The 135,193-nt window shown below is 42.5% G+C and overlaps 13 protein-coding genes across 15 annotated transcripts; 7 read left to right on the top strand and 6 right to left on the bottom strand.

The window, feature by feature from the left end:
• The first annotated feature begins 39,225 nt into the window (after positions 1–39,225).
• LOC139414032 (protein boule-like) lies at positions 39,226–44,080 on the top strand. The gene is made up of 11 exons (XM_071161908.1): positions 39,226–39,243; positions 40,147–40,299; positions 40,426–40,517; positions 40,663–40,717; positions 41,173–41,248; positions 41,905–42,059; positions 42,360–42,443; positions 42,761–42,808; positions 42,918–43,046; positions 43,301–43,411; positions 43,540–44,080. The coding sequence occupies exons 1-11, from the start codon at positions 39,226–39,228 to the stop codon at positions 43,699–43,701; spliced, it is 1,083 nt and encodes a 360-aa protein (XP_071018009.1). The 3' UTR covers positions 43,702–44,080.
• A 2,141-nt stretch (positions 44,081–46,221) lies between these two features.
• Positions 46,222–52,085, bottom strand: LOC139412747 (MOB-like protein phocein). 2 transcript variants are annotated; one of them, XR_011634722.1, is made up of 10 exons: positions 51,964–52,085; positions 50,807–50,869; positions 50,372–50,472; positions 50,211–50,253; positions 49,787–49,873; positions 49,291–49,370; positions 48,956–49,067; positions 48,142–48,541; positions 46,944–48,097; positions 46,222–46,901 (listed from the first exon to the last, which is right to left on the bottom strand). XR_011634722.1 is itself a non-coding variant. In XM_071159432.1 (8 exons), exons 1-8 carry the CDS (start codon positions 52,021–52,023, stop codon positions 48,407–48,409), a joined length of 681 nt encoding a protein of 226 aa, XP_071015533.1. In that variant the 5' UTR covers positions 52,024–52,047; the 3' UTR covers positions 46,222–48,406. The 2 variants fall into 2 exon arrangements, 1 of the variants encoding a protein (XP_071015533.1); XM_071159432.1 differs by having other exon boundaries at positions 46,222–48,541; positions 51,964–52,047.
• Positions 52,086–54,261: 2,176 nt separating this feature from the next.
• On the top strand, positions 54,262–56,012 carry LOC139412745 (gamma-crystallin M2-like). Of its 2 annotated transcripts, none has more exons than XM_071159430.1 (3): positions 54,262–54,318; positions 54,769–55,011; positions 55,736–56,012. In XM_071159430.1, the coding sequence occupies exons 1-3, from the start codon at positions 54,310–54,312 to the stop codon at positions 56,009–56,011; spliced, it is 528 nt and encodes a 175-aa protein (XP_071015531.1). In that variant the 5' UTR covers positions 54,262–54,309; the 3' UTR covers position 56,012. The 2 variants fall into 2 exon arrangements, with proteins under 2 accessions (XP_071015531.1, XP_071015530.1); XM_071159429.1 differs by having other exon boundaries at positions 54,769–55,026.
• Positions 56,013–59,171: 3,159 nt separating this feature from the next.
• On the top strand, positions 59,172–60,223 carry LOC139412746 (gamma-crystallin M2-like). Its single transcript, XM_071159431.1, has 3 exons — positions 59,172–59,273; positions 59,442–59,684; positions 59,895–60,223. Exons 1-3 carry the CDS (start codon positions 59,259–59,261, stop codon positions 60,171–60,173), a joined length of 537 nt encoding a protein of 178 aa, XP_071015532.1. The 5' UTR covers positions 59,172–59,258; the 3' UTR covers positions 60,174–60,223.
• Positions 60,224–64,947: 4,724 nt separating this feature from the next.
• LOC139414031 (gamma-crystallin S-1-like) lies at positions 64,948–66,083 on the bottom strand. The gene is made up of 3 exons (XM_071161907.1): positions 66,002–66,083; positions 65,532–65,774; positions 64,948–65,225 (listed from the first exon to the last, which is right to left on the bottom strand). The coding sequence occupies exons 1-3, from the start codon at positions 66,008–66,010 to the stop codon at positions 64,956–64,958; spliced, it is 522 nt and encodes a 173-aa protein (XP_071018008.1). The 5' UTR covers positions 66,011–66,083; the 3' UTR covers positions 64,948–64,955.
• A 10,065-nt stretch (positions 66,084–76,148) lies between these two features.
• Positions 76,149–77,086, bottom strand: LOC139412744 (gamma-crystallin M3-like). The gene is made up of 3 exons (XM_071159428.1): positions 76,997–77,086; positions 76,638–76,877; positions 76,149–76,482 (listed from the first exon to the last, which is right to left on the bottom strand). Exons 1-3 carry the CDS (start codon positions 77,009–77,011, stop codon positions 76,201–76,203), a joined length of 537 nt encoding a protein of 178 aa, XP_071015529.1. The 5' UTR covers positions 77,012–77,086; the 3' UTR covers positions 76,149–76,200.
• A 4,794-nt stretch (positions 77,087–81,880) lies between these two features.
• Positions 81,881–83,221, bottom strand: LOC139412743 (gamma-crystallin M3-like). The gene is made up of 3 exons (XM_071159427.1): positions 83,168–83,221; positions 82,581–82,823; positions 81,881–82,222 (listed from the first exon to the last, which is right to left on the bottom strand). Exons 1-3 carry the CDS (start codon positions 83,177–83,179, stop codon positions 81,935–81,937), a joined length of 543 nt encoding a protein of 180 aa, XP_071015528.1. The 5' UTR covers positions 83,180–83,221; the 3' UTR covers positions 81,881–81,934.
• Positions 83,222–87,773: 4,552 nt separating this feature from the next.
• LOC139412740 (gamma-crystallin M3-like) lies at positions 87,774–89,256 on the bottom strand. Its single transcript, XM_071159423.1, has 3 exons — positions 89,195–89,256; positions 88,535–88,801; positions 87,774–88,106 (listed from the first exon to the last, which is right to left on the bottom strand). The coding sequence occupies exons 1-3, from the start codon at positions 89,201–89,203 to the stop codon at positions 87,813–87,815; spliced, it is 570 nt and encodes a 189-aa protein (XP_071015524.1). The 5' UTR covers positions 89,204–89,256; the 3' UTR covers positions 87,774–87,812.
• A 3,087-nt stretch (positions 89,257–92,343) lies between these two features.
• Positions 92,344–93,325, top strand: LOC139412741 (gamma-crystallin M3-like). Its single transcript, XM_071159425.1, has 3 exons — positions 92,344–92,416; positions 92,586–92,834; positions 92,999–93,325. The coding sequence occupies exons 1-3, from the start codon at positions 92,402–92,404 to the stop codon at positions 93,275–93,277; spliced, it is 543 nt and encodes a 180-aa protein (XP_071015526.1). The 5' UTR covers positions 92,344–92,401; the 3' UTR covers positions 93,278–93,325.
• Positions 93,326–96,349: 3,024 nt separating this feature from the next.
• Positions 96,350–97,565, bottom strand: LOC139412739 (gamma-crystallin M3-like). Its single transcript, XM_071159422.1, has 3 exons — positions 97,479–97,565; positions 96,886–97,125; positions 96,350–96,700 (listed from the first exon to the last, which is right to left on the bottom strand). Exons 1-3 carry the CDS (start codon positions 97,554–97,556, stop codon positions 96,407–96,409), a joined length of 612 nt encoding a protein of 203 aa, XP_071015523.1. The 5' UTR covers positions 97,557–97,565; the 3' UTR covers positions 96,350–96,406.
• Positions 97,566–100,769: 3,204 nt separating this feature from the next.
• Positions 100,770–102,572, top strand: LOC139412742 (gamma-crystallin M2-like). Its single transcript, XM_071159426.1, has 3 exons — positions 100,770–100,823; positions 101,147–101,389; positions 102,225–102,572. The coding sequence occupies exons 1-3, from the start codon at positions 100,815–100,817 to the stop codon at positions 102,498–102,500; spliced, it is 528 nt and encodes a 175-aa protein (XP_071015527.1). The 5' UTR covers positions 100,770–100,814; the 3' UTR covers positions 102,501–102,572.
• A 2,844-nt stretch (positions 102,573–105,416) lies between these two features.
• LOC139412738 (gamma-crystallin S-1-like) lies at positions 105,417–107,626 on the top strand. The gene is made up of 3 exons (XM_071159421.1): positions 105,417–105,511; positions 106,141–106,383; positions 106,690–107,626. Exons 1-3 carry the CDS (start codon positions 105,503–105,505, stop codon positions 106,954–106,956), a joined length of 519 nt encoding a protein of 172 aa, XP_071015522.1. The 5' UTR covers positions 105,417–105,502; the 3' UTR covers positions 106,957–107,626.
• A 5,132-nt stretch (positions 107,627–112,758) lies between these two features.
• Positions 112,759–114,038, top strand: LOC139412737 (gamma-crystallin S-1-like). The gene is made up of 3 exons (XM_071159420.1): positions 112,759–112,844; positions 112,954–113,196; positions 113,531–114,038. The coding sequence occupies exons 1-3, from the start codon at positions 112,824–112,826 to the stop codon at positions 113,801–113,803; spliced, it is 537 nt and encodes a 178-aa protein (XP_071015521.1). The 5' UTR covers positions 112,759–112,823; the 3' UTR covers positions 113,804–114,038.
• Positions 114,039–135,193: the final 21,155 nt, after the last annotated feature.

Here is a 135,193-nt window from a genome sequence, read left to right as displayed (position 1 = left end):
CTCACTCTCCTGTTATAATGGACAGAATGTCTTATTCTCCTCACTCTCCTGTTATAATGGACAGGATATCTTATTCTCCTCACTCTCCTGTTATAATGGACAGAATGTCTTATTTACTCCACTCTCCTGTTATAATGGACAGAATGTCTTATTCTCCTCACTCTCCTGTTATAATGGACAGAATGTCTTATTCTCCTCACTCTCCTGTTATAATGGACAGAATGTCTTATTCTCCTCACTCTCCTGTTATAATGGACAGAATGTCTTATTCTCCTCACTCTCCTGTTATAATGGACAGAATGTCTTATTTACTCCACTCTCCTGTTATAATGGACAGAATGTCTTATTCTCCTCACTCTCCTGTTATAATGGACAGACTGTCTTATTTACTTCACTCTCCTCTTATAATGGACAGAATGTCTTATTCTCCTCACTCTCCTGTTATAATGGACAGGATGTCTTATTCTCCTCACTCTCCTGTTATAATGGACAGACTGTCTTATTTACTTCACTCTCCTGTTATAATGGACAGAATGTCTTATTCTCCTCACTCTCCTGTTATAATGGACAGAATGTCATATTCTCCTCACTCTCCTGTTATAATGGACAGAATGTCTTATTCTCCTCACTCTCCTGTTATAATGGACAGAATGTCTTATTCTCCTCACTCTCCTGTTATAATGGACAGAATGTCTTATTCTCCTCACTCTCCTGTTATAATGGACAGAATGTCTTATTCTCCTCACTCTCCTGTTATAATGGACAGAATGTCTTATTCTCCTCACTCTCCTGTTATAATGGACAGAATGTCTTATTCTGTCCTGTTATAATGGACAGACTGTCTTATTCTCCTCACTCTCCTGTTATAATGGACAGGATGTCTTATCCTCCTCACTCTCCTGTTATAATGGACAGGATGTCTTATTCTCCTCACTCTCCTGTTATAATGGACAGAATGTCTTATTCTCCTCACTCTCCTGTTATAATGGACAGAATGTCTTATTCTCCTCACTCTCCTGTTATAATGGACAGAATGTCTTATTCTCCTCACTCTCCTGTTATAATGGACAGAATGTCTTATTCTCCTCACTCTCCTGTTATAATGGACATAATGTCTTATTCTCCTCACTCTCCTGTTATAATGGACAGAATGTCTTATTCTCCTCACTCTCCTGTTATAATGGACAGAATGTCTTATTCTCCTCACTCTCCTGTTATAATGGACAGACTGTCTTATTCTCCTCACTCTCCTGTTATAATGGACAGACTGTCTTATTCTCCTCACTCTCCTGTTATAATGGACAGAATGTCTTATTCTCCTCACTCTCCTGTTATAATGGACAGAATGTCTTATTCTCCTCACTCTCCTGTTATAATGGACAGAATGTCTTATTCTCCTCACTCTCCTGTTATAATGGACAGAATGTCTTATTCTCCTCACTCTCCTGTTATAATGGACAGAATGTCTTATTCTCCTCACTCTCCTGTTATAATGGACATAATGTCTTATTCTCCTCACTCTCCTGTTATAATGGACAGAATGTCTTATTATCCTCACTCTCCTGTTATAATGGACAGAATGTCTTATTCTCCTCACTCTCCTGTTATAATGGACATAATGTCTTATTCTCCTCACTCTCCTGTTATAATGGACAGAATATCTTATTCTCCTCACTCTCCTGTTATAATGGACATAATGTCTTATTCTCCTCACTCTCCTGTTATAATGGACAGAATGTCTTATTCTCCTCACTCTCCTGTTATAATGGACAGGATGTCTTATTCTCCTCACTCTCCTGTTATAATGGACAGAATGTCTTATTTACTCCACTCTCCTGTTATAATGGACAGAATGTCTTATTCTCCTCACTCTCCTGTTATAATGGACAGACTGTCTTATTTACTTCACTCTCCTCTTATAATGGACAGAATGTCTTATTCTCCTCACTCTCCTGTTATAATGGACAGGATGTCTTATTCTCCTCACTCTCCTGTTATAATGGACAGACTGTCTTATTTACTTCACTCTCCTGTTATAATGGACAGGATGTCTTATTCTCCTCACTCTCCTGTTATAATGGACAGAATGTCATATTCTCCTCACTCTCCTGTTATAATGGACAGAATGTCTTATTCTCCTCACTCTCCTGTTATAATGGACAGAATGTCTTATTCTCCTCACTCTCCTGTTATAATGGACAGAATGTCTTATTCTCCTCACTCTCCTGTTATAATGGACAGAATGTCTTATTCTCCTCACTCTCCTGTTATAATGGACAGAATGTCTTATTCTCATCACTCTCCTGTTATAATGGACAGAATGTCTTATTCTGTCCTGTTATAATGGACAGACTGTCTTATTCTCCTCACTCTCCTGTTATAATGGACAGGATGTCTTATCCTCCTCACTCTCCTGTTATAATGGACAGGATGTCTTATTCTCCTCACTCTCCTGTTATAATGGACAGAATGTCTTATTCTCCTCACTCTCCTGTTATAATGGACAGAATGTCTTATTCTCCTCACTCTCCTGTTATAATGGACAGAATGTCTTATTCTCCTCACTCTCCTGTTATAATGGACAGAATGTCTTATTCTCCTCACTCTCCTGTTATAATGGACATAATGTCTTATTCTCCTCACTCTCCTGTTATAATGGACAGAATGTCTTATTCTCCTCACTCTCCTGTTATAATGGACAGAATGTCTTATTCTCCTCACTCTCCTGTTATAATGGACAGACTGTCTTATTCTCCTCACTCTCCTGTTATAATGGACAGACTGTCTTATTCTCCTCACTCTCCTGTTATAATGGACAGAATGTCTTATTCTCCTCACTCTCCTGTTATAATGGACAGAATGTCTTATTCTCCTCACTCTCCTGTTATAATGGACAGAATGTCTTATTCTCCTCACTCTCCTGTTATAATGGACAGAATGTCTTATTCTCCTCACTCTCCTGTTATAATGGACAGAATGTCTTATTCTCCTCACTCTCCTGTTATAATGGACATAATGTCTTATTCTCCTCACTCTCCTGTTATAATGGACAGAATGTCTTATTATCCTCACTCTCCTGTTATAATGGACAGAATGTCTTATTCTCCTCACTCTCCTGTTATAATGGACATAATGTCTTATTCTCCTCACTCTCCTGTTATAATGGACAGAATATCTTATTCTCCTCACTCTCCTGTTATAATGGACATAATGTCTTATTCTCCTCACTCTCCTGTTATAATGGACAGAATGTCTTATTCTCCTCACTCTCCTGTTATAATGGACAGGATGTCTTATTCTCCTCACTCTCCTGTTATAATGGACAGAATGTCTTATTTACTCCACTCTCCTGTTATAATGGACAGAATGTCTTATTCTCCTCACTCTCCTGTTATAATGGACAGAATGTCTTATTCTCCTCACTCTCCTGTTATAATGGACAGAATGTCTTATTCTCCTCACTCTCCTGTTATAATGGACAGAATGTCTTATTCTCCTCACTCTCCTGTTATAATGGACAGGATGTCTTATTCTCCTCACTCTCCTGTTATAATGGACAGAATGTCTTATTTACTCCACTCTCCTGTTATAATGGACATAATGTCTTATTCTCCTCACTCTCCTGTTATAATGGACAGACTGTCTTATTTACTTCACTCTCCTCTTATAATGGACAGAATGTCTTATTCTCCTCACTCTCCTGTTATAATGGACAGGATGTCTTATTCTCCTCACTCTCCTGTTATAATGGACAGAATGTCTTATTCTCCTCACTCTCCTGTTATAATGGACAGAATGTCATATTCTCCTCACTCTCCTGTTATAATGGACAGAATGTCTTATTCTCCTCACTCTCCTGTTATAATGGACAGAATGTCTTATTCTCCTCACTCTCCTGTTATAATGGACAGAATGTCTTATTCTCCTCACTCTCCTGTTATAATGGACAGAATGTCTTATTCTCCTCACTCTCCTGTTATAATGGACAGGATGTCTTATTCTCCTCACTCTCCTGTTATAATGGACAGACTGTCTTATTCTCCTCACTCTCCTGTTATAATGGACAGAATGTCTTATTCTCCTCACTCTCCTGTTATAATGGACAGAATGTCTTATTCTCCTCACTCTCCTGTTATAATGGACAGAATATCTTATTCTCCTCACTCTCCTGTTATAATGGACAGAATGTCTTATTCTCCTCACTCTCCTGTTATAATGGACAGAATGTCTTATTCTCCTCACTCTCCTGTTATAATGGACAGACTGTCTTATTTACTTCACTCTCCTCTTATAATGGACAGAATGTCTTATTCTCCTCACTCTCCTGTTATAATGGACAGGATGTCTTATTCTCCTCACTCTCCTGTTATAATGGACAGACTGTCTTATTTACTTCACTCTCCTGTTATAATGGACAGAATGTCTTATTCTCCTCACTCTCCTGTTATAATGGACAGAATGTCATATTCTCCTCACTCTCCTGTTATAATGGACAGAATGTCTTATTCTCCTCACTCTCCTGTTATAATGGACAGAATGTCTTATTCTCCTCACTCTCCTGTTATAATGGACAGAATGTCTTATTCTCCTCACTCTCCTGTTATAATGGACAGAATGTCTTATTCTCCTCACTCTCCTGTTATAATGGACAGAATGTCTTATTCTCCTCACTCTCCTGTTATAATGGACAGAATGTCTTATTCTGTCCTGTTATAATGGACAGACTGTCTTATTCTCCTCACTCCCCTCTTATAATGGACAGGATGTCTTATCCTCCTCACTCTCCTGTTATAATGGACAGGATGTCTTATTCTCCTCACTCTCCTGTTATAATGGACAGAATGTCTTATTCTCCTCACTCTCCTGTTATAATGGACAGAATGTCTTATTCTCCTCACTCTCCTGTTATAATGGACAGAATGTCTTATTCTCCTCACTCTCCTGTTATAATGGACAGAATGTCTTATTCTCCTCACTCTCCTGTTATAATGGACATAATGTCTTATTCTCCTCACTCTCCTGTTATAATGGACAGAATGTCTTATTCTCCTCACTCTCCTGTTATAATGGACAGAATGTCTTATTCTCCTCACTCTCCTGTTATAATGGACAGACTGTCTTATTCTCCTCACTCTCCTGTTATAATGGACAGACTGTCTTATTCTCCTCACTCTCCTGTTATAATGGACAGAATGTCTTATTCTCCTCACTCTCCTGTTATAATGGACAGAATGTCTTATTCTCCTCACTCTCCTGTTATAATGGACAGAATGTCTTATTCTCCTCACTCTCCTGTTATAATGGACAGAATGTCTTATTCTCCTCACTCTCCTGTTATAATGGACATAATGTCTTATTCTCCTCACTCTCCTGTTATAATGGACAGAATGTCTTATTATCCTCACTCTCCTGTTATAATGGACAGAATGTCTTATTCTCCTCACTCTCCTGTTATAATGGACATAATGTCTTATTCTCCTCACTCTCCTGTTATAATGGACAGAATATCTTATTCTCCTCACTCTCCTGTTATAATGGACATAATGTCTTATTCTCCTCACTCTCCTGTTATAATGGACAGAATGTCTTATTCTCCTCACTCTCCTGTTATAATGGACAGGATGTCTTATTCTCCTCACTCTCCTGTTATAATGGACAGAATGTCTTATTTACTCCACTCTCCTGTTATAATGGACAGAATGTCTTATTCTCCTCACTCTCCTGTTATAATGGACAGAATGTCTTATTCTCCTCACTCTCCTGTTATAATGGACAGAATGTCTTATTCTCCTCACTCTCCTGTTATAATGGACAGAATGTCTTATTCTCCTCACTCTCCTGTTATAATGGACAGGATGTCTTATTCTCCTCACTCTCCTGTTATAATGGACAGAATGTCTTATTTACTCCACTCTCCTGTTATAATGGACAGAATGTCTTATTCTCCTCACTCTCCTGTTATAATGGACAGACTGTCTTATTTACTTCACTCTCCTCTTATAATGGACAGAATGTCTTATTCTCCTCACTCTCCTGTTATAATGGACAGGATGTCTTATTCTCCTCACTCTCCTGTTATAATGGACAGAATGTCTTATTCTCCTCACTCTCCTGTTATAATGGACAGAATGTCATATTCTCCTCACTCTCCTGTTATAATGGACAGAATGTCTTATTCTCCTCACTCTCCTGTTATAATGGACAGAATGTCTTATTCTCCTCACTCTCCTGTTATAATGGACAGAATGTCTTATTCTCCTCACTCTCCTGTTATAATGGACAGAATGTCTTATTCTCCTCACTCTCCTGTTATAATGGACAGAATGTCTTATTCTCCTCACTCTCCTGTTATAATGGACATAATGTCTTATTCTCCTCACTCTCCTGTTATAATGGACAGAATGTCTTATTCTCCTCACTCTCCTGTTATAATGGACAGAATATCTTATTCTCCTCACTCTCCTGTTATAATGGACAGAATGTCTTATTCTCCTCACTCTCCTGTTATAATGGACAGAATGTCTTATTCTCCTCACTCTCCTGTTATAATGGACAGACTGTCTTATTCTCCTCACTCTCCTGTTATAATGGACAGAATGTCTTATTCTCCTCACTCTCCTGTTATAATGGACAGAATGTCTTATTCTCCTCACTCTCCTGTTATAATGGACAGAATATCTTATTCTCCTCACTCTCCTGTTATAATGGACAGAATGTCTTATTCTCCTCACTCTCCTGTTATAATGGACAGAATGTCTTATTCTCCTCACTCTCCTGTTATAATGGACAGAATGTCTTATTCTCCTCACTCTCCTGTTATAATGGACAGAATGTCTTGTTCAAATGACCAGCATCTGGAATAACAAGAAAATAATACTATTGAGTTCTCTTTCTCTCACACTCTCTCTCTCACACACACACACACACACACACACACACACACACACACACACACACACACACACACACACACACACACACACACACACACACACACACACACACACACACACACACACACACACACACACACACATACCTCTCTCTCTCTTTATTTGGCTGGATGGAAACAGGGTATTATGGGTGATGAGGAACGTGTCCTTAGCCCGTGGTCAAGGCTCTGCATTCCCATTAAATATAGCTTCCGTATAGTAAAAACACTAAATATATGTCTACTGTTAGGGAAATAAATGGGTGTTGTTGCCCTGTGGCTTATCCATTATGGCTCAATACTTTATAAAGGGAGAGAACAAACAGGGTGGAGGGACACAAAGGAGGGAGGTGCTCTGTGTCTGGGGTCCTAACACACAGGGACACAAAGGAGGGAGGTGCTCTGTGTCTAGGGTCCTAACACACAGGGTGGAGGGACACAAAGGAGGGAGGTGCTCTGTATCTAGGGTCCTTACACACAGGGACACAAAGGAGGCAGGTGCTCTGTGTCTAGGGTCCTAACACACAGGGACACAAAGGAGGGAGGTGCTCTGTGTCTAGGGTCCTAACACACAGGGAGACAAAGGAGGGAGGTGCTCTGTGTCTAGGGTCCTAACACACAGGGAGACAAAGGAGGGAGGTGCTCTGTGTCTAGGGTCCTAACACACAGGGACACAAAGGAGGTAGGTGCTCTGTAACTAGGGTCCTAACACACAGGGGGACAAAGGAGGGAGCTGCTCTGTGTCTAGGTTCCTTACACACAGGGACACAAAGGAGGGAGGTGCTCTGTGTTTGGGGTCCTAACACACAGGGAGACAAAGGAGGGAGGTGCTCTGTGTCTAGGGTCCTAACACACAGGGACACAAAGGAGGGAGGTGATGTGTGTCTAGGGTCCTAACACACAGGGAGACAAAGGAGGGAGGTGTTGTGTGTCTGGGGTCCTAACACACAGGGACACAAAGGAGGGAGGTGCTCTGTGTCTAGGGTCCTAACACAAAGGGAGACAAAGGAGGGAGGTGTTGTGTGTCTGGGGTCCTAACACACAGGGACACAAAGGAGGGAGGTGATGTGTGTCTGGGGTCCTAAGACACAGGGACACAAAGGAGGGAGGTGCTCTGTGTCTAGGGTCCTAACACAAAGGGAGACAAAGGAGGGAGGTGTTGTGTGTCTGGGGTCCTAACACACAGGGACACAAAGGAGGGAGGTGATGTGTGTCTGGGGTCCTAAGACACAGGGACACAAAGGAGGGAGGTGCTGTGTGTCTTGGGTCCTAACCCACAGGAAGACAAAGGAGGAGGGAGGTGTCTGGGTTCCTAACCCACAGGGAGACGAAGGAGGGAGGTGCTGTGAGTCTGGGGTCCTAACCCACAGGGAGACAAGGAGGGAGGTGCTGTGTGTCTATGGTCCTAACCCACAGGGGAAACAAAGGAGGGAGGTCCTGTGTGTCTGGGGCCTAACCCACAGGGTAGACAAAGGAGGAGGGAGATGTCTGGGGTCCTAACCCCCAGGGAGACAATGGAGGGAGGTGTCTTGGGTCCTACAAATAAAAGTACAAACAATGGGACCAGTTCTTCCTAAACATCTTTACCACATCCAAGACCCTAAACATCTTTACCACATCCAAGACTCTAAACATCTTTACCACATCCAAGACTCTAAACATCTTTACCACAGCCAAGACTCAAAACATCTTTACCACATCCAAGACTCTAAACATCTTTACCACAGCCAAGACTCTAAACATATTTACCACATCCAAGACTCTAAACATCTTTACCACATCCAAGACTCTAATCATCTTCACCACATCCAAGACTCTAAACATCTTTACCACACCCAAGACTCTAAACATCTTTACCACATCCAAGACTCTAAACATCTTTACTACATCCAAGACTCTAATCATCTTCACCACATCCAAGACTCTAAACATCTTTACCACACCCAAGACTCTAAACATCTTTACCACATCCAAGACTCTAAACATCTTTACCAAATCCAAGACTCTAAACATGTTTACCACATCCAAGACTCTAAACATCTTTACCACATCCAAGACTCTAAACATCTTTACCAAATCCAAGACTCTAAACATGTTTACCACATCCAAGACTCTAAACATCTTTACCACAGCCAAGACTCTAAACATCTTTACCAAATCCAAGACTCTAAACATGTTTACCACATCCAAGACTCTAATCATCTTCACCACATCCAAGACTCTAAACATCTTTACCACACCCAAGACTCTAAACATCTTTACCACATCCAAGACTCTAAACATCTTTACCACACCCAAGACTCTAAACATCTTTACCACATCCAAGACTCTAAACATCTTTACCACATCCAAGACTCTAAACATCTTTACCAAATCCAAGACTCTAAACATGTTTACCACATCCAAGACTCTAAACAGCTTTACCACATCCAATACTCTAAACATCTTTACCACACCCAAGACTCTAAACATCTTTACCACATCCAAGACTCTAAACATCTTTACCAAATCCAAGACTCTAAACATGTTTACCACATCCAAGACTCTAAACATCTTTACCACATCCAAGACTCTAAACATCTTTAACAAATCCAAGACTCTAAACATGTTTACCACATCCAAGACTCTCAACATCTTTACCACATCCAAGACTCTAAACATCTTTACCACATCCAAGACTATAAACATCTTTACCACATCCAAGACTCTAAACATCTTTACCACATCCAAGACTCTAAACAGCTTTACCACATCCAAGACTCAAGGCTCAGATTAATCAACACTGTGTAGACACACACACACACACAGTCACACACTCAGACACAGACACAGACACAGACACATACTCAGACACAGACACAGACACAGACACAGACACACACTCAGACACAGACACAGACATTACCACATCCAAGACTCTAAACATCTTTACCACACCCAAGACTCTAAACATCTTTACCACATCCAAGACTCTAAACATCTTTACCACATCCAAGACTCTAAACATCTTTACCAAATCCAAGACTCTAAACATGTTTACCACATCCAAGACTCTAAACAGCTTTACCACATCCAATACTCTAAACATCTTTACCACACCCAAGACTCTAAACATCTTTACCACATCCAAGACTCTAAACATCTTTACCAAATCCAAGACTCTAAACATGTTTACCACATCCAAGACTCTAAACATCTTTACCACATCCAAGACTCTAAACATCTTTAACAAATCCAAGACTCTAAACATGTTTACCACATCCAAGACTCTCAACATCTTTACCACATCCAAGACTCTAAACATCTTTACCACATCCAAGACTCTAAACATCTTTACCACATTCAAGACCCTAAACATCTTTACCACATCCAAGACTCTAAACATCTTTACCACATCCAAGACTCTAAACAGCTTTACCACATCCAAGACTCAAGGCTCAGATTAATCAACACTGTGTAGACACACACACACAGTCACACACTCAGACACAGACACAGACACAGACACATACTCAGACACAGACACAGACACAGACACAGACACACACTCAGACACAGACACAGACATTACCACATCCAAGACTCTAAACATCTTTACCACACCCAAGACTCTAAACATCTTTACCACATCCAAGACTCTAAACATCTTTACCACATCCAAGACTCTAAACATCTTTACCAAATCCAAGACTCTAAACATGTTTACCACATCCAAGACTCTAAACAGCTTTACCACATCCAATACTCTAAACATCTTTACCACACCCAAGACTCTAAACATCTTTACCACATCCAAGACTCTAAACATCTTTACCAAATCCAAGACTCTAAACATGTTTACCACATCCAAGACTCTAAACATCTTTACCACATCCAAGACTCTAAACATCTTTAACAAATCCAAGACTCTAAACATGTTTACCACATCCAAGACTCTCAACATCTTTACCACATCCAAGACTCTAAACATCTTTACCACATCCAAGACTCTAAACATCTTTACCACATTCAAGACCCTAAACATCTTTACCACATCCAAGACTCTAAACATCTTTACCACATCCAAGACTCTAAACAGCTTTACCACATCCAAGACTCAAGGCTCAGATTAATCAACACTGTGTAGACACACACACACACACAGTCACACACTCAGACACAGACACAGACACAGACACATACTCAGACACAGACACAGACACAGACACAGACACAGACACACACTCAGACACAGACACAGACACAGACACATGTGAACTGTCACCTCTTTCTGGCCTCCACCAGGGAACAGTTTATTACAGAGAGACAGTAAAACCTAGTAGAAACAATGCTGAAGAGAATAAAACTTTACCGGGAAATCATTTCCCATAGTACCTTAACGGTTCCTCCTTAGACAATAACTACAGGTCATGTCAAGGCCAGTCCTGTGCTGACATATCACTTCAACATGGAGATGAATGATGGTCATTTACTGTACATTTACATTGCACTTAAAAGCCTATGATTAAACAAGACAGACAGACAGACAGACAGACAGACAGACAGACAGACAGACAGGTCGTTAAACTGGTCTTTAGAGAAACCAGTAAATGAACTGATAGAAAGTGGGCATGTGATTCTGCAGAGGTGAAGGGTGAAGACGTATGTTTAGTGAGTTGACGTTGAGCTGACGGTGTCAGAAGACACTTTATATTGTCACTGCTTCATCTGAGTAGATTAGAACAGGAATGTATGAGGGGCCACAGTAGTAAAACACATCAAATAGGCCCTCCCAGTGGCATCAACATGTTGCTGGGGGTTTAACCATCTATACTTAAAGCTACAATCTGCAGCTTGTGTTTCAGCCAACAGCTGCTTCCCTGCCACTACTGAGATGAGGAACCGGGCTGGGACAATTCATAGAAGTAGCTAGATAAGGGGTGTCAAATTCATTTTGCCCCGCGGGCCGCATTCAGTCTTCACCGAAGTCCGTAGGGCCTCACTTTAAATAGATTCAATTATAAACGGATTATATTTCCTCACCGTCAAAATGTATTAAAAAACGGTCCTTTATACATTATACATCCCTCCCTGACTTTCCTTCTTTCGTTTGGATGACTGTTAAAAAGAGGGAGGTACTGACAGGCCATGAGTTTGTCAGTGTTCAGGAAGGAGACCTACTTCCATAATGACAAGCATCTAGTGGAGTCACAAACCACACTGTCCTGTACAGATCAATGGTGTTTAGTAGAAAGAAGACATGACTCCGTCAACTGTTCATCATGTGATCACATAAAGAGGAGCTGCAAACATCAAGGCACCACAGATGCCACTTTCCCAGGATCACGTCAGCAACGAGTCCTTGGATGAAGAGGACGGCTATTTCACTTCCATGTGATTTTTATGTGATGTAAACTAGTACAAAGGATAGTAATAGACTCTGAGCAGTAAACCTTATGTGGTTTTATTATGGTTTATTGGTAATCAAAAGTGAACAAATCTTTTTTGTCACCCTGCTTGTAAATAGTGAGGTCTTTTCATGTTAGTAAAAGAGAGTTGTTGTTGGTGGGGACAGAAATGGTTGTGTTCTCTCTTAATGAGCCAACCGACCACTATGCTACTGGACGCTGCTTCAACAGGAAACTCTGCTTCCACCCCCCTCCCAAACTTCTGACCTAGCCTCTTAGCTGACATGCCCCCTATTTGACACATAGTGCCAGATGGGCGGGGCTTACACTTTTGGGACTACTCCATTGGCCCCAGTGTGCTAAATTATTTGAAAGAAAAACAAGTAGGCCTACTATTTTGAACCAGGGACTGCTATGCACTTAACACTGTCGGCAGTCTCTACACACTCCTTTAGAGGTTGGTATGTTGGTACACTGGCCGGCAGACTGACAGTCTGAGCAGGGGGCAGTACTGGCCGGCAGACTGACAGTCTGAGCAGGGGGCAGTACTAGCAGGCAGACTGATGGTCTGAGCAGGGGGCAGTACTGGCAGGGAGACTGATGGTCTGAGCAGGGGGCAGTGCTGGCAAGGAGACTGATGGTCTGAGCAGGGGGCAGTAGACAGACTGACAGTCTGAGCAGAGGGCAGTACTGGCAGGGAGACTGACGGTCTGAGCAGGGGGCAGTGCTGGCAAGGAGACTGATTGTCTGAGCAGGGGGCAGTAGACAGACTGACAGTCTGAGCAGAGGGCAGTACTGGCAGGGAGACTGACGGTCTGAGCAGGGGGCAGTGCTGGCAGGGAGACTGATGGTCTGAGCAGGGGGCAGTAGGCAGACTGACAGTCCGAGCAGAGGACAGTACTGGCAGACCTGTTGACAGAATCATTAAAGCACTCCTCAGGCCTGCTTCCTGAGACATATTGGTGTATGAAAAACACTTCTCCCTTCTCTCCACACTCTCTCCTCCCTCTCTCCACACTCTTTCCTCCCTCTCTCCTTCCTCTCCACACTCTCTCCTTCCTCTACTCCATTGGCCCCAGTGTGCTAAATTATTTGAAAGAAAAACAAGTAGGCCTACTATTTTGAACCAGGGACTGCTATGCACTTAACACTGTCGGCAGTCTCTACACACTCCTTTAGAGGTTGGTATGTTGGTACACTGGCCGGCAGACTGACAGTCTGAGCAGGGGGCAGTACTGGCCGGCAGACTGACAGTCTGAGCAGGGGGCAGTACTAGCAGGCAGACTGATGGTCTGAGCAGGGGGCAGTACTGGCAGGGAGACTGATGGTCTGAGCAGGGGGCAGTGCTGGCAAGGAGACTGATGGTCTGAGCAGGGGGCAGTAGACAGACTGACAGTCTGAGCAGAGGGCAGTACTGGCAGGGAGACTGACGGTCTGAGCAGGGGGCAGTGCTGGCAAGGAGACTGATTGTCTGAGCAGGGGGCAGTAGACAGACTGACAGTCTGAGCAGAGGGCAGTACTGGCAGGGAGACTGACGGTCTGAGCAGGGGGCAGTGCTGGCAGGGAGACTGATGGTCTGAGCAGGGGGCAGTAGGCAGACTGACAGTCCGAGCAGAGGACAGTACTGGCAGACCTGTTGACAGAATCATTAAAGCACTCCTCAGGCCTGCTTCCTGAGACATATTGGTGTATGAAAAACACTTCTCCCTTCTCTCCACACTCTCTCCTCCCTCTCTCCACACTCTTTCCTCCCTCTCTCCTTCCTCTCCACACTCTCTCCTTCCTCTCCTCCCTCTCTCCTTCCTCTCCACACTCTCACCTCCCTCTCGCCTTCCTCTCCTCCCTCTCTCCCTCTCTCTTTCCTCTCCACACTCTCTCCTCCCTCTGCTCCCTCTCTCCTTCCTCTCCACACTCTTTCCTCCCTCTACTCCCTCTCTCCTTCATTTCCACACTCTCTCCTCCCTCTCTCCTCCCTCTCTCCTTCCTCTCCACACTCTCTCCTTCCTCTCCTCCCTCTCTCCTTCCTCTCCACACTCTCTCCTCCCTCTCCTCCCTCTCTCCTTCCTCTCCACACTCTTTCCTCCCTCTCCTCCCTCTCCCCTTCCTCTCCACACTCTCTCCCCCTCTCCTCCCTCTCTCCTTCCTCTCCACACTCTCCTCCCTCTCTTCCCTCTCTCCTTCCTCTCCACACTCTCTCCTCCCTCTCCTCCCTCTCTCCTTCCTCTCCACACTCTCTCCTCCCTCTCTCCTTCCTCTCCACACTATCTCCTCCCTTTCCTCCCTCTCCTTCCTCTCCACACTCTCTCCTCCCTCTCCTCCCTCTCTCCTTCCTCTCCACACTCTCTCCTCCCTCTCCTCCCTCTCTCCTTCCTCTCCACACTATCTCCTCCCTCTCTCCTTCCTCTCCACACTCTCACCTCCCTCTCGCCTTCCTCTCCTCCCTCTCTCCATCTCCCCTTCCTCTCCACACTCTCTCCCCCTCTCCTCCCTCTCTCCTTCCTCTCCACACTCTCCTCCCTCTCTTCCCTCTCTCCTTCCTCTCCACACTCTCTCCTCCCTCTCCTCCCTCTCTCCTTCCTCTCCACACTCTCTCCTCCCTCTCTCCTTCCTCTCCACACTATCTCCTCCCTTTCCTCCCTCTCCTTCCTCTCCACACTCTCTCCTCCCTCTCCTCACTCTCTCCTTCCTCTCCACACTCTCTCCTCCCTCTCCTCCCTCTCTCCTTCCTCTCCACACTATCTCCTCCCTCTCTCCTTCCTCTCCACACTCTCACCTCCCTCTCGCCTTCCTCTCCTCCCTCTCTCCCTCTCTCTTTCCTCTCCACACTCTCTCCTCCCTCTGCTCCCTCTCTCCTTCCTCTCCACACTCTCTCCTCCCTCTCTCCTCCCTCTCTCCTTCCTCTCCACACTCTCTCCTTCCTCTCCTCCCTCTCTCCTTCCTCTCCACACTCTCTCCTCCCTCTCCTCCCTCTCTCCTTCCTCTCCACACTCTCTCCTCCCTCTCCTCCCTCTCCCCTTCCTCTCCACACTCTCTCCCCCTCTCCTCCCTCTCTCCTTCCTCTCCACACTCTCCTCCCTCTCTTCCCTCTCTCCTTCCTCTCCACACTCTCTCCTCCCTCTCCTCCCTCTCTCCTTCCTCTCCACACTCTCTCCTCCCTCTCCACACTCTCTCCTCCCTCTCTCCTTCCTCTCCACACTATCTCCTCCCTTTCCTCCCTCTCCTTCCTCTCCACACTCTCTCCTCCCTCTCCACACTCTCTCCTTCCTCTCCACACTCTCTCCTCCCTCTCCTCCCTCTCTCCTTCCTCTCCACACTATCTCCTCCCTCTCTCCTTCCTCTCCACACTCTCACCTCCCTCTCGCCTTCCTCTCCTCCCTCTCTCCCTCTCTCTTTCCTCTCCTCCCTCTCCCCTTCCTCTCCACACTCTCTCCCCCTCTCCTCCCTCTCTCCTTCCTCTCCACACTCTCCTCCCTCTCTTCCCTCTCTCCTTCCTCTCCACACTCTCTCCTCCCTCTCCTCCCTCTCTCCTTCCTCTCCACACTCTCTCCACCCTCTCTCCTTCCTCTCCACACTATCTCCTCCCTTTCCTCCCTCTCCTTCCTCTCCACACTCTCTCCTCCCTCTCCTCCCTCTCTCCTTCCTCTCCACACTCTCTCCTCCCTCTCCTCCCTCTCTCCTTCCTCTCCACACTATCTCCTCCCTCTCTCCTTCCTCTCCACACTCTCACCTCCCTCTCGCCTTCCTCTCCTCCCTCTCTCCATCTCCCCTTCCTCTCCACACTCTCTCCCCCTCTCCTCCCTCTCTCCTTCCTCTCCACACTCTCCTCCCTCTCTTCCCTCTCTCCTTCCTCTCCACACTCTCTCCTCCCTCTCCTCCCTCTCTCCTTCCTCTCCACACTCTCTCCTCCCTCTCTCCTTCCTCTCCACACTATCTCCTCCCTTTCCTCCCTCTCCTTCCTCTCCACACTCTCTCCTCCCTCTCCTCACTCTCTCCTTCCTCTCCACACTCTCTCCTCCCTCTCCTCCCTCTCTCCTTCCTCTCCACACTATCTCCTCCCTCTCTCCTTCCTCTCCACACTCTCACCTCCCTCTCGCCTTCCTCTCCTCCCTCTCTCCCTCTCTCTTTCCTCTCCACACTCTCTCCTCCCTCTGCTCCCTCTCTCCTTCCTCTCCACACTCTCTCCTCCCTCTCTCCTCCCTCTCTCCTTCCTCTCCACACTCTCTCCTTCCTCTCCTCCCTCTCTCCTTCCTCTCCACACTCTCTCCTCCCTCTCCTCCCTCTCTCCTTCCTCTCCACACTCTCTCCTCCCTCTCCTCCCTCTCCCCTTCCTCTCCACACTCTCTCCCCCTCTCCTCCCTCTCTCCTTCCTCTCCACACTCTCCTCCCTCTCTTCCCTCTCTCCTTCCTCTCCACACTCTCTCCTCCCTCTCCTCCCTCTCTCCTTCCTCTCCACACTCTCTCCTCCCTCTCCACACTCTCTCCTCCCTCTCTCCTTCCTCTCCACACTATCTCCTCCCTTTCCTCCCTCTCCTTCCTCTCCACACTCTCTCCTCCCTCTCCACACTCTCTCCTTCCTCTCCACACTCTCTCCTCCCACTCCTCCCTCTCTCCTTCCTCTCCACACTATCTCCTCCCTCTCTCCTTCCTCTCCACACTCTCACCTCCCTCTCGCCTTCCTCTCCTCCCTCTCTCCCTCTCTCTTTCCTCTCCTCCCTCTCTCCTTCCTCTCCACACTCTCACCTCCCTCTCGCCTTCCTCTCCTCCCTCTCTCCCTCTCTCTTTCCTCTCCACACTCTCTCCTCCCTCTGCTCCCTCTCTCCTTCCTCTCCACACTCTTTCCTCCCTCTACTCCCTCTCTCCTTCATTTCCACACTCTCTCCTCCCTCTCTCCTCCCTCTCTCCTTCCTCTCCACACTCTCTCCTTCCTCTCCTCCCTCTCTCCTTCCTCTCCACACTCTCTCCTCCCTCTCCTCCCTCTCTCCTTCCTCTCCACACTCTTTCCTCCCTCTCCTCCCTCTCCCCTTCCTCTCCACACTCTCTCCCCCTCTCCTCCCTCTCTCCTTCCTCTCCACACTCTCCTCCCTCTCTTCCCTCTCTCCTTCCTCTCCACACTCTCTCCTCCCTCTCCTCCCTCTCTCCTTCCTCTCCACACTCTCTCCTCCCTCTCTCCTTCCTCTCCACACTATCTCCTCCCTTTCCTCCCTCTCCTTCCTCTCCACACTCTCTCCTCCCTCTCCTCCCTCTCTCCTTCCTCTCCACACTCTCTCCTCCCTCTCCTCCCTCTCTCCTTCCTCTCCACACTATCTCCTCCCTCTCTCCTTCCTCTCCACACTCTCACCTCCCTCTCGCCTTCCTCTCCTCCCTCTCTCCATCTCCCCTTCCTCTCCACACTCTCTCCCCCTCTCCTCCCTCTCTCCTTCCTCTCCACACTCTCCTCCCTCTCTTCCCTCTCTCCTTCCTCTCCACACTCTCTCCTCCCTCTCCTCCCTCTCTCCTTCCTCTCCACACTCTCTCCTCCCTCTCTCCTTCCTCTCCACACTATCTCCTCCCTTTCCTCCCTCTCCTTCCTCTCCACACTCTCTCCTCCCTCTCCTCACTCTCTCCTTCCTCTCCACACTCTCTCCTCCCTCTCCTCCCTCTCTCCTTCCTCTCCACACTATCTCCTCCCTCTCTCCTTCCTCTCCACACTCTCACCTCCCTCTCGCCTTCCTCTCCTCCCTCTCTCCCTCTCTCTTTCCTCTCCACACTCTCTCCTCCCTCTGCTCCCTCTCTCCTTCCTCTCCACACTCTCTCCTCCCTCTCTCCTCCCTCTCTCCTTCCTCTCCACACTCTCTCCTTCCTCTCCTCCCTCTCTCCTTCCTCTCCACACTCTCTCCTCCCTCTCCTCCCTCTCTCCTTCCTCTCCACACTCTCTCCTCCCTCTCCTCCCTCTCCCCTTCCTCTCCACACTCTCTCCCCCTCTCCTCCCTCTCTCCTTCCTCTCCACACTCTCCTCCCTCTCTTCCCTCTCTCCTTCCTCTCCACACACTCTCCTCCCTCTCCTCCCTCTCTCCTTCCTCTCCACACTCTCTCCTCCCTCTCCACACTCTCTCCTCCCTCTCTCCTTCCTCTCCACACTATCTCCTCCCTTTCCTCCCTCTCCTTCCTCTCCACACTCTCTCCTCCCTCTCCACACTCTCTCCTTCCTCTCCACACTCTCTCCTCCCTCTCCTCCCTCTCTCCTTCCTCTCCACACTATCTCCTCCCTCTCTCCTTCCTCTCCACACTCTCACCTCCCTCTCGCCTTCCTCTCCTCCCTCTCTCCCTCTCTCTTTCCTCTCCACACTCTCTCCTCCCTCTGCTCCCTCTCTCCTTCCTCTCCACACTCTTTCCTCCCTCTACTCCCTCTCTCCTTCATTTCTACACTCTCTCCTCCCTCTCTCCTCCCTCTCTCCTTCCTCTCCACACTCTCTCCTTCCTCTCCTCCCTCTCTCCTTCCTCTCCACACTCTCCTCCCTCTCCTCCCTCTCTCCTTCCTCTCCACACTCTCCCCTCCCTCTCCTCCCTCTCCCCTTCCTCTCCACACTCTCTCCCCCTCTCCTCCCTCTCTCCTTCCTCTCCACACTCTCCTCCCTCTCTTCCCTCTCTCCTTCCTCTCCACACTCTCTCCTCCCTCTCCTCCCTCTCTCCTTCCTCTCCACACTCTCTCCTCCCTCTCCACACTCTCTCCTCCCTCTCTCCTTCCTCTCCACACTATCTCCTCCCTTTCCTCCCTCTCCTTCCTCTCCACACTCTCTCCTCCCTCTCCTCCCTCTCTCCTTCCACTCCACACTCTCTCCTCCCTCTCCTCCCTCTCTCCTTCCTCTCCACACTATCTCCTCCCTTTCTCCTTCCTCTCCACACTCTCTCCTCCCTCTCCTCCCTCTCTCCTTCCTCTCCACACTCTCTCCTCCCTCTCCTCCCTCTCTCCTTCCTCTCCACACTCTCTCCTCCCTCTCTCCTTCCTCTCCACACTCTCTCCTCCCTCTCCTCCCTCTCTCCTTCCTCTCCACACTCTCTCCTCCCTCTCCACACTCTCCACACTCTCTCCTCCCTCTCCTCCCTCTCTCCTTCCTCTCCACACTCTCTCCTCCCTCTCCACACTTTCTCCTCCCTCTCTCCTTCCTCTCCACACTCTCTCCTCCCTTTCCTCCCTCTCCTTCCTCTCCACACTCTCTCCTCCCTCTCCTCCCTCTCTCCTTCCTCTCCACACTCTCTCCTCCCTCTCTCCTTCCTCTCCACACTCTCTTATCCCTCTCTTCCCTCTCTCCTTCCTCTCCACACTCTCTTATCCCTCTCTTCCCTCTCTCCTCTCTCTCTCCTCCCTCTCTGTATCCATATCCATATACCAAACCTCACACGTTCAGTTAGTATGGTGTAGATTGTAGAAGGATGACACATTCAGTTAGTATGGTGTAGATTGTAGAAGGATGACACATTCAGTTAGTATGGTGTAGATTGTAGAAGGATGACACATTCAGTTAGTATGGTGTAGATTGTAGAAGGATGACACATTCAGTTAGTATGGTGTAGATTGTAGAAGGATGACACATTCAGTTACTATGGTGTAGATTGTAGAAGGATGACACATTCAGTTAGTATGATGTAGATTGTAGAAGGATGACACATTCAGTTAGTATGGTGTAGATTGTAGAAGGATGACACATTCAGTTAGTATGGTGTAGATTGTAGAAGGATGACACATTCAGTTAGTATGGTGTAGATTGTAGAAGGATGACACATTCAGTTAGTATGGTGTAGATTGTAGAAGGATGACACATTCAGTTAGTATGGTGTAGATTGTAGAAGGATGACACATTCAGTTAGTATGGTGTAGATTGTAGAAGGATGACACATTCAGTTAGTATGGTGTAGATTGTAGAAGGATGACACATTCAGTTAGTATGGTGTAGATTGTAGAAGGATGACACATTCAGTTAGTATGGTGTAGATTGTAGAAGGATGACACATTCAGTTACTATGGTGTAGATTGTAGAAGGATGACACATTCAGTTAGTATGGTGTAGATTGTAGAAGGATGACACATTCAGTTAGTATGGTGTAGATTGTAGAAGGATGACACATTCAGTTAGTATGGTGTAGATTGTAGAAGGATGACACATTCAGTTAGTATGGTGTAGATTGTAGAAGGATGACACATTCAGTTACTATGGTGTAGATTGTAGAAGGATGACACATTCAGTTAGTATGGTGTAGATTGTAGAAGGATGACACATTCAGTTAGTATGGTGTAGATTGTAGAAGGATGACACATTCAGTTAGTATGGTGTAGATTGTAGAAGGATGACACATTCAGTTAGTATGGTGTAGATTGTAGAAGGATGACACATTCAGTTAGTATGGTGTAGATTGTAGAAGGATGACACATTCAGTTAGTATGTTGTAGATTGTAGAAGGATGACACATTCAGTTAGTATGGTGTAGATTGTAGAAGGATGACACATTCAGTTAGTATGGTGTAGATTGTAGAAGGATGACACATTCAGTTACTATGGTGTAGATTGTAGAAGGATGACACATTCAGTTAGTATGGTGTAGATTGTAGAAGGATGACACATTCAGTTACTATGGTGTAGATTGTAGAAGGATGACACATTCAGTTAGTATGGTGTAGATTGTAGAAGGATGACACATTCAGTTACTATGGTGTAGATTGTAGAAGGATGACACATTCAGTTAGTATGGTGTAGATTGTAGAAGGATGACACATTCAGTTAGTATGGTGTAGATTGTAGAAGGATGACACATTCAGTTAGTATGGTGTAGATTGTAGAAGGATGACACATTCAGTTAGTATGGTGTAGATTGTAGAAGGATGACACATTCAGTTAGTATGGTGTAGATTGTAGAAGGATGACACATTCAGTTACTATGGTGTAGATTGTAGAAGGATGACACATTCAGTTAGTATGGTGTAGATTGTAGAAGGATGACACATTCAGTTAGTATGGTGTAGATTGTAGAAGGATGACACATTCAGTTAGTATGGTGTAGATTGTAGAAGGATGACACATTCAGTTAGTATGGTGTAGATTGTAGAAGGATGACACATTCAGTTAGTATGGTGTAGATTGTAGAAGGATGACACATTCAGTTAGTATGGTGTAGATTGTAGAAGGATGACACATTCAGTTAGTATGGTGTAGATTGTAGAAGGATGACACATTCAGTTAGTATGGTGTAGATTGTAGAAGGATGACACATTCAGTTAGTATGGTGTAGATTGTAGAAGGATGACACATTCAGTTAGTATGGTGTAGATTGTAGAAGGATGACACATTCAGTTAGTATGGTGTAGATTGTAGAAGGATGACACATTCAGTTAGTATGGTGTAGATTGTAGAAGGATGACACATTCAGTTACTATGGTGTAGGTTGTAGAAGGATGACACATTCAGTTAGTATGGTGTAGATTGTAGAAGGATGACACATTCAGTTAGTATGATGTAGATTGTAGAAGGATGACACATTCAGTTAGTATGGTGTAGATTGTAGAAGGATGACACATTCAGTTAGTATGGTGTAGATTGTAGAAGGATGACACATTCAGTTAGTATGGTGTAGATTGTAGAAGGATGACACATTCAGTTAGTATGGTGTAGATTGTAGAAGGATGACACATTCAGTTAGTATGGTGTAGATTGTAGAAGGATGACACATTCAGTTAGTATGGTGTAGATTGTAGAAGGATGACACATTCAGTTAGTATGGTGTAGATTGTAGAAGGATGACACATTCAGTTAGTATGGTGTAGATTGTAGAAGGATGACACATTCAGTTACTATGGTGTAGATTGTAGAAGGATGACACATTCAGTTAGTATGGTGTAGATTGTAGAAGGATGACACATTCAGTTAGTATGGTGTAGATTGTAGAAGGATGACACATTCAGTTAGTATGGTGTAGATTGTAGAAGGATGACACATTCAGTTAGTATGGTGTAGATTGTAGAAGGATGACACATTCAGTTACTATGGTGTAGATTGTAGAAGGATGACACATTCAGTTAGTATGGTGTAGATTGTAGAAGGATGACACATTCAGTTAGTATGGTGTAGATTGTAGAAGGATGACACATTCAGTTAGTATGGTGTAGATTGTAGAAGGATGACACATTCAGTTAGTATGGTGTAGATTGTAGAAGGATGACACATTCAGTTACTATGGTGTAGATTGTAGAAGGATGACACATTCAGTTAGTATGGTGTAGATTGTAGAAGGATGACACATTCAGTTAGTATGGTGTAGATTGTAGAAGGATGACACATTCAGTTAGTATGGTGTAGATTGTAGAAGGATGACACATTCAGTTAGTATGGTGTAGATTGTAGAAGGATGACACATTCAGTTAGTATGGTGTAGATTGTAGAAGGATGACACATTCAGTTAGTATGGTGTAGATTGTAGAAGGATGACACATTCAGTTAGTATGGTGTAGATTGTAGAAGGATGACACATTCAGTTAGTATGGTGTAGATTGTAGAAGGATGACACATTCAGTTAGTATGGTGTAGATTGTAGAAGGATGACACATTCAGTTAGTATGGTGTAGATTGTAGAAGGATGACACATTCAGTTAGTATGGTGTAGATTGTAGAAGGATGACACATTCAGTTAGTATGGTGTAGATTGTAGAAGGATGACACATTCAGTTAGTATGGTGTAGATTGTAGAAGGATGACACATTCAGTTAGTATGGTGTAGATTGTAGAAGGATGACACATTCAGTTACTATGGTGTAGATTGTAGAAGGATGACACATTCAGTTAGTATGGTGTAGATTGTAGAAGGATGACACATTCAGTTACTATGGTGTAGATTGTAGAAGGATGACACATTCAGTTAGTATGGTGTAGATTGTAGAAGGATGACACATTCAGTTAGTATGGTGTAGATTGTAGAAGGATGACACATTCAGTTAGTATGGTGTAGATTGTAGAAGGATGACACATTCAGTTAGTATGGTGTAGATTGTAGAAGGATGACACATTCAGTTAGTATGGTGTAGATTGTAGAAGGATGACACATTCAGTTAGTATGGTGTAGATTGTAGAAGGATGACACATTCAGTTACTATGGTGTAGATTGTAGAAGGATGACACATTCAGTTAGTATGGTGTAGATTGTAGAAGGATGACACATTCAGTTAGTATGGTGTAGATTGTAGAAGGATGACACATTCAGTTAGTATGGTGTAGATTGTAGAAGGATGACACATTCAGTTAGTATGGTGTAGATTGTAGAAGGATGACACATTCAGTTAGTATGGTGTAGAATGTAGAAGGATGACACATTCAGTTAGTATGGTGTAGATTGTAGAAGGATGACACATTCAGTTAGTATGGTGTAGATTGTAGAAGGGTACAGAAGTGTTCACTCACAGTGAGTATGTAGTTCTGGTTGAGGAGGATCCAGTGCATGAAGCCTGTAGGGGGCCGCTGGCTCTGTCCTTATCCAGACTCTACTGCTCCCTGTTGGGAGACTATAGAATGGCTACTCGTTAGTGACAGTGAATACTTTAGTGACAGTTAGTGACAGTGAATACTTGAGTGACAGTTAGTGACAGTTGAATACTTTAGTGACAGTTAGTGACAGTTGAATACTTTAGTGACAGTTAGTGACAGTGAATACTTTAGTGACAGCTAGTGACAGTTGAATACTTTAGTGACAGTTAGTGACAGTGAATACTTTAGTGACAGTTAGTGACAGTTGAATACTTTAGTGACAGTTAGTGACAGTGAATACTTTAGTGACAGTGACAGTGAATACTTTAGTGACAGTTAGTGACAGTTGAATACTTTAGTGACAGTTAGTGACAGTTGAATACTTTAGTGACAGTTAGTGACAGTTGAATACTTTAGTGACAGTTAGTGACAGTGAATACTTTAGTGACAGTTAGTGACAGTTGAATACTTTAGTGACAGTTAGTGACAGTTGAATACTTTAGTGACAGTTAGTGACAGTTGAATACTTTAGTGACAGTTAGTGACAGTTGAATACTCCTGACCAGGGTTTAAATACTAATTGAACATTAAAGTGAAACTGACAATAATGGAAGACCTTGGCCTGTATTCACAAAGAGTCTCAGGGTAGGACGGCTGATCTAGGATCAGATGTCCTTTTAGGATCATCATTACAGAATAAGATGATATAAACAAAGGGGACCTGATCCTAGATCAGCACTGCTACTCTGAGACTCTGATATGTGAATAAGGTCCATTGAATGTATCTGCAGAGTACACAGAGGTCACTAGATTAACTAGGCGTACTATTCACATTGATTTTGTTAAACACACAGTTCTCTGTAAGGATATGTTTGACACGGGAATATGTTTAAAGGGAGAAACCTTCAACTGAAATGTCTCTTCCATATTTAACCCAACCCCTCTGAATCAGAGAGGTGCAGGGGGCTGCCTTAATCAACATCCACAGTGCCCAGGGAACAGTGGGTTAACTGCCTTGTTCAGGGGAAGAACAACTGATTTTTACCTTGTCAGCTCAGGGATTTGATCCAGCAACCTTTCAGTTACTGGCCCAATGCTCTAACCACTAGGCTACCTGTCATTTAGCCATTATGCTGTTGAATATCTCTACTCTGTGAATATCTCTACTATGTGAATATCTCTATGTGAATATCTCTACTCTGTGAATATCTCTACTATGTGAATATCTCTATGTGAATATCTCTACTCTGTGAATATCTCTACTATGTGAATATCTCTACTGTGAATATCTCTACTCTGTGAATATCTCTACTATGTGAATATCTCTACTCTGTGAATATCTCTACTCTGTGAATATCTCTACTCTGTGAATATCTCTACTCTGTGAATATCTCTACTCTGTGAATATCTCTACTATGTGAATATCTCTACTCTGTGAATATCTCTACTCTGTGAATATCTCTACTCTGTGAATATCTCTACTCTGTGAATATCTCTACTCTGTGAATATCTCTACTCTCTTTGTGGTTTGGAGTATAAACATTAAGTATACAAACTATTTCCTTATGAATCTGGCATCCATTGGTTTAAGATAAGACATTTCTTCATAGGTCTTAAGAGAGTTTTGTTGTATAGACTCACAGGGAGAACTACTCCCCCTGTAACAGCCATGACATTTATAACAGGAATGTCTGATGCTGCATTACAACACATTAGAAACAGGGTGGTTTGAGCCCTGAATGCTGATTGGCTGACAGCCGTGGTAAATAACACGTATACCACAGGTATGACAAAACATGTATTTTTGCTGCTCTAATTACGTTCGTAACCAGTTTATAACAGCAATGAGGCACCTCCGGGGTTTGTGGTATATGGTAAATATACCATGGCTAAGGGCTGTGTCCAGGCACGTGTTGCGTCTTGCCTAAGAACAGCCCTTAGCTGTGGTTTATTGGCCATATACCCCCCCCCCCACCCCCCCCACCCCCCTCATGCCTTATTGCTTAATTATAGGACACACACACACAAACACACACACAAACACAGTCATGCTCACACACAGTCACGCACACACAAACACAATCACGCAAACACAGTCACGCACACACACACAAACACAGTCACGCCCACACACAAACATATGTTCACGCACACACATACTGTCGCGCTAACACACAGCGAAAACTCATCCAGGTAGCCTAGCAGTTAAGAACGTTGGGACAGTAACGGAAAGGTCGCTGGTTCAAATTCCCGAGCCGACTAGGTGAAAAATCTGTAGATGTGCCCTTGAGCAAGGCACTTTTACCTAATTGCTGGTGTAAGTACCTCTGGATCAGAGAGTCGGCTAAATGACTAACACGTAACTGTAGGTCATCAAAGGGAGTAGGAGACCTGGTATGATAAAAGAATGGAACGATTGTGGGAAGTAGATGGAATGAGTGGTAGAGAGGATAAGAAGGACACGTGTTCTTTATTTCCTCTGTAAACAGAGTGGAAGGCAGACACAATCAATGAGGAACTCCTCCTTGTAAATATGGTCCTCTGATAACCTAAACATTGTGGAAGCTTGAGGTTCTCCACACATATCAGAGGTGGTTAGTCTCAACGGGAGAAGAGGGCTGGGCAGATCTACCAATAAAGACCTGTGATTATAACATAAACACACCGGGACAGGACTAGGGAGGTCTGAAGGACTATCGTTACCTGAGCTTCCACAGACACAACAGCCTGTGTGTGTGTGTGTGTGTGTGTGTGTGCGCGTCTGTGTGTGTGTGTGTGCGCGTCTGTGTGTGTGTGTGTGCGCGTCTGTGTGTGTGTGTGTGTGTGTGTGTGTGTGTGTATGTGTGTGTGTATGTGTGTGTGTGTGTGTGTGTGTGTGTGTGTGTGTGTGTGTGTGTGTGTGTGTGTGTGTGTGTGTGTGTGTGTGTGTGTGTGTGTGTGTGTGTGTGTGTGTGTGTGTGTGTGTGTGTGTGTGTGTGTAAGGAGGGTATGCATTTTTGCAGAATGTGTTTGCCTCTGACCGTATTCTTTGAGTAAGCAGGAAAACAGGTCGCGGTAAAGGATGCCTGTAAAATACACTTAACCTTCTTTAACTTTCTAGACCAACCATCAACACTACACATTCAGCCAACAAACAATACAGGCCTATTTTTGTTTCAACTATCTTTGGCTCTAACATTCAAAAACAACCCACTGTGCCATGGAGAAAAATAACCACATGAGGGCCAGAACCACACGCAAGGCCAGTAGTGGTCAATGTGCTCAACCACGCCTCTGCAAATGTTTGTCTAAACCATTCATTTCTGGTATTGTACTTTGTGAAGGAGCATATTTATTTTCCAAAGGAATGCCCCTGTCTAAAAATAGCTCAAAGTGAAAGGAAGGGGAATCAGAGATTTGTAAAGTAATGACATAGTTGAGCCAAACCACTGTTTTATGGTAACTGCATGAAACATAGAATGTATGACTTTTTTTGACCTTGTCAAAAGGCTAACCTACGTGGCAATGCAGAGAGGACAGTGTTCGTTGTGATTTAGCAAGAACAGCATTTGTCAATCTGAGGACATCCTCTGAGGACCATTCAATCCATGCAGTGTACCATCCCCACTCTGTCAATCAAAACCTTGTTTTCTTCCACTCCATAAAAACACTTCATCAGGTGAAGAGTCAACATTTGGACAAACAGCACTCTCAAGATTGGCCAATCACAAGTAGCGCATAGGGAACCTGTCTGACGTCTTCAGCTTTAAAGAGTTCCACAATGATACATCTGCCTCACTCCTATCCTTTTCCGTAAAAGTGTATGTCTGTATGTATCAACTATCTTCCTTTCAGTGCCTGTGTTTAAGGCTTATCTTCATCTTCGTCTTTTGTCTGGCCTATCAGGAGGCTCGGTGGCACTGGGTTTGATAGGGAGGAAATGGATCTAAAGCCTCACGGGGTGAAAATCAGTCTGAGCAATCTAGCATAGCAGGACCGTGTTCAGAAACACAGACTGTGTGTGTGTGTGTGTGTGTGTGTGTGTGTGTGTGTGTGTGTGTGTGTGTGTGTGTGTGTGTGTGTGTGTGTGTGTGTGTGTGTGTGTGTGTGTGTGCGAGACAGAGAGAGAGAGACAGAGAGAGAGAGAGAGAGAGAGATGTGGTTGCCGATAATGTATTTTTTTTTATACCAAGCATATAGGTCTATAAGCCTTACACATATGCAAAGTAACTAGCGCAAACTACATGTGTGACCATTCATCCAAAACGTGCACCTCTTCAGTACACTGCAATGGGGACAAAACAGAGCCCAAACAAACAAACCCCTACACAAGTCTGGCATCTGGGTAGCAACAACAACCAGGTTTCCACGTAATCCAGGCGCCCAGCTCAGTGACAGAAATGAATTGCTGTTTGTATTTGCGCCTTGGTTGGATTGATTTGCTGGGTACCCCGTCTCACAGACCAGACACCCACCATGACCTGCCACTGGAGACCGGCCAGAGACACTGGGATTGGCCTGACTGACTGACTCCTTGGGGACACCCCACACCCCCAGTAATTTGGGGCAGGGCGCCTGGTCTTGTCTTTGGGAGCATGGTCCATTCTCCTTGCTTGGCCCCCTCTTACTTACAGGAGCATTAGTCAAGACCTGGTCTTTGTTGTAAACAACCAGCTGAATGAGTAAGCTACACTTACAGAACACTGGATCTACCTAGTACTGTACCTAGTACAGCTGATCTACCTAGTACTGTAGGATATACCCTGATCTACCTAGTACTGTAGGATATACCCCGATCTACCTAGTACTGTAGGATATACCCTGATCTACCTAGTACTGTAGGATATACCCTGATCTACCTAGTACTGTAGGATATACCCTGATCTACCTAGTACTGTAGGATATACCCCGATCTACCTAGTACTGTAGGATATACCCTGATCTACCTAGTACTGTAGGATATACCCTGATCTACCTAGTACTGTAGGATATACCCTGATCTACCTAGTACTGTAGGATATACCCCGATCTACCTAGTACTGTAGGATATACCCTGATCTACCTAGTACTGTAGGATATACCCTGATCTACCTAGTACTGTAGGATATACCCTGATCTACCTAGTACTGTAGGATATACCCTGATCTACCTAGTACTGTAGGATATACCCCGATCTACCTAGTACTGTAGGATATACCCTGATCTACCTAGTACTGTAGGATATACCCTGATCTACCTAGTACTGTAGGATATACCCTGATCTACCTAGTACTGTAGGATATACCCCGATCTATCTAGTACTGTAGGATATACCCCGATCTACCTAGTACTGTAGGATATACCCCGATCTACCTAGTACTGTAGGATATACCCCGATCTACCTAGTACTGTAGGATATACCCCGATCTACCTAGTACTGTAGGATATACCCTGATCTACCTAGTACTGTAGGATATACCCCGATCTACCTAGTACTGTAGGATATACCCCGATCTACCTAGTACTGTAGGATATACCCCGATCTACCTAGTACTGTAGGATATACCCCGATCTACCTAGTACTGTAGGATATACCCCGATCTACCTAGTACTGTAGGATATACCCCGATCTACCTAGTACTGTAGGATATACCCCGATCTACCTAGTACTGTAGGATATACCCCGATCTACCTAGTACTGTAGGATATACCCCGATCTACCTAGTACTGTAGGATATACCCCGATCTACCTAGTACTGTAGGATATACCCCGATCTACCTAGTACTGTAGGATATACCCCGATCTACCTAGTACTGTAGGATATACCCCGATCTACCTAGTACTGTAGGATATACCCTGATCTACCTAGTACTGTAGGATATACCCCAATCTACCTAGTACTGTAGGATATACCCTGATCTACCTAGTACTGTAGGATATACCCCGATCTACCTAGTACTGTAGGATATACCCCGATCTACCTAGTACTGTAGGATATACCCCGATCTACCTAGTACTGTAGGATATACCCCGATCTACCTAGTACTGTAGGATATACCCCGATCTACCTAGTACTGTAGGATATACCCCGATCTACCTAGTACTGTAGGATATACCCCGATCTACCTAGTACTGTAGGATATACCCCGATCTACCTAGTACTGTAGGATATACCCCGATCTACCTAGTACTGTAGGATATACCCCGATCTACCTAGTACTGTAGGATATACCCCGATCTACCTAGTACTGTAGGATATACCCCGATCTACCTAGTACTGTAGGATATACCCCGATCTACCTAGTACTGTAGGATATACCCCGATCTACCTAGTACTGTAGGATATACCCCGATCTACCTAGTACTGTAGGATATACCCTGATCTACCTAGTACTGTAGGATATACCCCGATCTACCTAGTACTGTAGGATATACCCTGATCTACCTAGTACTGTAGGTTATACCCTGATCTACCTAGTACTGTAGGATATACCCCGATCTACCTAGTACTGTAGGATATACCCCGATCTACCTAGTACTGTAGGATATACCCTGATCTACCTAGTACTGTAGGATATACCCCGATCTACCTAGTACTGTAGGATATACCCTGATCTACCTAGTACTGTAGGATATACCCCGATCTACCTAGTACTGTAGGTTATACCCTGATCTACCTAGTACTGTAGGATATACCCCGATCTACCTAGTACTGTAGGATATACCCCGATCTACCTAGTACTGTAGGATATACCCCGATCTACCTAGTACTGTAGGATATACCCCGATCTACCTAGTACTGTAGGATATACCCTGATCTACCTAGTACTGTAGGATATACCCCGATCTACCTAGTACTGTAGGATATACCCCGATCTACCTAGTACTGTAGGATATACCCTGATCTACCTAGTACTGTAGGATATACCCTGATCTACCTAGTACTGTAGGATATACCCTGATCTACCTAGTACTGTAGGATATACCCCGATCTACCTAGTACTGTAGGATATACCCCGATCTACCTAGTACTGTAGGATATACCCCGATCTACCTAGTACTGTAGGATATACCCCGATCTACCTAGTACTGTAGGATATACCCTGATCTACCTAGTACTGTAGGATATACCCCGATCTACCTAGTACTGTAGGATATACCCCGATCTACCTAGTACTGTAGGATATACCCCGATCTACCTAGTACTGTAGGATATACCCTGATCTACCTAGTACTGTAGGATATACCCTGATCTACCTAGTACTGTAGGATATACCCTGATCTACCTAGTACTGTAGGATATACCCCGATCTACCTAGTACTGTAGGATATACCCTGATCTACCTAGTACTGTAGGATATACCCCGATCTACCTAGTACTGTAGGATATACCCTGATCTACCTAGTACTGTAGGATATACCCCGATCTACCTAGTACTGTAGGATATACCCTGATCTACCTAGTACTGTAGGATATACCCTGATCTACCTAGTACTGTAGGATATACCCTGATCTACCTAGTACTGTAGGATATACCCCGATCTACCTAGTACTGTAGGATATACCCTGATCTACCTAGTACTGTAGGATATACCCCGATCTACCTAGTACTGTAGGATATACCCTGATCTACCTAGTACTGTAGGATATACCCTGATCTACCTAGTACTGTAGGATATACCCTGATCTACCTAGTACTGTAGGATATACCCTGATCTACCTAGTACTGTAGGATATACCCTGATCTACCTAGTACTGTAGGATATACCCTGATCTACCTAGTACTGTAGGATATACCCCGATCTACCTAGTACTGTAGGATATACCCTGATCTACCTAGTACTGTAGGATATACCCCGATCTACCTAGTACTGTAGGATATACCCTGATCTACCTAGTACTGTAGGATATACCCTGATCTACCTAGTACTGTAGGATATACCCTGATCTACCTAGTACTGTAGGATATACCCTGATCTACCTAGTACTGTAGGATATACCCTGATCTACCTAGTACTGTAGGATATACCCTGATCTACCTAGTACTGTAGGATATACCCCGATCTACCTAGTACTGTAGGATATACCCTGATCTACCTAGTACTGTAGGATATACCCCGATCTACCTAGTACTGTAGGATATACCCTGATCTACCTAGTACTGTAGGATATACCCTGATCTACCTAGTACTGTAGGATATACCCTGATCTACCTAGTACTGTAGGATATACCCTGATCTACCTAGTACTGTAGGATATACCCCGATCTACCTAGTACTGTAGGATATACCCTGATCTACCTAGTACTGTAGGATATACCCTGATCTACCTAGTACTGTAGGATATACCCTGATCTACCTAGTACTGTAGGATATACCCCGATCTACCTAGTACTGTAGGATATACCCCGATCTACCTAGTACTGTAGGATATACCCTGATCTACCTAGTACTGTAGGATATACCCTGATCTACCTAGTACTGTAGGATATACCCTGATCTACCTAGTACTGTAGGATATACCCCGATCTACCTAGTACTGTAGGATATACCCCGATCTACCTAGTACTGTAGGATATACCCCGATCTACCTAGTACTGTAGGATATACCCTGATCTACCTAGTACTGTAGGATAAACCCTGATCTACCTAGTACTGTAGGATATACCCCGATCTACCTAGTACTGTAGGATATACCCTGATCTACCTAGTACTGTAGGATATACCCCGATCTACCTAGTACTGTAGGATATACCCCGATCTACCTAGTACTGTAGGATATACCCCGATCTACCTAGTACTGTAGGATATACCCTGATCTACCTAGTACTGTAGGATATACCCTGATCTACCTAGTACTGTAGGATATACCCTGATCTACCTAGTACTGTAGGATATACCCTGATATACTTAGTACTGTAGGATATACCCCGATCTACCTAGTACTGTAGGATATACCCTGATCTACCTAGTACTGTAGGATATACCCCGATCTACCTAGTACTGTAGGATATACCCCGATCTACCTAGTACTGTAGGATATACCCCGATCTACCTAGTACTGTAGGATATACCCCGATCTACCTAGTACTGTAGGATATACCCTGATCTACCTAGTACTGTAGGATATACCCCGATCTACCTAGTACTGTAGGATATACCCCGATCTACCTAGTACTGTAGGATATACCCTGATCTACCTAGTACTGTAGGATATACCCCGATCTACCTAGTACTGTAGGATATACCCCGATCTACCTAGTACTGTAGGATATACCCTGATCTACCTAGTACTGTAGGATATACCCCGATCTACCTAGTACTGTAGGATATACCCTGATCTACCTAGTACTGTAGGATATACCCCGATCTACCTAGTACTGTAGGATATACCCTGATCTACCTAGTACTGTAGGATATACCCTGATCTACCTAGTACTGTAGGATATACCCCGATCTACCTAGTACTGTAGGATATACCCCGATCTACCTAGTACTGTAGGATATACCCCGATCTACCTAGTACTGTAGGATATACCCTGATCTACCTAGTACTGTAGGATATACCCCGATCTACCTAGTACTGTAGGATATACCCCGATCTACCTAGTACTGTAGGATATACCCTGATCTACCTAGTACTGTAGGATATACCCCGATCTACCTAGTACTGTAGGATATACCCCGATCTACCTAGTACTGTAGGATATACCCCGATCTACCTAGTACTGTAGGATATACCCCGATCTACCTAGTACTGTAGGATATACCCTAATCTACCTAGTACTGTAGGTTATACCCTGAACTACCTAGTACTGTAGGTTATACCCTGATATACTAGTAACTGGAAGGTTGCAAGTTCAAACCCCCGAGCTGACAAGGTACAAATCTGTCGTTCTGCCCCTGAACAGGCAGTCAACCCACTGTTCCTAGGCCGTCATTGAAAATAAGAATTTGTTCTTAACTGACTTGCCTAGTTAAATAAAGGTAAAATAAATAAATAAATAAAATACCTAGCTATACCCTTTCCCTTGGGTGTGACAGTAACAGTGGCAGGAGGGTTGTCATGTCATGTTGCATCATATCAGATTTCAGGCAGCTTTGGGGTAGAGACAGCCTGCCAGAGTGAGGGGATAGGCAGATATATAGGATACAGACAGAGAATAACAAACATGCCAAAATACTGGGAGTTCTACTGTAGAAGCTAAAGTTCCGCATATAACTGAATACTAACTGTGTAAAAACATACCCTCAGCCATGCATGTATGGATACAGGTAGTTTTCCACAGTAGATCAAAATAATGGGCCCCTTTATATTCCGTTTCTGTTTAAAGCAAGAGATGTTCTCAGAGAAGCCTTCTGTCTAAAACCGTCTTTGTGGGATGTAAATGGGAGGGGTGCTAGATTGCTGTAATTATCAAGCAAAGCCATGTTCATTTAGCACAGTAAGACTTTGTTGGCAAATTTAAAGCGCCAATTAACTTCCAGTGGCTGTGGACAACAAGTGACTTCAGCCCCAGTTGAGAGGTCCATATTGCAGAGTGGGGAGGGCAGACAATGGGGGGATGGGGGGTTGAAATAATGAAGAAGGAACAAGGAAGCTGGGGCTAATTTTATGAGGCTTTCAGTGAACAGTAGGGAGCTGGTAAGTGCTGTATGACCAAGAGTGTTGATGTATGGAGGGACAAGACAAGTATGTGTGGAGAGAGAGAGAGAGAGAGAGAGAGAGAGAGAGAGAGAGAGAGAGAGAGAGAGAGAGACAGAGAGAGACAGAGAGAGAGAGAGAGAGAGAGAGAGAGAGAGAGAGAGAGAGAGAGAGAGAGGTCTTTTAAAATCTAAATTGTACAGAGGAAGGATGTAAATGGAATGACGTTTGAACCCAACCAGCTCATCCTTAGGCAATGTCTTCTTTGTCCTCAGCTCTAGCTCATAGGCCTAGTTCAGTATAAAACACAAATTTGCCAGTTTAAGGTCACTGTAAAGTACTGACAAGGCATAGGTGACAGACAATTCAATCCAGGAAAAAAGCAGAGACATAAAAACGGAAATTTGTCCAACCAGCATATGCGTAACAATAAAAGCCCACACAGGAGGGGAAGGTTTGGACGTGAACACTTTTCAGTATGCCGCCCCCCTCGGAGTGGTCGATGCATTACAGGTAATGGAGCAGGCGATTTGCTGCCTTGTGCTCTCTTGGCACAACTGATGCTGTATCCCTTTGTTGTGGTAAGAGAGGTTGGGGAAGAAAAAAAAATGCAATTTACAGACTGTCAAGACTAGAGTGATCTGACTTCTATCTGAGAGAAATTATAGCTGCACGAGGCCTATAATCAGAGACAAAGTGGCTCTTTGAGGATCAGCACAGCGTCGAGTGGCGTAGTGTGGGGCAGAGCGTCCAAATTACATGTACTAGCTTTATTAACAAAGTGCTCCGACTGCACCACCTGAATCAGCCCTGTCTTTAACGAGGCTCTTGCTACCTGCGCCGCTAATTGGCCGCCCACCCATTCTCCCCTCCACTGTCTCTCCGGCTGACACTACCTGGCCCAATTTGACTTAAGGAGAGAAACTTTTAGTTTAGTTTGTTGATTCAACCATTTAAAAAAAACAAGCACACATATAACTTGAAAATACACATATAACTAGAAAATCCTCAGCATTACTCCTGAACCTGTATAAGCACACATTAACAACACCTGATCTGGTGCTGTGATTATGTGCACCCCTAACACGAGGAAAGTAATCAGTTAGATATCTGGGCGCAGAACCAGAAATACTCCTGTACATCAAACATAGCTCAATGGGACTCAGGGAGAGGCACTACAACGTCTAGGGTGGTGACTTGCTGTTATAAGTTCAGCAGGTCGGTGTTCTGTTGTTGTCACAGCTTGTTAATAGTCTAAAATACTGAAGAAGGTGCAGGGGAACTTGAAGAGTGGAACCTTTTTCTCACTCTAAAGCCCACACCTGAGTTAAAAGAGGCTACATGTCAAACCTGACTGAGTTAAACAGAGGCTACATGTCAACCCTGACTGAGTTAAACAGAGGCTACATGGCTACATGTCAATTCTGACTGAGTTAAACAGAGGCTACATGGCTACATGTCAATCCTGACTGAGTTAAAAGAAGCTACATGGCTACATGTCAAACCTGACTGAGTTTAAAGAGGCTACATGTCAACCCTGACTGAGTTTAAAGAGGCTACATGTCAAACCTGACTGAGTTTAAAGAGGCTACATGTCTACATGTCAAACCTGACTGAGTTAAAAGAGGCTACAAGTCAAACCTGACTGAGTTTAAAGAGGCTACATGTCTACATGTCAAACCTGACTGAGTTTAAAGAGGCTACATGTCAAACCTGACTGAGTTTAAAGAGGCTACATGGCTACATGTCAAACCTCACTGAGTTTAAAGAGGCTACATGTCAACCCTGACTGAGTTTAAAGAGGCTACATGGCTACATGTCAACCCTGACAGAGTTTAAAGAGGCTACAGATCTACATGTCAACCCTGACTGAGTTTAAAGAGGCTACATATCTACATGTCAACCCTGACTGAGTTTAAAGAGGCTACATGGCTACATGTCAACCCTGACTGAGTTTAAAGAGGCTACATGGCTACATGTCAACCCTGACTGAGTTAAAAGGGGTCTACATGGCTGACTGTAACCTGACTGTACCCCTGCACATCGACCCAGTACTGGTACCCCGTGTATGTAGCCAAGTTATTGGTACTCATTGTGTATTTATTCCTTGCGTTATTATTTTTCTATTATTTTTCTCTATGCATTGTTCGGAACGGCCCGTAAGTTCAATATTGTATTATTAGTCTACACCTGTTGTTTACAAAGCATGTGCCAAATACAACTTGATTTGATGGAGACTCCTTTCCGCATGCAGCCCTGTCAGGCGGAGGAGGCCATGTTTTTGCCCTAGTACTACACGCCTGATTCCACTAATCAACTCATCATTAAACCTTTAAATCAGGTGTGTAAGGCTCGGGAAATACTGCCCCAGATGTACATCTGCATTAGAAGCTGAGTCTGTCAGGTACTTTGTCCCCCTGCCTAGGAGTCAGACAGACACATCCTATAGGCCTAACCCTCCCAGCGATAGGCCTGAACCTATCCTGGTGGTGGATAAAGCTGTTATGAGTCATATTGCCTGATAGAACACAGTTATCAAATGAAAAGTTCTCTAAACATCTCATTACATACTAGACCTACAACATGCTTTACCATTCTCTGGATTAGAAATGTCAAGCAAACCCAGTTCATGACATGTTGTAGTAGACAGGCAGGCTATGTTTTGGCCTAACCAGCACAAATTCAGAGGGAAACATTGCCCTCTTGTGACTTGAATATTGCATAAATATTTATTCAGGCCTATATTATTCTGGAGACATATAGCCAGTATATTGCACACTGGCCATAAGACTGACAAAACCAGGAAGGATATACACTGAGTATTACCAAACATTACGAACACCTTCCTAAAATTGAGTTTGCACTCAGAACAGCCCCAATTTGTCAGGGCATGGACCAGGTGTCAGGGCAAGGTGTCAAAAGCGTTCTGCTGGCCCATGTTGACTCCAATGCTTCCCAGAGTTGTGTCACATTGGCTGGTGGACCATTCTTGATACAGACAGGAAACTGTTGAGCGTCAAAAACCCAGCAGCATTGCAGTTCTTGACACAAACCGGTGCGCCTGGCACCTACTACTATAGTCTGTTCAAGGGCACTTAAATCTTTTGTCTTGCCCATTCATACTCTGAATGGCACACATACACAATCCATGTCTTAATTGTCTCAAGGCTTAAAAATCTTTCTTTAACCTGTCTCCTCCCCTTCATCTAAACTGATTGAAGTGGATTAAACAAGTGACATCAATAAGGGATCATAGCTTTCACCAGGATTCACCTGGTCAGCCTGTGTCATGGAAACGCAGGTGTTCCTAATGTTTTGCATACTCCGTGTCTAGCCAAGACAGAGTGTATATACTAGAACTCTTTCATTGGTCTGGGCTAGAGAAGGATAAAGAAAAAGGAGGGACTGCAATAAGCAAAGCAACCCCGAGTGAGAGATATGGGGCAGGAGAGGGTGGATGGCGGTGCTCATGGCCCACAGTTGGCGGTTATACGATACCGTCCTGGTAAGTGCAGCACAGACATTGCAAGCCTGGCGACAGAGTTCTCACAGTGTCTCTTTCTTTCATGGCACTAAACCCTGTCTCTCCCAGGACCGTGGAGAAATGCACGGTTCACCCTCCAGCCTCCCTGGACCTCAATGCTCCCAGGTAGGTAAGCCGAGCACCAGCAGCGTGAACAGGTGTGACATTCTGATAGGCCAGGGAACACGACAAAACAAGGCATGACAATGGTCGTGTTCCTCTGCTCTGACGTAGCTGACACATGCCAGATTTTATAACGCCCGGATAGGTATTTTATGTATCAACTAACCACATCTTGTGTTTTAGCATTTTGGTGCAAAACTACACAGTTGATGACAGGGAAGGCAACCATTGGTTTATGCATGCAGCGTTTGAGCAGGGGAAAGCAACCAATAATAGCACCTGTACGCTTGTACCTTACTGCACAACACCTGCAACATATTAGGCACTAATAGCAATATTGGATGCTTGCACACAAAATCAATTCAATGCTTTCAATAGGCCTATGTAATGTAACGACCTAGCAAAAGAATGCTGGTTGCCAGTCTGTTTAGCTAACATTCCAGTCCTTGTACTCCAAGTCATGTGAATATGAAGTACAAGGAGTTGAACATGAGCTTTAAAAAAAAATGGCAACCAGGCAAGACAGAACCCGGTTGGTACAGAACCCGGTACCAACCATACAGACTCGGGCCATAGTTTTCTTTGTAGAATATTTGTGCCAAAATGTTAATAATACAATAATTACCATGTTCATTCATGCACACTTATTGTAAATTAATGTAGGAATGAACTGAAATTGTTCAATAAAAACGGTTTTCATAAAAAGGCTTTTCTCCCGCCATCAACGCGGTCATCGGGGACTGGGAAAGTGCCATCTGGACAAGTTGAGGGCGGCAGAGCCTGGAAGAGCGGGAAATAAAACCCCATTAAACTAGCTAGCTAACCTGCGACTGCTCTAAAGTTTCCTACCTTTGGCACATGGAAACAAACTAACAATAGTCTATAGATACATTTTTCTCTGGTTAAATACAACTATAAAAATAGAAATGTAACCCATGTAGCCCACCTATGAATATGAGTGGTTTAGGACGAGCTCAATCTGGTAAGCGCCAGATATTTTCCCTTCGTTCATACTGCAGATAGACTGGTGTTGATGACTCTGATACAGGCTCGGCTGTCCCTGGCTGTGTGCACCTCCCTTGCAAGGTGTTTTAACTTGAGCTGCCATTGTCTTGCTGAATTATTTGTTTCCACTTTACTTGTTCACGACATCTAGTTAAGCACGGTGTCTACGATGGAGAACGAAATAACCGTAAGTTACCTTTCACCAGCGTACTAACTTTACGTGCCGTCTTGCTAGCTAGCTAAGATGAATATGTTGTAAAAATATATATATATATATATATAGATCAATCACCATATATATATATATATATATATATATATATATATGTGTTTAGCGAAGTAGCTAAACAGATAAGTGTTGCGTTTGATTGTGTCGGTATATTAAATTGTGATTCATGTAACAATGTGGGTTGCCAATACTACAATTATATAAATTAATGTCATATAACCAGCAAGTTAAAATGTCACTCTTGAATGCTAACGATATTGTCTAGCTATCACTAATGTTAGCTTCCAGTGCATAAAGTTAGCAAGGTCTTTAGTGTAGATAGCTAGCTGGATAAGTTATGTTAACTAGTGTTATTTATGTTCAGTTATATGTCGCTTGATATAGATAATGTATTCCAAACCAGATTAAGTTATGGTGTAACTCGTTTATTGGTAAATGGTGATTGATCTTGCATGTTTCTCCTGATCGAAAATGTGTTGGCTGACTCTTGTTAGCTTTTAGCTAGCTAAGTTCTCTCTCCTAAACCTTAGCCTAGCATTGTGCAGTTTCTCATGCATTTCAGTGAGCCATATTATAGGCTTTAAAAAGCAAAAGGTCACTCAGGGTTGGCTAGTTATTCCCAGCTCTAGACAAAACAAAAGTGCATCTACAAAGACAACCTCTTTTCAAGGCGCCGTTGTCCCCAAGAATACAGTTGTAGAGACAGTTTGTTTTGAAAGATCAAAGGCTTACAACATACCTTTTGTCTTAAAGATATCAAACAATATTGCTTTGTAAAATAGCTAATTTTTGCTACATTATCAGAATTTCTCAGCATTGTTGAGGATGGCCAATCCAGTGATGCTCTTGTTCTGTTTCAAGCTAATCTCAATCTGCACGCAGACCAGCACTCCCTCTCCTCCACCTGTTCCAGTGTCTCAAGACCCCAGCAACGACACCTCTCCCTCTCACCATGCCCTCCGCTTTGGCACCGTCATCCCTAACCGCATCTTTGTGGGAGGCATTGATTTCAAGGTGACTTTTGTCTCTTTCTTTACTTTCATAGGGCCTCCTGGTTTTGTGTTTGCGACCTAACTTGACCTTTTTGCTGCTGCTGCATGTTACTGGACCATGAAATGAGTGTGTTATTTCTGTGTGTAGACCAATGAGAGCGACCTGAGACGCTTCTTCTCCCAGCATGGAGCAGTGAAGGAGGTGAAGATAGTGATTGACCGTGCTGGGGTGTCAAAAGGGTGAGTTAAACCTCAGTTAAACTGTAGATGTTCTGCCCCGCAGACTGGATGACACCTGCAATGATGTTTATTAACTAAGGTATGACAATGGAAATGTAATCCAGGGACACAGTATCATTGCCTTGTGTTTGTGTCCATCCCACAGATATGGCTTTGTTACATTTGAGACCCAGGAGGATACAGAGAGAATCCTTCATGATGTGAGTAACTAAAAGTACATTCTTTGACAAAAGGGTTCCAAAAGGGTTCTTCGGCAGTCCCCATAGGAGAACCCTTTTTGGTTCCATGTATAATTATTTTTGGTTACATGTAGAACCCTCTATGGAAAGGGTTCCACATGGAATGCAAAACGGTTCCCCTATGAGGATAGCCGAAGAACCCTTTTAGGTGCTAGACGGCACCTTTTTTTCTAAGAGTGTAGAGCCAATATACTGTACAGATTAGAGGTCGACCTCTAGTACAGATATGGGATAGAGACGATACGATACAAACCTTAAATCTCCTTCTAGAGGACAGCAGCTCAAATACACATTAGATCTAGCCCAGTCCATCACCCGTAAAGTTATGGTCATAGGTAGTAAATGTTCAGTGTAAAGTGATCTGTCTCAATCTGTACCGGATACCCCCTGTCCCTCTGCCACCACCACATCCCCAGGCTGACAGACTGTGCTTCCGGGACAAGAGGCTCAACATCGGCCAGGCCGTCCGCAAGCAACAAGTGGGAGGTCACCGTAAGTAACAGAGCACCGCGGAGCAGGGGTAGGCCACCCTGATCCTGAAGTGCTTTAACCGGCCTGGAAGACCAGGTGTGTTGAATTTAGGCAGTTACTGAACTGATCAGTTAGCTCATTTGGTCAGGTGTGGTGAATTTAGGCAGTCACTGAACTGATCAATTAGCTCATTTGGTCAGGTGTGGTGAATTTAGGCAGTCACTGAACTGATCAATTAGCTCATTTGGTCAGGTGTGGTGAATTTAGGCAGTCACTGAACTGATCAATTAGCTCATTTGGTCAGGTGTGGTGAATTTAGGCAGTCACTGAACTGATCAGTTAGCTCATTTGGTCAGGTGTGGTGCCTAGATTGAACTGAATCCTGCAGCACCTCAGGAACAGGGTTGTCTTCCCATGCTGTAGATGAGTGACAGCTGAAGCAGTAGCATTACATAGTGGTGGAAATGACTTTTTCAACACGTTTGTAATGCATCATTGAACATTTGAACTATCATACCATATAATGTCTTATCTTGGGTTGGGTGGTTGGGGACTAATGTGCTCTTGCACTTGTTGGCTTTAAAATTCTGAATCATCACCTGGGATTGAGTGTCGATAACGTTTGCCTTTGTACATAACCTGGTGGTTGACTTGTGCCTCCTTCCTCCTCCACTCAGCAAACAGCTTCTCTGTGTCCAGCCATACTCCTGCCATGATACCCACCCCCTGTGGAACCATGTACCTCACCACCCCTACGGGGTACCCCTACACCTACCACAACGGAGTGGCTTACTTCCACACCCCAGAGATGAGCCCCCCCTACCACTGGCCCGTGAGTCCTATCCTTCACTCAGCCATGTGCTCATGCCACCTCTTCCCTGGTGGTGAATGAAATGTGCATTCTACATGAAGATTTGATTTGAACACAGCAACATGTGAGAATCATAGAGAGACTACTGATCATGTTTCATCCAGGAAACAGACACGACATCCTACAGTGTCTTAGTCATTTTATACAATTCATTGCATTTGATTAAAATCTTAAGTTATTGTACATTTGCTTTTTTTGGCGTAAAGATAAATGTTCTTTCGTACATGGCTGGTGTCCCGCATGTTACATGTGTCCTTGTAGTCCCGCTCAGTGCCTGGCTCTCCAGTCATGCTGACCCACCAGCCTCCACCCATCTACCAGCAGCCAGCCTACCATCACTACCAGGTCAGAGCAGACTGTCCTGGATCGTCTCACCAACACCATTACAGCTCAGCTGACCAGCCTGATCCCAGATCTGTGTGTGTTCTATAGACAATGTTGTCCATGACCATAGGAGTTGGCAAGACAGCACAAACAGATCTGGGACCAGGCTAACGTTAGTCACCAGTACAGCATCATAAGACATCCATTGTAAATACTGGTACCTCAGCCAATGACAGCCAAGTCAGCTGTTCAGATGTAATGGTATTGAGGTGTTATCCCAGGAGAAAGCTGGTGTACTCCTGGGTACTGATCTGTTTCCTATACTCTGTGTCCTTCAGGCCCCTACACAGTGTCACCCTAGTCACCTGCAATGGAACGTTCCTCAGGTAAGGGAAGGAGATTGGCTTCTGTGCTCTTCACCTCTATGTTTGTGAGTGGGTTTTTATCAGAGGCAAGGTGGATCCTAAATGTCAACTAATTGTGTGTGTGTGTCAGTCTCCAGTGCCCTCCAGCCCAGTGTTGTACATGCAGCCCTCTGAGCTCCTGTACCAGCCCATGGAGCAGCCCAGCGACGGGGGCTGTGTCCAGCCTGCCATGCCCCTCATAGAGGCCCCCATCCCAGAGGTTGATAACATCCTGACCTGGGTCCTGTTCATTACGCTCAAAACTGAGAGAAAAAAAACTACCTTGGTCCAATAAGAAAGGCACATTTGTATTGACTGTTTCAAAATGTTTTGCCACAGTACGACCTACTGAACACAACCATTTTGTAGTTCCCTCGGTCAGTGTACTATTTCCCATATGCTACTTCATAGCGTTAGCATTAGGTGACAGTTGATGTATAAAACCGTACTCAGTGCTTACTTGTTCTACCATAGCAGCAGTTCATCGACCACATGGTGCAACCAGCCTACAATCACACGTTATCATACTACCCACAAAGTCCAGGGGGGATGACACCTGTGATGATACAGCAAGAACCAGGAAAGGTACCAGTTATAATGCCAGTATAAACTTATTATGACATCATATGATAATGCATGCTAGAGAATCATCTCTATTGGTCTGTTGTGATGAAGGATTGTCATGTGTTGTGTCTGTTCCGTTCCCTATCTAGGAACAGAAGTTCCACACCATGAGGCGAGGTTACCCCTCCTCGCCGGTCAGCCTGAAGCCCAGGTACGGCCGCAACCCGCACTACGCCCACCTGCGCAAGGAGTACCGCCCAGAAATCACCACTGACCCCTCCCCTCCGACCGCCACCGAACCACTCAAGTAGAGTAAATCCACGTTTCCTTTCAGCCAATGAAACGCCCATCTCCTCAGGCAGAAAGACCCACTTCTCTATCTCTCTACCCGCTTGTCAATCTCTCCATGACCCTGTCTCCTCCAACCCTTCACACGCATCATATTATTCAGTTCAGACAACTATGTGCTCGCTGAATGTTCATCTGTTTAGTATAATTTAACAGAATATTGACAATATGAATCATTTTAGCTACTAAAAAGTACTGTAAGCACTATGATGTAAGTGCTCGTTCTATCACTTCCGGACTGTGAAAAGGTGCATAGATTTCTCTGGTGTTTTTTCCACAACTCAGGGAGGGAAAACTAGCTCCTGGTACTGCATTGTACTGTTGAACTGTTTCATAACTAACCTAATGCACGATTGAGCTTAAAGTTAAGCTAAACCATCTTTTGTAACAAGAATGTTCCTCCTTTGGCATTTGTGTCAAACTTTTGCCATGTAATCGTTCAGAGTATAGAAGCAAAAGGGAGCTATTTCCTGATACTGCTTTATTTTGGCCTATTGGCCAATCACACGTTTTCTTTTTCAAATTAGCTCTCAATGCAAAGCAAAAAAACGAAGATTACTGCCAATATTAGTTCTAAATAAAAGCTCTCAATCTGCCATTGGGCATGTTTTATCTCAATGGTATTAGAATAGTCAAGATTACTGTCTTTATGATGTGACTGCAATACATGTTGGAAAATGTATTTTAAAATAATTAGGCTGCTGTCACAGAAGAGTGCAAATAGATCCCTAGAGAGTTAATCGTTACATAATTCTCCAACGTGATGAAAAAATACATAACCAGGAGATTATTTTATACATTTAGCATTTTTATGTATCTCATGTTTTCAAGAGCTGTTTCATATAGATTTTGCTGTGATTGTGAGTCTCTAAAAAACAATGTGCCCTCCAGATGAAGGGTAACATCAAAATAACTCTGTCCACTGGACTGGGACCACAAGTAAAGTACAATGAACATCAGTCAAACAGATTCACATGGTCTTTCTTCGGCTCTGTGTGACGGCTGGGACATTTCAACAGATTCACATGGTCTTTCTTCGGCTCTGTGTGACGGCTGGGACATTTCAAGATTGGAAGGTCAACAGGGCAAGCTCTTTTTTTTGCCGCTCTTTCCTGCCTGTAAATTATTCGCCTCATCTTCATCAACTTCAATCACCCTTGGTTCAGTCATGAGTCACCCATGGTTCACTCAGGTCTACACGATTTGGTTACTTTTTCTCCTGCATCCTGTCTTGGTCTGCTCCCTCATTGGTTATGCATGTATTCTTTTAAAAACATTTTTTTTGTTACAAATTGTATTCTATAACTGATAAGCTATGGGTGTCAGAGTTGAGGTTTAACTAAAGAATTTATGACATCACATTTCATTGAGGCCTATTTTTTTGAATAATTATTTGAATAGCTGGATTGCATGTACTATGAGGTGTCTGGTTTTGTTTTGTGTGAACTGCGATTCATTTTCATTTCATGATCTTCCCTGTAAAAAAAATTATATATATATATATATAATCAGGGTAGAAACATCTCGAATTTTCCACAACGGTTCATCATTGAAAAGTTATGCCGTTTTGCTCTGAAACTTGTTTTCTTGTTGAGAATTGATCATAGTGAAAGTCAATGCCAGAAGAAAACAAATGACAGAATCATTTCATAAATAAGTGCTCCCATGTTCTGTTAATTTATCATTCAAATAACCGTTTAGGTCAATTTGATTTGGTCAGTTACTAATAAAACAGAATCAGTTTGATTTGAAATGACATTTTAGGAAGAGTATTTTGTTGTATTCTGAGCATGCCTGTAATTTCTCAATGTTCCATTTTAATAAACAGGTTTTACTCTTTACATATTGTCATAGCACCACATTGTCAAGTCAATGTGTCTTGCTTTTTAAAACATACATAAATGTTGAACTATTTATTACAATGTTACACGTTTGATGTTCAGTTTGGGGATATTCCACCTCTACCTCCTGTAATCCCATTACTCAATCTGAGGAGCAGATCAACTATGCTTTGCTCCAAAGTACATCCTTTTAAAAAATGTCATATTGTTTTGGAGTTAAGATATGCTCCGTTCATCTACCCTTTTTATAAATGAGGCTAAAGTTGTCTTGACCTTACAGTTAAGATTTTGTTTTAACATCAGTACATGTATGTTTTGTATATAGTTCTGAACACTAGCTAACATTTGGATGTTTACTTTGATGTTCTTCTGCACATTACATTGTGCCTTGTTCTTTCCGAATATTGGGGGGGGGGATGTTTAAGACTTGTTGTGTTCAGAAGTGGGTCGTCTTGTTGGTAAGAATAAAGTTTGAACCCTTGAGAAGGATGGATACGTCCGTGTGTCATTGAGCCCAGGGAAACAACCCTTCATTGATACACCCTTACTGATGAAATGGAAGCCTGTTTGAAATCGTTGCACTGCTGTGAAAATGTGAAGACTACAGGTCACACATGTACAATAGGAACACATGGCACTTGATTGTAAATATATCAGATATTTTAATAAGAAACAGTGAATGGATATCCACCAGGGACAAAATGGCAACACAGTCAAACACATCGTTGTGTTGCCTGAGTAATAGTTCATCATTTGACAAGAATATAGAAAGTGAATGAGACATAATTGTGCTTTGAAAACCTAAGGCATTTCTGAGTAGCTGTCATTAATTTTAACCAATAATGAAAACATCAAATTCCTTTATTTGAAATAAATACAGTGAGAGATTGTTGCCCTAAATGGCATGAACGTAAAACACCCCCCATCCCCTTCTATAGAAACCAGTTATTAGGAAAGCAGTCCTTGTGCCATGTCAAATATGTAGGACCTCTGGCCCAGTAAACAGGCTATCCTGCGGCAATGTTGCCTTTTATGGCTCTGGGTTGAAGCTTCCCCTAGGTACAGATCAGCTTGCCCTCCCCTAATCTTAACCTCATCCGATCTAGGATCAGCTTGCCCTCCCCTAATCTTAACCTCAGCCTATCTAGGATCAGCTTGCCCTTCCCTAATCCTAAACTCAGCCATTAGTGAAATAAAACCTTAAAAACCATTTTTGTTATAGTCTGCAATTAATCATGTCCTTCCACTTCCTTAAATCTAGGATGGAAGACTGACGTGGTTCTATATACAGTATAGTCAGAAATATTAGGACTATTAAATACCTGTTATATCAACCTGTATAATGTAGCCTGTTTATTAAATACCTGTTATATTAACTTGTAGCTCTACATTAGACCAGAGTTCCTGACACCTAGAACACAACAAAGGCTGCATTTACACAGACAGCCCAATTATGATCTTTTGCCACCAATTGGTCTTTTGACCAACCAGAGCAATTATTTTGCCCATAAGAATTTGGTTGCCTGTGTAAACGATGCCCAAGGACCAAACAGAAAGCACATGATAAAGTAACTAGCAAAGGGTGTCACAGTTTATCAGGTACACCACCCTGTTCACCAAAATGATTCGCTCCTACAGTGAGTCACGTGGCTGTGGCTTGCTCTATAAAGCAGGCAGACAGGCATCGAGCCATTCAGTAACTGTTTGATTGAATGCTAGAATGTGTCAAACTAGCGGCCTAAGTGACTTTGAGCGTGGTGGATCGTCTGTGCTAGGCGCACCGGATCCAATATCGCTGAAAGAGCCGGCTTCCTGGGATTTTCACGCACGAATGTCTAGAGTTTACTGTGAATGGTGCGACAAACAAAAAACATCCAGTCAGCGGCAGTTCTGTGGGTGAAAACAGCTCGTTGATGAGAGGTCGAAGGAGAATGGCAAAAATCGTACAAGCTAACAGGCTGGCCACTAACGGCACAGTACAACAGTGGTGTGCAGAACGGCATCTCGGAACGCACAACTCGTCGATCCTTGTCACGGATGGGCTACTGTAGCAGACGACCACACGGGGTTCCACTCCTATCAGCTAAAACCAAGAAGAAGCACTAGTGGGAACGCAATTACCAACACTGGACAATTGAGGAGTGGAAAAACCTTGCCTGGTCTGATGAATCCCGGTTCCCGGTTCATGCTGATGACAGAGTCAGGTTTTGGCGTAAGCAGCGTGAGTCCATGGCCCCATCCTGCCTGGTGTCAACGGTACAGGCTGGTGGCGGTGGTGTACTGGTGTGGGGAACGTTTTCCTGGCACACGTTAGGTCCCTTGATACCAATTTAGCAACGATGGAACGTCACAGCGTATCTGAACATTGTTGCTGACCAAACCCAATAGAGAGAGCATCTTTGGGATGAGGTAGACCGGGCTGTTTGCAGTATCAATGTTCCCGCCATCCAATCTGCAGCTACGGCGTGATGCCATCCTGTCTGCATGGACCGACATCCATGTGGAACGTTTCCGACACCTTGTAGAATCCATGCCCTGAAAAATTCAGGCTGTTTTGGTGGCAAAGCGGGGTTTGACCCGGTACTAGATGGGTGTACCTAATTAACTGGCCACAGTGTATGTTGGTTAGTCATTTAACCACAACATTGTCTTGTTCTCTGAAACATACAAGCTAAATTAGGATGTTCATACAATATTGAAAATATTCTACTTAAAAACGGGTGATTTTAGTGTACTTTAGTGTATTGTGTGGTGGTGGGTGTGTGAGACAGCCATGTGTTTGAAATAGTTTGGCAGGGTGTAGCAGATCCTCTTCAGATCCCAGTCCTCAGGCGTCGCTCTCGCCCTCTGCTTCGTTAGGGTTAGTCTCATCCTCCATGATGGGTACGATCAGGTTGTCCTTGGACATCAGGTTGTACTTCATCACGAAGCGTGTGAACCGATGGCACAGGAACGTCTCGTTCTAGAGAGGGCAAGAGCATTCGCTTGAGTATTCCTATATAAAATCACAACGTTTCTAAACCAAATGCTAGTTGAAAGCTGTAATCACTGGTAACCAATACACCAGAGTCAAATTATATTAAGTACAATGCAACAAGTATCATCACAATCACAGCTGAATCTATGTGAAACCTGTTGGGGTAAGAGTTAGGACGGGATTCAGTCTGATCAGGCATTGTAGCACGCTTAACATGTAAAGGTCATTTCCCATTGTGCCGACATATTCAGCGTTAACCGTGAATGTGACCGCCGCAGCCGCTGGAACATCAACAACGTGGGATCAGATTGGATCCCAGCCTCAGGGTTTTGGGTTAGTGCTTTACAGTATGTACATGTGTAATTACTATTCACAGGAATAAAGACAGTCAATGCTTACCTCATACTTGTCAAAGATCTGACGATGGTGGAAGTAAGCGTGGGAGAATATCCTGTAGATCCGCCGGCAAACTGAACCCAGTTTCCCTACGGAGGACTCTTTAATGCTCACTCTACCATAGAACAGAGACCAAATCAGGTCACAATCTATAGACAGCAACTTTATCACAACGCTTACAGCAAATGTAGGTAGCTGCATATATCAGTACAATGCGAATGATCATTTGGATAAAATGGTGTTCAATAAAAAAACTATTGATTTCTGTGTGAAGGGTGCTGGGGGTTAATGAGAAAGTTAGTCACAGGACACATAGGAACACGGTAAACAGTTGTTACCTGCTAGGGAAGTACTTGTTACTGTTGAGGAGGCAGGCGGCTCCGTCCAGAGTGTGTCTGGTGTAGTCGATGGCTGGACACTGTGCAGGAGACAGCAAACACAACAACAGGCTTGAGTACCAGCCATGATACAATAATGACTATAATGGTGTTATTAGTTCTGGCATGGTGAATGGTCGGTGCCAGAGGACAACTATCTTGTGTGGCTCAGTTGGTAGAGCATGGTGCTTGCAACGCCAAGCGTCATGGGTTCGATTCCCACTGGGGCCACCCAAGTTACAAGTTTGTCTATGTCGTATTTAGAGGATATAGTCCAATGAAATGCTTACTTCAAAACAGAAAATGTATGCAAGCATGTCTAAATCACTAAGACTAAGTGGCTTTGGATAAAAGTCTAACTGGTTTATATTAGTATTCTATTCTTATACCAGGGAAAGAGGGTAGGAACTGGATGAGGGATCCGCCTCTACAAATGCTGTGGGCAGAGAGACCTTACCTCTTTGGGAGTCTTGTGTGCAGCACAGAGGAAGATCCACTGCTCTGTTGCCGTCATCTGGGTGCATGTGTCTGGGTGGCATTCTCCCTGTGAACAGACAGAGTACATGTTAGTAACAGACTTACTGGACGTCACCACACCAACAAACACAGTGTGAGAAGAATGGATGTTCAACATGATCTTCCTGAAGAGCTATGTCACAGGCCTGGGCAACTCCAGTCCTCCAGGGCCTGATTGGCATCACCCCTTTTCTCCTTCCCTAGCGAACACAGCTGATTAATCAAATGTCATTCTAAACTGAGGATCACGATTAGGTGATTATTAGAGTCAGGTGTGTTAGCTGGGACTGGGGCAAAACTGTGACACCAATCAGGACCCGAGGACTGGAGTTGCCCAGGCCTGCTGATCCATCGTAACAGCATACCTGTAGTTTCACAGCAAGTCCGTTCAGCTCCAAACAGAACTGCCTAAAAACGGAGGACACGAGACAAGACCAAATGTTAAAAGGAGGATGTGTTTTCAGCACCAGTACACATTTGGGATGTCCACATGACTTTCTTCTAAGTGGTAAACGGCAGCCACTACCTGAGGTGTTCGTACTTCCAGACCCCCTCATCCTGACCCTCTGGGGGCTCCAGGATCTTGTCCATGTTGGAGCAGTCTGTACGGATGTTCTGTTGGATGTACTGAAAAGAACCACAAACAGACTTTAGAAACAGAACAGAACTGTATTAAATACATCACCTGACTAAGCCATTCTACCTCAGCAACTCAAATGGCAGAGTAGCAGTCTGATTGTCTACATTTGAAAGATTACAGTTTCTCTGACATTTTGTCTATATGCAACTGCTCATCCATACTGGAGAATGTTACAGAGAACTGCCCACACAGATCAGCCCTAGCTACGTAGCTAGTAGAATGCCTGATTAGACTTCTTCAATTAACCACGGTGTCATCATATGCAAATGACTCAAACAGTAAGATATTTCAAACATTAAAACAGAGACATCTGACTCCCACCTGCTGCACAGCCAGTGTGCTGTCCATCTCCTCGAATGACTCATCGGGCCAGTTGTAGAAGTCCTGTGGGCATACACAAGAAACTCAGCAGGGCAAACTAACTGATTCAGCTGACAAAAAGACCTCGCCAGCTAGCTTATCTCTCTGTCTGGTAAACGAATAGGTAGCTACTAGCCCAATATTGGACTAAAGGAGCCTAACATTACTCCTTATAGTCCAAGGACCTTACATGTTCTGTTTAAAGGGTGAATTGGCTCTGGAAGCCAAATACTCCATCTAAACATGAATCCATTCTCAATTGTGGTACAGTTCGAGAACCATAAATCCCTCTACGTTCATATCACATCCAAATTATTTCACAAATGCAAAATACAGCTTACTGTACACCAGTGAAGGCTGTTGGGAGGAGCTATAGGAGGAAGGGCTCATTGTAATTGCATTCCAATGAGGTCCTCATATAGCTCCTCCCACCAGCCTCCACTGGTTTAACCTGTTAACACAGTTGCAGTGGACAGTGTTTTTCAGTGACAACATGTTTGTGGCCTGTCTTCAGTTTACACACAGTTGTTCTGAGACGCAGAGATAGCTAATTAGCACAGGTACCTTAACAAGCGTTGTAAAATGGAAATATGCTCATGTGGTACTTTAACTTTTTAAAGGTGTGTATCAATTTAACATGTTTGTTGTTGTTTTTACATTATTTCTCGCCGATGTGAAAGGTCGTTATGTTTCCAAAATCGTACTGCAAACTATCCGTGTTAATGTTCAGACCGAGTGTCGCGGCTCTTACCAAAACTCCCACATTCATTCAGTGATTTATGTGTAATCCAATGGCACTGAGAGTCATGATTAAGGGCGAGGTAGTTAGCTACCTGTAGATTCTATTTTCAGATAACTTCAGACAATTGACAATACAAACAGGCATCGTTTGATAGCTGTGACCAACCCATATCTTATAGCTCCTGACTTTGACTGGCTAGCCAGCTGGCTGTATGTAGCCTCGCTAACTAGCAACATTAGCTAGTTAAGTAAGCTAACGTTAGCAGCTGACAAACGGGCCGTTCTAGGAAAGGATACAAAATGTGCCCAAGTAAAAAAAATGCAAGACATGAACATTGAACACACTAAAATTAAACCATGTTGCTAAAATCTGGTACCTTTTCTTTAGTCCCTGGTCGATTCCTCCTCATAACAGCTGCACCCTCCGCCATGACCATCTCGACTGGAATCCGGACGTTGCCAAAGCTGGAGGAAGTGTCAGCTCTCAGTGCAAGTAGCCTATCTTCTGACAGTAAAAAAATAAATTGCGGATTTGATTGAACTTCAGGGGTGTATTCATTAGTCGGATTCTGTTGGAAAAACGTTTTAGAAAAAGAAACCGTTTAAATCAAATAATATAAAATATAATTGTATTTGTCACATGGGCCGAATACAACTGGTATTCTTTACCATGGAATGCTTGCTTACGAAGCCTTCCCAACGACACAGAGTTTTAGTTAGTTTTAGTACAAGAGGAATAAAATAAAATACACAAGATGGAACTACAGTATATACACAGTATATACACAGGGAGTACCAGTACCAGATCAACATGAAGAGGTACGGGGTATCTGAGGTAGATATGTACACGAAGGCAGGGTAAAGTGACTAGACATCAGGATCGATAATAAGAATAAAATAAAGAACAGAGCACCAGCAGCAAATTATGAGTGTAAAAGTGTGTGTTTGTGTTGTGTGGGTCTTTGTGTGTGTGTGTTAGCGTACCGTATGTGAAAGTGCGTGGGAGTGTCAATGTAGTGTGTGCGTGTATATATAGTTTATCGTTTACTCTTGGAACCAAACGGAACGAAACGGGGAGGGACCTACTTGAATTTCTCCAATAGAAACTCTCGTTTTCGTTGCAAAACGTTTTCCTTTTGGAGTGAACGGTTTCCGTTGCAAAACGTTTTGCAACCGAATCCGACTAATTCATAAATCATAAATCCTCTCTTATACACACACCAGGTAAATACCAGCAATGGTGTGTGTGTAAGAAAGGATGTATCAATGTATACTTGATTTAATTCCAGATCTCAGATCCACCCGGGTGGGAGAACTGGGTGTATTCATTATTTGGCTCAGTGAAAATAAGAATAATGTTTGTTTAGTTGTGGAAAGCTATTAAATTGTTCTCAACATAAATATTTTGAGGGAAAAGAGGGGGTCATTTTGACTTCAATGTATTTATATGTAAGAAAACAAATGTAGTTTTCTCTGTTTATTGTCTCCTTTCATTTGATTGATTAATACTGTTGAGTCTTTTTAAATTCACAGGCCACACTGCTGACCACCAGTCCTGTGACAGTATCTGATGCAGTAGAGGCTATATTATTATCATTATGTGTTGTTCCATAACAGATACTCCTATCCCCCATAGTATATTGTTCCCCTGTCAGACACTCTTCCCCCAATAATACCATAAGCCCCATAAGCCTTTTTGTGGCTGCAGTAGCCTACTGTAGGATCAGGCATTTCCACAGGATACCCTGTTTGTAAATATTAACTGATTCTCCATTAGCTTACTCTCAATGACAATGTTCTATAGATCATTCTATCCTCACAATGCATTATATGTTATGATCAAGCTGTTTATACTCTGTTATAATACTGTTCTACCCTAAAACAATAACGTCGTGGTTGGACGGAATCTGAGAGTGTCTGCTCCTTCCTATGTTCCATATTCTACTCCATATAGAGAATCTTCTCTAACAGGCCTCCATGTTACTAGAATGAATGTGTACCTGCAGATTGTTCTATACCGTAGTGTGGTGATGGTCCTATACCGTAGTGTTGTGATGGTCCTATACTGTAGTGTTGTGATGGTCCTATACCGTAGTGTTGTGATGGTCCTATAACATAGTGTTGTGATGGTCCTATACCATAGTGTTGTGATGGTCCTATAACATAGTGTTGTGATGGTCCTATACCGTAGTGTTGTGATGGTCCTATACCGTAGTGTTGTGATGGTCCTATACTGTAGTGTTGTGATGGTTCAATACCGTAGTGTTGTGATGGTTCTATACCGTAGTGTTGTGATGGTTCAATACCGTAGTGTTGTGATGGTCCTATACCGTAGTGTTGTGATGACTTTAAGAGAATGAATGAGGGCCTGCAGATACTGTAGCACTGTGATGATGCATTCCAAACAGTAAACGTGTCCCTTTATTGTGGATTACTGGATAATAAAATGTATTTTGGTAGACGTACAGTATCAAGAGGGCCGTGGTCCACGGCACGTGGGTCAATAATGTGCAGGGCTAGGACATCTGCATTGATGAATCAGGGGTTTTATCTGTATGGACAGGATCAAGGCCTTGGCAGCATCTCAATGCCACCAAATCCCTGCTCATTAAAATAACAAAACCTCTGATCCGGCAACCTTTGATTGAGTTTTATAAAAGAGGCTTGTGGCCCTCTGTCCTGGATATTGCATTGAGGAAGAGTGCTCTAACAACAGCCCAGACATGAGTAAGGTAAGGCAGACCAGTTTTTCTCCAGCTAGTTGGCACTACTGTATACAGCTCTCTGGGTCTGTGCTTGTTTTTATGGACTTTAAAGCTGATTTGGAAAGGAACTGGTTGATTGATCAACACATTAATGTCATAGTGCTGCCATGAAAAATAATCCAGAGTTAAGTTTTATAGTGTTTGGTAATGAAAATTATCATTGATCTCTGTTTTACTGGTAGACAAGCTGTAGAATACCAACAGTGTAGTAGCCTATAACAAGAGACCTATAAACAGGAGACAAACTTACTTGTACCTAATTGTTGGTCCAGAGAAGGCAGTATATTTTGCCATTATAGAAATCATAGAAAATGTGTTTTTATATTAGGAAGTGTACTTTTATTTGAAATGCAGTAAAATGAAAGAAAAAAAGCTGATGTTAACATTTCCCTCCGACCTTCGACCCTGGCTGTGTAGATCACGTTCTACGAGGATAAAAACTTCCAGGGTCGCTCCTATGAGTGCGACACGGACTGCCCCGATGTGCACCCCCATTTCAGCCGCTGCAACTCCATCAAGGTAGATAGCGGCTGCTGGGTGCTGTACGAGAGGCCCAACTATGCAGGCTACCAGTATGTACTGACCAGGGGAGAGTACCCAGAATATCAGCGCTGGATGGGCTACAGCGACACCATTCGCTCCTGCCGTACCTTTTCTTATGTGAGTAGCCGGGAGGTGAGAGAAGATGGGTTTTGATGTGTGGTTTGTTCATGGCTCAATCTGTATTGTAGTAATGCATTGTGGGGATTTATCAGTGTATACTTGTTCACTCAACTGGTGGTTTTAGGACAGGTTGCCTTAATACAGACGAAGCCTAGTCCTGGACTAAAAAGCACTTTCAGTGGAGATTTTCCATTGATTTTTGTCCACGACTTGGCCTCATCTGTGTCCGGGAATCCGGCCCATAGTTTTATAAGCACAACACATGAGTCTGTGAATGGTTGAGAGATAACCAAAGGTCTGAAGGTACATGTCAAATAAAGCAAAGTGACTCTACGACTCGCCTAGAGGAGGAGAGTCTATGGTTGGATGGATGGAAGCCCATAATCTTGGGTTCCTTCAAGAGACATTTCTGAGACATTCTGGACATGTCCTAAACTACCTTTGTGACTGTCATGACCCTGGCCTATGTTAGCACACTGCGACCTCCCCAATTGTGATATCCCTCTTCTGACACCAAATGTGGTGTTTGGCTACTTTAGCATTTTGACTTACCTGTGTTAACCTAAGGCCCGCTGAAACATGTCAGATGTACTGGGTTCCTGTGTTAACCTAAGGCCTGCTGAAACATGTCACATGTACTGGTTTCCTGTGATTCCCCATGCCCCCCAAGTGACCTGTGTTTTGCCAGTGTTACCTCTCCTGTATCTCTCTGTCCGAGCAGGCCAGCGGCAGTCCCTACCGCATGAGAATCTACGAGAGGCCAGACTTCCAGGGACAGATGATGGAGTTCGGCGAGGACTGTGACTCCGTCCAGGACCGTTTCCGTAGCCGTGACATCTACTCCGCCAACGTCATGGATGGCTACTGGACCCTCTACGAGCATCCAAACTACAGGGGCCGCCAGTACTTTATGAGGCCCGGCGAGTACAGGAAGTTCAGCGAATGGGGAGCCACCTGTGCCACCACCGGCTCCTTCCGTAGGATCACCGACTTTTAGGCTCCACTCTGACCAGTCAATAAAACGATTGTTTAAATAAGCTTGCTGTTGATATTTCCATTTCACTGTTTCTGATTAAGTGATTGATATTAATTGGTGACATCTATGATATTTGGGGTCTGTGTTTGTGCCTTTAGCTTAAATGGAGGACAAACCTCAATATGTTGAGCATAAGGCACATGTTGTACATGTGGGTCTAAATTGAATGGAATATACTGCAAACAGGTCTACATAAGAGGATGTAAATATATAGTTGAAATGTTGCACATTTAACATTAAAGTGTTGAATCATATGACATTAAGCAGACCATGTTCAGGATCAAGTTTCTATCTCACTCACTCTACATGCTTCTTTGACACAGAGTCACTGGGACACAAAGGGCCACACAGTTGAAACTTACCTCCACGTTGGCAAAGTTCCCAACCAGAGAAAGGTCCCAAAACAGAGATCCTGAAGATCTTTTCATACCTGCTAGTGTAAGCTTCCACCTTATGCAATATAACAGAACTCCTATTGGTTACTAGGCCCTGTCAGTCAAAGTATATAGAAGCAAATATTAATGTCAGTAACGCAGTAATAATATTCCAGGGACTTCAGGGTGTATAGACGGGCCTACATTGTCACTGTGGCTTTTTGTCAATAACAAAACACTTTTATTAGTCATGTTTAAGGACCACCTTAAAGTGCTATTAAAACTAGCTTAAAGTGCTATCAAAACTAGCTTCAAGTGCTGTCAGAGGTTAAAATATTGTAATTATGGTGTTGAATCATATTGTTACTAATAAGATTGTTCTATAATAAATCTAATATTTTCTATGTCTGGTTAGATCAGTTATGTTCCAGTTATGTATACTGAACAAAAATATAAACGCAACATGCAACAATTTTACTGAGTTACAGTTCATGTAAGGAAATTAGTACATTTAAATAAATTCATTAGGCCCTAATCTATGGATTTCACATGACTGGGCAGGGGTACATAGGAGGGCATAGGCCCACCCACTTGGGAGCCAGGACCAGCCAATCAGAATACGTTTTTCCACACCAAAGTCCTTTATTACAGACATACACGTAAATACTCCTCAGCATCTGTGGCATTGTGTTGTGTGACAAAACTGCACATTTTAAAGTGGCATTTTATTGTCCCCAGCATAAGGTGCACCTGTGTAATGATCATGCTGTTTAATCAGCTTCTTGATGCCACACCTCAGGTGAATGGATTTTCTTGGCAAATGAGAAATGCTCACTAACAGAGATGTAAACAAATTGGTGCACAAAATTTGAGAGAAATAAAGTTTTGTGCATAAAAAAAAATTCTGGGATTTTTTATTTCAGCTCATGAAACATGGGACCAACACTTTACATGAAGCGTTTATATTTTATTTCAGTGTATATGGATTTCTGAGAAGAAAAATATTGTACAAGCAAAACCTGTAACAATATCTGTTTGACATGACCAATCCTGATCACTCCTGGGTTGGCAGGTAGCCTAGTTGTTAGAGCATTGGGTCAGTAATTGAAAGGTTGCTGGATCAAATCCCTGAGCTGACACGGTATAAATCTGTCGTTCTGCCCCTGAACAAGGCAGTTAACCCACTGTTCCTAAGCTGTCATTGTAAATATGATTTGGTTCTTAACTGGCTTGGCTAGTTCAATAAAGAAGGGTCTCCTGTATGCCTTTTTTCTCACAATTAATACATTAGTTAAATAAAATAATACATGATTTATTATTCATTTATAGGGGACAATGCACATGAATCAACATCAATATTACAATAATGCCACATCCATGTAAATGTGCCGGGGTTTATGTGCACCCGTAGTCCCAGGACAGCCAAGGACAATTACACAGTCACAACACATATACTCACTAAAACAATACAACATACCAATACATCACATCCAATAATATATAATTCTAACAACAACAACAACACTATCATCAACTGTCGTCTTACATATGAGGAACCACAGATAACTCATGTGTAGAGCTTTGGGTAGATTTAAACCATCAGTTATCCTGATATGAGGAACCACAGATAACTCATGTGTAGAGCTTTGGGTAGATTTAAACCATCAGTTATCCTGATATGAGGAACCACAGATAACTCATGTGTAGAGCTTTGGGTAAATTTAAACCATCAGTTATCCTGATATGAGGAACCACAGATAACTCATGTGTAGAGCTTTGGGTAGATTTGAACCATCAGTTATCCTGATATGAGGAACCACAGATAACTCATGTGTAGAGCTTTGGGTAGATTTGAACCATCAGTTATCCTGATGTTCCTGATGGTTTTTCCTAGATGCTTGGCTACTGCTACTGCTGTTACACAACACTGACATGATGCTGCCTCTGTGACTGACTGGCATTCGAATCCGGGACCCCCTGCGCACCACAAAGACTGTATTAGCCCACTGAGCTAAAGCCTTTAGTTTGGGGAGCTAACGCAAGTCTTCAGGTCTCCGACAAGGTTACTCATCACGTGACCGTTCACTGACCATCGGTATAACATTGACGTGTATTTTCAAATCCGGATCAGTATGAAAATTAAGTATTTCCTCTCAAAGTGAATTACCACAGTTGTTTACTTGCTTTTTTTTCTTGCTAATGACACCATGGCAACATTGTTGTCCATTATGTATGTAAACATGATATATGATTACATACATGCATATTCATATAGTCAGATATTTTGTTCGCCCACAAAACACAGACCTTTAAGTATAGAACAGAACAATGAATGTATGGGGCCAAACAACAGTTCATCACATCATTTACAGTAACGTCAGCGTTTTCAGAGTGCATGCCTACATCTAGAAATAAGAAACATATTCTGTGGCTCATTCTCACGGACTCAATCCCAGAAAGGCATTTTATAAGCTGTTACATTTGCATAATTGTGCATAAAAGGACACAATTGAAATTGACGGTGTTTGTGAATTACAATGATATGCTAAATGTCTGGTTGAGTTGTTTTGCTGATGCCAAGCCCAGCCACGCACCGGATCTCCAGTAGACAGTAGTGTTTTCTGACAATAGTGATGAACGTGTGAAAACTGGCCAACAACAATAACTCGCCACACAATAAGGCATGGCTATACATAAACAGATTTGTGTGCTAACTCCAGATCACGATTTGAATGACAATACTTTATGCTGCGCAATCACACAGCTGCTTTTTATAAAAGGACAGAGGCACAGAAAGAGTGACCATTGACTGTCTATCTGCCCCTCACGCAACCATGACAATGGGAAAGGTAAGTCAGGCACCCACCTGCATTCATACGACTAGTTTTATAGTATAACAGGAAAAAAACATCAATCATTTTGTTTTGTCCACCATATAATGACCACAACATACATCAGTTCAGTAGATGTAAGATACATTTTTTTATGCTTTAAAATGTTTACACTCCCCTTTGCAGATCATCTTCTATGAGGACAGGAATTTCCAGGGTCGGCACCATGAGTGCATGAGCGACTGTGCCGACCTGCACTCCTACTTCAACCGCTGCAACTCCATCAAGGTGGAGAGCGGCATGTTCATGGTCTACGAGAGGCCCAACTACACTGGCCACCAGTACTTCCTGAGGAGGGGAGAGTACAATGACAACCAGCGCATGATTGGCATCAACGACTGTATCAGGTCCTGCCGCATGATCCCCATGGTAAACCCAGTGTAGATGCCTCAAACACAGCTCATCACTAGACCCATCTCACATTGTGTTTTTATAGAAGAGCACCAATGAAAACCTCTTGATGTTCCTCAAGGCTCCGTTTCGGCCCCACCTATTTTGCTGTATTGTCTTGTTAATAATTGCCCTCTAATTTGTAGTAATGTAAAAACCCAATATGACCTCTATTTCATCGTCCTGTAGCACCGCGGCTCCTACAGGATGAGGCTGTACGATCGCCCCGACATGAGTGGCCAGATGCAGGAGCTGAACGACGACTGCCCCAATGTCCAGGACCGCTTCCGCATGTCCGACATCAACTCCTGCAACGTGATGGACGGCCATTGGCTCATGTACGACCAGCCCAACTACAAGGGCAGACAGTACTACCTGAAGCCTGGCGAGTATCGCAGACCCAGCGACTGGGGTGGCCTGAGCCCCAGGATCGGATCCCTCCGACGGATCTCTGACTCCAACAACTAAAAGTTCTATGTTCCATTTCTGTTCTCAATAAAGCTGCATGTTCAACCAAACAGTATGTTCAACCAAACAGTATGTTCAACCAAACAGTATGTTCAACCAAACAGTATGTTCAACCAAACAGCATGTTCAACCAAACAGTATGTTCAACCAAACAGTATGTTCAACCAAACAGCATGTTCAACCAAACAGTATGTTCAACCAAACAGCATGTTCAACCAAACAGTATGTTCAACCAAACAGTATGTTCAACCAAACAGTATGTCTCCAAACAGTATGTTCAACCAAACAGCATGTTCAACCAAACAGTATGTTCAACCAAACAGTATGTCTCCAAACAGTATGTTCAACCAAACAGTATGTCTCCAAACAGTATGTTCAACCAAACAGTATGTCTCCAAACAGTATGTTCAACCAAACAGTATGTCTCCAAACAGTATGTTCAACCAAACAGTATGTTCAACCAAACAGTATGTGTCTCCAAACAGTGTGTGTCTCCAAACAGTATGTTCAACCAAACAGTATGTTCAACCAAACAGTATGTTCAACCAAACAGTATGTTCAACCAAACAGTATGTTCAACCAAACAGTATGTTCAACCAAACAGTATGTGTCTCCAAACAGTGTGTGTCTCCAAACAGTATGTGTCTCCAAACAGTGTGTCTCCAAACAGTATGTGTCTCCAAACAGTGTGTGTCTCCAAACAGTATGTGTCTCCAAACAGTGTGTGTCTCCAAACAGTGTGTGTCTCCAAACAGTGTGTGTCTCCAAACAGTGTGTGTCTCCAAACAGTGTGTGTCTCCAAACAGTGTGTGTCTCCAAACAGTGTGTGTCTCCAAACAGTATGTGTCTCCAAACAGTATGTCTCCAAACAGTATGTGTCTCCAAACAGTATGTGTCTCCAAACAGTGAACACTTGTGCAGGTGCTTCTAGAACCATCCACAGAACACAGAGGGATTTGTATTCAATATTTAGTGTTACAGTATCATGCACTTTAACGGCATTATATAACAATAAATGTACGCATATGCATGGTAGAGTACGCTGGTAGTTCCTATAGGAGGACGGGCTACGCTGGTGGGAGGAACTATAGGAGGACGGGCTACGCTGGTAGTTCCTATAGGAGGACGGGCTACGCTGGTAGTTCCTATAGGAGGACGGGCTACGCTGGTAGTTCCTATAGGAGGACGGGCTACGCTGGTAGTTCCTATAGGAGGACGGGCTACGCTGGTAGTTCCTATAGGAGGACGGGCTACGCTGGTGGGAGGAACTATAGGAGGATGGGCTACGCTGGTAGTTCCTATAGGAGGACGGGCTACGCTGGTAGTTCCTATAGGAGGACGGGCTACGCTGGTAGTTCCTATAGGAGGACGGGCTACGCTGGTAGTTCCTATAGGAGGACGGGCTACGCTGGTAGTTCCTATAGGAGGATGGGCTACGCTGGTAGTTCCTATAGGAGGACGGGCTACGCTGGTGGGAGGAACTATAGGAGGATGGGCTACGCTGGTAGTTCCTATAGGAGGACGGGCTACGCTGGTGGGAGGAACTATAGGAGGACGGGCTACGCTGGTAGTTCCTATAGGAGGACGGGCTACGCTGGTAGTTCCTATAGGAGGACGGGCTACGCTGGTGGGAGGAACTATAGGAGGACGGGCTACGCTGGTAGTTCCTATAGGAGGACGGGCTACGCTGGTAGTTCCTATAGGAGGACGGGCTACGCTGGTGGGAGGAACTATAGGAGGACGGGCTACGCTGGTGGGAGGAACTATAGGAGGACGGGCTACGCTGGTGGGAGGAACTATAGGAGGACGGGCTACGCTGGTGGGAGGAACTATAGGAGGACGGGCTACGCTGGTGGGAGGAACTATAGGAGGACGGGCTACGCTGGTGGGAGGAACTATAGGAGGACGGGCTACGCTGGTAGTTCCTATAGGAGGACGGGCTACGCTGGTAGTTCCTATAGGAGGACGGGCTACGCTGGTAGTTCCTATAGGAGGACGGGCTACGCTGGTAGTTCCTATAGGAGGATGGGCTACGCTGGTGGGAGGAACTATAGGAGGACGGGCTACGCTGGTGGGAGGAACTATAGGAGGACGGGCTACGCTGGTGGGAGGAACTATAGGAGGACGGGCTACGCTGGTGGGAGGAACTATAGGAGGACGGGCTACGCTGGTGGGAGGAACTATAGGAGGACGGGCTACGCTGGTGGGAGGAACTATAGGAGGACGGGCTACGCTGGTGGGAGGAACTATAGGAGGACGGGCTACGCTGGTGGGAGGAACTATAGGAGGACGGGCTACGCTGGTGGGAGGAACTATAGGAGGATGGGCTACGCTGGTGGGAGGAACTATAGGAGGACGGGCTACGCTGGTGGGAGGAACTATAGGAGGATCGGCTACGCTGGTGGGAGGAACTATAGGAGGATGGGCTACGCTGGTGGGAGGAACTATAGGAGGACGGGCTACGCTGGTGGGAGGAACTATAGGAGGATGGGCTACGCTGGTGGGAGGAACTATAGGAGGATGGGCTACGCTGGTGGGAGGAACTATAGGAGGACGGGCTACGCTGGTGGGAGGAACTATAGGAGGACGGGCTACGCTGGTGGGAGGAACTATAGGAGGACGGGCTACGCTGGTAGTTCCTATAGGAGGATGGGCTACGCTGGTGGGAGGAACTATAAGAGGACGGGCTACGCTGGTGGGAGGAACTATAGGAGGACGGGCTACGCTGGTGGGAGGAACTATAGGAGGACGGGCTACGCTGGTGGGAGGAACTATAGGAGGACGGGCTACGCTGGTGGGAGGAACTATAGGAGGACGGGCTACGCTGGTGGGAGGAACTATAGGAGGACGGGCTACGCTGGTGGGAGGAACTATAGGAGGACGGGCTACGCTGGTGGGAGGAACTATAGGAGGACGGGCTACGCTGGTGGGAGGAACTATAGGAGGATGGGCTACGCTGGTGGGAGGAACTATAGGAGGACGGGCTACGCTGGTGGGAGGAACTCTAGGAGGACGGGCTACGCTGGTGGGAGGAACTATAGGAGGACGGGCTACGCTGGTGGGAGGAACTATAGGAGGACGGGCTACGCTGGTAGTTCCTATAGGAGGACGGGCTACGCTGGTGGGAGGAACTATAGGAGGACGGGCTACGCTGGTGGGAGGAACTATAGGAGGACGGGCTACGCTGGTGGGAGGAACTATAGGAGGACGGGCTACGCTGGTGGGAGGAACTATAGGAGGACGGGCTACGCTGGTGGGAGGAACTATAGGAGGACGGGCTACGCTGGTGGGAGGAACTATAGGAGGACGGGCTACGCTGGTGGGAGGAACTATAGGAGGACGGGCTACGCTGGTGGGAGGAACTATAGGAGGACGGGCTACGCTGGTGGGAGGAACTATAGGAGGACGGGCTACGCTGGTGGGAGGAACTATAGGAGGACGGGCTACGCTGGTGGGAGGAACTATAGGAGGATGGGCTACGCTGGTGGGAGGAACTATAGGAGGATGGGCTACGCTGGTGGGAGGAACTATAGGAGGATGGGCTACGCTGGTGGGAGGAACTATAGGAGGATGGGCTACGCTGGTGGGAGGAACTATAGGAGGATGGGCTACGCTGGTGGGAGGAGCTATAGGAGGACGGGCTACGCTGGTGGGAGGAACTATAGGAGGATGGGCTACGCTGGTGGGAGGAGCTATAGGAGGACGGGCTACGCTGGTGGGAGGAACTATAGGAGGACGGGCTACGCTGGTGGGAGGAACTATAGGAGGACGGGCTGCGCTGGTGGGAGGAACTATAGGAGGACGGGCTACGCTGGTGGGAGGAACTATAGGAGGATGGGCTACGCTGGTGGGAGGAACTATAGGAGGATGGGCTACGCTGGTGGGAGGAACTATAGGAGGACGGGCTCATCATAATGGCTGGAATGGAAGCAATGGAACGGCTGAAAACGCACTGTTTTCATGTGTTTGATACTATTCCAATGATTCCATTCAAGCCATTACAACATGGAAGACGGTTCAAAAATACAACGTTAACGTCATCAGATGCACCTTTTATGTTGCAATGTTGCAATACAATCTATTCCCATTCTGTAACTCAAGTTCTTCAATCAACAGTGCTGACTATGAGTTGCCCAGACATTTCCCTATTGTATCATGAATGAAAATATTAGCAGATTCTGCTGAGTACAGATGTAGGATCTTAATTTGAGCCAGTTTGCTACAGCAGGAAAATAATCCTGCAGCAACAGGAAATGTGAATTATTATGTGGATTATAATTAATGGGATTGGGGTTGATACATTTTTCGTAAGGGATAACCACGTCTGAAATGTCAAAGTGGTAATGACAAACTTCAAAAGCCTTTTTTAATGCATTGCAGGAAAGTTCACCAGAAACAGGGTGATCAAATTAGGATCCTACATCTGTAACACATTACACAAATGAGTGCAAAGCAAAATATGTAAGATATTCATTTCACAGCCTGTTCATGACAATAACCAATGAATACAAATATTTGATGTGAGATATTTAGGGTACACACATGGTCTATTCTAGGTCGATTCACTCCACAGTTTCACTCAACAAACCACGGTAATATGGGAGTTCATTCATGGGAAAACCTTTTAAAAGTTCAACCAACCTAACAGATATGTTTGCATATTCATTATTTCTCCGTGGTTTAAAATACAAAAGGCAGGAAAAAAGTCTCTAATGTGTGGATGGATTTATTTCAACATGACTTCCCATTGGTCATTGATTCAAGAGTAATACATTCAGCTTCTTACATATCAATACGTCTGATGGAACCCACTCTGGCGCTCATGCTTCCCCACTCGTTGTATCTCCTGTACTCTCCCGGGGTCAGCAGGTACTGGCGCCCCCTGTAGTTGGGGTGCTCATACAAAAGCCAGGAGCCCTCCATCACATTGCAAGAGTAGATGTCATTGTAATGGAAGCGCTCGTAGAGGTTGGGGCAGTCGTCCGTCAACTCCGTCATCTGTCCTCCGAACTCGGAGCGCTCAAATATTCTCATACGGTGAGATCCCTGATGCTGTGGATACAGAGAGGAATGTTATTGGGATGATACTCATGTGTAGCCATCTCAGAAAAATATGTGGTAGACTACGTCCAACCTCAGTCAGTGGAGGCTGATGGAAGGAGAAATGGGAAGGATAATAAGCCTGTCCTCCTCATTTCTTTCTCCACCAGCCTCCACTGCTCAGAATCCAGCAGTTGATTTCCTGTAGTTTTGGGATCAAACTACAAAGGTCCAGAAGTCCCTGTAATACTTCAGAATCCCTCCAATACTTCAGAGTTAACGGGATCTCTTTAACCTCTTCCTTAATTCGTCTCTTACCTGGGGGATCATGCGGCAGGACCTGACGCAGTCATTGAAGCCCATCCAACGCTGGTAGTCGGAGAACTCGCCTTCCTTCAGGAAGTACTGATAGCCCATGTAGCTGGGCCTCTCGTACACCATCCAGTTGCCGCTCTCCACCTTGATGGAGTTGCAGCGGCTGAAGTGGGCATGTAGGTCAGAGCATTCTCCACCGCACTCATAAGAGTGACCCTGGAAGTTTCTCTCTTCGTAGAAAATGATCTAAAAAACAGATCAATTGAGGTGTTTTATTGTGTAAGACCAGATCTCTTCCCCAGCAGTAAGCCCCAAGATTTAGAATTCTTTTGTAATATTGTACAGACTAAAATTCCTGATCAGAGGCACACATTACCTTTAATGAATCTCATCCCCTTTTATTGATTTCGGTAGAATAGTCTATGGAGGAATGCAGAGGCACAACATATGCATAGCATAAAAACCAGCCTTACCTTTCCCATTGCGAAGGTTAACTTTGGTCTCACTGGCACTCAGCAAGGGTTGGGAGGTGCGTCCTCTCTTTATAATCCATGGATCAACGGCAGTATTGTCATGTAAATAGTTGGACTTTTAACATGTCAGCGTTTTTTTCCGCCAGAATGCTGTGAACACTGCCGTGTATTTTTGTCTTAGGTGGTCAACACAGTTAGCATTTTTACTTTTCAACAAAGGCTCATTTTATTTAGGATGATTGTCATTTTAAAATGTCTTGTAGATGAGTGATCATCTCTTGACAATTACAACCATGTTGTTTTAGACCAGATTGTGATTTGATATGAAGAAATTAAACTGGTGTAGAAATGGCAGACCAATCTGAGTAATACAAGTGTCCAGTTTTGTGTACCAACCCAGGTTAAAACATTATAGTAGTGATAATGATGTTTTCCTGTATGTACCCCATCACATTTTATAGAAAACAAAGTACACAGTACATTTTGAGGGGGAGTTCTTTATTTAAAAAATTGAAACTCTGAAGGGAAAACTTGATGGCATGGATTTAACATAAAAACACTGGAAAACATATAATTGAATAATTCATCCAATGTCAAGTCATTACATTTTTTTATATATTCAATGTGCCTTGAGATACTTACTCAGGTCCTCTACATTGTGACGTTTTGATAAAACCAAGAAAACGTAATACTCTAATTTAATGCTATAATTCAAGACTGTTCAATTCTGGTCCTGGAGGGCCAAAACACTTCTGGGTTTCATCCTCTACTTATAATCAGGGACTGATTTAGACCTATTACACCAGGTGAGTGCAAATTAACTACCAGGTAGAAACAAAAAACAGAAGTGGTTTAGCCACACTAATTTAATATGTACAATAACTCTGTTTCTGTAATCATCTTTTGTAATGAATCACCTGGCAATGCCCATACTACTGTCATGACGTTGGCCTGGGGGTAGGTTTATGACAGTCATAAATACCTCTTCCCCCCTTTTTCCTCTCTCTACCCTACTGATGTTACATTTGCAAAACCCTTGGTTAACATAGAGATTCTGGGAAAATCAGGAGGTGGGGGGAAATTAACTATATTCTGGTAATCCAACCAATTGAACATATGCGCTGGTACTTAATGAATACGATGTCAGTTCGGTTGTCATCTGAGACATTATCATCAATGATAAGATGACAAACTCTACAGTGGAAAGTCTACACATCAGAGTTATCGGATTCACATGGAATTGTTGTTCAATATAAATGTTTGAATATGAAATTATTTGTGATGGGATGAAATGTGATTTTAGCTTCTAAAATGTGAGATTTGGGTTTTCATAAGATTGGCCTCTGCTCAATCAGTGGCCCGCCCCTGTGAAGGGACATGGGCTATAAAACTTTTCAAACACGCCCTCCTCTCCCTTCCTATATAAAGCCTTGACGACAATGTAACCTCCTGTTCCGAGGATGTGAGGACGACGGTCCGATGTCAGAATGGTTCAGATAATAACTACAGAACGAAGCCAACATCAGCATGAGCTTTGGTTGCGAATGGTATGAACTTTGAACTCTTATGAACTACAGAAGTGATACCTCCTAGCCGTTGAGTTAGCAACAGCAGCTGCAAATGCGGGTTAGGAAGGAACAGACAGAGTATCCCGTTTACCACACAACAACGTTACTACAACGTATCCAATTTACCAGCAGAGACATTCTTCAAAGGAGAAAGGACTAGGTTGGGCAACACAGCCTTCCATCTACCACCAACCTACCGAAGCGCAGCTCAGAGTAAATATTGATTTGCATTTTCCTTTTCCAAATGGGCGGTAACTTAGAATGCATAGGATACTGTATTTACGATAGCACAGCTTCGCTTCCTTTGTTCCTCAGTCTTCCCGCTCTTTCACTCAAACCCAGCCCCTTTTCTTTTGTGTAACCAGCTGTCATATCTGTTCTGCCCGCTAGGGACGTTTTCTTTTATGACGTAATTTGTAATCAAGTTATGATTAATTATGTGTAATTCTGTGTGATTAGTTAGGTATTTAGCAAATAAATAATTAAACCCAATTTTGTATTGCTGATTCAACTTGTTAGCCAGGGTTTGTGCAGATAACCAAGAATTTACAACTTTCAGTTGAGACTGAATTAAGGTGAGGATTAATATTGACTGCTATTGATGTAAAATATTACTAGGTCTTTAAGAGTTTTTTCGGAAGATAACAGCTCTATAAATATTATTTTGTGGTGCCCCGACTATCTAGTTAATTAAATTTACATGATTAGCTCAATCAGGTGATATTAATTACGGATAAATTATTTTATAGAATAGCATGTCATATCACTTAATCCGGCATAGCCAAAGACACGACACTACCCACAATTATGCTTTAAATAGTGTCCCTGCTACATTAAATGCTAATCTCAGCAAAATGGAGGTATCAAAATAGTTGAAGCATTTGTACATACGTGAGGAATGCCACTGCAAGGCCAGCTAGGGTAAACAGTAGCTGGTGTTGGCCAAACAACAGCCCTTGCAGATCTGGGTCAGAGAGGTAAAGTAAACAACAGCCCTTGCAGATCTGGGTCAGAGAGGAAAAGTAAACAACAGCCCTTGCAGATCTGGGTCAGAGAGGTAAAGTAAACAACAGCCCTTGCAGATCTGGGTCAGAGAGGTAAAGTAAACAACGGCCCTTGCAGATCTGGGTCAGAGAGGTAAAGTAAACAACAGCCCTTGCAGATCTGGGTCAGAGAGGAAAAGTAAACAACAGTCTTTGCAGATCTGGGTCAGAGGTCAAGTAAACATTGACCAAAACATCTGCTCTATCACTGTTTTCCCTGCAGAGATGACAACTTTGTCAGGTAAGATCAAGCTGTATGCAGAGCCAATACTTCTCTAACTATTACAATTGAATTGTTGTCTGTATCCATTATCTATCTAATCTACATGTTGTATTTAGAGTCATTACAAACCCGCTCCCGTGGGGATGTTTGTGTTCATTTAGTGTTGCAGTCGACCTTTTATACATTGCGTATTTACAGTTGATCCACCCTTCATTTCTATGGGGTCAGCATAATAAACTCTGTCTCTTTTAGCTTTTGTTGGCTTCAAATCCTCCTACTGTGAGATGTTCTATAGGCTTAATCCCTCCAAGGTTTTAATACTAGTACGTGTCTAAACAAAGACAATAAAGTTAAGTTACTAAACGATGGGGAGATTCTAGTACGTGTCGAAACAAAGACAATAAAGTGAAGCTACTAAACGATGGGGAGATTCTAGTACGTGTCGAAACAAAGAAAATATAAGTAACAAACAAGTTGATGTGTTTATAAGTCACAAGCAACATTCTTTATAACAAAAGGGTGGATTTGAAGCTTTATTGTGTTCTTTAACCACTTTGTAACCTCATATATAACCTCTTCAGCACCATACATAACTTTGTAACCTCATATATAACCTCTTCAGCACCATACCGATCAGTGGAGGCTCCTTAGAGGAGGAAGGAGAGAGATCTTCCTCAGTGAATTTCATTAAAAAATATATATTTTTAAACATTTAAAAAGTTATCCTTTTTAGATAAAATTTTAATAAATATAATCACGTCACCAAATAATTGATTAAAACACGCTCTGTCGAGGCGGTCTAAGGCACTGCAGTGCTTGAGGAGTCACTACAGATCTGGGCTTGTTCCCGAACTGTGTCGCAGCCGGCCATGACCAGGAGACTCATGAGGCGACGCACAATTGGCCCAGCGTCGTCCGGGTTAAGGGAGGGATTGGCCAGCCGGGATGGCCGTGTCCCATCGCGCATGCACACTGACACGGTTGCACGTTGTACAGTGTTTCCTCCGACACATAACCCGGCTTCCGGGTTAAGCGAGCAGTGTGTCAAGAAGCAGTGGAGCTTGGCAGGGTCATGTTCGAGAGGATGGCGGGAGTTTTGCTTCTCCCATGTCTGTACGGGAGTTGCAGCGATGGGACAAGACTATAACTATCAATTGGATATCACAAAATTGGGGAGAAAAAGGGTTAAAAAATTAAATAATACAAATAAAGTAAATCAACTCAATACACTCTGTAGGGAAGCACCACTGTGTAGCCGGAGGACAGCTAGCTTCTGTCCTCCTCTGAGTACATTGACATCAATACAAAATCTAGGAGTCTCATGGTCCTCACCACCTTCCATAGACTTACACAGTAATTATGACAACTTCCCGGGGGATGTCCTCCAACCTATCAGAGCTCTTGCAGCATGAAATAACATGTTGTCCACCCAATTAAAGGATCAGAGAATGAATCTAGTACTGAAAGCATAAGCTACAGCTAGATAGCACTGCCGTGCTATCTACAGTGCTATCTAGATAGCAAATGCAGCTAGCTAGTTTAGTCTACTCAAACACCCTGCTCAAACAGAGGTATGCTATGTCACTGTAGCTAGTCAAGGCAAGCTTTTGCTTTTAAGTGATAAACTGCTTACACTGTAACGTTACTGCATGATTGTAGCAGTTTTACCAGTGTGTTAGTTCTATTAGCTATGTTGACTATGATGTTACTTTAGCTAATATAGTGACAATGATGTAGGCTGTGTGTAGCGGTTATGATATGGTTTTGCTTGGAAAGTTTTTTTCACCTGGTCACAAACAGCTGATGTGTTGCGCATTACAGTCCATAAGCGAAGGGAAAAGGTGAGTGGAGGAGAGCGCATAGATGCGAGAAAGAATAGAATGTGGCTGCTATGAAAGCGAACTGTGTTTACGCGTGATCAGGTGTGTATAAATTCCACCGATTCTGTTGAAAAACGGGGATAAACATACCTGAATTTGTCCAATAGAAACTCTTGTTTGCAACTGTGGGACTAATGATTACACCATATATCAGCTAGATGCGGGTGAGAGTGATGGCTTCAAAGTATGTTCGGTGTGAACACACAAAAGACATTGACTGCCAAAACTCTATTTATAGGTGCTCTTGGCAAGCAAACGTCTGACAATCTTACTGGTGTGTGGGATCAACTGGGAACTCATTTAGTTTTAATTATGACTCCTGATGACATCATAGAGAGTCATTTTCTTAGGACATTTTTTTCTCCATATTTTTGACTACAGAACATGTAGATATTGGTATCAGTGGCGGTCAGTGCAGTTTACGATGAGGGAGGCCGATATTCTTTTTCAGGAGCATGGCCTTATTTCTATTACGGCATATTGGATGACTGTCATTCATATTCCGTTCTGCCAGTTCAATGTAACAGTGATAGGTTTAGGCTACTACATGATACTTGAATTTTCCCTATACTCATCATGAGGCTGCTACAACGTAGCTTATGAATGAAAGTTTACAGTCTTGTTAAAATACTCCAAACTAGAAGGTAGCAGTAGTGTTGCATTCTTCAGCTTAGTTTGACAATGGTTGTCCCTATGTATTTTGTTTTGTAGGTATCCAATGTTAGCTAACTAGCTAGCTGTGCTAATGTTGCTATTGTTGTAGAATACCCTTGGTGATCCTTGCCAGATGGCCAAAGCTAGATAACTAGCTAGCAAGATGACAAAGAAACAATTTCATTCACTCTCCATAATCCCATGCTGCCAGTGCCATTTTTTTGTTAGCTAAACCTTTAGCATGTAATTCGCTAGCCAGCACAATATATTTTTTCCTTTTTGTTGTTACTCCTCTCGGCTCCCCCACTTTGTGCTCTCTGATTGACTCAAAGTCAAGTTGTCGGCCACTGAGGAGCGTTGTGATTCTACAAGTATGCTTATGCTTTCAGTACTAGATTCATTCTCTATTCCTTTGATTGGGTGGACAACATGTTATTTCATGCTGCAAGAGCTCTGATAGGTTGGAGGACATCCCCCGGGAAGTTGTCATAATTACTGTGTAAGTCTATGGAAGGTGGTGAGGACCATGAGACTCCTAGGTTTTGTATTGATGTCAATGTACTCAGAGGACAGATGGCATGTTCGTCGGTATGCAGCAGGAACGTTTTTTTGTTCTAGAAAGAGAAGGGACAGCCTCCTACCTATCAGCAGTCTATCAACAGTCAAATTCTCAATGTGTTTCATTCTTTAGGGGGAAGGTGTTTGCCTTCTCTCAGCGTCATCGCAAAACTCATATTTTTTCAAAATACATCTCTTGATGGACAAGTTTAATGATTTCTAAATAACAAAACTACAAAATTAACTAACGGACAGAACCTAATGTTTATTTTGGTTGGAATATTATGGGACGTTGGAGCTAACAACCCCTGGCCATTTGAAAACATGCACGGCTGGAATTTAGGCCTTTGGCCAATTCAATAAGAAACTGGCCTGGCTCTATGGAGGCTATTTGGGACCTGCAGACCACAGTACACTTCCATGCCAAACTATTAATGAGGAAGGGACCAACTAGTGGCGTCAACTAGTAGAGTTTTGGTTAACTCAGAAAAAGGCCCACAGACCTAGTACAAATAATTTCTAATTGTAAATAAATAAATAAAAAATAGATATGTTTTGTTGTCACATACACCAGATAGGTGCAGGAAAATGAGGTCTTTTCTAGGGTCAGCCCTAGTAGTACAGCGCCCCTGGAGCAAATTAGGGTTAAAAGCCTTACTTGTCGGCTCAGGTACTCAAACCAGCAACCATTTGGTTACCAGCCCAACGCTCTAACCACTAGGATACCAATGAGGAGAGTTTTCAGTGTTAAGAGAGGAAGATGATTTTAGAGTAACTTGAAGTATTACTGTATGTTGACATTGGGTTTGACTATTAAAAATGTCATCTGGATATGATTGGTATGGGCTTGTAAGTATACAGATGGTTTGAAGATACATCAATAATTTCACTCTGCTGCTGGTGATTCTCTGATCCACCTCTACGCAGACGACACCATTCTGTATACATCTGGCCCTTCTTTGGACACGGTGTTAACTAACCTCCAGCTTCAATGCCATATAACTCTTATTCCGTGGCCTACAACTGCTCTTAAATGCTAGTAAAACTAAATGCATGCTCTTCAACCGATCGTTGCCCGCCCTTCTAGCATCACTACTCTGGACGGTTCTGACTTAGAGTATGTGGACAACTACAAATACCTAGGTGTCTGGTTAGACTGTAAACTCTCCTTCCAGACTCACATTAAGCATCTCCAATCCAAAATTAAATCTAGAATCGGCTTCTTATTTCGCAACAAAGCATCCTTCACTCACGCTGTTAAAACATACCCTTTGTAAAACTGACTATCCTATCGATCCTCGACGATGTCATTTACAAAATAGCCTCCAACACTACTCAGCAAATTGGATGCAGTCTATCACAATGCCATCCGTTTTGTCACCAAAGCTCCATATACTACCCACCACTGCGACCTGTATGCTCTTGTTGGCTGGCCCTCACTTCATATCCTTAGCCAAACCCACTGGCTCCAGTTCATCGATAAGTCGTTGCTAGGTAAAGCCCCGCAGCACCCACCTGCAGCACGAGCTCCAGCAGGTATATCTCACTGGTCACCCCCAAAGCCAATTCTTTCTTCGGCCGCCTTTCCTTACAGTTCTCTGCTGCCAATGACTCGAACAAACTGCAAAAATCTGTGAAGCTGGAGACTCATGTCTCCCTCACTAGTTTTAAGCACCAGCTGTCAGAGCAGCTCACAGATCACTGCACCTGTACATAGCCCATCTGTAAACAGCCCATCCAACTACCTCATCACCATACTGTTATTTATTTTATTTATCTTGCTCCTTTGCACCCCAGTACCGCTACTTGCACACTCATCTTCTGCACATCTATCACCCCAGTGTTTCATTTAACATACTGTAATAATTTCGCCACTATGGCCTGTTTATTGCCACACCCCCCTTATCCTACCTCATCTGCACACACTGTATATAGACTTTTTCTATTGTATTATTGACTGTATGTTTGTTTATTCCATGTTTAACTCTGTGTTGTTGTTTGTGTTGCACTGCTTTGTTTTACCTTGGCCAGGTCGCAGTTGTAAATGAGAACTTGTTCTCAACTAGCCTACCTGGTTAAATAATATTATTTTTTTAGAATATGAATATATAAATCATGTGTTGGAGAAAAATATACCATTACTGCTGTTTTGGAAGCACAAGAAGAATCATCTTTTTGTTATAGATTGCAAGCATATTTTCTTGGGAATAGATTGTATGTAACATTATTTTGTATTCAAATATTAACTTACCTGAAACATTGAATTTGAGATGGATGTGTCATGACTGGTCTGTTCGGATCAGGACCACACTCCTACAAGACATCTCTCACACCCACCAGAGGGGGAGAGATCAACAGGTATGGAGCTGGGGGGGGGGGGGGGGGTTTATGACATCATGCCCATTGTAAATCTTAAGGCAGCAAACAAAGTCCCTTTGTCCTCTCAATATGGAGGAAGAGAATGTATGATGGGCCTATGGAGAACCTACCTCAGAACAGTAACTGTCATGATCGTCGTATTGAGGAGACCAAAGCGCAGCGTGGTGTGAATGCATGATTTAATGAAAGACGGAAAAACCACGACATACACTAAAACAACCTTGACCGCTAAAGCAACTCTGTGCTAACATGCAACATCACATAGACAATAACCCACGAAATACCCGAAGAAGATGGCTGCCTAAATATGGTTCCCAATCAGAGACTACGATAAACAGCTGCCTCTAATTGAGAACCAATCTAGGCAACCATAGACATACAAAACACCTAGATGGTAAACAACCCCATAAACCTACAAAACCCCTAGAGAGTACAAAAACACATACATCACCCATGTCACACCCTGACCTAACCAAAATATATAAAGAAAACAAAGAATACTCAGGTCAGGGTGTGACAGTAACATGCAATAAACAGACTCTGGAACAATATGTTTCGTCAGCCAAAATGGTAGTAATGACAATAGAAGGAATGTAAAAATTAATGTCGTTTTTGTTATGTTTTTAAAAGTGAAATGACGACGTTATAACGAAAACATTGTAACTTAAAGAGTTTTCACAATATGTACCTGATGTTTGCATACTGTACATTGTGTGGAAAATGCCCAGATCAAGTCAAATGTTTTTGTAAAGAGGAAATGTGCAGTTAGTTGTCTAAATTGTATTTGAGTAAAATCCAGAGCTTGCCTCGTCACTAGTTACACCCTAAAGGCGGAAAGACCCATTTCTGACCCGAGGGGATAAAACATGTTAAGAATTATCATATCAGACTAGGTGGCCACCAGCTGCAGCCAAGGTCCGATTAGTTGTAACCCCAAAACGTAACACGAGGTTGAAGAAGACAAAGGAACGTCTTAATCTACGGATGAGTAGCTGTGTCTAAGAGGGTGAATTCAAGCAGGACCACCTGGTTACCACTCTCCAATGAATTGTGTGTCTACACTGCTTTCATTCCTACACTGGAGCCCCTGAGCTACACAGCTGACCGTACTCAGAAGACCACCTTTCAGAACAAGGCTAGGAAACAGACCACGAAGAGAAAGGACACTGACATCGTGTGGACAATCAGAGCGTTACGCCCGGTAACAACAGAAGTGTCACCATCAGAGGAGAATTCAGAACTCGGACCCCATCGGAGTCCTTCGACACATAATTACATTATTATATTCTGACCCATGAGAGCGGCAGTTCGGGTTACGATTAGGGTTAAACTAAACATAGTTTACAAATGTACCCAAGTGTGCTTTTCTCTCGTACCCTCTCTCTTTCTCTCTCTTTTGAAATCCCCATTTTGTGTAACGTGTGATATTGTGTTGGCCCGCTAGGGACCTGTTTCATTGTACTAAGTTCTAATCAATGGCCTAGACTGTGTGTATGTGTATCTTATATTATAATTTTAGCTTGTTAGTAAATAAACAATCACCTCAGTTGGTGTGGTACGGACTTATTTAGTGGGTTTGTGCAGATTCCCAGGTTATGCGATGTTCAGGATGAGACTGTAGTGTAAATTCATTCATTAGCGACAGTTGTAAAAATCGATATTCTGATATTATTTGAGTTAATTTGGGAAATAGAAACTCAATAAAACCAAACTTTCCCATGGTGCCCCAGATGAATGACTTAAATAATTACCTGATTCATTTAATCACGTAATTATAAACCATGAATAATTCGATGAGCAGTAGTCGTCACATTAATCAATACAACGTCACGTCACGACCGATGCTTTTATACAAGCCTTTATTGTCAACCTAATATTCACATCAAACAGTGAGTTAACAAGAATCCATGATACGCCTCATAGACTGCCATCTCATGTTGCCCATGCTTCCCCCCATGTTGCTGAAGTTCCTGTACTCTCCAGGCCTCAGGTACATCTGCCTGCCTCTGTAGTTGGGCTGCTCGTACATGAGCCAGTGGCCGTCCATCACATTGCAGGACTGGCAGTCGGACATACGGTAACGGTCCATCATGTTCTCACAGTCGTCCATCATCTCGTGCATCTGGCCTCCAAAGTTTTCCCTCTCGTAGATCCTCATCCTGAACTGGCCACTGTGCTGTAATGGAAAACCACAACAACCAAAGCCATTAGAAAAATTGCTAAATGTTAACACATTTTTTATTATAAAATGTTATTCCAATTATAACTATTTTATCCAATCCAAACTACTATCAGTGATAACAGAAACATATGAATTAGTTGTTTATTTACCATGGGGATGTTACGGCAGGACCTAATGCAGTCAGACATGCCCATACGCTGGTGGTCACCATACTCTCCTCTCCTCGCAAAGTACTGGTTTCCCTGGAAGTTGGAGCGGTCATACACCATGAAGCAGCCGCTCTCCACCCTGCAGGAGTTGCACCTGCTCAGGTAGGAGGTCAACTCAGGGCAGTCTGAGCTGGTCTCATAGGAACGACCCTGGAAGTTCCTGTCCTCGTAGAAGATGATCTGGAGGTTAAAAGAAACAACAATATTGACTCCAAACAGTAATACGACAAGTTCAAAATTCAAGTTCAACTGCAATTTTGAAAGTTTCTTCAGTGGTTTTAGGCTGTAGGTTGGCGTACCTTTCCCATGGTCATGGTGACTCTTGCTTGGGTAGCCTACAGATATATGGTGATACTTGGCCTGAAGATGTATAGCTTATTCTCCGTCCTTGGGTACTTTTATACCTGGCTTAACGTCAAAAGAACCCCCAGCTCCATTGTGAAAAGTACTGAGTTGGCATAATGGCATAGGGGCCCCTTTACACAATGGTTTCCAGCTAAACCCTTTATTACTCCCCATTGTGTGTATTTGTGAGGTGGGGTCCATTGTTGGATTGTTGCTGTTTGACTGACAGAGAGAAAAAAAGAAAATTCTCTGATAATTTACCTCAAAGGGCACTTGGCCCTTTGTATAATATTATTATAATAACATAACATTATGCACATCATAATGAGTGAGGGATATGAGAGAGCAAACTTCTTGTTATGAGAGGCTGGTCATGTATACTGTACATTGCCTCTCAATTTAACACACTGACATGTCCTGTCAGAGAAATCACTGAAAACAATATTTGATCTAGATGATTTAGATGTTCAGTGATAAGTGATTGATTGACTGGGATTAGGTTTTTCATTTCAAAGTGAAAATAGGCTAAATTAACATATTTCCTGTAAATTATTACACGAGTAATGTACAGGTAGACAACGTTATGGCTGGCTTTTGTTTTCAGTGAATCTCTAGTTCCCTGTGAATCTCTAGTTCCCTGAGAATCTCTAGTTCCCTGAGAATCTCTAGTTCCCTGAGAATCTCTAGTTCCCTGTGAATCTCTAGTTCCCTGAGAATCTCTAGTTCCCTGAGAATCGCTAGTTCCCTGAGAATCTCTAGTTCCCTGTGAATCTCTAGTTCCCTGAGAATCTCTAGTTCCCTGAGAATCTCTAGTTCCCTGAGAATCTCTAGTTCCCTGTGAATCTCTAGTTCCCTGTGAATCTCTAGTTCCCTGAGAATCTCTAGTTCCCTGAGAATCTCTAGTTCCCTGTGAATCTCTAGTTCCCTGTGAATCTCTAGTTCCCTGAGAATCTCTAGATCCCTGTGAATCTCTAGTTCCCTGAGAATCTCTAGTTCCCTGTAAATCTCTAGTTCCCTGAGAATCTCTAGTTCCCTGTGAATCTCTAGTTCCCTGTGAATCTCTTGTTCCCTGAGAATCTCTAGTTCCCTGTGAATCTCTAGTTCCCTGAGAATCTCTAGTTCCCTGTGAATCTCTAGTTCCCTGAGAATCTCTAGTTCCCTGAGAATCTCTAGTTCCCTGTGAATCTCTAGTTCCCTGAGAATCTCTAGTTCCCTGTGAATCTCAAGTTCCCTGAGAATCTGTAGTTCCCTGAGAATCTCTAGTTCCCTTTGAATCTCTAGTTCCCTGAGAATCTCTAGTTCCCTGAGTGAAATGGAAAACCAATTTGCAGTCTTGAACTTCGATTGTAAATCAGTTCAGTTGATACTTTAATTCTGAACAGAAATGTATTTATAAATACAAATTGGTCAAAAATGACCAATAGTCAAACAAAACTGATTTTTTTGCAAGAAATGAAGCTATTATATATCAGTACTTGGTGTAGTGGTCTATATAGACTTCATGCCTATTTCTGCATCAGCCCACTTCATCCTTGTTGCCAAACAGTCTGGAGTTAGTCCATTATCCATTGTCTGTTGTCCTACCAATGAACAGTGTGGGTGGCCTCCTCCTGACTTAACCTCAAAACCCCTCGCAGCCATGGTCCATTCCCATTTCACATACTCTGATTTGGACTCACACGCCAACTGTTCTGTGCTCCAATTTGCATGCTCAGAGCACGGTAGCATGCATATTGAGAAATACCCATTGTTGTCACTGTCACATACTGTAGTTAATCCATTTGAATCTGACCTTGCTATTGAATCTGACCTTGCTATTGAATCTGACCTTGCTATTGAATCTGACCTTGCTATTGAATCTGACCTTGCTATTGAATCTGACCTTGCTATTGAATCTGACCTTGCTATTGAATCTGACCTTGCTATTGATCCACCGTGCATTTAAAGGAACTACAACTTGTAAGGCTTAGTAAAGTCTTTGTTAGCAATGAGATGCTATATAAAATATAGTAAAAGGGTTATGCCACATTTGTCAAAATACCAGATGGAATGTCCTTTAACCTTACCCTTTATCTAGTGCCATATTTTTTTTAATTGTATTTAACTGGGCAAGTCATTTAAGAACCAATTCTTATTTACAATGACGGCCTACCCCGTCCAGAACAACGCTGGGCCAATTGTGCGCCGCCCTATGGGACTCTCAATCACGACCGGTTGTGAAACAGCCTGGAATCAAACCAGGGCCTTAGACTGCTGCGCCACTCGGGAGTTTATGGATTACTTGTGAAGCACTTGTGTAGTGCTTATAATGGCTATGAATGCCCTATAGAGCCTTTAGAAATTGTAGTTTGTTTAAAGTGTGTATTTCTTTTATCCAAATTTGATGTCAAGCAACAGTAAGTTAGTGTTTTAGGCAAGGTGAGCTCGTTATTCCCCTCAGGATCTACTTTCCTTCTTCCTGGACATGCCTCACTTCCTGATTATGCCAGATATGTACTATTCCTTTAGTCACAGCATTCCAGTCACCCCCCATTGGTTGAAATAATTTAGATTTGATTGAATGATCTGACTGACATTTGAAAATGTGTTTATTAAATTTAAAAAAATAGGTTATTGTGTTGGTAGCCGTCATCTGTGTAAAAACATATTTGTTCATATTTTATATGAGGCATACATATAAGTGTATATATAATGTCTTATAATACAAAGAGTTGTATCATACTTACTAATTGTTCATAAGTAATTATCCATCCTGATAATACATATAATGCGTTATAAGCCCAGAGAGCATAAAATGCATTATGTCATTGCAAGAATGTGAAAATCTTGCAAAGAACACTCACATTTTGTGCTAGCTACATATTAGTGTTAAATTTAGGTCAAAGCTTAATTTCACTCGGCTAGCTTGATAATTATATGTTTAGCATCAGTCATGTCTTCAGCCTCTGCCAGTTTATTGGCAATCTTCACAGTTAGCTGTGTTCCTAGCAAACAGTTAGCTAGCTAGCTAGGTAAGTGTCCGCAGGTGCCTAGCTTTTCCAAATATTTGTTGCTAGTTAACGTTAGCTACCCAGTCCTGCTAACTTGGGTAAATACAACACAGTGTTGGCTTGCAGCTCAGACATTTCTACCTTAGCCAGCTTGTTAGCTAGCTAGCTCTTAGATAATCACACAATGTTGTGCTGTTTGCAAATACCTCATGCCACTAGAAATTTTAGCTAGCCAGCCAACATTAGCTAGCGACTCACTCAAATAGTCTAATCAAAGTGAATCAAAATCAAATCAAATTTTTGGTGTAGACTAACAGTGAAATGCTTACGGGTCAATTTACAACAATGCAGAGTTAAAGATGATATAAGCTGTAGCTAGATAAACTGTAGCTACTCTAATCTAGCTGCACCTTCCAAAATCCAGGGATCGAGCTAGCTAGCTAGTTTTCTTAGAGCAGGGGTAATGGCCGGTTTAAATACCAAAAGGCTGATGCTATAAATCACGCTCAGTTCAAATTAATGCAGTTAAGTATCAATCAATCAATCACATTTAACTTCTTACATCAGCTGATGTCACAACGTGCTGTACAGAAAATCAGCCTAAAACCCCAAACAGCAAGCAATGCAGGTGTAGAAGTACGGTAGCTAGGAAAAACTCCCTAGAAAGGCCAGAACCTAGGAAGAAACCTAGAGAGGAACCAGGCTATAAGGGGTGGAGATTCTGGCTGTGCCGGGTGGAGATTATAACGTAACATGGCCAAGATGTTCAAATGTTCATAGATGACCAGCAGGGTCAATTAATAATATTCACAGTGTTGTCGAGGGTGCAACAGGTCAGTGCTGGAGTAAATGTCATTAAGGCCTTTCATAGCAGATCATTGAGAGTATCTCTACCTCTCCTGCTGCCTCTAGAGAGTTGAAAACAGAAGGTCTGGGACAGAGCATTTTAGGTAGGTCAATAATGCATGATGCTTTTTAGGCTGATAATGCATTATAGTAATGTATTGTAAGAAAGCTATACCTACTTATGATACATTATATCTTATAGCGAGTATTATAAGGCACTATAAGGCATTATTAAGGCACTTATAAGGAGTTATGTATGCTTCCATAGAAATTATTACCACATATTCTATTTGATGAGTTTGTGTTTGTATTATGGTAATGTTACACTTTTGGAGGATGGAAGTGGGAAGTGGTTTGATAAATATGGCCTGCCACTGTGTAGTGTGAAGGGTTGTGACAAGTTAGTCACTAGTTCTTAAGAGTGAGTGTGAATTTGTGAGTGATTGATTATGTCTGAGTAAGGACAGTATGATCTGTTGAGCTGAGCTTTCAAAGCTGAAGTTCCTCAAAGCTGAAGTTCCTTCCTCAAAGCTGAAGTTCCTCAAAGCTGAAGTTCCTCATAGTAAACAAAACAATTGATCACTTGAGCACCTGTCTGATTTCCATGCTTCATCATTTTTAATTACAGGACCTTCTTTGCCTTTAAAAAAAAGTGGCGTATTCTTATTTCTTATTTAGATCCTCATTTGGCGTAGTCGGCAGGATTCTGTTGTTAAGAGCTTATAAATGTCTAAAACACCCATACACAAGGCAGTGTCAAGTGCCTAGCATAGGCTAGAGGTTTTTTAAGACTAAATATAAGGATTATAGAATTTGGGGAAAAGGGGACATTTTTCTTTACCTTGTGTTTACAGACATTTCAGCTGATATTACTGTTTATAGTGGTTGCAGTATAATCGTTGCTTATAGTGGCTTTTTAGTGGTTAGAGTATTATAGTGATATAATAGTAATTTACAGTGCAGTGACTGGTGGAAATAAGGTAAGAAAATCGCTGCAAAAAATGAAGGTTTAAAATGTTTATTAAAAAGTCGTTGCACTCTTTAAAGACAGCACATTTAAAAGGCAGCATCGCTGCTGATGCGCCTCATGGACTGGAACCTCATTTCATCATTTCCCATTCCCATCTCTCTCGTGTTCCTGTACTCTCCAGGCCTCAAGTAGGTCTGCATGCCTCTGAATTGGGGCTGCTCGTACATGACCCAGTGGCCGTCCATCACGTTGCAGGACTGCATCTCGGGCATATGGTAACGCTCCTGGATGGAGTCACAGTCGTCCATCACCTCGTGCATCTGGCCTCCGAAGTTCTCCTTCTCGTAGATCCTCATCCTGAACTGGCCCATGTGCTATTGGAAAGAAAATAACATATTTCACGCATCTATTAACGGAACAGGATGAGCTTGGTTGATAGGATGGCATACAATGCAATATGCCACAATCTAAAAAGAATGAAAAGATAAGCACAATACGGTTTAATTGTTTTCCTTTTCATTCATTTGCGGTTGAGGCATTTAGCTGGATCTACACAACCGATGGCATGGGATGTGTTTTTATGTTGACTTTAGATTACATTAGGAGGTGTGAAAACTTTAGACAGACTTCGATTTTGGAGTGTAAGATAGTTTTATGGCATCGATGATTGTGGTCATTGTGGTGTGGTTGTGAATAGTTGTGGTCTGTTGTGCTGTCTGCAGAAGTGCTTACCTGGGGGATCATACGACAAGACCTGATGCAGTCGTTGAAGCCTAACATGTGCTGGTACTCAGGGTACTCTCCCCTCCTCAGGAAGTACTGGTGGCCCATGTAGTTGGGCCGGTCGTACACCATGAACATGCCACTCTCCACCCTGCAGGAGTTGCACCTGTTCAGGTGGGAGGAGAGCTCGGAGCAGTCGCTGCTGCACTCATAGGAGCAGCCCTGGAAGTTCCTGTCCTCGTAGAAGATGATCTGGAGAAAGAGAAAGTATGCTTTGAAAGTCTAAACATCTTGACGTGAAACCAATTGATTTTGATGTGCAAAAACTCATACATTCTATCCCGTTCAGAAATTATTCTACATAATAATTGTAATGTGTCTGACAAAATCAAACAATGCAACCATGATTATAATTAGAAGTCATTATAAGTAATCTGTAGTTATCATAGTGTTCTGAATCTAAAAACACACACATCAAGGATATATTCCCCATTGGAAATGGGCTCTGATGCATCCTAGATTCATAGTTCCAGTGCCAGATGGCGTACAGTTCAGCACTGTGCACAGACTTTGATCACAGCCCCACATTACAGTACCTTTCCGTTCATGGTCACAGTTATTTGATTTCCGTTGTTCTCCCTACTGGCGTGCTGCCTTTTATGCTTGATGTAGCTCCAGAAGAATCTACCGCCCAATTGTATAAAACGCTGAGTCAGCTGAGCAACACTGTACTGTACTCTACATCAACGCCACGCTCACGGCAAAGAGTTATCATTTAGTGCTCTGTAAGGTAAAAGGGTTTAGATTAGGTCTGATTCCTTTTAGACGTATTGTATAGTCTCTTTGAAATAGACTCTGAAGGGTGAATTAACTATTTATGGATTTTAATTTAGCTTCAACGTTTCATTTATGTAAATGATGTGCTCATAATGAACCATTTAGGGCAAACACTTATTTTATTTTAATTGTAATTGAACCTTTATTTAACTTTATAGGCTATGCTCGTGCCTATTTCATTTGCATTAGGAATAGGTTTGTGCAGTGCACACAAGAAACTTCCACTCAAAAATGATATTTTGGTATTCCACTGTATTTACAGTCCAGATATATGTTGCATGTCAGCAGTCCAGTTCACAAGATATTGGACTTTCAAGAAGCAAAGTGTCACCGGCTACATCATCATGATGCAAACTGCGGACTATTGAACAATACCAAAAGACAGTTGATTTTACCTTTAAGTGGTAGGTAAGGTGTAGGTAAAGGTGTACCTTACCATTTATATTGCATAGTATCAAAATAGTATTTAAAAAAGTATCAAAAGCAATATGGGGGTTGTTTTAATTGCTCCTTGAGGGTATCAGCAATATGATATTCAGTGTTATTTAAAAAGTGCATGCAAATGTGAAATTTTCAAGTGTTTGTACAGTAGCTACATTCAATATCATTGAAAGATACTGTGATATTTAGTTTGACAGAAAACACTGTTTCAGGGGCCGCTCCAGAATCCCCCATAAGTGTTCCTGTCTCAGGGGCCGCTCCAGAATCACCCATAAGTGTTCCTGTCTCAGGGGCCGCTCCAGAATCACCCATAAGTGTTCCTGTCTCAGGGGCCGCTCCAGAATCCCCCATAAGTGTTCCTGTGTCAGGGGCCGCTCCAGAATCCCCCATAAGTGTTCCTGTCTCAGGGGCCGCTCCAGAATCCCCCATAAGTGTTCCTGTCTCAGGGGCCGCTCCAGAATCCCCCATAAGTGTTCCTGTCTCAGGGGCCGCTCCAGAATCACTCTACATTAATATAGGGTAACACTTTATATTAAGTTGTTCCTATAGGGTAACACTTTATATTAAGTTGTTCTTATAGGGTAACACTTTACATTAAGTTGTTCCTATAGGGTAACACTTTATATTAAGTTGTTCCTATAGGGTAACACTTTACATTAAGTTGTTCCTATAGGGTAACACTCTATATTAATATAGGGTAACACTTTACATTACGTTGTTCCTATAGGGTAACACTTCATATTAAGTTATTTTATAGGGTAAAGTTGGCCCTATAGGGTAACACTTTATATTAAGTTGTTCCTATAGGGTAACACTTTATATTAAGTTGTTCCTATAGGGTAACACTTTACATTAAGTTGTTCCTATAGGGTAACACTTTATATTAAGTTGTTCCTATAGGGTAACACTTTACATTAAGTTGTTCCTATAGGGTAACACTTTATATTAAGTTGTTCCTATAGGGTAACACTCTACATTAAGTTGTTCCTATAGGGTAACACTCTACATTAATATAGGGTAACACTTTACATTACGTTGTTCCTATAGGGTAACACTTTATATTACGTTGTTCCTATAGGGTAACACTTTACATTAAGTTGTTCCTATAGGGTAACACTTTACATTACGTTGTTCCTATAGGGTAACACTTTATATTAAGTTGTTCCTATAGGGTAACACTTTACATTAAGTTGTTCCGATAGGGTAACACTCTACATTAAGTTGTTCCTATAGGGTAACACTCTACATTAATATAGGGTAACACTTTACATTAAGTTGTTCCTATAGGGTAACACTCTACATTAATATAGGGTAACACTTTACATTACGTTGTTCCTATAGGGTAACACTTTATATTACGTTGTTCCTATAAGGTAACCCTTTATATTAAGTGTGTGTGTGTGAGTGAGTGTGTGCATAAGTGTGTGTGTGTACCTGAATGGGCATAAAGAAAGCAGATGACTGTAATACATGAATTATGTAAGCAGGGGGGCGACTATACACTTTGATCTGTTCTGAAATTGAATAGCCACAATGTACTGTAAGCCTGACCCCTATCTAATACCTTACTTTTATAATACATCTATTGTGTTCAGTGAAATGGGTGGCCCCATTGTGAAGAATCCCTGACCAAGCAACATGACGCAGCATAGAGAGGTAAACCGCTGTCTGGTTGTTATGTACTGTAACGGAATACATTTGATGTCCCTACAAAAACGTATCATGCCCACAAAGAATGCAGTTGAAACTATTAGAAATGTTTCAGAAAACACACCCCAAAAAACAACAACAGAAAAAGGGATACACATCCATATGCTGCACATTTGATGCTCACATACAGTCCACGTTTATGAACTACTATTATCAATGGAAATGATGTCCAATTCCTCTGACTTCTTTAAACCAGTCAACAGTCCATTGGTTATACATTACCTCTTTAACGTCTCTAAACCAGTTCATTGGTTATACATTACCTCTTTAACGTCTCTAAACCAGTTCATTGGTTATACATTACCTCTTTAACGTCTCTAACCCAGTTCATTGGTTATACATTACCTCTCTAACGTCTCTAAACCAGTTCATTGGTTATACATTACCTCTTTAACGTCTCTAAACCAGTTCATTGGTTATACATTACCTCTTTAACGTCTCTAACCCAGTTCATTGGTTATACATTACCTCTCTAACGTCTCTAAACCAGTTCATTGGTTATACATTACCTCTCTAACGTCTCTAAACCAGTTCATTGGTTATACATTACCTCTTTAACGTCTCTAAACCAGTTCATTGGTTATGCATTACTTCTCTAAACCAGTTCATTGGTTATACATTACCTCTTTAACGTCTCTAAACCAGTTAATTGGTTATACATTACCTCTTTAACGTCTCTAAACCAGTTCATTGGTTATACATTACTTCTCTAACGTCTCTAAACCAGTTCATTGGTTAGGAAAGGGGGGATGCCTAGTCAGTTGTACAACTGAATGCAACTGAATTCATTGGTTATGCATTACTTCTCTAAACCAGTTCATTGGTTATACATTACCTCTTTAACGTCTCTAAACCAGTTCATTGGTTATACATTACCTCTTTAACGTCTCTAACCCAGTTCATTGGTTATACATTACCTCTCTAACGTCTCTAAACCAGTTCATTGGTTATACATTACCTCTCTAACGTCTCTAAACCAGTTCATTGGTTATACATTACCTCTTTAACGTCTCTAAACCAGTTAATTGGTTATGCATTACTTCTCTAAACCAGTTCATTGGTTATACATTACCTCTTTAACGTCTCTAAACCAGTTCATTGGTTATACATTACCTCTTTAACGTCTCTAAACCAGTTCATTGGTTATACATTACTTCTCTAACGTCTCTAAACCAGTTCATTGGTTAGGAAAGGGGGGATGCCTAGTCAGTTGTACAACTGAATGCATTCAACTCCACATTTAACCCTCTGAATCAGAGGTGCAGGGGGCCATAATCAACATCCACGTATTTGGCACCCAGGGAACAGTGGGTTAACTGACTTGCTCAGAACGACATATTTTTACCTTGTCAGCTCGGGGATTCGATCCAGAAACCTTTTGGTTACTGTCCCATTGCTCTAACCACTAGGCTACCTGCCATTATACATCCCTTCTCTAGCGTCTCTAAACCAGTCCATTGATTATACATCACTTCTCTAGCTTCTCTAAACCAGTCCATTGATTATACATCACTTCTCTAGCTTCTCTAAACCAGTCCATTGATTATACATCACTTCTCTAGCTTCTCTAAACCAGTCCATTGATTATACATCACTTCTCTAGCGTCTCTAAACCAGTCCATTGATTATACATCACTTCTCTCGTGTTTCTAAACCAGTCCATTGTCCATGGGTTATACATTATACTGTGGAGAACATGTAAACTAGCATAATGCTAACAATTGACAATAAGGATTAGTTTTCTGCTAAATACGTTTCAGAAACTGGAGGTTACAGTACAGCAGGCTTTCTGAGTATATCAGGCTTTCTGAGTACAGCAGGCTTTCTGAGTACAGCAGGCTTTCTGAGTACATCAGGCTTTCTGAGTACAGCAGGCTTTCTGAGTAATATAATTTGATGTACTGTAACATGGGTTAAATTTGATTCAATTGAGCCAGTGAGAAAATGCATATATATATATATATATATATATATATAGATAGATATATTTTTTGCTATTGATAAATTAATGTTATGTGCACATTTGGTGTATCAAGATCAAATTATTACTTTTTTTCATTCAGACTCTTTGAAATCCCTCTCCAGACACCAATCTGTCAGAATAAACCAGTGTAATCTAAATACCATGGGTAGATTAGACTTGATAGAAAAAAGAAGAGAACAGGTACTTCAAAATAAGAGTTTTATTACATTCAATGAGAATTGTGACTTTTAGCAGCATTTTGGATGTCAGGACAGCAGGAATCTCAGGCATCAATGCCGCTGACCCTCACAGGCATCCATGATCCGTCTGATGGAGCGAACTCTCATCATAGTGCTCATGCCCATGTCTCTGATACTCCTGTACTCTCCAGGCCTCACGTACATCATCCTGCCTCTGAAATGGGGCTGCTCGTACATGAGCCAGTGTCCGTCCATCACGTTGCAGGACTGCATCTCGGACATGCGGAAGCGCTCCTGGATGGACTCGCAGTCTTCCATCAGCTCGTGCATCTGGCCTCCGAAGCTCTCCTTCTCGTACAGCCTCATTCTGAACTGTCCCCGGTGCTGTTGGGGAGGGAGAACATTGACAGTTACTACCGTGTGTGTACTCTATGCTTCCAGTATTATATTTATCATTGCTTGTCAGATGACTTATACAGTAATAGAGGCCTGGAACACGTTCATTAGGGACAAATTGTTTTGATAATACCTAAACTTGTTCAATTAGAAGACATATTTTTGTTTTCTGTTACAAAACGTTTGGCTACGGTGTGCCCTGCTGAACACGACCCAGGTGAACAGCACGTCAAGTATCAGATGTACAGAGTCCTAGTAACTCACACTTCATCACCATTCACGAACATCTAGCTACTCAAAAATATAAAAAAATGCACTCTTTATATGAAGAGAAATAGCATGAACAACATCATAAATATAATCATGTCATCATCGAACACCAGGAGACGGTGGAACTCCAACTGTGGACGTCTTACCATTGGGATCATGCGGCAGGAACGGATGGACTCCAGCATGGTCATGTCCCCCATGCCCATCACGGAGCCCATACGCTGGAAGTCAGAGTACTCTCCCCTCTTCAGGAACATCTGGTTGCCCATGAAGTTGGAGCGGTCGTAGATGACGAAGCAGCCCATTTCCACCCTGACCGACTGGCAGCGGTTTAGGTACATGTTGAGGTCGGGGCAGTCGCTGCTGGTCTCATAGCTGCGACCCTGGAAGTTCCTGTCCTCATAGAAGATGATCTGAGAGGGTGATTTGATTGAGAAAATTATTTAACCTATGACCTCTTCACCTATGTTGAGAAGATTATAAAGGCTATGATTTTAAATGTTTTACATAATTAATATAGTTAATCATTATTAATTGATTGTGATTAATTTGTTATTACTATTAATAAAAATTATAAATTCTTAACTCTGTATATAATGCATATCAACTGCATGATCTCATATAATAACTCTATATTATTTTAATAAAACAAAGATAGTTTAGCATTATTTAGCTGAAAAACGTTGCTTTATTCTCACAGATTGATATGATTAGGATTTTGTGGATATAGCTGCTATGCAAGACACTATATTCATATCTCAATGGCCAGCTCTTATAGTGAATAAAAATCCCCTGCTCTGTATTACTCTGGTCATGGCTGGTTTAGCTTGATGGTGAAGCTTGATTAGATGACACGCAGAAGACACGGTGTGTTGTGTCGATCCAGTGGCACTTTTATATTGACATTGGGTCCACAGGGCACCTTGCATACCTTTGTGCTAAATAGCATGAGTCATCACAAGGCCCACGTGGGGCTTGTATACATTTTACACAGCACATCTACATGAGTTATTATTGGATGCTGAATGCAGCATGGGGGCCATGACAGGTATTGTTCTCATCAGAAATAGAACATGGCGTATTCTTCAGTTTGGGTGACTATGCTAGATGGTACTTTACCAGGTTAAAATACAGTTACAGTATATTTACTAGTAAACTTAGTCACACTTAGGGAACTTGGTCACAATTAGTGAACTTGCTCACACTTAGTGAACTTGCTCACACTTAGTGAACTTGGTCACACTAAGTGAACTTGGCCACACTTAATGAACTTGGTCCCACTTAATGAACTTGGCCCCACTTAGTGAACTTGGTCACACTTTATATTAAGCTGCACAAACACCATATAGCTAGTTACCTGACATTGTATTTATTGGGGTGATTACATATCTACACAGTATACTGAGAACAGTATTTGACCAGTTTCTTTTTAATTCAATAATTGTTGATAAACCTTATCTGTTGAAATGTTTACAGTTCTGTATTGTAATTACATGTTGAAAGCTTCGGACTATAAGGTTCGATCTGCATTTTTGTCAGGCTTGAGTTATTGACATAGCCGTGTTCTTTTCAATGTTATCTTCCTGTGTATACTCTAATTACCCCAATTCATGTTAAGTTCAAAAGAATACAAGATAAAAATGGCTGACACCATTCAAACCAATGAGGGTTCAAAACTTTAAAGCCAATTTTCTCAGAATCATAGAACCTTATAGTCCCAAGCTGTCGATTTTGGTCAGCAATATATAGTTATAGAGTTGCTGCATATCATAAATGAAAGAAATGTGAACACATTTTTAGTTCAACTCAAGCACAGCATTTCTCAGCAGGACAAAGATGATGTAGATAGAGGGTTATTTTAAAGGTGTATGACTTCATGAGGACAAGCACTGGATGAAGAAACATTACTATCTGGCAGCTTTACTGGTCTGACCACATTAACAACATAACATCAACAACTTCCTGGTTCTTCTCAAAATAAAAATAAAAATAAGAATCAGAGGACAAAGTAATAATCAGGTAAATAATGAATTAATAAAACACTACTGATTCCCTACATTTTAGAAATACATACACTACCGGTCAAAAGTTTTAGAACACCTATTGATTCAAGGGTTTTTCTTTATTTTTACTATTTTATACATTGTAGAATAATAGTGAAGACATCAAAATTATGAAATAACAGATATGGAATCATGTAGTAACCCCCAAAAAATCTAAATATATTTTATATTTGAGATTCTTCAAATAGCCACCCTTTGCCTTGATCACAGCTTTATACACTCTTGGAATTCTCTCAACCAGCTTGATGAGGTATTTCAATTAACAGATGTGCCTTCTTAAAAGTTAATTTGAGGAATTTCTTTCCTTCTTATTGCATTTGAGCCAATCAGTTGTGTTGTGACAAGGTAGGGGGTATACAGAAGATAGTCCTATTTGGTTAAAGACCATATTATGGCAAGAACAGCTCAAATAAGCAAAGAGAAACGACAGTCCATCATTACTTTAAGACATGAAGGTCAGTCAATACGGAACATTTCAAGAACTTTGAAAGTTTCTTCAAGTGCAGTCACAAAAACCATCAAGCGCTATGATGAAACTGGCTCTCATGAGGACCGCCACAAGAAGACCAAAAGTTATCTCTGCTGCAGAGGATAAGTTCATTAGATTTACCATCCCCAGAAATTGCAGCCCAAATAAATGGTTTATACAGTTCAAGTAACAAACACATCTCAACATCAACTGTTCAGAGGAGACTGTGAATCAGGCCTTCATGGTCGAATTGCTGCAAAGAAACCACTTCTAAAGGAAACTAAGAAGAAGAAGAGACTTGCTTGGGCCAAGAAACACGAGCAATGGACGTTAGACCGGTGGAAATTTGTCCTTTGGTCTGATGAGTCCAAATTGGAGATCTTTGGTTCCAACCACCGTGTCTTTGTGAGACTCGGTGGGGGGTGAATGGATGATCTCTGCATGTGTATTTCCCACCGTAAAGCATAGAGGAGGAGGGGTTATGGTGTGGGGGTGCTTTGCTGGTGACACTGTCTGTCATTTATTTAGAATTCAAGGCACACTTAACCAGCATGGCTACCACAGAATTCTGCAGCGATACGCCATCCCATCTGGTTTGGGCTTAATGGGACTATCATTTGTTTTTCAACAGGACCCAACACACCTCCAGGCTGTGTAAGGGCTATTTTACTCAGAAGGAGAATGATGGAGTGCTGCATCAGATGACCTGGCCTCCACAATCCCCTGCCCTCAACCAATTGAGATGGTTTGGGATGAGTCTGACCACAGAGTGAAGGAAAAGCAGCCAACAAGTGCTCAGGATATGTGGGAACTCTTTCAAGACTGTTGTAAAAGCATTCCATATGAAGCTGGTTGAGAGAATGCTAAGAGTGTGCAAAGCTGTCATCAATACATAGGGTTGCTATTTGAAGAATCTCAAATATAAAATATATTTGGATTTGTTTGACACTTTTTTGGTTACTACATTATTCCATATGTGTTATTTCATAGTTCTGATGCCTTCACTATTATTCTACAATGTAGAAAATAGTACAAATAAAGACAAACCCTTGAATAAGTAGGTGTTCTAAAACTTTTGACCGGTAGTGTACATAGTGCCATAAAAAAAACTATCCAGTAAAATAATACCTCACAATAAAATAATGCTACAATGTACATTTAATTCCATCTCAGTTCCATCTCAATTGATCTGGAATACTTGATCAAATACTAATATACTACTTTAGCTAGTATTAGGGTAGCTAGGGTTAGCTGGAAACAAACATGATCCTCTATTTTACCCCCAGTGACATAGTTATAAACGTGGCATTCAGTACGTGCCACTATAGGACTGGCTTGCACAACAATATAGAATGATGACTCATGGAGTTCTAGAACAATAAATATGGAGATGTGAATGCGGTCCAAGGTATAAAAGGGACAGGAGGTCGATGGTCCAGCATTCCATCTGAAATTGGATAAGAGATTGGATCACCATCACCATGACCATGGGCAAGGTAAGTGCCACTGCAAGTCTTCCTCCATGCCCATCTCTCTGGGTCTATCCAAGCAGCCCTGCATCCAAAGAAGACTGTCCGATCGGAAACACAAGGCATTGCTAATCAAATGAGCATCAGTGCACTAATTTCAACATATCGAGCACTAACTGTGTGATTGTCTGTGTAGATCATCTTCTACGAGGACAAGAACTTCCAGGGTCGTTCCTATGAGACCAGCAACGACTGCGCTGAGGTCACCTCCTACCTGAGCAGGTGCAACTCCTGCAGGGTGGAGAGTGGCTGCTTCATGGTCTATGAGCGCCCCAACTTCATGGGTCACCAGATGATGGTTAGGAGAGGAGAGTACCCCGACAACCAGCGCCTGATGGGTATGACCATGAGCGACTGCATCAGGTCCTGTCGTAACATCCCCAGTGTAAGTAATGGAGTGTGTAGCTGCTTCTTAGCTGATGCAGATAGTTTCAACAGCAAGGGTTGTGAACTCATGTCATCAACAAGATTTGACATTTAAATGTATGAGTCCACCGGTTGGATCTACAGTAGTTCCATATCTGTCTGACCTGTTGCTTTTATCAACAGTATAGGGGCCAGTTCAGAATGAGGATGTATGAGAGGGAGAACTTCGGAGGCCAGATGCACGAGCTGATGGACGACTGTGACTCCATCCAGGATCGTTACCGCATGTCCGACTGCCAGTCCTGCAACGTGATGGAGGGCCACTGGCTCATGTACGAGCAGCCCCACTTCAGAGGCAGGCAGATGTACGTGAGGCCCGGAGAGTACAGGAATCTCAGAGAGATGGGAAACAGCTCCATGAATAGATTCATGTCGGTTAGACGTATCACTGATTCCTGTTAAAATCACAACTTTTTAGTTTAACTCAATAAAGTGTTACATTTCTAAGTATTCCTGATGTGTCCTAGTTCATTAAAACAGAGCATAACAACCATCTCATCAATCAAAAGGAACCAATTAGTAAGACAAGTGCATAAGGTCTGGTGTCTGCCATGAGCCAATAGGCTTGGAAAGTGGACATGTCACAAAGAGGAAAATGGAACCATTAGTGAACACACCTTATCAGTTCTGGGGGTAACATTACACTTGACAGCAAATAACGGTGAGACCGCTAACTAGCTGTAAATAAGTGAATTGTTTTGGCCTGCAGATTAGCGATGTTAGTTAGCCAGCTAGCCAAAGTTATTTACAGATCGTTAACAGACACTCCTAAACTATTTTACTAGCTACTGTAAGACTGTTGTGTCAAGAACATGCCTCCAAAAATGATAAGGAGTTGTGTTTGACAGACTGTGATATAATCCACTTTCTAAGTGAATGGTGCTGGTTATAGTTTCAGAAGGCTACAGCACTAACCTGTAAACATGTACTGTACATGCTAAACCACTCCTTTACAAAGATCAATCTTATTTTAATCAGGCATGCTAATTTGACAAAGGGACATGGTGTCACCGCCATTCAAAATGTTGAGATAATCTGTAATTAGATTCAATGACAAAGAATTTAAGCTGAATCCATAAATAAATTCAGTATATATAATGCAATATGTTTAGAAAGGGGATAGATCACAAATATAAGCATTATTGCAGCCACCTTATCAGTTTTGGAGTTCTATGAGTTTTGGATGCAGCGTTATGTTAGCTAGCAAAGAGCGGTGCAGGAGCTACCGAACTAAAAAAGCTTCATTGTTTCACCCCAGGTACCAAAGTTAGTTAGCTGGCTAGCAAAAGTTACATACACTTAGTTAGCAACCTCTCCTTCACTCTCTTGCTGCAGTAGCTATCCTAGGAAAAATGGTAGGCTGGCCTGATTTATTAAATTCAACAAAGTTTCAATTTAGATTCCTTTGTTTGTGTAACTCATAATAATCAAGTAAATTCAAAATAAGTTAAAGGCTTAGACAACATGATGGGCAAATTATATTTAGTTAGTTATTTTTTTACAGTAGGTTGCATACTCTACCCCTCAAATGGTACTTTCAGTAGTTTGACCAGCAGATTCCACATTGGAAGAGCTGACTTTGCCGGTTATTAGAATTACTGACCATTTGCTACTGTAAGAACGAAGGGCATTAAGTTCAATAACCCAAGATGTACGAAATTCACGATGAGCCAAATTACCCACAATCCCCAAAACATAGAGCAACATTGCAAGTGAATGTTGTGGCCCTGTACATAATGAAGTTGTCTGTATTTACAAATGTTCCATTTTAGATCAATTTACTCAATTGCATTACCTAAGTTCAACTCAAGATGATTTCACAGACACCTACCGTATATGAGTTTCTATCATTCATATGGACTATCCATTATTCTGGTGCCTGGTGGGCTCCAGAATAATGTCTAGATGTAAACATGGTTATAATCATCAGAGCTGTGTTTGAATCTGTATCAGGGTATATATATCTCTGATATAAACATATACAGTATAGGCAATATTAGTTGTTTCAGAAATAAGCATGGTGCATATTTTAGGACTACAATATAAACAGGTCTCCTAAACCAAAAGCATTTTTTCATGAATTGACACTAAAGGAAATATAGTGCCTTCAGAAAGTATTCACACTCCTTCACGTTTCCACGTTTTGTCGTGTTACAGATTGAATTTAAAATGGATTCAATTTAGATTTTTTGGCCTACACATAACATCCCATAATGTCAAAGTGGAATTATGTTTTTCTAAATTGTTACAGATTTATTAAAAATGAAAAGCTGAAATGTCTTGAGTCAATAAGTATTCAGCCCCTTTGTTATGGTAAAGCCTAAATAAGTTCAGGAGTAAAAATATTGCTTAACAAGTCACACAATAAGTTGCATGGACTCACTGTATCCAATAATAGTGTTTAACATGATTTTTCAACGACTACCTCATCTCTGTATCTTGTAGGAGAGGAAGGAAACCGCTCAAGGATATCAGCATGAGGCCAATGATGACTTTAAAGCAGTTAGAGTTTCATGGCTGTGATAGGATAAAACTGAGGATGGATCAACAACTTTGTACTTACTCCACAATACTAACTAATTAACAGCCTTTACAGAATAAAAAATATACCAAAACATGCATCCTGTTGGCAACAAAGCACTAAAGTAATACAAAATTAACTTTATATCCTGAATACAAAGTGTTATGTTTGGGGCAAATCCAATACAACACATTACTGAGTACCACACTCCATATTTTCAAGCATAGTGGTCCCTGCATCATGTTATGGGTATGCTTGTCATCGTTAAGGACTGGGGAGTTTTTCAGGATAAAAAATAAACAGAATGGAGCTAAGCAGAGTCAAAATCCTAGAAGAAAACCTGATTTAGTCGACTTTCCACCAGACACTGGGAGATTAATCCCCCTTTCAGCAGGACAATAACCTCAAACACAAGGCCAAATCTACACTGGAGTTGCTTACCAAGAAGACAATGAATGTGGTCGAGTTACAGTATTGACTTAAATCTACTTGGAAATATATGGCAAGACCTGAAAATGGTTGTCTAGCAGTAATAAACAACCAATTTCACAGAGCTTGAAGAATTCTGAAAAAAATAATGGGCCAATGTTGCACAATCCACTTTTGGAAAGCTCTTAGAGACTTACCCAGAAGGACACACAGCTGTAATCGCTGCCAAAGGTGTTTATACAAAGTATTGAATACCTATATAAAATGGGACATTTCTGTATTTAATTTGCAATAAATGTGCAAAAATATCTAAAAACATATTTTCGCTTTGTTGTTACAGGATATTGTTTGTAGATGGGGGATATTTTTATTATTTTTTATTATTCAGCCTGTGACACAACAAAGTGTGGAATAAGTTAAGCGGTATGAATACTTTCTGAAGGCACTAGAGACAAAATATTATCATTCACTTGTACTAGAATGATCATTAAAGTTTAGGTAAGTAATACATAGACAATGAAACATGCATTTCAATTATCCAATATTTATTTTGAATGCCAGAAAAATAAGAATCTCAGACTTCAATGATGCTGGCTCTCGCAGGAATCAAGGACACGTCTCATGGAGGTGTATCTGTTCACGGAGCTGTTTCCCATCTCTCTGAGGTTCCTGTACTCTCCAGGCCTCGCGTACATCTGCCTGCCTCTGAAGTGGGGCTGCTCGTACATGAGCCAGTGGCCCTCCATCACGTTGCAGGACTGGCAGTCGGACATGCGGTAACGCTCCTGGATGGAGTCACAGTCGTCCATCATCTCGTGCATCTGACCCCCAAAGTTCTCTCTCTCATAGACCTGCATCCTGAACTGTCCTTTGTGCTGTAAAGTTAATAAGGACACATATTTAAAGTAAGAACATGATCAAAGTAATTAAATAGGAATCTGATCAGTTTACAATCAAATACTTACATTTTTTGATACATTGTATTAAGCTATATATACACTATACATATGACACTATAAATGCATCATATATAAGTTGTTTTCCAATAGAGCCATCTTACCATGGGGATCATACGGCAAGAGCGAACGGAGTCAGACATGCCCATACGCTGGTAGTCACCATACTCTCCTCTCCTCACAAAGTACTGGTTTCCCTGGAAGTTGGAGCGGTCGTACACCATGAAGCAGCCGCTCTCCACCCTGCAGGAGTTGCACCTGCTCAGGTAGGAGGTCAACTCAGGGCAGTCTGAGCTGGTCTCATAGGAACGACCCTGGAAGTTCCTGTCCTCGTAGAAGATGATCTGGAGCAACCAACGAAAAGGCATCAATCACAACACAGAGAGGAAAAGGATATGCCTCAAATCAAAAGTCATTTTTAATCAACTAAATAATTAAATATTGAAACGTAAACAATTTGTTCTGTAAGAAGAACGACTGGTAATTAATTTAGTAAATCAACAATGAAATGGTAAAATGTAGAAATGAGGCCCACACAAACTCAGCCATGAAGAACAGCTGTTCAAATGTAATGGAACGTTACTGAACATAAAAAAAACATCAAAACTGTAACTTAACAATTCTAAAATAAATAAATCAAATAAAGTAAATTGCTAATGTATCAGGCAGAAAATCCAGCTATACAACAGCATTGTACCTTGGCCATGGTGTTTGTTTGCTGCGGCTCTGGGATGTTGTCCAATAGGCCATGTTCACTCAAGCTTTTATACCTCATACCATTTCAAATGGCTTTTTGTTATTCAAATTCCCCATCCTGATGAATAAGCAGGATGCTTCTTGCTGTTGATTTTGTGCAGCTGTGTCCTTGGCTGGCACAAGCAGAGAGACAGTGGGCACGAATACTGTATTATAATTATCATGTGATCATAGGTATTTAAAACATGTAGCTGTTTTTATCATATTTTACCAAGAGTATTTACAAACACTTTTTACATGTATTGGATTGTGTTTTACAAAAGACCAACACTTTTCACCATCATTATAATTGGTTTGGAGTATGAAATATATGGTGCAATAATTTTTTACTTCATTTTTTTAGGCTGTGAAGATGGATCTTAATGATTTGTGTATTGTATTTAACATACACATTTTAGGGGGGGGGGGGGGGGGGGGGGAATGTGTCTGGCACCATGACAACTGTTTTGAGAGGTGGATGTCAACAGTCCTGGGAGAAGATGGGGTCACGAGGTCATGCTCGGTTAATCCTGCAGTGACTCAGCCTATAGGGGGACAGAGGCTAGGGGAACTCAAGAGTAAGGAGACCAACCCAGCAGCTTACTTATCATTATTTAACGCCCACACCAGTAGAAATTCACTTTTTACAGCTGAAAGATGATGGCCACAGTTTACCTACGACGTTTCACAACAATGTAAGTCACTAAGTCATCATTTTAGTCAAAGTATGATATATTTGGCCTTGAAGTGCCAAATCTGAATGTGTGACTTCGGATGTTTCCGTGAGTCTTCCGTATCTTTTCCTATTAGATGATGTGCAAATTATTTTCAGCCTACGATTCGTTTCAGGTCTGGGTTTTCTCTAAACGTTACCACCCACCAGCATGGCAATGTTTTTTTTTATTCCGCTGCAAAGTTCTTCCTATTCGCAAGTCGACTGAGAGCCAAACAGCTTTTCTACTAGATAAAAACAGCCAAAGTTAGACTTGGCTATATCATACAAATTCATGAAAACAAAAATGTGCTTTTTGGTCTTAATTTAAGGTTAGGGTTAAAGTGAGAGTTAGGTGTTGTTAAGGTTAGGGTTAAAGTGAGAGTTAGGCTTAAAATCCTGTTTTATGACTTTGTGGCTGTGTTAACTAGTGACGAATCTACACTTCACCGATTTGCCACGGAGAAAATTAAAATAGGGGGTCAAAGTAACGATTTTACTCTTTCCCTTTTTTACCAGCTAATTATCATAATCCATTGGATCATGTCAGATTTCACTTATTTTTAAAATAGTCTACATAGATGATTTTATAAATGGTCAAATTGTGTGATATGATTGTATTTTAGAACACCACTACACTGATTAAGGTGGATTAAAAAATAAATACATTGTACCTTTAACTAGGCAAGTCAGTTAAGAACAAAATCTTATTTACAATGACGGATTTAACAAGTGACATCAATAAGGGGTCATAGCTTTTACCCGGATTCACCTGGTCAGTCTGTCATGGAAAGAGCAGGTGTTCTTAATGTTATGTATACTCATTGTATAGCTAGCTAGCTTGCTGAAAGAACAAAGAATATAGTTATTTGATTATGTTCTTGTGCACGTCTAAATATTAATGACGTCTGGAAGCCGACACAGTTTCACTGGAATTATCAAAAACTTGAAGAGTCAGACAAATGTCAGCCCTCAACAACTGGTATTGGCACAGTTTAGCTGAGACTCATCTCTTGACAGGTAGGCTGGTAGTTCGTTTCTGAAATAATTATTTTCACCTGACTTAAAGTACGCCTGTCTTAGTTTAAATTGTACTCATATAACGTTCATTAGCTAGCTAAGGTTAGCATGCTAGCTAGTTACACTGACCGCTGTCAATCAGGGTTGTTATTTCTCTGCTACGCGTGGGAATCACCACAACGTTCCCATCCCCAATTCCATAATATGTTTTGGCAGTCTAAGGCAGTCTTTGAGGTGGAATCTAAACAAGAACAAGAATTTCCGCTCTACGACATGAATTACTCTAAATACTTCCTCGGAGGTGGGCCTTTACAAGCATGCCAGTAATGCAACCAATTATGAAATGATGAATGCTTGACTTTACTGATGGTTGATAGAGGGCCATTAAGAGTTTTACTTTACATTCAAAGATGTTGGCTCTGATGACTAAATATGGAAAAGCTGCATGCAGTACTTGCGGTAATGATCGGCCTACATAATTATATAGAAATGCAGCCTGGTCTCAGACTAGACCTAACATAGAAAATGTATGATAACTATTTGTTTAGTATGGTTACATAAGACAGTTTGAAATCTAAGGCAACCCAAAGGATGAAAGTTCAAATCTCATCACGGACAACTTTAGCATTTTAGCTACTTACTACTTTTTAGCTACTTTGCAACTACTTAGCATGTTAGCTAAACCATTCCCCTAACCTTAACCTTAATCATTTTAGCTAACCCACATTCCCTAACCATAACACTTCCCCTAACCTTAACCTTAATCCTTTTTAGCTAACCCTACCCATTTAACCTAACTTTTACACTTAAACCTAACCTTAAACCTAACCTAGATTTTTAAAATGTATTTGTACATTTTTTATTTAACCTGTATTTATCTAGGCAAGTCAGTTAAGAACAATTTCTTATTTACAATTGACGGCCCACCCCACCTAGCTAATGCCTACCCCACCTAGCCAGAATTTGTAACATATCATACGTTTTGTAAATTCATAACATACTGTATGTTTTGCAAATTCGTAACATATAATAGGAATTGTAATTCGTAACTTATCATACAAAATTGGTGATGGTCATCCACAAATGAATACATACCATACGAAACCTAACATATCATACTAAATGAAGTGTCTCGAATTTACGTACAGAATAATACAAAAAAAAAAAAAAGTACAGATCTCACATAAACATGCAGATCATCTTTGATATCAGATGAAGAAGAAACTTGATCCAAGTCCATTTTCCTCAACAAGAGTAGTGGAATAGGAAACACACTCAGTATATCCAAGATGTAAACCCCAACAGAAAAATAAATAATCATAAAATAGTCCAAGCAGAATTCTGTGACTTAGGCCTTTAGAACATTAATTTCACTGTTCCAGCAATCGTTTGTTACAGAATCATTAGACTGGAACAAAGAGAAATAAAACATGACCAAATCATTTTTGCTGATATGCAAATCGGCCTCATTTGGATATCAAAGGCTTTCCACACTCTGCACATTTTGTTTATACATAAATAGTTTGCCGGTGCGGCAGCTAAGAAAGTAGTAGACTGTGCTGCAAAATGGTGAAGGTAAGGTGACGCATTAAACAACACATCTGTATTTATCAGTGATGATAGTAACTTCAATGCATATACTTATTCAATATAAATGTTGAACATTTGGGTTTATGTTTATTTTTTTATTCATTCATGTGCAGCCAACACTCTTCATATTCCTGCAAACACAAAAAGTTAACTTGATAATAGTTTGAAGATATGGCTTTGCCATTTTTATATGACTTTGAGAATGTCTGAATAAAGTGTTCATGTAATATGTGATCCTGTAGTAATATGATATTTGTTTTCATCCGTAACTCACCGCAGAGTATTCTCTGCTTCCCATCCTTCCTTAGATCACATTCTACGAGGAAAATAATTTCCAGGGCCGCTGCTATGAGTGCAGCACCGACTGTGCCGACCTGCACTCCTACTTCAGCCGCTGCAACTCGGCGAGGGTGGAGAGCGGGGCCTGGGTGCTTTATGAGAAACCCAACTACAAGGGCTACCAATACATCCTGAGCCCAGGGGAGTACACAGACAACCAGCAATGGATGGGATTCAACGATAGCGTCAAGTCCTGCCGCGCCATCAAAAACGTAAGATGATTCCTTGCATATCCATATTTCATATCATAATTCTCTCCTCCCTCCATCCCTAATTCTCTCCTCCCTCCCTCCCTCCATACTCTCTCTCTCTCTCTCCCCCCCTCTTCTGTATGCCTTAAAAAAAAAAATCTTAGTCCCATAGTTCCCAGCAGTTAATGTGTCTCTTTCATCGCAGAAACTTGTAACGCAAACCATATGCATTTCAAATTTGCTCTGAAAAATGTGTACAAAAAAAAGTAAAATATGATGTTTTGATATTCTCGACTAGGAGGTAAGCTAATCCTCCCTCTTGACTAATATTGTGTAAAAGTCTATGTTGCAGAATGGGACTGAGATAGTGTTTCATACAGGGTTAAGTGGACCTCAGGCCCAGAATGCATCAGGGAATAACACACTGCTCTATAATCCAGCAGACAATGCAAGCAGACAAAAGCAGACATTTTTGGCAGCATTTTACCCCCACGCCCATCATTTTAAGAGGAAATATGCCAAGAAACCTTTAAAGGGGCATTTTCCGTTAATAGTTCATGCCCTTCGAACACGAAAAGAGATGAACAAATCCACGCTAAACATGCTACAACGTCATTTAAATGAGTTGTTCTATATTTAAAATAATTTATTGACCAACATAAGTGAAGATGATATCTTACAAGTAGTTTATTATATTTAACATGAACGTACGGCAGCTATAGCTAATATGATGTCCAACTGAATTTCAGAAGCCTCTGAAACACCCAATAAATTATATTACAGTAGATTTGGTACAAAACAAAATCCTAACTAACCCTTCACAATGTTTGTCTTTATCTCCCTCTGTTCCTGCCAGGTGTATGGCAACGTGTGGAAGCTGAGGCTGTACGAGAGGCCAGACTTCGGCGGTCGGATGGTGGAGTGGGCCGAGGACTGCCCCTCGGTCTACGAGGCCTTTAAGTTCCGCGAGGTGTACTCGTGCATGGTGACCCACGGCGCCTGGGCCTTCTACGAGCTGCCAAACTACAGGGGACGCCAGTACTTCCTGGAGCGCGGCGAGTACCCCCGCCACACAGACTGGAGCGCCGCATCTGCCGCCGTGGGCTCCTTCCGCAGGATCACTGAGTTCTAGGGCTCTGTGACCTTTGACCGTGGGATCGAGTTGTTCTCTGGTCTTATTGAGTCTGTGTGACATGATCCAATAAAAAAATGAACTATTTGCAAATGTCTGAAACTCGTTTTGTGATCTGTTGAGGTGAGATGCAAAAGATAACATCAAGGTTCCATGAGTTTGGTGGTAGGACACTATGATCCTACCACAATGCTAAACTTTTCTGACAAGTCAATTTCATAAGCAACCTTCTGAGTATTCTGAATGTCAATTAACAAACTGCCAGAGCATTAGCTAACAGTCCACAGTCCCAAGTTCTAGTTAGGGTTTGAGCTAACTTTAGGATGATAACGTCCCACAAACATTCAAAGAATGTAACATTATTATCATTGGCAAACTTAAAGATAATGGACATCATTATACTTTATTAGGCTATTGTCCAAACATACACTACATGACCAAAAGTATCTGCTCATCGAACATCTCATTTCGAAATCATGGGCATTAATATGGAGTTGGTTCCCCTCCTTTGCTGTTAATAACAACCTCCACTCTTCTGGGAAGGCTTTCGACTAGATGTTGGAACATTGGAAGCAAGTCCCCGCAGCATTCAGCCACAAGAACATTAGTGAGGTTGAACACTGATGTTGGCCAATTAGGCCTGGCTCGCAGTCGGCATTCCAATTAATCCCAAAGGTGTTCAATGGGGTTCAGGTCAGGGCTCTGTGCAGGTCAGTCAAGTTCTTCCACACCGATCTCAACAAACCATTTCTGTATGGACCTCAGTTTGTGCACAGGGGCATTGTCATGCTGAAACAGGAAAGGGCCTTCCCCAAACTGTTAACACAAAGTTGGAAGCACAGAATCATCTAGAATGTCATTGTATGCTGTAGCGTTAAGATTTCCCTTCACTGGAACTAAGGGGTCTAGACTGAACCATGAAAAACAGCCCCAGACCATTATTCCTCCTCCACCAAACTTTATAGTTGGCACTATGCATTCGGGCAGGTAGCGTTCTCCTGGCATCTGCCAAACTCAGATTCGTCCATCAGTCTGCCAGATGGTGAAATGTGATTCATCACTCCAGAGAACACGTTTTCCAGTGTCCAATGGCGGCGAGCTTTTCATCACTCCAGCCGACGCTTGGCATTGCGCATGGTGATTTTAGCCTTGCTTCCAGAAGCAGTTTTGAACTCAGTGGTGAATGTTGCAACCAAGGACAGATGATTTTGACGCGCTTCAGCACTCGGCGGTCCCGTTCTGTGAGCTACCACTTTGTGGCTGAGCCAATGTTGCTCCCAGATGTTTCCACTTCACAATAACAGCACTTACAGCAGCTCTAGCAGGGCAGAAATGTAACAAACTGACTTTTTGGAAAGGTGGCATCCTATGACAGTGCCACGTTGAAAGTCACTGAGCTCTTCAGTAAGGCCATTCTACTGCCAATGTTTGTCTATGGAGATTGCATGGCTGTGTGCTCGATTTTATACGCCTTTCGGCAACGGGTGTGGCTGAAATAGCTGATTCCACTAATTTGAAGGGGTGTCCACATACTTTTGTATATATAGTGTATGTATAGCTTTTTTAAAGAAGGATTTAAACCTGCGATCTTCAAGCCCTGTACACTACTTAGTCTGCTGCGCCACCAGGATCCTAATGTTTCTATTGGATTTCCCTTTGTACCGCAATCCTTAAATTATGATCCATAATATGTCTTAGTAGATAGGCACACCTATGTACAACCCACCGCAATCTGCCAACCAATAATAAAACATCATTTCATCATGTATGTGTATATGTATGCAAGCGTGTATGGATATATACACTGCTCAAAAAAATAAAGGGAACACTTAAACAACAATGTAACTCCAAGTCAGTCACACTTCTGTGAAATCAAACTGTCCACTTAGAGCTGGTTGACTGAATGGAAGCTGATAATTAGGAGTTTTATGTGCTGACTGAATGGAAGCTGATAATTAGGACTTGTTTACTCCGCTGGTCTCGGCTGGTCTTGGCTGGTCTCGGTGAGTCAAGACCGAGTACAAATGTATCCCTGACACTGAGACAAGACCGAGACACTCAATATGTGGTCTTAAGACCTCTCGAGTACCACAACACTGATATCTGGTGTGCTACATTGTCTCACATTAGTTTGGAGCGAGACTTTTTTTTAAGCAGGCAGTGACAGTGGCTGGGTAAACAAACCCAAAGCATGGACTGCAGTCTCTCCTTCTCCTTGTTCATAACCTGATTTCAGGGTACCACAACACATTTACCATTTTGAAATGTGTTGGTGAACTGTCCCTTTAAGAGGGGTTATAGACATCATCATAAGCACCATCAGCAGTGGCAAAAAGATGCACATGAATAGTCCTATTGTGGAGACCAGACCTCTTGTCATGTTATGGAGACCAGACCTCTTGTCCTGTTGTGGAGACCAGACCTGTTGTCCAGTTGTGGAGACCAGACCTCTTGTCCTGTTGTGGAGACCAGACCTGTTGTCCTGTTGTGGAGACCAGACCTCTTGTCCTGTTGTGGAGACCAGACCTCTTGTCCTGTTATGGAGACCAGACCTGTTGTCCTGTTGTGGAGACCAGACCTGTTGTCCTGTTGTGGAGACCAGACCTTGCAGGTTCTTTGACAGACCTCTTGTCCTATTGTCCTGTTGTGGAGACCAGACCTCTTGCAGGTTCTTTGACAAATGAAAAAGGATGGGCCCTGACCCAAAACATTTGATATCAAACCAATGTCCTCTAGTGCCCTTGTTTTGGTCAGCATGGTGTACGGTATAAAGTGCATTTGGGATGGTTTGCACTTTCCATTTGTCTTTGTTTGTAGATCGGGGCATCAGTGCTTCTGAACAATGTGATGAGTCTGGATTTGAATTGCTGATTGAATTATATCCAATTCGAACAGTGCTAAGTAACCATGTGCTTGCTTTTATTGTCCTGGCTGCATATAAAGAGAATATTGGTGGAGCTTGGTGGTTTAATGTATCACGCCTGGCCTACTGATAATTAACCATGGAAAAGGTAAGCAGAGTTATTGATAAAGTTATCACAAAGTTATTGATAAAGCTATCACATTAAGTTATTCATAAAGTTATCACAACGGTATTGATAAAGCTATCACAAAGTTATTGATAAGGCTATCACATGAAGTTATTGATGAAGCAATCACATGAAGTTATTGATGAAGCAATCACATGAAGTTATTGATGAAGCGATCACATGAAGTTATTGATGAAGCAATCACATGAAGTTATTGATTAAGCGATCACATGAAGTTATTGATAAGGCTATCACATGAAGTTATTGATGAAGCAATCACATGAAGTTATTGATGAAGCAATCACATGAAGTTATTGATGAAGCGATCACATGAAGTTATTGATAAGGCTATCACATTAAATTATAAAGTTACCACGTTCAGTTATTGATAAAGCTGTCACAACGTTATCATAAAGTATAACTCTACAGTAAGTTATATACAAACTGCATATGTCATTGAAGTTGCAGAGTAACTCATAATATGTATTATACAACGGGTGGGTCTAATACTGAATGCTGATTGGTTAAAACGGCATTCCAGCTCGTCTATTCCAAAAGTTACTACAGGCTTCTCAGGAATTATCACTTAATTATATGATGTTTGGTGTCAGATCACCTTCTACGAGGACCGGAACTACCAGGGACGGTACTATGAGTGCGACAGTGACTCCAGCGACCTGCACACCTTCCTCAGCCGCTGTAACTCAGTCAGGGTGGAGGGGGGATTCTGGGTGGTGTACGAGAGGCCCAACTACATGGGCTTCCAGTACGTGCTGACCCCTGGAGAGTACCCTGACTACCAGCGCTGGATGGGATTTAATGACACCGTCAGGTCCTGTCGCATCATTAGGAATGTGAGTAGAGTGGATGGATGGACAATATGAGACATTTTTGAAAGAGTTCATATGGAATAGAGAAGTATAACCAACCTGTAATCATTATACGCAGGTTAGCACCACACTTACAGAGCTTGTTCCTAACCAGACCTTACCACCCTACTGTGAATGTATTTTACGTGTCTGATTGTGCAGCAGTTATTGTTCAGCCATAAAGGGGCAGGTCAAGATATCATTTTGTTTTATTTAGATGGTCATATCTTCCCTAAAAAAACGTATGCTTTAACATTTCGTTCTTGTTGTGATTCTGTTTCCTGACTCCAGGTGGGCAACTCGTGGAGAATGAAGCTGTGGGAGAAACCTAACTTTGAGGGCCAGAGCATGGAGGCGGCAGACAACATGCCCTCCTTCCAGGAGCGCTGGCACAGCCGCGAGGTGAACTCCTGCAAGGTGTTCGAAGGCGCCTGGGTTTTCTTTGAGCATCCCAACTACAGGGGGCGCCAGTACCTGCTGGAGAGGGGAGAGTACAGACGCCACACCGAGTGGGGGGGCATGCAGGCCAACGTAGGCTCCATCCGCTGTGTCAAGTAGTACGGCACGTCACCACCAAGGGTTGAGGATGTGCATCATTGTGTGTAAGAAGTACAAATAAAGTTGTGTTGAAAATCTAAAAAACTTCTTCACAATATGAGCACAATATTCAGGCTTGAGTGATAGATATGGGCTGAATCTCATTCCTTTATTTTGGTCCTGACCATAGATTTTCGTGACAGTTGTAGTCCGATTTCAAAACCTGGGCTGCATGAGGTAACACTTTACTTAACAGCGATAGGTGTAATGCTTTGTGATGCAGTTTGAATGCATAGTAAGATGTGTCATAGGCTCATTATGACACCCGTGTGTCTTCATATAACGATCCTGTCAGAATAGCAGCTATTATCAGCTCAAAATCTCATGCGGAGAAACAACATGTACATGCTACTTAAAAAGCATTGGTTGTTGGTTGTCACCCAAATTGGTTGTCACCCAGAAAGGTTAAAGACATTTTTTAAAGTTTTAACCAAAACAATGGTCAGAGGTTACCAAGCATTACAGTTGAGCTAGGTCCCTGTTCCAGGGTCATGGGTCTGTAGATGCACCACCACTAAAGAAAGAATATGTAAATACAGGGCCTTGGGAAAGTATTCAGACCCCTTGACTTTTTACATTCTATCATGTTACAGTCTTATTCTAAAATTGATTACATTCATTTTTTTCAATCTACACATAATACCCCATAATAACAAAGCGAAAACAGTTATTTTTTGTTGACATTTTTGCAGAAGTACCTTTTTACATGAGTATTCAGACCCTTTGCTATGAGACTCGAAATTGAGCTCAGGTGCATCCTGTTTCCATTGATCCTCCTTGAGATGTTTCTACAACTGTGTTGTGGGTCTCGTCCCGTATAGTTATTGGAGGTTTTACCTCACCCTTTTGTTTGGGTACATCCCTGTCTTTTGTATACGCGTTTGTTTTGGGCTTCGTCCCCGTACCTTTCATGGCATGTTGTATTTTTGGGTGGAGTATTAAAAACCCTCATTACGTATTCCTGCGCCTGTCTCCAATCATTTATACAACGTGACAATAAGGCTGAAATGTAACAAAATGTGGAAAAAGTCAAGGGGTCTGAATACTTCCCCCAAAAAGTAGACTTACATTTATTGATTTATTTTATAAAGAAAGAAGACATTGCTGATTGAAATAGCTGACATTGCCCAAATGTCCAATTCATTCTGATGTCTACAACTGCACTCTCAACACAACAAAATATACTGTACATTATAGCTACGTAGTCTCCTGTTTTCATGTCAGGCATGAACCATGGAGTGAATTATTATTATTATTATAATATATATATATATATATATATATATATATATATATATATATATACACACACATAGTCCCAGTCAAAAGTTTGGACACGTACTAATTTCAGGGTTTTTCTTTATTTTTACTATTTTCTACATTGTAGAATAATTGTGAAGACATCAAAACTATGAAATAACACATGGAATCATATAGAAACCAAAAAATGTCAAACAAATTAAAATATATTTTATATTTAAGATTCTTCAAAGTAGCCACCCTTTGTCTTGATGACAGCTTTGCACACTCTTGGCATTCTCTCAACCAGCTTCATGAGGTAGTCACCTGGAATGCATTTCAATTAACAGGTGTGCCTTGCCAAAAGTTAATTTGTGGAATTTCTTTCCTTCTTAATGCATTTGAGCCAATCAGTTGTGTTGTGACAAGGCAGGGGAGTGTATACAGAAGATAGCCCTAAAAGACCAAGTCCATATTATGGAAAAAACAGATCAAATAAGCAAAGAGAAACTACAGTCCATCATTACTTTAAGACATGAAGGTCAGTCAATATGGAACATTTCAAGAACTTTGAAAGGTTCTTCAAGTACAGTCACAAAAACCATCAAGCACTGTGATGAAACTGGCTCTCATGAGGCCAGCACAGGAAAGGAAGACCCAGAGTTACCTCTGCTATGATGAAACTGGCTCTCATGAGGCCAGCACAGGAAAGGAAGACCCAGAGTTACCTCTGCTATGATGAAACTGGCTCTCATGAGGCCAGCACAGGAAAGGCAGACGCATAGTTACCACTGCTGCAGGGGATAAGTTCATTAGAGTTATCAGCCTCAGAAATTGCAGCCCAAATAAATGTGTCACAGAGTTCAAGTAACAGACACATCTCAACATCAACTGTTCAGAGGAGACTGTGTGAATCAGGCCTTCATGGTCGAATTGCTGTAAAGAAACCACAACTAAAGGACACCAATAATAAGAAGAGACTTGCTTGGGCCAAGAAACACGAGCAATGGACATTAGATCGGTGGAAATCTGTCCTTTGGTCTGATAAGTCCATTTTTTTTATTTTTGGTTCCAACCACCGTGTCTTTGAGAGACGCAGTGTAGGTAAACGGATGATCTCCACATGTGTGGTTCCCACCGTGAAGCATGGAGGAGGAGGTGTGATGGTGTGGGGGTGCTTTGCTGGTGACACTGTCTGTGATTTATTTAGAATTCAAGGCACACTTAACCAGCATGGCTACCACAGCATTCTGCAGTGATATGCAATCCCATCTGGTTTGGGCTTAGTGGGACTATCATTTGGAACATTGACCCAACACACCTCCAGGCTGTGTGAGGGCTAGAGGAGAAAGAGAGATGGAGTGCTGCATCAGATGACCTGGCCTCCACAATTACCCAACCTCATCCCAATTGAGATGGTTTGGGATGAGTTGGACCCCAGAGTAAAAGAAAAGCAGCCAACAAGTGTTCAGTATATGTGGGAACTCCTTCAAGTCTTTTGGAAAAGCATTCCTGGTGAAGCTGGATGAGGGAATGCCAAGAGTGTGTAAAGCTGTCTTCAAGGCAAAGGGTGGCTACTTTGACGAGTCTAAAATCTAAAATATTTGTTTAACACTTTTTTGGTTACTACATGATTCCTTATTTGTTATTTTATAGTTTTAATGTCTTCACTATTATTCTACAATGGAGAAAACTGTAAAAATAAAGAAAAACCCTTGAATGAGCAGGTGTGTCCAAACTAATGACTGGTACTATATATATATATATATATATATATATATATATATATATATATATATATATATATATATATATATATACACAGTGCCTTGCGAAAGTATTCGGCCCCCTTGAACTTTGCGACCTTTTGCCACATTTCAGGCTTCAAACATAAAGATATAAAACTGTATTTTTTTGTCAAGAATCAACAACAAGTGGGACACAATCATGAAGTGGAACGACATTTATTGGATATTTCAAACTTTTTTAACAAATCAAAAACTGAAAAATTGGGTGTGCAACATTATTCAGCCCCTTTACTTTCAGTGCAGCAAACTCTCTCAAGAAGTTCAGTGAGGATCTCTGAATGATCCAATGTTGACCTAAATGACTAATGATGATAAATACAATCCACCTGTGTGTAAATCAAGTCTCCGTATAAATGCACCTGCACTGTGATAGTCTCAGAGGTCCGTTAAAAGCGCAGAGAGCATCATGAAGAACAAGGAACACACCAGGCAGGTCCGAGATACTGTTGTGAAGAAGTTTAAAGCCGGATTTGGATACAAAAAGATTTCCCAAGCTTTAAACATCCCAAGGAGCACTGTGCAAGCGATAATATTGAAATGGAAGGAGTATCAGACCACTGCAAATCTACCAAGACCTGGCCGTTCCTCTAAACTTTCAGCTCATACAAGGAGAAGACTGATCAGAGATGCAGCCAAGAGGCCCATGATCACTCTGGATGAACTGCAGAGATCTACAGCTGAGATGGGAGACTCTGTCCATAGGACAACAATCAGTCGTATATTGCACAAATCTGGCCTTTATGGAAGAGTGGCAAGAAGAAAGCCATTTCTTAAAGATATCCATAAAAAGTGTCGTTTAAAGTTTGCCACAAGCCACCTGGGAGACACACCAAACATGTGGAAGAAGGTGCTCTGGTCAGATGAAACCAAAATTGAACTTTTTGGCAACAATGCAAAACGTTATGTTTGCCGTAAAAGCAACACAGCTCATCACCCTGAACACACCATGCCCACTGTCAATAATGGTGGTGGCAGCATCATGGTTTGGGCCTGCTTTTCTTCAGCAGGGACAGGGAAGATGGTTAAAATTGATGGGAAGATGGATGGAGCCAAATACAGGACCATTCTGGAAGAAAACCTGATGGAGTCTGCAAAAGACCTGAGACTGGGACGGAGATTTGTCTTCCAACAAGACAATGATCCAAAACATAAAGCAAAATCTACAATGGAATGGTTCAAAAATAAACATATCCAGGTGTTAGAATGGCCAAGTCAAAGTCCAGACCTGAATCCAATCGAGAATCTGTGGAAAGAACTGGAAACTGCTGTTCACAAATGCTCTCCATCCAACCTCACTGAGCTCGAGCTGTTTTGCAAGGAGGAATGGGAAAAAATGTCAGTCTCTCGATGTGCAAAACTGATAGACATACCCCAAGCGACTTACAGCTGTAATCGCAGCAAAAGGTGGCGCTACAAAGTATTAACTTAAGGGGGCTGAATAATTTTGCACGCCCAATTTTTCAGTTTTTGATTTGTTAAAAAAGTTTGAAATATCCAATAAATGTCGTTCCACTTCATGATTGTGTCCCACTTGTTGTTGATTCTTCACAAAAAAATACAGTTTTATATCTTTATGTTTGAAGCCTGAAATGTGGCAAAAGGTCGCAAAGTTCAAGGGGGCCGAATGTATATATATATACAGTACATTTATAAAAACATTTATGGAGTGAATTTCACAACACGGAATCCTACGGTTTTACCTCACCGACCTAAAGACGTGCAGAAATAAAACTGTATAAGTCAATAGAAACATAAGGCTTTTATACCTATCTAGGATTTGTAATGCAGGAAAGGGTCCGGGATGGGCCTATAACTGTTCCCCTGTTATGCAGAGGAACTCATCTGGACTCTCCACCCGGCACAGCCAGAAGAGGACTGGCCACCCCTCAGAGCCTGGTTCCTCTCTAGGTTTCTTCCTAGGTTTTGGCCTTTCTAGGGAGTTCTTCCTAGCCACTGTGCTTCTTCACCTGCATTGCTTGCTGTTTGGGGTTTTAGGCTGGGTTTCTGTACAGCACTTTGAGATATCAGCTGATGTACGAAGGGCTATATAAATACATTTGATTTGATGATCTGTAGAAAGACTGTATGCTGGTAGTTGGTCACAGTGCACCTACCGATTCAACAGAAAGGTAAAGCATGTCGGTATATGCTTTATAACTTGTCATAAGCATGTACTGGATATGAGCTGTTATAATGTCTTTGACAAGGCTTATAATATGTTGTGTTTCTCTATGTATCAACATTTTAGCTGACTCAAAATGACTGGTATTTGGTGAGGGTCATAATGAGATGATTATTAAGGGATCATACATGCTCAGACAAGTCTTACAAATCATTATAACTACATCATAAGGCATTATAGCAACTGGCTTTAGGTAAAGTGTTACAGACAGGAATTAGCAAACTGGACCTATCAGAGACTACAGTGTATTCAGACAAATAGCTTTGTTCTAGGAACTGCTGCTCACCGCTGGCAACAATTTTATTGGATAAATTAAAAAGGTTCTGGAATCAGGCGCCGTGGGATCAAAAGGTCAGCGTCGACACAACAGATCATTAAACTTGGCATGAAGCCGTGGTGTTTTAAAACAAACACAGCATCAGCTGTTGTGCCCTAGTTAATAGTGGTGCGCATTTGAATGACAATGATTCCACCGGCCATGCATTTCCATGTCATACATATATATAACTCCCCCAGGGCAGAGTCCTTACATTACCGTATATGTCTAGAGGGATATTTTTGATTGTGTGTAGAATAGTATTAAAAAGAATAATCCAAACATGGACCGCATGCAGGGGAAGGTACTGTAGGTGGCTGTGTGTGTGTGTGTGTGTGTGTGTGTGTGTGTGTGTTCCTTCCTCTTTTTTTTTTAAGTAACCGTTTTTAAAAAGACAACAATCCTTTGTGCAGATCTTCTTCTATGAGGACCGGAACTTCCAGGGCCTCCACTATGAGTGCAGCGGCGACTGCCCCGAACTGAGCTCTCATTTCAGCCGCTGCAACTCCATCAGGGTGGAGAGTGGTGCCTGGGTGGTCTATGAGAGGCCCAACTACATGGGCTCTCAGTACATCCTGACCAGGGGAGAGTACCCCGACTACCAGCGCTGGATGGGCTACAACGACACTATCAGGTCCTGCCGGATTATCAGACATGTAAGTCAAGCCACTGTGAGGTGATTTGTGCGTGGTAGTGGTACATGTTGATTACTCATTCAGGGATCTACACAGACATGCATGCACACACGCAAACACGCATCCGTGCACGCATGCAAACCACACACACACACACACACACACACACACACACACAGGACCAAATGTAATTATTATAGTGCATCCATTTCCATTCTAACACCACAGATCTGTTGAAACCTGATGTTGGTGTCCCGTATGAGGACACTGATATCCCAGGTATAATGACACAGCTGATTGATCCCTGGGGATATTGTTCAGATGAAGTTTGGAACTGTGCTCCACTGTGTTGTAGACCACTGGCATGCACAGGATCCGCGTGTATGAGCGCCCTGACTTTGCCGGTCAGATGATTGAGTTCAGTGAGGACAGCCCCAACCTGTCTGAGCGTTTCCGCCACCCCGAGGTGCACTCTGCCAATGTGCTGGACGGCGCCTGGGTCTTCTACGAGCACCCCAACTACAGGGGGCGCCAGCACCTGCTGGAGAGGGGCGAGTACAGACGCCACACCGAGTGGGGGGGCATGCAGGCCAACGTGGGCTCCCTCCGCCGCGTCCAGGACTTTTAGACCATCCTTGTCATACAGATGTAGGATCTTAATTTGAGCCAGGTTGCTACAGCAGGAAAATGATCCTGCAGCAACAGGAAATGTTCATTATTATGTGGATTATAATTTTTGTAAGGGAAAATCAAGTGGAAATTACAAACTTCAGAAGCCTTTTTCAAAACTCAAATACACTACAGGTTTTTAATTTCCTGCAACAGGGTGATCAAATAAAGACATTGTTATGCTCAACAGCCAATCAGAAGGCATCTGACTTTTTACTTCCTCTCTTTTCCTCTCTACTTCCTTTTCTCTTGATATGTCTTGATTGCATGTGGGGCTCTGTAGGGCCATCAATGGCACCGGTCCATATAGATGGTACCATATAGCACACTGTAGATGGTACCATATAACACACTGTAGATGGATGGTACCATATATCACACTGTAGATGGATGGTACCATATAACACACTGTAGATGGTACCATATAACACACTGTAGATGGTACCATATAACACACTGTAGATGGATGGTACCATATAACACACTGTAGATGGTACCATATAACACACTGTAGATGGATGGTACCATATAGCACACTGTAGATGGATGGTACCATATAGCACACTGTAGATGGATGGTACCATATAACAAACACACTGTAGATGGTACCATATAGCACACTGTAGATGGTACCATATAACACACTGTAGATGGGACCATATAACACACTGTAGATGGATGGTACCATATAACACACTGTAGATGGATGGTACCATATAGCACACTGTAGATGGTACCATATAGCACACTGTAGATGGTACCATATAACACACTGTAGATGGTACCATATAACACACTGTAGATGGTACCATATAACACACTGTAGATGTTACCATATAGCACACTGCAGATGGTACCATATAGCACACTGTAGATGGATGGTACCATATAACACACTGTAGATGGTACCATATAACACACTGTAGATGGTACCATATAACACACTGTAGATGGGACCATATAACACACTGTAGATGGTACCATATAACACACTGTAGATGGTACCATATATCACACTGTAGATGGATGGTACCATATAACACACTGTAGATGGTACCATATAACACACTGTAGATGGATGGTACCATATAGCGCACTGTAGATGGTACCATATAGCACACTGTAGATGGTACCATATAACACACTGTAGATGGATGGAACCATATAACAAACACACTGTAGATGGTACCATATAACACACTGTAGGTGGTACCATATAACACACTGTAGATGGATGGTACCATATAGCACACTGTAGATGGTACCATATAGCACACTGTAGATGGTACCATATAACACACTGTAGATGGGACCATATAACACACTGTAGATGGTACCATATAGCACACTGTAGATGGTACCATATAGCACACTGTAGATGGTACCATATAACACACTGTAGATGGTACCATATAACACACTGTAGATGGTACCATATAGCACACTGTAGATGGTACCATATAGCACACTGTAGATGGATGGTACCATATATCACACTGTAGATGGTACCATATAACACACTGTAGATGGATGGTACCATATATCACACTGTAGATGGATGGTACCATATAACACACTGTAGATGGTACCATATAACACACTGTAGATGGTACCATATAACACACTGTAGATGGATGGTACCATATAACACACTGTAGATGGTACCATATAACACACTGTAGATGGATGGTACCATATAGCACACTGTAGATGGTACCATATAGCACACTGTAGATGGTACCATATAACACACTGTAGATGGTACCATATAACACACTGTAGATGGTACCATATAACACACTGTAGATGTTACCATATAGCACACTGCAGATGGTACCATATAGCACACTGTAGATGGATGGTACCATATAACACACTGTAGATGGTACCATATAACACACTGTAGATGGTACCATATAACACACTGTAGATGGGACCATATAACACACTGTAGATGGTACCATATAACACACTGTAGATGGTACCATATATCACACTGTAGATGGATGGTACCATATAACACACTGTAGATGGTACCATATAACACACTGTAGATGGATGGTACCATATAGCGCACTGTAGATGGTACCATATAGCACACTGTAGATGGTACCATATAACACACTGTAGATGGATGGAACCATATAACAAACACACTGTAGATGGTACCATATAACACACTGTAGGTGGTACCATATAACACACTGTAGATGGATGGTACCATATAGCACACTGTAGATGGTACCATATAGCACACTGTAGATGGTACCATATAACACACTGTAGATGGGACCATATAACACACTGTAGATGGTACCATATAGCACACTGTAGATGGTACCATATAGCACACTGTAGATGGTACCATATAACACACTGTAGATGGTACCATATAACACACTGTAGATGGTACCATATAGCACACTGTAGATGGTACCATATAGCACACTGTAGATGGATGGTACCATATATCACACTGTAGATGGTACCATATAGCACACTGTAGATGGATGGTACCATATAGCACACTGTAGATGGATGGTACCATATAGCACACTGTAGATGGTACCATATAGCACACTGTAGATGGTACCATATAACACACTGTAGATGGTACCATATAACACACTGTAGATGGTACCATATAACACACTGTAGATGGATGGTACCATATAACACACTGTAGATGGATGGTACCATATAACACACTGTAGATGGTACCATATAACACACTGTAGATGGTACCATATAACACACTGTAGATGGATGGTACCATATAGCACACTGTAGATGGTACCATATAGCACACTGTAGATACATTTTCCCCATTGTGTGACATCATCATAGCGCTTGAGGTAAGTTCCCACAGTAGAAGAGTGTTCCAGCAAGCCTTTTGGGGACACATTGCCCCTCCCATCGTATCTACTCAATAGTCTCAACACTTACAAATCCAGCATGAATTATAATTTCTGCATTGTTTAGACTAGAAGGAGTGCATCAAGACCATTGATTGGCATACCAAATGAGCTAAGGTAAGGTTCCAATGTAGTTGCAATGCGAGTTATACGCCGATCCAACCACTCTACTTTTGTTTTTGCCTTAACTAACCATGTCTTAAGTCACCATACCAAACTTAACATATCATTCATTATAGTGTCCTGGATTTGCATTTACTATCTTACATCTAGTCTATGAGACCAGGCTGGTATTTGGTGAGATGTTTTTGAGAACAACCAGACTGTGTAATACAGTAAGTGTGTAGTCATGGTGACATCCCTCGGTCATATGAGGTCAACTGAATCTTGTGTACAGTGTTTGTGTCCTGATGTGCCCTCGTGTGACCACACGCGACCAATTGAAATTTGACCCTGCCGCTGTTCGCCCACCAGCCAACTCTTACGAGGAACATTCAGGAAGAGATACAACAATAATACCATGCACACACGCAAACACGCATCCGTGCACGCATGCAAACCACACACACACATATCTTTTGTATTTTGTCATGAAGCCACCCGATGATTCCTAACATCAATACACAGAGGTTATTTGGATTGGGAGGCAGGGGGGAGCTGGGGAGTCTGTTTGGGGTGGGGTAAGAGGTGGGTGCAGGTGGTGGTCAATGGGCATGTGGGCTAACAAGTCTGAACAATGGGTCAGTAAACCCCAGTGATGATTCAGGGGGATTTGCCAATAAGGATCCACAGCAATGTCAGTGGAGGGTATTGTGCTGAGGTGGCAGCCTGATGAGCCTGTGCCAGCAGCCTGGTCTCATAGACTAGACGTAACATAGTAAATGTAAATCTGGAACGTTAGTATGATATGTTACGTTTGGTATGGTTACATAATACAGATGGTTACTTAATTTACTGCCGTGGGCGAAATCTGGGTCATACAGACTGTTTCTTGGTCGTCTTAAACAAATCTACTTTGAAGCAAAAGTATCCACTTCACACACATGGTTATGGGCTTAAAAAAAGAAGACACCTGTACCATGTCACATATAGAGTTGAAATGTATTACATTTTGAGTTTGAGTTCCAATATTACACTTTATATACACCACAGAAGACTGAAATAATAATAATAATGTTTGACATAGAAACATAGAAACACAGGATCTTTGTCTGTTCATTAATTATGAAAAATGTTAATAACATTCCACCCCTGAGACAACTGGGTCATTTGACTGCAGGAAACGGCTACGGCAAAAACGAAAGTAGCATGCGTGCGTGGTTGGTTGGGGTGTACAGATGGGCGTATAACATGAACATCTAGCAACCCAAAGGTTGCGAGTTCAAATCTCCTCATGGATAGCTAACCCGAACTCTAACCCTTTTACCAAACTTAAACCTAGCATTAACCCTTAACCCTGACCCCTAACCTAGCTAATGTTAGCCACCTTACTAGAATTCGTAACATATTATATATTTAGCAAATTTGTAACATATTGTACATTTTGAGAATTCGTAACATATTCTGCGTTCTGCATATTTGTAACATCTAATACGAATTGTAATTCATAACGCATCATACGAAATGAATGATGGACATCCATAAATTAATACATACCATACAAAACATAACATATCACACTAAATGGAGCGTCTCGGATTTACATACAGAATAACACAAAATGCTCTGAGACCAGGTTGGTGCCAGGGATGGCTGAAATCACACAGTGTTTTATACACAGAGGTGGCTGACAATGCAAGAACCAGGCATGGGTCTGGTGGGCCTGGTCCTGCACAGCCCAATGTATTGTACCACATGCCAGCTCTGACACTACTACCACTACCCAGCCTGCATAGGGCCTGCTACCCAGCATGCAATGCACAGTACCGTATCCAGCATCATAATATGACAGGAATGGTACAATGGATTCCTGCAAGTAGCTACTTTATAGAAGTGTTTTTAGACATCTATAAATAGTATATAAAAGCATTGATTCTCACCCCATCTTCTAGTCCACACCAACAAATCAATGTGAGTCACTGTTATTTAGGGGACCTGTAACTCATGGATAGATGATTGTCTGTGATGTGTAAGTGTTGATCATGTCTGGGATTCTCTGCGTTGTTTAATTTCCCTGCATGCACCATAAATGCATTTGTAGCTATTTATTTGTTTTCTGTAGTCGTTGTGTATTCAGAGTGACAATAACAACAATACCGTTTTATGAAAGGATTCCCTACATCTTACTTCAGTCTAATTGACCTGTATTATAAACCTATAGGTGTTCATTTCATTGTTTTCCTGTAAGTGCATCCTCTCACTCAATCCCTTTAAATCTCTTTCATAAATCTCTTTGTATACTTGTACAGTATGGGTACCCTCCAGCAGAGGGAATCATTCTCAAGTGTCATAGGGTCGGATTCATGCAAACCTGCCATAGCAAAGTCTTTGCAATGTCTTTGCACATAACTAATACCTTGTGCCGTGCTAAAAGCATTCGTCTGTGAGGGAATATCCTTGCTATTTTTACTCTACCCAAAGCCATTCAATTGTATCTAACTTGATGGAAAAGGTATATGCAACAGAAATGGACAAATACCAATATTTATGAAATCAAAAAAGATGAGGTACTTGTATTATTATTATTATTATTATTATTGTTGAAATCAAATGTGCTGAATTGACCATTAGATCTGATAAGGGCTGCAGTTACCAACATCGGCCAGCAGAGGGGAGTGTCACTTTCATGTCTGTCTAGCAGTCAGACATGGACCACGGTGTGGGTGTTACATTTGGCAGCTGCAGAGAGAGGATAAAAGAGTTAGTGCCACCATGAATCCTCTCTGTGAGTCACAAAATGTTGCCCTATTCCATATATAGTGCACTACTTTCGACCAGAGCTCTATGGGCCCTGGTTAAAAGTAGTGCACCACATAGGAAAAAGGGTGGCATTTGGGAAGCACACTCTCTGTTCTTTGCTGTCTCCTCTCAGATTAAAGGCCCTTTGAGTCTTGCTCTGAAGTACCTGTACCTGGCCCTGTGAACCCACTGCAGCACAGCTTCAAAAGCATATTCATTACTCTTTTCTAGCTACACTGAGTGTACAACATTAGGAACATCTTCCTAATATTGAGTTGCACCCCCTTTTGCCCTCAGAAGGAGCCTCAATTCATCAGGGCATGGAGTCTACAATGTGTCAAAAGCATTCCACAGTGATGCTGGCCCAAGTTAAATCCAACGCTTCCCACAGTTGTGCCAAGTTGGCTGGATGTCCTTTGGGTGGTGGACCATTCTTGATACACACGGGAAACAGTTGAGCGTGAAAAACCCAGCAGCGTTGCAATTCTTGACACATTCAAACCGGAGAGCCTTGCACCTACTATCGTACCCCGTTCAAAGGCACTTAAATCCTCTGTCATACACGTCTCAATTGTCTTTAACCTGTCTCCTCCACTTCATCTACACTGATAGAGATTTAACAGGTGACATCAAAAGGGTAGCTTTCACCTGGATTCACCTGATCAGTCTATGTCATGGAAAGAGCAGGTTTTCCTAATGTTTTGTACACTTAGTGTATGTGGTATCTATGCCGAATTCTCTAAACCAATATGTAAAGTCTCAATACCATTTCAGGCACAATATCTGGTACAAAATGTAGAGGGAATGGTACGATGTTAGGGTAAAATCATTAGGACACATGGAGGTTTACAATGCTGTAATGACCTACAGTGGGGCAAAAAAGTATTTAGTCAGCCACCAATTGTGCAAGTTCACTGTAATCTGTCATTAGTCAGCAACTAATTGTGCAAGTTCTCCCACTTAAAAAGATAAGAGAGGCCTGTAATTTTCATCATAGGTACACTTCAACTATGACACACAAAATGAGAAAATAAATCCTGAAAATCACATTGTAGGATTTTTAATGAATTTATTTGCAAATTATGGTGGAAATAAGTATTTGGTCAATAACAAAAGTTTATCTCAATACTTTGTTATATACCCTTTGTTGGCAATGACAGAGGTCAAACGTTTTCTGTAAGTCTTCACAAGGTTTTCACACACTGTTGCTGGTATTTTGGCCCATTCCTCCATGCAGATCTCCTCTAGAGCAGTGATGTTTTGGGGCTTTTGCTGGGCAACCCAGACTTTCAACTCCCTTCAAAGATTTTCTATGGGGTTGAGATCTGGAGACTGGCTAGGCCACTCCAGGACCTTGAAATGCTTCTTACGAAGGCACTCCTTCGTTGCCCGGGCGGTGTGTTTGGGATCATTGTCATGCTGAAAGACCCAGCCACGTTTCATCTTCATTGCCCTTGCTGATGGAAGCAGGTTTTCACTCAAAATCTCACGATACATGGCCCCATTCATTCTTTCCTTTACACGGATCAGTCGTCCTGGTCCCTTTGCAGAAAAACAGCCCCAAAGCATGATGTTTCCACCCCCATGCTTCACAGTAGGCATGGTGTTCTTTGGATGCAACTCAGCATTCTTTGTCCTCCAAACACGACGAGTTGAGTTTTTACCAAAAAGTTATATTTTGGTTTCATCTGACCATATGACATTCTCCCAATCTTCTTCTGGATCATCCAAATGCTCTCTAGCAAACTTCAGACGGGCCTGGACATGTACTGGCTGAAGCAGGGGGACACGTCTGGCACTGCAGGATTTGAGTCCCTGGCGGCGTAGTGTGTTACTGATGGTAGGCTTTGTTACTTTGGTCCCAGCTCTCTGCAGGTAATTCACTAGGTCCTCCCGTGTGGTTCTGGGATTTTTGCTCACCATTCTTGTGATGTCTTGTATGTCTTCCATTTCCTAATAATTGCTCCCACAGTTGATTTCTTCAAACCAAGCTGCTTACCTATTGCAGATTCAGTCTTCCCAGCCTGGTGCAGGTCTACAATTTTGTTTCTGGTGTCCTTTGACAGCTCTTTGGTCTTGGCCATAGTGGAGTTTGGAGTGTGACTGTTTGAGGTTGTGGACAGGTGTCTTTTACACTGATAACAAGTTCAAACAGGTGCCATTAATACAGGTAACGAGTGGGGGACAGAGGAGCCTCTTAAAGAAGAAGTTACAGGTCTGTGAGAGCCAGAAATCTTGCTTGTTTGTAGGTGACCAAATACTTATTTTCCACCATTATTTGCAAATAAATTAATTAAAACATTTTTTTTCTAATTTTGTCTGTCATAGTTGAAGTCTACCTATGATGAAAATTACAGGCCTCTCTCATCTTTTTAAGTGGGAGAACTTGCACAATTAGTTGCTGACTAATGACAGATTACAGTGAACATATCAATAATTATTTTGTCCCGGGAAGATTTGAGAAGTGTGTTGAGTAGAAGAAGTCTGCAGAGTAGTAGAAGTGTGTTCAGTAGTAGTAGAAGTGTGTTGAGTAGTAGTAGAAGTGTGTTGAGTAGAAGAAGTGTGTTGAGTAGTAGTAGAAGAAGTGTGTTGAGTAGAAGAAGTGTGTTGAGTAGTAGTAGAAGAAGTGTGTTGAGTAGAAGAAGTGTGTTGAGTAGAAGAAGTGTGTTGAGTAGTAGTAGAAGTGTGTTGAGTAGTAGTAGAAGTGTGTTGAGTAGTAGTAGAAGAAGTGTGTTGAGTAGAAGAAGTGTGTTGAGTAGTAGAAGTGTGTTAAGTAGACGAAGTGTGTTGAGCAGTAGTAGAAGTGTGTTGAGTAGTAGAAGAAGTGTGTTGAGTAGAAGAAGTGTGTTGAGTAGTAGTAGAAGTGTGTTGAGTAGTAGTAGAAGTGTGTTGAGTAGTAGTAGAAGTGTGTTGAGTAGTAGTAGAAGTGTGTTGAGTAGTAGTAGAAGTGTGTTGAGTAGTAGTAGAAGTGTGTTGAGTAGTAGTAGAAGTGTGTTGAGTAGTAGAAGTGTGTTGAGTAGTAGAAGTGTGTTGAGTAGTAGTAGAAGTGTGTTGAGTAGTAGTAGAAGTGTGTTGAGTAGTAGTAGAAGTGTGTTGAGTATTAGTAGAAGTGTGTTGAGTAGTAGTAGAAGTGTGTTGAGTAGTAGTAGAAGTGTGTTGAGTAGTAGAAGAAGTGTGTTGAGTAGTAGTAGAAGTGTGTTGAGTAGTAGTAGAAGTGTGTTGAGTAGTAGAAGAAGTGTGCTGAGTAGTAGTAGAAGTGTGCTGAGTAGTAGTAGAAGTGTGTTGAGTAGTAGTAGAAGTGTGTTGAGTAGTAGAAGAAGTGTGTTGAGTAGTAGAAGAAGTGTGTTGAGTAGTAGAAGAAGTGTGTTGAGTAGTAGTAGAAGTGTGTTGAGTAGTAGTAGAAGTGTGTTGAGTAGTAGAAGAAGTGTGTTGAGTAGTAGAAGTGTGTTGAGTAGTAGAAGAAGTGTGTTGAGTAGTAGTAGAAGTGTGTTGAGTAGTAGAAGTGTGTTGAGTAGTAGAAGAAGTGTGTTGAGTAGTAGAAGTGTGTTGAGTAGTAGTAGAAGTGTGTTGAGTAGTAGAAGAAGTGTGTTGAGTAGTAGTAGAAGTGTGTTGAGTAGTAGAAGACGTGTGTTGAGTAGTAGAAGACGTGTGTTGAGTAGTAGAAGACGTGTGTTGACTACTGCTTACAAACATTGGAGTAAAACAAGCTTATATTCTGGGTTCTGATGAGGTACGACTATTGAGCTGAGCTCATGAGGCATTTCTAAGTTATATTCTTCAAGAATCAATGGGTACATATCATTCATTTATGATTCCAAGAATGGATGTAGCACCTGCAAATCAAATCAAATCAAAGTTTATTTGTCACGTGCGCCGAATATAACAGGTGTAGTAGACCTTACAGTGAAATGTTGAATACAACATGGTGAATAGACCTTGTGTTTACTTACAGGCTCTAACCAATAGTGCAAAAAAGGTGTTAGGTGAACAATAGGTAGGTAAAGCAATAAAACAACAGTAAAAAGACAGGCTATAAAAGTAGTGAGGCTATATACAGACACCGGTTAGTCAGGCTGATTGAGGTAGTATGTACATGTAGATATGGTTAAAGTGACTATGCATATATGATAAACAGAGGGTTTGTGGGGGGGGCTCACAATGCAAATAGTCTGGGTAGCCATTTGGTTACCTGTTCATGAGTCTTATGGCTTGGAGCACAACTGGTTGGGCGCCCGTAAAACTGCTGCCATTTCTTCCCGACGCCACTTTATACCCCAGATTGCCCCGTTAATGTTTATTATCACCGAAGACGTGTAAGATGTTCAGAAGTCTGACTCTGGTCTGAGCTCATTTCAAGCTTTAATAAAATAGGTGATACGAGACAGAGCAGCGTATGGGGTTTCTCTTTTCTTTCAACTTATCTCTTCACTGGTGAAAATAACGTGGTATTTTGGGTCTCAGTGCTCATATTCACCGACAGGCATTGTAGGAAGGTCCAAAATACATCTGATGTTTTATATAAGTAGGACAGGATGATTGGAGCTTGTCCTGAGGGAGGCAGAAACAGAGAAGCTTTAGCAGCATGGATCCTCATACATGAAGCCTAGTGACGACTCTGTTATATAAAACCTTCCTCCCACTCCATCTGAGACTGGACTGACACACACTCCAGTGCTGCTGCTGTTAATGTTGTGTAATCCTGTGAGAAACATAGCGCAGGCAAACTATATGTTCTGTATTATGTCACAGCTATAGTGTTGTTATCCTGGTTACCTCATGTTTTGTCATCTTGCACTTTTGGCGTCATTTTACACAACAAGGTTTGGGTCAATTATGTTCCCAATTCACGAAGTGGATTGAAATCAAATGCATGAATTGAAAAATCCCCATAGAAAACAACGGTAAATGTTCAATTCACCTCGACTGAAGCCACGTTGCGCAATATCACTTCATGTCCTCATGTTATGTTTGTGGTGTGGGAATGTTTCGTTGTTGTGATATTGTTAGCTAATTAGACTAGTGGCAGTGAGATAGAGGGGCAGAGGGAGAGAGAGGGGGGAAAGAGGGGTTAGAGACAGAAGGAGGGAGAGAGACAGAGGAGGGGGCCAGAGGGAGAGAGAGAGACAGAGGGAGAGAGAGAGGGGGGGAGAGATGGAGGGAGGGAGAGAGAGAGAGAAACAGAGAGAGCGAGAAAGGTGGGGGCAGAGGGAGAGAGAGAAAGAAAGAGGGTGTAGAGACAGGGAGAGAGAGAGGGGGAGAGAGAGGGGGGGAGAGACGGAGGGAGGGAGGGGGGGGGGGGGGCAGAGTGAGTGAGAGAGTGAGTGAGTGAGTGAGTGGAGTAAGGGAGGGCTGCATGGGGAGGCATCTGAGGAACAATGATCCCTCTGTACTGTAGCCACTACAGCAGTGTTACAGAGAGAGTCAATGTCATAAGACAAGTTCTGTTGTTGTTCTACTGGATGTTTTTCATCTACTTCTGCCCCTGTGGCACTCTGCCAGCCAGTCCTCTGTCTGTTACACCATGTTGTTCCTTGATAGAGAGGAACACTCTGCCAGCCAGTCCTCTGTTCATCTGTCTGTTACACCATGTTGTTCCTTGATAGAGAGGAACACTCTGCCAGCCAGTCCTCTGTTCATCTGTCTGTTACACCATGTTGTTCCTTGATAGAGAGGAACACTCTGCCAGCCAGTCCTCTGTTCATCTGTCTGTTACACCATGTTGTTCCTTGATAGAGAGGAACACTCTGCCAGCCAGTCCTCTGTTCATCTGTCTGTTACACCATGTTGTTCCTCGATAGAGAGGAACACTCTGCCAGCCAGTCCTCTGTCTGTTACACCATGTTGTTCCTTGATAGAGAGGAACACTCTGCCAGCCAGTCCTCTGTTCATCTCTCTGTTACACCATGTTGTTCCTTGATAGAGAGGAACACTCTGCCAGCCAGTCCTCTGTTCATCTGTCTGTTACACCATGTTGTTCCTTGATAGAGAGGAACACTCTGCCAGCCAGTCCTCTGTTCATCTGTCTGTTACACCATGTTGTTCCTTGATAGAGAGGAACACTCTGCCAGCCAGTCCTCTGTTCATCTCTCTGTTACACCATGTTGTTCCTTGATAGAGAGGAACACTCTGCCAGCCAGTCCTCTGTCTGTTACACCATGTTGTTCCTTGATAGAGAGGAACACTCTGCCAGCCAGTCCTCTGTTCACCTGTCTGTTACACCATGTTGTTCCTTGATAGAGAGGAACACTCTGCCAGCCAGTCCTCTGTCTGTTACACCATGTTGTTCCTTGATAGAGAGGAACACTCTGCCAGCCAGTCCTCTGTTCACCTGTCTGTTACACCATGTTGTTCCTTGAAAGAGAGGAACACTCTGCCAGCCAGTCCTCTGTTCATCTGTCTGTTACACCATGTTGTTCCTTGATAGAGAGGAACACTCTGCCAGCCAGTCCTCTGTTCATCTCTCTGTTACACCATGTTGTTCCTTGATAGAGAGGAACACTCTGCCAGCCAGTCCTCTGTCTGTTACACCATGTTGTTCCTTGATAGAGAGGAACACTCTGCCAGCCAGTCCTCTGTTCATCTGTCTGTTACACCATGTTGTTCCTTGATAGAGAGGAACACTCTGCCAGCCAGTCCTCTGTTCATCTGTCTGTTACACCATGTTGTTCCTTGATAGAGAGGAACACTATGCCAGCCAGTCCTCTGTTCATCTGTCTGTTACACCATGTTGTTCCTTGATAGAGAGGAACACTGCCAGCCAGTCCTCTGTTCATCTGTCTGTTACACCATGTTGTTCCTTGATAGAGAGGAACACTCTGCCAAACACACTTTAATCAGTCCTCTGTTCATCCATCTTTTACACCATGTGTTTCATTGATAGAGAGTTAGAGATTCATCAGAGAAGATGAAAAACATTGATATTTCTAGTCCTCCTTGACAATGTCACTCCAATGAGCTGAACTCACATAGTATTTGTTTTCTTTAAAGTGTTTGGTTGAACGTTTGATTGAGCCTGCCCTGGGTGCCAGAGGAGTGGGTTTTGCACTTTGGGGATTATTCTATTGGTTCCACTGTGCCTGGAAAGCTCAATCAAGGGCAGCTAAACTATTAGAAAGAAACGCTGCTGTTCTGTTTGCGAACTACAGATGTAGGATCTTAATTTGAGCAAGTTTACTACAGCAGGAAAATAATCCTGCAGCAACAGAACATTTGATTTATTATGTGGATTATAAGTAATGGACATTTTTGTAGGGGTTGATACATTTTATGTGAGGGAAAATCAAGTCTGAAATTTCAAAGTGGAAATCTCAAAATTCAGAAGCTTTTTTAAACCTCAAATACACTACAAGTTTAAAAAGTCCTGCAACAGAGTGATCAAATTAAGACCCAATATCCTTATGTGACTCTTTCTGGCCTTGGACTGACCTCCCCCAGAGGTTATTGCCATTCAGCTGATTCCATATCATACTTTGATTATGTCTTAAAAGAATCATATTCTTCTCGAATGTCAGCCTTTTATATACTAATCTAATCCCCATACAGATTGTAAAATATTGTCATTTATAACGTGTTGTGTTTTGTGTGAGTGTGTGTGTGTGTGTGTGTGTTCAAGCGCTTGCGTGTGTGCATGCGTTCTCGTGCATGTGTGTGTGCGTGTGTGTAGCCCAGATGTAAACAAGAGCATTGGGTAATCAATGACAGAGAGATCTAACAATGCTGAGCTCAGCGGACAGTACGGAAATATTCAGTTAGTTTTATCTCTGTTATCTCACAGACCTAAGCTAATCAAGCACGTACTGCATGCTCAGCCTATAAACTGCAGTCTATAACTCAGTGATACAGTACCTGAATGAATGGTCCTTGCACAGAGCAGAACATGCTAGTCAGCAACATGCTGGATCAGGAAACATACCAGCAAGGACTTGTCTTTTGGACTGGATTTCTTCAGCTATAATCAACAGTGTGATCTATCCCTCAATCAAGGCTAAGGGGATGCATTGAGGCTTAGTCTGATTCTGTATCTATGCTGGCACTTTTGGTTACCGATATAGCTCCTAAATGACTTCCAGGTGTCTTAAAGAGGCGATCACATTATTCTGACTGAGGACAAAGCAGCTGGGGCACCTCACACCGTTGTCCACGGCCAATGCGATTTCTGAGCTCATTTCCTTGACCAATCAGAAGTCCTGTGAGGGTAGTGAGAGAGGCCAGAGGGAGTAATGATCTGGAGATGAGACTCAAGGTCACAGGGAGGTCACAGGGAGGTTACTGGGAGGTGTCTGTGATAGAGCTACTGAGACAGCTCAGGACATGTTAGTCTCAATAGCAACTAACTGGGGAGCTACACTGGGGCGTGGAGAAAACAGTAGCTGTTACAACGGGGCGTGGAGAAAACAGTAGCTGTTACAATGGGACGTGGAGAAAACAGTAGCTGTTACAATGGGACGTGGAGAAAACAGTAGCTGTTACAATGGGGAGTGGAGAAAACAGTAGGTTTTTAGCTGTTACAATGGGGAGTGGAGAAAACAGTAGCTGTTACAGTGGGGCGTGGAGAAAACAGTAGCTGTTACAATGGGGAGTGGAGAAAACAGTAGGTTTTTAGCTGTTACAATGGGGAGTGGAGAAAACAGTAGCTGTTACAATGGGGAGTGGAGAAAACAGTAGGTTTTTAGCTGTTACAATGAGGAGTGGAGAAAACAGTAGCTGTTACAGTGGGGCGTGGAGAAAACAGTAGGTTTTTAGCTGTTACAATGGGGAGTGGAGAAAACAGTAGCTGTTACAATGGGGAGTGGAGAAAACAGTAGCTGTTACAATGGGGAGTGGAGAAAACAGTAGCTGTTACAATGGGGAGTGGAGAAAACAGAAGGTTTTTAGCTGTTACAATGGGGAGTGGAGAAAACAGTAGGTTTTTAGCTGTTACAGTGGGGCGTGGAGAAAACAGAAGGTTTTAGCTGTTACAGTGGGGAGTGGAGAAAACAGTAGCTGTTACAGTGAGGAGTGGAGAAAACAGTAGGTGTTTAGCTGTTACAGTGGGGAGTGGAGAAAACAGTAGGTTTTAGCTGTTACAGTGGGGAGTGGAGAAAACAGTAGGTTTTTAGCTGTTACAGTGGGGAGTGGAGAAAACAGTAGGTTTTTAGCTGTTACAGTGGGAAGTGGAGAAAACAGAAGGTGTTTAGCTGTTACAGTGGGGAGTGGAGAAAACAGAAGGTTTTTAGCTGTTACAGTGGGGAGTGGAGAAAACAGTAGGTTTTTAGCTGTTACAATGGGGAGTGGAGAAAACAGTAGGTTTTTAGCTGTTACAATGGGGCGTGGAGAAAACAGTAGCTGTTACAGTGAGGAGTGGAGAAAACAGTAGGTTTTTAGCTGTTACAATGGGGAGTGGAGAAAACAGTAGGTTTTAGCTGTTACAGTGGGGAGTGGAGAAAACAGTAGGTTTTAGCTGTTACAGTGGGGAGTGGAGAAAACAGTAGGTTTTTAGCTGTTACAGTGGGGCGTGGAGAAAACAGTAGGTTTTTAGCTGTTACAATGGGGAGTGGAGAAAACAGTAGGTTTTAGCTGTTACAATGGGGCGTGGAGAAAACAGTAGCTGTTACAGTGAGGAGTGGAGAAAACAGTAGGTTTTTAGCTGTTACAATGGGGAGTGGAGAAAACAGTAGGTTTTAGCTGTTACAGTGGGGAGTGGAGAAAACAGTAGGTTTTAGCTGTTACAATGGGGAGTGGAGAAAACAGTAGCTGTTACAATGGGGAGTGGAGAAAACAGTAGGTTTTAGCTGTTACAATGGGGAGTGGAGAAAACAGTAGGTTTTAGCTGTTACAGTGGGGAGTGGAGAAAACAGTAGCTGTTACAATGGGGAGTGGAGAAAACAGTAGGTTTTTAGCTGTTACAGTGGGAGTGGAGAAAACAGTAGCTGTTACAATGGGGAGTGGAGAAAACAGTAGGTTTTTAGCTGTTACAGTGGGAGTGGAGAAAACAGTAGGTTTTAGCTGTTACAGTGGGAGTGGAGAAAACAGTAGGTTTTTAGCTGTTACAGTGGGAGTGGAGAAAACAGTAGGTGTTACAATGGGGAGTGGAGAAAACAGTAGGTTTTTAGCTGTTACAATGGGGCGTGGAGAAAACAGTAGGTTTTAGCTGTTACAGTGGGAGTGGAGAAAACAGTAGGTTTTTAGCTGTTACAGTGGGAGTGGAGAAAACAGTAGGTTTTTAGCTGTTACAGTGGGAGTGGAGAAAACAGTAGGTTTTAGCTGTTACAGTGGATGAGTAACTTTTGCCTGCATGATCCAGTTGCGAGACACTTTATGAAGTGTTCTTGGGTGTGAGTCGCAATTTTAAGTTGAGCAGCGACAGACTCTCACCGAGCAGCACTGCTTGAGCCCAGGTTTCACTGGAATTAATAGGAAAGTCTGACGCACGCCAAAGGTCACTATAGTGACTCACACCTGGATAGTCTTATCGACAGAAAATTAGAAAACAACAATAGAAAACGTGGCTTTATACAGTTTGTGGTCATTTACATGAAGTACTATATGACTGAAATACGACTCTGTTTATTAGTTATTCGAAACACAAACTCCACCTGAACGCTGCTTTCAGTGTGACACAACAGTTCTAAAAGAGGTCTGCAATCAACCGCCATTCCCAGATGGGTCCTAATGCATCACGAGTTTGGTTGTGATGTTCTCCCATCGTTACAGTGCACTCTCCATTGGCGGTGTCTAACTTCTGTAGGAAGAAGAGGAGAACGGGTTCAGTCATACAAAAGAAAAATAAAATAAAATAAAAACTTTGACATTTTCCAGTCAACATATTTATAACAAAATCGTTGCATAGAACTGCGAGTGGTTTACATTTGCAAATACCTTCTTCCAGGGTTAAATTTAAAGGGTTAAGGTTAGGGTTAAGGGAAGGGTTAGCTAAAAGGGTTAAGGGTAGGGTTAGCTAAAAGTGTTAAGGTTAGGGGAAGAGTTAGCTAACATGCTAAGCATTTGCAAAGTAGCTAAAAAGTAGTAAGTACTTGAAAAGTTGCAAATGAACTCAAATGCTAAAGTTGTCTGTGATTAGATTCGAATTCGCAACCTTTGGGTTGCTAGATATTTGTGTTATATGCCCACCCATCCACCTCCCTTTTGTTTTTGCATTAAGTAGCCATCTGTCTTACAGAGTGTAACCGTACCAAACGTAACATATCATTCTAAATGGAGAGGCTCTGATTTACGTACAGAATAATATGAAATGCTCAGAGACAAGGTTGCTCTGTTGCAACATCAGTGCCTTATCTTTGCAGCTACAATGGGGTCTGGGACAAGAGTCACATTTCACAGGTCAAAAGTTATGCAAAGGGTCATGAAGCCATCATACAGAGTACAAAGCAACCCCTTGAGCTAAACTGTAGATATCCAAAGTAATCCATTTCAAATAAATCTATTATTAAGGTCATTATCCACAGTGGTTTTTCTCTACTGGCCCATCCAGCCTCTAAAACAGGCCTGCTGTATGTGTAGTGGTGTGTATGTGTATTATGTATGCAGTGAAATGAATGGCCTCATCGAGAACTTGAAAGATTTTCTGATCTAATCTATTTGAACCTCGGTTGATTTCTTCACTGTGTTGCGGGAGGGATAGGAGACAAGTGCAGGGGAGAGGAGGGGGTTGAGCTCTGTGCAGTGGGCACCATCACGCCCCAGTTAGCTCCACTCTCACCATGCATGCGGGAAGAGCGATCGCTGGGCACATCTCTCTGGCAGCTGGCCTATTTTAAGAGCAGCGTCTCGCCCCATCGACCAGTGTTAAGGCTGGGACACTGAACACGGGAGCCGGGGTGCGAATCCCAGATACCACCACAAAAACATGTCCCTAACAGTTAGCTAACAGTAGTAGTATTAGGACACATTCTTAAAGTGAAAACACTGCAAAGTTAGTCCAATCCAGAGTTGATCCACACCTGATTAGATCCACTACAGAGTAGATCCATCCCAGAGTAGATCTACTAAAGAGTAGATCCACTAAAGAGTAGATCCACTCCTGAGTAGATCCACTCCTGAGTAGATCCAATCTCAAGTAGATCCAATCCACAGTAGATCCAGAGTTAGATATGATTCTCATACTATCAGCCAGGTCACCTGTGATACAAGTCAGTATTGGACGTCCATCCATGTCTGAGGACATTGGGAGATGATGTGGAAACCGGCCACTAGGGGCAACAGTGAGCCTGTTACTTTGAAGTAGATTTCGGTTTTGCCAGGACATGTGGACGGGGATGGGTGTAAGCATCTGCGTCTATTTCCAAAGGTTGCAAGTTTGAATCCAGCGATAGAAAGTTGTTTTTGATATTTTGGTTTTAAGCCTATCCCAGACCTTAACCATTACCTTAACCATTCAGAGTTAATGCCTAACCTTAACCATTCAGAGTTCATGTCTAACCTTAACCATTCAGAGTTCATGTCTAACCTTAACCATTCAGAGTTAATGCCTTACCTTAACCATTCAGAGTTAATGCCTAACCTTAACCATTCAGAGTTCATGTCTAACCTTAACCATTCAGAGTTAATGCCTAACCTTCATTCAGAGTTAATGACTTACCGTAACCATTCAGAGTTAATGACTTACCGTAACCATTCAGAGTTAATGGCTTACGTTAACCATTCAGAGTTAATGCCTAACCGTAACCATTCAGAGTTAATGCCTGAACTTAACCATTCAGAGTTAATGCCTAACCTTCACCATTCAGAGTTAATGCCTAACCTTCACCATTCAGAGTTAATGCCTAACCTTCACCATTCAGAGTTAATGCCTAACCTTCACCATTCAGAGTTAATGCCTAACCTTCACCATTCAGAGTTAATGCCTAACCTTCACCATTCAGAGTTAATGCCTAACCTTAACCATTCAGAGTTAATGCCTAACCTTAACCATTCAGAGTTAATGCCTGAACTTAATCTTAAACACTTCGACATTTGATGAGTGGAACAACTTAGAAATTTGACGTTAAAGAAACATGGATGAACATCTAATTGTGACGTGAGATTCTGAGAGTGGGTAGCATACTATGGCCCATATTCCAGTCCATCATGTGGTTCATCACAGAAGAGTGAAGTTCTCAATAGTTTGCCCAGGCCCCACTTTTCGAGCCTTCTAGCTCTTCTAGAATCCTGTCCAGATTCTAGAACTACAAGTGGCAGCAACCTCCTCTCTTTGCAAAGAGGACAGACAGTGAGATCTTACTATTATGCATAGTTGTTGCCTTTTGCTGAAATGGCTGTTGAAAACATGTGCCTTAGCTTTTAGAACGTTCTCACATGGAACGTACGTACTGTATAGAGTCCAAGTAGGTCATCAAAGGAGTGCCTACATGCACACACACACAATAGGCATGGGCATGTGACAGGGTCGCTATAGTCTACACACAAACACACACACACATTCTAATGAGTACTACATGTACTAACCTGTCTAACTCGGCGGCTCAGCAGTGAGCTATGACTGAAAATAGAAATATATACAGCTGTGAACAGCGAGCAGAAAACGATCAGCCTAGAAGCCTGAAGGCCTATAAATACAGGGACGCTAATTGAGTACAGTTTGATCCCTGACTCCAACTGAGGAAGAACAGTCAGAGTGTGAGTCAGGCTGAAACACAGTGCACGGTCCTCTAACGCTTTCACCTGAAGACATGCTCACAGAGTTCAGGCTTTCATTATATGACCTGAAGACATGCTCACAGAGTTCAGGCTTTCATTATATGACCTGAAGACATGCTCACAGAGTTCAGGCTTTCATTATATGACCTGAAGACATGCTCACAGAGTTCAGGCTTTCATTATATGACCTGAAGACATGCTCACAGAGTTCAGGCTTTCATTATATGACCTGAAGACATGCTCACAGAGTTCAGGCTTTCATTATATGACCTGAAGACATGCTCACAGAGTTCAGGCTTTCATTATTTGACCTGATGACATGCTCACAGAGTACAGACTTTAATTTTCACTGTAAGGTGAGTCATACATTGTTAGTCCTAAGAGATTCCACACACTGGGAGAATTTCTCTCTGAGGAGCGAATGAAAGTCAATGGCCTGTTGTTGAAGCTTTCATGTACTTTACCTGAGTCACCAGGGTTTCTTTGTTTGTTTGTGCGTTCCTCCTCCTTCACCCTCCTCTCTTTCTACATCTCTCTCCCTTATCCGTCTGTTGCAACAGTGTTTCATTTGTTTGGGATCCCCCAAGGCACAGTGCTCGGCTCCGTTTCTTCCTAAAAAAGGATTGTCATACTTGTTTCTGCCCCAATACAACAACGGAACTAATAGGAGAGTAGCTTTTACACAAAGGGGATGTGAGGAAACATCTCGGTGTTGTCCTAACAAATGCCAAGGGGAAACGGGAGACAAGCGAGAGAAATCCAACACCAGCTGCAGAAGAGAGCTGAACACAGATAGGTAGCTGAGGCTGCAGTGGGTTATTTTAGCTCCATGCCTGCAGCTTCATGTTTTATATAAGAGCCAATCAGACATGGTGCTGTGCATATGGAGAATGTACAGTGAATCTGACTCAGAAACCTGGGTTCCCTCAGCAGGGGAGGGACTAGCTGAACTTGTCCAATAAGAAACTATTGTTTTTGTTTTCCGTTGCAAAACCTTTTTTGCTTCGTTTTGCACTAACGAATATGACCCTGCTGCACACTGCTCGAATATCATACATCATTACAACAATGTAAACGGCTCAACTCACAGTGTTCTTCAAGCATAGTGCATGATCCTCTGTTATGTCAGAAGGTAAAAGCCTATGTCTGGGGGGGCAGTTGTGGTATTACTAAAGTAGGAAACATTTGGTTTGGTTCTGGGTATGTTTTAAACAATAGAGAATATTTCCTCATGGATAGAAACATATCCTTTTTCAGACTGTCTTTCCTATCTTGTTGGATATTTCTTGTTTACCTTAATTTGGCATTAGTTTTCTTTAACTTTTCATTTGATGGTTAGTGATAATCCCAACAGCCAGCCTCAAAATAGTCACTGGCCCAGGTAATAATGGTCTTCAGCTGATTGGTTCAACTGACAGGTTGTCACATGGGTTCTAGCACTAACTGTATACGTATGGCAGCAGTTGCACTCCTTTGCATAGAGAAGGGATCTTATAGATTTTATTCATGATGATCAACACTAATCAATAGCTATTGTACCCAAGAAACATCTAATTTTGCCTTTTGCTGAAACAACTTTTTTTGTTTTGTTAAATGAACATAATGTAGAGAGAAGTGGGTCATTGACGTTGCTGCTATAACCTAATCAGTAACCCAATTTCATCATTTAGGAATTGATTCATTCTAATCGGCACAATCATACGTCTTCCTTTCCCTTACTGAATGGACAGTTCTGTCTGTTGCTCCAGCTACAATACCAGTCAGCAAGTCAGCCAGTCATTCAGTCAGTCAGCCAGCCAGTCAGTAAGTCATTCAGTCAGTCAGCCAGCCAGTCAGCAAGTCAGTCAGTCATTCAGTCAGATACTCAGTCAGTCAGTCAGTCATTCAGTCAGTCAGCCAGC

The sequence above is a fragment of the Oncorhynchus clarkii genome, chromosome 7, assembly GCF_045791955.1.
Source record: "Oncorhynchus clarkii lewisi isolate Uvic-CL-2024 chromosome 7, UVic_Ocla_1.0, whole genome shotgun sequence".
Taxonomy (NCBI): domain Eukaryota; kingdom Metazoa; phylum Chordata; class Actinopteri; order Salmoniformes; family Salmonidae; genus Oncorhynchus; species Oncorhynchus clarkii.
Note: the sequence above shows the minus strand (reverse complement) of the source record. Positions and strands in the feature narration are given on the sequence as shown.

Excerpts from the sequence above, each read along its gene's own strand:
- LOC139412739 (XM_071159422.1), bottom strand. The coding sequence starts at position 97,556 with ATGAGGTATAAAAGCTTGAGTGAACATGGCCTATTGGACAACATCCCA. Across the intron at positions 97,126-97,478 it reads AAACAAACACCATGGCCAAG|ATCATCTTCTACGAGGACAG; the intron begins GTACAATGCTGT and ends TGGTTGCTCCAG. Across the intron at positions 96,701-96,885 it reads CTTGCCGTATGATCCCCATG|CACAAAGGACAGTTCAGGAT; the intron begins GTAAGATGGCTC and ends TTAACTTTACAG.
- LOC139412738 (XM_071159421.1), top strand. Across the intron at positions 106,384-106,689 it reads CCTGTCGCATCATTAGGAAT|GTGGGCAACTCGTGGAGAAT; the intron begins GTGAGTAGAGTG and ends TCCTGACTCCAG.
- LOC139412745 (XM_071159429.1), top strand. Across the intron at positions 55,027-55,735 it reads CTTATGTGAGTAGCCGGGAG|GCCAGCGGCAGTCCCTACCG; the intron begins GTGAGAGAAGAT and ends CTGTCCGAGCAG.
- LOC139412742 (XM_071159426.1), top strand. Across the intron at positions 101,390-102,224 it reads CCTGCCGCGCCATCAAAAAC|GTGTATGGCAACGTGTGGAA; the intron begins GTAAGATGATTC and ends TGTTCCTGCCAG.
- LOC139414031 (XM_071161907.1), bottom strand. Across the intron at positions 65,226-65,531 it reads CCTGCCGCATGATCCCCCAG|CATCAGGGATCTCACCGTAT; the intron begins GTAAGAGACGAA and ends CTGTATCCACAG.
- LOC139412743 (XM_071159427.1), bottom strand. Across the intron at positions 82,223-82,580 it reads CTTGTCGTATGATCCCCCAG|CACATGGGCCAGTTCAGGAT; the intron begins GTAAGCACTTCT and ends TCTTTCCAATAG.
- LOC139412737 (XM_071159420.1), top strand. The coding sequence starts at position 112,824 with ATGGACCGCATGCAGGGGAAG. Across the intron at positions 112,845-112,953 it reads TGGACCGCATGCAGGGGAAG|ATCTTCTTCTATGAGGACCG; the intron begins GTACTGTAGGTG and ends TCCTTTGTGCAG. Across the intron at positions 113,197-113,530 it reads CCTGCCGGATTATCAGACAT|ACCACTGGCATGCACAGGAT; the intron begins GTAAGTCAAGCC and ends ACTGTGTTGTAG.
- LOC139412744 (XM_071159428.1), bottom strand. Across the intron at positions 76,483-76,637 it reads CCTGCCGTAACATCCCCATG|CACAGTGGCCAGTTCAGGAT; the intron begins GTAAATAAACAA and ends TTTCCATTACAG.
- LOC139414032 (XM_071161908.1), top strand. Across the intron at positions 42,809-42,917 it reads TGCAATGGAACGTTCCTCAG|TCTCCAGTGCCCTCCAGCCC; the intron begins GTAAGGGAAGGA and ends TGTGTGTGTCAG. Across the intron at positions 43,047-43,300 it reads TAGAGGCCCCCATCCCAGAG|CAGCAGTTCATCGACCACAT; the intron begins GTTGATAACATC and ends GTTCTACCATAG.
- LOC139412747 (XM_071159432.1), bottom strand. The coding sequence starts at position 52,023 with ATGGTCATGGCGGAGGGTGCAGCTGTTATGAGGAGGAATCGACCAGGG. Across the intron at positions 49,371-49,786 it reads CACACAAGACTCCCAAAGAG|TGTCCAGCCATCGACTACAC; the intron begins GTAAGGTCTCTC and ends TCTCCTGCACAG. Across the intron at positions 48,542-48,955 it reads AGATCTTTGACAAGTATGAG|AACGAGACGTTCCTGTGCCA; the intron begins GTAAGCATTGAC and ends TGCCCTCTCTAG.
- LOC139412741 (XM_071159425.1), top strand. Across the intron at positions 92,835-92,998 it reads CCTGTCGTAACATCCCCAGT|TATAGGGGCCAGTTCAGAAT; the intron begins GTAAGTAATGGA and ends TTTTATCAACAG.
- LOC139412740 (XM_071159423.1), bottom strand. Across the intron at positions 88,107-88,534 it reads CCTGCCGCATGATCCCAATG|CACCGGGGACAGTTCAGAAT; the intron begins GTAAGACGTCCA and ends CCTCCCCAACAG.
- LOC139412746 (XM_071159431.1), top strand. Across the intron at positions 59,685-59,894 it reads CCTGCCGCATGATCCCCATG|CACCGCGGCTCCTACAGGAT; the intron begins GTAAACCCAGTG and ends ATCGTCCTGTAG.